The sequence below is a fragment of the Parus major genome, chromosome 3 (assembly GCF_001522545.3).
Source record: "Parus major isolate Abel chromosome 3, Parus_major1.1, whole genome shotgun sequence".
NCBI classification, from domain to species: Eukaryota; Metazoa; Chordata; class Aves; order Passeriformes; family Paridae; genus Parus; species Parus major.
Genome location: NC_031770.1, coordinates 108,331,329 through 108,471,626, shown reverse-complemented (window position 1 = coordinate 108,471,626; position 140,298 = coordinate 108,331,329). Strand labels below are relative to the sequence as shown.

At 41.1% G+C, this 140,298-nt stretch overlaps 8 protein-coding genes across 16 annotated transcripts; 6 read left to right on the top strand and 2 right to left on the bottom strand.

Moving 5' to 3' along the window:
* Positions 1-8,047: 8,047 nt before the first annotated feature.
* On the top strand, positions 8,048-12,293 carry CRISP2 (cysteine rich secretory protein 2). The gene is made up of 6 exons (XM_033513111.1): positions 8,048-8,171; positions 9,376-9,466; positions 9,869-10,014; positions 10,579-10,673; positions 11,468-11,556; positions 11,753-12,293. The coding sequence occupies exons 1-6, from the start codon at positions 8,115-8,117 to the stop codon at positions 11,878-11,880; spliced, it is 606 nt and encodes a 201-aa protein (XP_033369002.1). The 5' UTR covers positions 8,048-8,114; the 3' UTR covers positions 11,881-12,293.
* An 11,518-nt stretch (positions 12,294-23,811) lies between these two features.
* On the top strand, positions 23,812-38,778 carry RHAG (Rh associated glycoprotein). The gene is made up of 10 exons (XM_015621518.2): positions 23,812-24,033; positions 28,507-28,690; positions 30,389-30,539; positions 30,733-30,880; positions 31,617-31,783; positions 32,617-32,754; positions 32,981-33,102; positions 33,798-33,883; positions 34,743-34,816; positions 35,490-38,778. Exons 1-10 carry the CDS (start codon positions 23,901-23,903, stop codon positions 35,565-35,567), a joined length of 1,281 nt encoding a protein of 426 aa, XP_015477004.1. The 5' UTR covers positions 23,812-23,900; the 3' UTR covers positions 35,568-38,778.
* Positions 38,779-40,627: 1,849 nt separating this feature from the next.
* LOC107201756 (cytochrome P450 2K6-like) lies at positions 40,628-49,461 on the top strand. The gene is made up of 9 exons (XM_015621513.3): positions 40,628-41,018; positions 42,605-42,767; positions 43,893-44,042; positions 44,561-44,721; positions 45,382-45,555; positions 46,183-46,324; positions 47,011-47,195; positions 47,280-47,421; positions 48,618-49,461. The coding sequence occupies exons 1-9, from the start codon at positions 40,764-40,766 to the stop codon at positions 48,803-48,805; spliced, it is 1,560 nt and encodes a 519-aa protein (XP_015476999.1). The 5' UTR covers positions 40,628-40,763; the 3' UTR covers positions 48,806-49,461.
* A 1,051-nt stretch (positions 49,462-50,512) lies between these two features.
* CENPQ (centromere protein Q) lies at positions 50,513-55,082 on the bottom strand. 7 transcript variants are annotated; one of them, XR_004496550.1, is made up of 10 exons: positions 54,720-54,813; positions 53,830-53,985; positions 53,468-53,525; positions 53,219-53,333; positions 52,998-53,066; positions 52,346-52,475; positions 52,007-52,126; positions 51,823-51,933; positions 51,676-51,753; positions 51,083-51,097 (listed from the first exon to the last, which is right to left on the bottom strand). XR_004496550.1 is itself a non-coding variant. In XM_015621516.2 (9 exons), exons 2-9 carry the CDS (start codon positions 53,980-53,982, stop codon positions 50,969-50,971), a joined length of 852 nt encoding a protein of 283 aa, XP_015477002.1. In that variant the 5' UTR covers positions 53,983-53,985; positions 54,979-55,082; the 3' UTR covers positions 50,513-50,968. The 7 variants fall into 7 exon arrangements, 6 of the variants coding, with proteins under 6 accessions (XP_015477002.1, XP_015477003.1, XP_033369000.1 ...); XM_015621516.2 differs by lacking the exons at positions 51,823-51,933; positions 54,720-54,813 and adding an exon at positions 54,979-55,082 and having other exon boundaries at positions 50,513-51,097; XM_015621517.2 differs by lacking the exons at positions 51,823-51,933; positions 54,720-54,813 and adding an exon at positions 54,979-55,082 and having other exon boundaries at positions 50,513-51,097; positions 53,468-53,522.
* MMUT (methylmalonyl-CoA mutase) lies at positions 55,065-72,203 on the top strand. 3 transcript variants are annotated; one of them, XM_015621511.2, is made up of 13 exons: positions 55,065-55,141; positions 57,344-57,723; positions 58,635-59,002; positions 59,760-59,917; positions 60,139-60,310; positions 61,691-61,939; positions 62,221-62,332; positions 63,612-63,727; positions 64,252-64,367; positions 68,424-68,555; positions 70,111-70,258; positions 70,363-70,530; positions 71,786-71,914. In XM_015621511.2, the coding sequence occupies exons 2-13, from the start codon at positions 57,369-57,371 to the stop codon at positions 71,912-71,914; spliced, it is 2,223 nt and encodes a 740-aa protein (XP_015476997.1). In that variant the 5' UTR covers positions 55,065-55,141; positions 57,344-57,368. The 3 variants fall into 3 exon arrangements, with proteins under 3 accessions (XP_015476997.1, XP_015476996.1, XP_033368998.1); XM_015621510.1 differs by lacking the exon at positions 55,065-55,141 and adding an exon at positions 55,151-55,381 and having other exon boundaries at positions 71,786-72,203; XM_033513107.1 differs by lacking the exons at positions 55,065-55,141; positions 70,363-70,530; positions 71,786-71,914 and adding an exon at positions 55,151-55,381 and having other exon boundaries at positions 70,092-70,181.
* A 2,286-nt stretch (positions 72,204-74,489) lies between these two features.
* Positions 74,490-80,067, bottom strand: LOC107201757 (opsin-5-like). Its single transcript, XM_015621514.3, has 4 exons — positions 79,928-80,067; positions 76,534-76,827; positions 75,612-75,943; positions 74,490-74,846 (listed from the first exon to the last, which is right to left on the bottom strand). The coding sequence occupies exons 1-4, from the start codon at positions 79,998-80,000 to the stop codon at positions 74,499-74,501; spliced, it is 1,047 nt and encodes a 348-aa protein (XP_015477000.1). The 5' UTR covers positions 80,001-80,067; the 3' UTR covers positions 74,490-74,498.
* A 19,401-nt stretch (positions 80,068-99,468) lies between these two features.
* On the top strand, positions 99,469-105,793 carry LOC107202491 (zinc finger protein 845-like). The gene is made up of 3 exons (XM_033513105.1): positions 99,469-99,592; positions 99,800-100,399; positions 101,036-105,793. The coding sequence occupies exons 1-3, from the start codon at positions 99,526-99,528 to the stop codon at positions 103,681-103,683; spliced, it is 3,315 nt and encodes a 1,104-aa protein (XP_033368996.1). The 5' UTR covers positions 99,469-99,525; the 3' UTR covers positions 103,684-105,793.
* Positions 105,794-107,246: 1,453 nt separating this feature from the next.
* Positions 107,247-138,201, top strand: CDC5L (cell division cycle 5 like). Its single transcript, XM_015622474.2, has 16 exons — positions 107,247-107,536; positions 110,435-110,538; positions 111,363-111,524; positions 112,369-112,496; positions 113,329-113,428; positions 113,512-113,730; positions 114,843-114,987; positions 115,111-115,299; positions 116,657-116,805; positions 118,444-118,606; positions 119,666-119,830; positions 121,403-121,483; positions 121,733-121,978; positions 124,716-124,913; positions 136,431-136,643; positions 137,731-138,201. Exons 1-16 carry the CDS (start codon positions 107,492-107,494, stop codon positions 137,833-137,835), a joined length of 2,412 nt encoding a protein of 803 aa, XP_015477960.1. The 5' UTR covers positions 107,247-107,491; the 3' UTR covers positions 137,836-138,201.
* Positions 138,202-140,298: the final 2,097 nt, after the last annotated feature.

Here is a 140,298-nt window from a genome sequence, read left to right as displayed (position 1 = left end):
TTTTCTGCCAGTCATTACAGAACAGTGTGTTCTAGGTACATCTTTCCGGACTCTGCGTACATTTTCTAGCACATCACATGTCTCTAAAGGGAAAAATACTGCAGGATGCAGAAAACAGGAATCTGTGTCTGCCTTTGCAGCACTTCTTCTCAGGGCCCTTCCCAGCAAATAAATACCCCCTCTTACCTCTGTCCCCTTCCAGCAGCTCTATGGCTCCAGGATGTCAGGCTGTGAAAGGCTCAGCTTCAGTGAGGTGTGTGGAAGGTCCCCTCAGTCAAGATCTGCTTTGAATGGGTATTTTAAATTCCCTCTGGTTATGTAGTGTCTATTCATATTTATCAAGTAATTTCCAGCTTCAGACTGTTGTCAAATCTATGCCACTACAAAAAAAGGTGAGAAGTCGCTCCACAAAGAAGCCTGGCTGTGGCCAAATGCAGTTGGTTCAGGAATTATTATAAATCAAAATGCATTTAATCAGCAATATAATTTCCAAATGACTCTTCAAGCTTCTGTGATTTTCAGTGGAGTTTCTATAAATGCTTCTTTTCACAGCTCCAAATATTTCTCATTTTCTTACTGCACCAGCCCAATAGAATGTTCTATGTGAGACTCACTGACTTGGAAATCAGATTTCCAAATATGTTCCAAAATATGCTTTCTAACATATCATTACTTTTTGTTGCAAGAGGTTCAAGGTGTTTTTTACTAACTGGACACCATTATGAGAAGATCAACCTTCTTGCTGCACCCTCTACAACAACTCTGGTTTATTTTTATGTCAAATACATGAAAAGACTAAAATGATCATATTTAAGGAATATAAGCATTTTAAGGAATTTCACACACACACTTTTTAAAATATTTCACAGTAAAAGGCCCCACATTGTTGCTACTGCTAAATTACAGAAAATCTTTTTCTAGCAAATGCCTGCATCAAAGGGGTGTTCATAAAAAATTTCAATTCATGTAGCATGTATTTCTCAGACAAGTATGTCTGAAGTTATTAACCATGTAAAATTAACATAAAACCTGTTTTATACATGAGTAATAAACAAATGCCTCCAGATGATCTTACATTGAAGATACCTGTGATAGTTTGAGTCTGCATTGCTTTGTGTCTTTCACTATTAGTTAGAGAGAAAGGGGTGTATTCTAACTTCTTTTAAAAAACAATGAAAATTAATAAATCACCTGTATCAAAAGTCAGTTTGAATTCTAAGAAAAGTCATTATGGTTTGTTTGCTCTGTTTCCTGTTGGCCAGATTTAGTTAAATAAGGGATTTGTTCTAGAGGATCAGCTGGGCTTTTGTTTGGTTACACCTGACTCTCACAGAGGAAGATGTATCTGAAAAAAATCGTGTTGTTCTAATGGCTTCCACACAGAATTCATCTCTGTTCACTTTCTGTGTAGCCCTCCACACTGTTGTAATTCACTTAACAACAGGCATTGATTTATTTGGTTTATGGGAGAAATATGATTGAAGGGATGAAGCTCTTCTCTCTCACTGACCTGTGTCTGATATTTTCTCTTATTCTAATCTAACATTTTAAATGTATTAGATATTTTGCTTCCCAAAGATGACTTCAGAGGTGTATTCTATCTATTTGCAAGAAAAAGTCAAGCTGAAATGCAAGTGCTTTCAGTATTGGGTTGTCCCAGGAGATGGAGAGAGTTTTACCCCAGATTTCTTTTCTGGAGTCAGATTCCTGATGTCCCATACCAGAGATTTAGGGAATGTTTCTAATGACTAACTAGACCTAAAGTGAAGCCTAATTAACAGTCCCTATATGCTTAAAAAAGGACAATTATGCATTTTTACAGTGCTCAGGTTTGCCACATTTCAGCAAAGATTGAAAAGACCATGAACACAGGCACATAGTGAACTTTGATATGAGAAGTGTATGATTGTACTGATTGAATCATTTTCTAATCCATTTTGGGCTTCATGAAAATGTGAAAAATTAGAGCTTTCACCACATACACAAAACCCCAAACCCCTCCTGCAATTTTAGAATTTTTATTATGTTAGATTTTAAAAGCTTTCTGGAATAGCAGTACTACAAAAGAATGACATTTATCACCCAAGGAAACCATGAAATCTCCTTGTTGAAAACTTTCCAGAAACATATAGAAAAACATCTCTAAGGAACAGCTTATTTTTTTACAGACCACTTTTAGGAGCACGAGAGAAGGACTAGACCTCTAAAAGTTTCTGGATAACAATTTATTTTTTCATTATTCCATTATACTGTGCTTAGGTACAATAACTCTGAGAACAACTTTTTGATTGATTGACTCTGTTACTTCTCTCAATACTAGCAACAACTACAATAATAATAATAATAATAACAATAATAACAATAATAATCTGGAGTGGAAGGTGACTTGGATTGTGTGGAAGAAATCAATAATGTTTCTTTTTGCCAAACAAAGTTAGGTCTGCAAGGTGTCCTGACAGCCAAGGAAAAGATCTGTGCAATGTTCTGAACCACACAGAACTGCATGGATTTTAATCTAAATTGCTACTTTAACTGTCATTGACTTCAATGGAAATAAAGAATTGAAGAAACTGAATTTTTGTCTTCATTGTTTGAGATAAATCAGATTCCTGCAATTCAGGCTTACACAAGGCCTGGAGGAGAACTTCCACAGTCAAATCACTCAAGCTGATCTTTTTTTAAGAACTTTCCATAGATTTATCTTTTAAAATATACATACATTTGTAGAATGGAATCAATTATTAATTTATTTTTTAATTAAATTACCCCACCCTGTCGGGTAACCCACATGGGGAAGTGGAAATTGCTATGCTAAATTGTTCTTTGTACCATGGTTCCGGATGTCAGTTTTATTAATCTCTTATCTCTCCCTAATTATTTCACCTACAGACCATGAATTGTAGAATATCTGGCAATCATCCTTTAGGGAACAAATGGTTTTCACTATTCAAACAGGTGGGGCAAACTTTAAAGAAATACTTGTAGTAGCATAATTTCATTTTAACAGTACAAATAAAGCTCAAGTGACTGTAGAGAATTAATGAAAAGTGTTGAGAATGGTGGATGGGGTAAAGGAATGGAAGTATCTCCCAGGACATTGGGAATCTGGAGCTGCTGGACTGCCTCCCCTCACAGTCAATAGAAATGCAGGCTCAAGAACTATGGTAGGTGTCTCATGGGGCTTTCTGATGGTGATAACCCTGGTCTCATCAAAATTGTCACAAGCACTTCAGATAAAAAAGTACCTTTTCCCTTATCTCAGAACATGGAAGGATATGGGAAACCTTATCAGAGGCAACTTCCCGTGAGTGCTGCCCGCTATGCAAAGAAAGAACAAAGGCGGCTGTGTTTTCCAGCACAAGGATTATAATGCAATATTAGAATTCTGGCAGCAGCAGAGAGCTGCAGGAATTCTGCAGAACTCTGGAAACAGTGAGGCAATATTGACTTGCAGCAGGGGCAGCAACCTCCACCCAGTGTGGTGAAAAGGGTGCTCAGTGTTAAACACCTCACAGCAAAGGCAAGATGAGGAAGGGAACCAAGAAAGGAATAAGGAGATGTGCAGGTGCTTTACATCTTCTGATAACCAACAGACTGCATGGAAGGAAGCAAGAAAGGCTGTGTTTGAGCAATGAGGACCTTTCAAAGTTGCCTTTGTGATATTTTACCATATAAGAGAGTGGAAACAAAAATATCCTGCAAGAAGGAAGGATGAGCAGTGATGCCAGGTTGGACAGGGCTTGGAGCAACCTGCACTAGTGGAAGGTGTCCCTGCTCATGGCAGGGGGTGGGAACCTGGAGATCTTTAAGGTCTTTTCAACCCCAACCATTTTATGCTGCACTAGAACAGGGCACATGCTACACATCTCTCCAGACTGAAGATGGAAAATGTGAAACATCAGCAGCCATTCTACAATAACTTCATCTTGAGCAACATCTGGGGTGAGTTATGTGTAAATAAACACAGAATCACAGAATCACAGACTTGTAGAATCACAGAATCACAGCATGGTTTGGGTTGAAAGGGATATTACAGGTCATCCTGCTCCACCCCCTGCCATGGGCAGGGACACCTTCCACTAGAGCAAATTACTCAGAGCTCCATCCAACTTTGTCTTGGACATTTCCAGGGATGGGGCAGCCACAGCTTCTCTGGGCAACCTCTTTCTGTGTCTCACCACACTCATAGTCAAGAATTTCTTTCTAATATCTATTCTAAACCCATCTCCTTTCAGTTAAAAGTAATTCCCCTTTGTCCTATCACTACATGTGCTGGTAAAAAGTGATGCTCAGTGCCACAGTCTCAGTGAGCTAATGGAATATAAGTTTTATCCAGCAAATGGAATTTCAGGAACCACTTGGAAGAAAACATTGTTGTGTTGCCCACTGTACAGGTCATTCTTTGTACAGCCAAGAAGTTGCTCACTCATGTCTCTGCCTCAAAATATTTATCCCACTCTTTTTCCAGAAACAGGAAAGAGAACTGTAAAACAACCAGCTTGGAACTCAAGCTTTTATTTTGTGAGCACATTAGCAGGGTAGCTTGCTGATCAGACTAGAAGTTGAAGTTCTGCAAAAGGACAGGTCTTCTGTCTTCTCTTTTTCCTTACCCTGCACACAAGAAAAAAACAAAACACAGAACAATGCAGCTGGATTGGTTCATTTTCAGTCACCTGTTCTGTAAGAAAGGTTCTTGCACAATGGGCAGCCCCAAAGCTGATGTCATTTATCAGCAATAAATATTGACAAGGAAAAAAAAGGGGAAATGTGTATATATATACAACCCTGGGCTGGGGAGAGCCTTTCACTCTCCTGCCACTTCCCCAGGCACAGGAGGATTCTGGTGAACGAAGGTAATGTATACAGAACTGAAATTCAGCCTCAGAGATTTTATCCTTACAGTCTTGTGTTCATTGTACTACAAAGGGTAGTGAATAGCTAAGTTATACCAATAAATGATAATGTGATAATCGAAAGAAAATTTCTGTTTATATCTCAGAGAAAGAGTGTAAAATAAAATGTATCTTCTCTGATATACCTTCCATAAGTAGGAATTAAAAATTGCTTCAGTGGAGTCTACTTCCCATATTTCTTTAGATCAAAATGTAACACTTGGACCTACTTGCTTCTTTCTTCAAGTGTGGACATAAAATAATCAATTTTTCATGGGGTTATCAGTCATGGGAAATGCTTTTCTAATGTCTTTTGAATAGTTTTGGTATTGAATTTATTTCACTTGAGTATTGACATATACCAGTACAGCTGAACTCAGAATTTTGTCATCTCTAAATGTTAACTATCTGTGCAAACTTACATGTATATATGCTGCTGAAATGTCTAATATATATTATAAGTAATGAGCTGATTATCTTTTCTTAATGGAGGGTGAATTTGTTATTTTAATGAAATTTAAAGAGGTAAACTCAGAGAAGGTAGAGGAAAAATATATCAAAATAACTGAAAAGACAAATATTCCCACTTTGTCAAACTTTCAAACCTGCTCTGTTCTGAATGCTGTATCAGATGGCAGGAGAAAGGTTCTGCTGAGGAATGAAACACCAGGATTAAACATGGCAACCATGTTTTTCAAATATAAATTTGTTTACAGCTTTGAAGCTATCAATGTTTATTTTATTGTTTTTTACACTCAATCAAACTTTCATGAAACTTCAGGTTTTCAAGCAGAGCTGCCTAAAAATGCATTGCTGGCATTTGTTTTTCAGAAGCACAGAAGTGATTTAGTGGATTGAGCACTATTGACAGAAAAGGATGATTGTATCTGGGAACCATCATGGTTTGACTTTGAAAGCAAAGCTCAACACATTTAGTCCAAGAGACAGATTTGATGGTAGAATCTGGCAGCTGAAGATGTGCAGTAGTATTTCATCATTTTACTTTACATTTCCTGGTGCAGCACTTAATCTGGAAAGTCCCAAAAAGATTATTTTCTGTGTGTATGGGCAAGACAACTCTTCCATGTCTAAAAATATCCCTGCAGTTTAAGAATTTATTCTTCATTAATATCAGTGAGATCCCTGCCTCTACTTAATGCAAATGATTTCCTTATGAAATCACAGGAAAGCAAGATAAAGAATGAATATTTGAATGACATGACAGGACAAGGGCTAGTGATTCTAAACTAAAGGGGGGACAAACTTTTTGTTTTGTTTTACAATGATAGTTTTCCTGTGAAGCAGAATTTCCTAGATTTCTATTGACCTGTCCAGCTCACACCATGGATTTTTCTCAGAGGCCAGCTCTAACAAATTTTATATTTGTTGGGTTTTGTTATCTCCATTTCCCTCCTGCCTCTCTGGTTTAAGGCAGCCTGCTGAGCTCAAAGCTACTCTTCCTTGGGATTTTGCCACATCTTTTTAACAACCAAAAAAACCTTTCCCCCCATACATCCTAATCCATAAAAAGATATATAACTTCTGCTTCTTTTGATGTGTAGAAAAAGCATCCTGTGCATATGAGTGGGTTTCAGAGTGTCTATGTACATCTGCATGAGGTGCCTCAGGAGTCAGAGTGCAGTGGCCAACATTATTTGTTAATAACATCATATTTGAAGATTTTCTTTATTTCTAGGTGTCAGATGAAACCTGAGGGTGATCACCACCATTTACTTGAGTGATTATGATGCTGATTTAATGAGGAAACAGGGAAGTGCAAAAGAAATGAAGACAACAGCCCATGTGTTTAGTGCTCCACTCCAAAATACCAAATCTCACTATGGATGATGCTTGAGAAGGACTCTGATGTGACAGTACTGAACACATTTATGGGCTTTTTTTATAAACAGGGAGGAAAACATGAAGGAAATGCTACAAATTCAAGATATCTTAAATAAAGAAGTCAAAAGGGGGCTGATTCATCTATTCCAAACATACAATTTTATGCTACTTAGAGTCCCTGCTTCCATGCAAGGTGGGGTCTTCTCTCTGTAGGAGGCAGTGGTGCCTATGCACAGCTTCAGCATATCCATAGTCAGGTTAAACTGAAATAAATTCTTTGTGCAGGCTTTACTTTGCAATAGTTTTGTATCTTGCTCACATTATGCCATAAAACTTATGCAACAGAGACTAATGAATTTGGGGGGGTTTGTTTTGGGTTTTTTTCCTCCTGTAGAAATGGATCCACTAACTACAATTATTTTCCTGGCTGCTTTGCTACACCAATCTGATGGACAGGTAGGAACATTCATCTGTGCAAAACACCCATATCTGACTACTTTGTATTCAGATCTGACCTGATATAGTCTGATCTTGTGATCTCTAGAGATTTAGAATTACGGGGTGCAAGTACTGTTAATATATTAATGTAACACATTGAAGATGAATTCTCATTCTGTAGAGATTTTTTCCTACTATTATTATTATTATTAATAATAATAATAATAATAATAATAATAATAATAATATTAATATTGATATTATTCATGTAGTAGTAGTAGTAGTCATAGTAGTATTTGTGTATTGGCTGAGCAACCTGGTCTAGTGGAAGGTGTCCCTCTATAAGACAGGGGCTTCAGAACTACTGGCTCTTTGATCTTCCAACCCAAATAATTCTGTGATTCTGCCTGCCAAAATATTCTTCCCTTCATGTCCCTTCATGGAACTAATTTTTAAAATACATTTTTCATAAATAAATAATTTAAGTTTCAGAAATATGATTCATAAATTACCTAGAGAGGATTAGATTTGTAAGATATCTGCTATGAACATACTCGCATGAGAGCTATTAATCAAGATCTTATTAATGAGTGAATAGAAACAAGTACTTTAGGAAAGAAAACTATAATTTTCTTCAATAAATCTGAGGGGAACCATGTTGTAAGCTGTTCCTTTACCTGAGTACAGCTGTAGCCTAAAACAACTGGCTGAGATATTATTTCTACCACCACAAATGTCTTAAACAAGATTTATAAGACCAATTATTGGGGTAGGTTCAGTTGACCAAACAAAAGTGACAAGAAGCTCATAATTTATCTTGTTTATCATACTTCTGTTAACTGAGACCTTCACTGTTATTTTTTCCAGGGCTTTTCATATAAAAAAGTGAATGTTTTCTCCTTTCCTCATTCTAAGTCTCAAAATGAAAAACAAATCCTTGAGATGCACAATGAAATACGGAGATCTGTAATTCCCACAGCCAGGAACATGCTGAAGATGGTGAGCTATGATTTACAGCTGGCCTGCTTTTCCCTTAGAGGAAGTGATGGGATAAATCAAGTATCAAAGGAAGCTGTGGGATGAAGGGATTAAGAGCAGCCTGATGAGAAGGACTTGGAGGTATTGGTGGATGAGAAACTCAGCGTAAGCCAGGATGATGTTCCAAGGGCTGGAGCACCTCTGCTCTGGAGCCAGGCTGGGAGAGCTGGGGGTGTTCAGCCTGGAGAAGGATCCAAGAGACCTTAGAGCCTCTTCCAGGGCCTAAAGAGGGTCTATAAGAATGAGTAAAAACACTTTATCAGGGCCTCTTGCATTACCACAAGGGGTAATGGTTTTCAGTAGCCAAGAGATGATTCATTTAGATTAGATATAATAAGAAGATTTTTATGATGAGGGTGGTGAGGCCATGGCAGAGGTTGTCCAGAGAAGCTGTGGCTGCCCAGTCCCTGGATGTGTCAAGGCCAGGTTGAATGGGGCTCTGAGAAACCTGGTCCAGTTAAATATGTCCCTGCTCATTGCACAGGGGTTCACTAAATGACCCTTCAAGGTCCATTCCAATTCTCTGAATCCAAAAAGATAAACAAGCCCTGGATGAAGGGAAGAGCTTGCACAGCAAAGGGGGAGCAGGAGCACAAGCAGCAGCTTCTGAATCTCACACTGTCAGGATGGCAAAAGAGACTCAAATCTGCAAAACTTCTCCCATCCCTTTCCTCCCTGATAGTCCTTGTCATCCCTGTCCCACGAGCAGATTAGCTGGTCAGTGCCTTGCAGTTAAACCTGCACAGAGACTGCAAATATTCCCCAGCTTCAAAGCCCAGCTGATGTTAATCACAAGTCAGCTGCACCTGGGCTGAAAATCAGTTTTATATCATTTAGTCCACTGTGCCCTGCAGTGTTCATTCAGACACAAAGCTGATAGAAAGCAGTAGTATGTTATAAAAACCATTTTAATATCACCATCTGGAGATCAGGACTGTGTGGTAGAATTGTGCAGAATAACCTGCTCTGAAATCTTTAAGGGTTGAAGAAATGTTGTTCCTGTGCCCCAGCAGAGAAATCAGCACAAGTCCTCCTCGTTCTGCTGCAGGCCATGGCAGTATTCAGTGCTCAACAGCCAAGCCATTGCTTTGCTTGTTTTTTATTCTTCTCATGGGCTGCACTAACCTGTCTGTGACCTGGATACTTCTTCCTTTGTGTCTTTCAGGTGTGGAGTGATAAAGCTGCCAAAAATGCTCAGAAATGGGCAAGTCAGTGTGGCATGAAAATCAGTCCAAGAGACAAGAGAGTTATTAATGGTACTGGCAAGGATGGAGCCTGAGCTGATGGGTTAATGACAGTTTGCAGATGACCCCTGTGAATGTGAAAGAGAAATAAGCATGAATTTTAATCTGTTGCAGAATAGCTTTTTAGGATTATTAGATGGAAGGTGGCCCTGTACATGGCAGGGAGGTTGGAACAAGATGATCTTTAGCTCCCTTCCAACCCAAACCATTCTGTGGTTCTGTGATTATTAAATACAAAGCCATCATTTTTGTCAGATGAACACTCTGAAAGACAACTTTTTGGAAGTCCTTAAAATCACAGGGCAAAGTAGCATCATAGGCATCTGTTTTAGAATATAGGTACAGCCCCTCTGTCCCACCTCCCACCCTATATTTGGCTTCTCTCCTCATAAAATAGATTTACTTCTACTCCAGGTGTCACCTGTGGTGAGAATGTGTTGCTGTCATCCTACCCAAGAACATGGGCTGATGCAATTCAAGTGTGGTACAGTCAGTCCTCCAATTTCAAGTATGGATATGGAGCAAGCTCGAAAAATGTCAATGTTGAGAGCTACACTCAGGTATGGAGACTTGAAACAAACTGCAGGGATACACCAGAATCACAGGAATACACTTAAGCCAGCTGGGAGTTATTTATAATCAGGAAAAAATTATCAGTGTCATCAAACTATTGTCTGTAATTATACTCTGATCCAAAGATGAATGATAAGCTAAAATTCTTTTCCATCTGATTAGGAGGCAATGGAATCAGTATTTTGGAAGAGCTGTCCAGAAAGGAAATATTAGTCTGTAGAAAAACTTTTAACTTAGAAATAAATATTTTCTATACAGGGATTGAAATAGTGATTAATAATGCTTAAGAAGTATCAAAGCAAAATACCTATGATGAAAATATTTGAATTTCAACTTTAGTGTCCTGCCAGAAATTATGTTCAAAAACATTTGGAAACTGGAGGAAACTCATTTTTCTATGTATTCTCTATGACAACTAAACCTTAAGTGTAAAAGCTGACTAGAAAAAAAATGAAAGGAAAAAAAATTATTTTCTGGTTGTATTATTTTGTGAGGGTTTTTTTTTCACAAGAATTCACTCTGAAATAATGCACTTGTTTTTTAATCTACAGCTAATCTGGTACAACAGTTACAAGGTGGGATGTGGAGTTTCCTACTGTCCCACAGGCTTGTACAAGTACTTTTATGTTTGCCAGTACTGCCCTGCGTACGTATTGCCTTCTTACTCAGTCGTGATGATTATGGATATGTTTCCAAAACATCTTTGGCTATAGGATAAAATAATTGCAATCTACTTTAACCATTTATACTTTTGAAAATACCAGTGTAAATTGTGGGTTTAACAGCATCCTGAATATCAATTATTTGTTTTATTTCGCATTGAAGGAGGTATTAGGGAAATTTTAGCAGATGGACAAGGGTTTATCTCTGTCAGAATCAGGCATCAGGCATAAATCATGAAGTAATTTTGACCACAAAGGAGAAAATCAGATGTAAAGTGGAAGCTGACCACAAATGAATATTCACAGAGGTAAAGAACTGCATTTCAGATGGGTTTTGCTGAGGTTTGGAGCAACCTGGTCTAGTGGGAGGTGCCCCTGCCCATGGCAGAGTGTTGGAACTAAGTGATTTCTACAGTCCCTTCCAACCCAAACCAGCCTGTGATTCTGTCATTGTATGATTACCTCAATCATTAATTAGAAATCTATTAGAGAAGCAGAGCTAGGAAGCACATACATTTTTTCACCAGATAATGCTATACATATACAATCAATCAATTAATTTTGTTTCTCTAAACTCTACTGAACCTCTTATTTAATTTTTTTCTTTATTTTTTTTTTGTATTCTATAAATATCTGAAACTATAACATGACTGCCTATGAAAATACTTTTATCCAAGAACTTCTGGATGTTTTTCACTGCAATAAATAATAAACCCCTGTTAATGGTTCAGAGCTTCATGTTGATCTTGTTTTGTCTCATAATTCCTCCAAATTTCAGAGGAAATAACCCGATGCAAATAGCTATGCCATACAGAAGTGGACCAAAATGTGCTGACTGTCCTGGCCACTGTGACAGAGGACTTTGCAGTAAGTCATCCCATCCTCCTTAAAAAAAAAAAAACATTCTATAATATTCAAGCCATTTTAATAGCAGAGCAAATGTACAAAGTTTATGTAGACATGAACAACTGGAATTTCTGTAAAATGCAGAAGCATCAAACCAGACCTCAGTTTCCAAATAATATTTCATGTGTTTGCCTCTTTTTTTTTTTTTTTTTTATAGCCAACCCTTGCAAGTATCAAGATCTACTTGGAAACTGCAAAAATCTGAAAATGTTGTTTGGCTGTAGTCACTCCCTGGTGAAGAAGAAGTGTCCTGCAAGCTGCAAATGCACCACTCAAATCATCTAAATTCCTGCTGGGTGTGATTACAGCTGTTGTGAGACCATCAGGAAGGAGCAGAACCCACTGGAAAGTGTATTCACTCTCAATGCACCTGCCCACTTTGACCTATAGGTAACAATTTTATATGAAACCTGACCATTACTTCAGACTTAAATTAGACTAGTAGCTCAAAATAACCTCTGATGTTATTTTAGGTTTTGTAGAAATCATGGTTAAGCTACTAATGTGTTACTTTGTGTCTTTCCTTGCAGTGGATTTGCCACTGATTTGTTTCTTTTTAATTGGAAACCCACTTTTAAAACACTTTAGGGTTTTCTGCTTAATTTGTTGAGTGACACTTTATTTTCTCCTGTTAACTTTTTGTTGATTGTCAATGGAATGCCTTCCTGCTAAATAAATGATTTACCACCAGTTCACAAACAGAGCTTTTAATTAAAGTTTTTTATAAATATTAAGTTATTTATAAAGTGTGTTTTTTTAATTTGGAGAACTCCTTATGGATATATTGAAGCTCTTCTATGCTTCATGTGAGTGTGGATGAGAAAGGAAAAGAGATACAAAGCAAAAAAGTAGAAAATTTTTGTACAGGCAAAATAAGAGTCACATGTTGTATCTGTGACTTTTCCTCTGACCTATTCACAAAAATTCCTCTACATCTGCCTGCAGGCAAGAAATGATAACTTTGTTCTTGTGGCTCTTTCCCATTAACTTTGCACCACACAAGTGTCCCAACAGACCTCCAGCTGCTCCTGGAAGGGTCCTGGTTTTCCATAGCTCTGGAATGACATAAACCAGCCTTGAGCAGGGCAGAACTCACCACCTTCACTTCTTTTTTCAGGCCAGTAAAAATAATTTTTTCCACAGGACTGCAATTCTAGATAGAGACACAAGAGGGTGAGCCATACCCAGACATGAACCTGCATTGCTTTTTCATTTTTCTACCTGTATAAAGGATATCTCTTTTTATTAAAGTCCTGAGTCTAGTCTGACCTGATTTTAACACTTGCTTCCACAAAGTGTTTTAGCTAATATTGGCTCAAAAAATAATTAAAATATATAGAAACTGTTTGGCAGTGCTTTCCTCCCCTCTACTGTTTCATCCTGTTTCTGCTGGTCAAATTATCATCATATTAAAACAATTGACAGTGTTGAATTAGAGAAATGTGTGGTTTCCAGGACGCAAATTACTAATTCTGGTAACCTTGATTTTTCATCTTCATGGCCACTGCCACTGTGCAAGGCTCTAAAGAAGCTGGAGAGAGACTTTTTACAATGGCATGGAGCAATAGGACAAGGGCAAATGGCTTCAAACAGAGAGAGGGCAGGGTTAGATTGGGTATCAGGAAGAAATTATTTGCTTTGAAGGTGATGAGGCCCTGGCACAGGTTTCCCAGAGGTTGCTGCCTCATCCCTGGAAGTGTTCCAGGCCAGGTTGGATGGGGCTTGGAGCAGCCTGGGATAGTGGAAGGTGTCCCTGCCCATGGCACGGGGTGGAACAAGATGATCTTTTAGATCCCTTCCAGCCCAAACTTTGATTCTATGATTTGCAGAGTGTAATTCAAACCAAAGCTGGTGAAAATTTCCAAAACGAACCTGTGTTTTCCTCAGAAAAACACTAACCTGTAAAACCCCAAGTCTCTCATGGGAGGATACATAATTTCGGCAAAACTCTCATGTGCTTTCTGGGTTATTTCCCAAGTTCTTCCTCTTTTCACCCCCTTTATCTGGGCCAATGAATATTTAACAAGGAATTAGTTTATTATTATAGATTTCTGATAAATCTCCCTCCCCAGAGAGCCAAGTTTCATGCTCTGGATATCCAGCTATGATGTTTGAGCACAGCAGCAGCAGGAGCTGGAAGTGATCTCCTACAACTTGAGGGGCCACCCAGGAGCACCAGGCACCTGCTGGGTGACTGCAGGGTATCCAGGCACAACCTCTGTGATTTTGGTGGAGATTTCAAAAGATTCTGCTTCTCTACTGATGTGGGGTAGAACAAATAGGAGGTGATATGAAATGCTGCCCAGGTGTTCCTGTTTCTCAGGGCTGACATCAAGGAGTGTTTGGGATGCTCCACTTTGTTGTTCATGTCCCAGTGAAAGCTGAAATGCTGCTGAGTATGGATTTATCACATACAGATGGGGTAAAAGCAATATGACATTTGCTGAGATCCAGCATGTCAAATGACATTTCTTTCCTTTACTTGCCTGTATTTTCACAAAGTTATTTTTCATCCTGATGTCTTGACAGTGGTTTCATTTTTGATACTAGGATGTGCTTTTTGGTTTGTGCTGAACTGTGTTACCTTTTAGGTGTTAGTCCAGACAAGATGCAAATAACACCAGGAATTTCTTACAATTTTTATTCTGGTTCAAAAGAAGCACATATGTTGAGAGATGATAAGAGCAACTACTACAGAACAAGCCTAAGCCTTATCTGTGGAGAGGGGTGTAAGAGCTGTTAGCTCACATGACAAGGGCCTAAAACACAGTTTTGAACAAAGGTTATGAATTAACAGTCTGACAGTTTCTGAAGAAAGAATATTTTTGATAATTAAAATGCACCAACTGCAGCAGTTTCATTAGCAAATTGGGCTAAACCTAAGGGAAGGTCATCACTTTCAGTATCCCAGTGTCTTGCTGAGTGCCATGGGCCTGAATCTCCTGTTTTTCTCCATCTGTTGCTATGATAGAACAAATCTTCCACAAAACTTGCCTCACTCTTGTTCTTGACAAATCGCACCAACGGGTTAACATGAAATTACAGAATCATTAAGGTGAGAAAAGACCTTCACCATTAAACCATGACCTCAAGTGCCAGTTCCACATGCCTTTTAAACACCTTCTGAGCTTGTGATTTCACCACTTCCCAGGGCAGCCCATTCCAAAGTTTAACAGCCGCTTCCATGAAGAAATCTTCCCTAATATCCAACCTAAATCTTCCCTGGAACAACTTGAAGCTATTCCCTCAAGACCTCATACTAAATATAAAGCAAGTGTTGGAAACTTTCACATGACATTAGAAAATTTGTATTGTCAGAATATCCAATTTATCCCATAAAATAAAATCCTGGCAAGATGTTTGAGCAAGCCCAAGCAGAAAAGGTCCATCAGAGCAGGGACAGGAGAGGATGTTCCCCACCCCTGGGCTGCTCCCACCTCTCTAGGCCAAGCTGCCAAAAATGGGATTCCTCCAAATGTAAAGGCCATGGTCAAACTGTGAAAAACAGGAGATGGACTCTCTGATTAAGAACTTTCTTGACAGCTCCTGTCTCCACTCTAGGCTGTGAGCAAGACTTTTAACCCCAGAGCAAGACATTTGACCGGTGAGCTTCAGCCTCACCGACTGCAAGGCAGAGATAAACCCACACAGTCAGGGCAAGGAAGATTAATTAGTGAACATTGAGAAAGAGCCCATAAGAGTCCTGTAAATTATAATATCACATTTGATAGCCACACCTCCAGCATAATTATATCTCAGTTTAACCACAAGTCAGAGGGGACAGGGGGCACTGGGAGATAGAAGCCAGGACGTGACACTCCCTCCCGGCCCACCGGTGACGTCTGAGGTTCGTGGGCTGGACACTGGGCTCTGGGGTCTGTGAGAGCCCAGCTCAGGCTGCTCCCCACGACTAACAGATACTGACACCAGCATCAATGACAATCCTGGAAGAAAGGCAAATTTTAGGAGAAGTTGAGGTAGCAAACTGGCATGGAAAAGGGCCATGTTAAATATTCATATGGGCACTGATGAAGAGCCCAAGCTCAACACATGTAACTGGAAATTACTCTTTAAAATAATTATCATATGATTCCTAGTTTTTTTTCCCCACAGAAATGACCATTTGAAATCAAATTATATTTCTCACTTGGTGTTTTTCATCATTAACACTCCTCTGCTTTCTTTTCTCCCATTGCCCCATCAAGTGCTGAACGTAAAAGAGGAAAAGATTTTCCTGGATGTCACACTAAAATCATATTATGTTTTTTTTATTTATTTTGTTGAATGAACCACAAGATTTTTTGTTTCACTCACTGATTTTAATCCACCAGGGTTTTTAGGGCATTCAAAACCATTCATCTATCTTCTTTAAAAAGTCTTTTCCCAATGTAAACAAATTGCAGAAAACTACATCAAAGATAACAAAGGAAGTGTTATCTTATATTAAACATGTTATTTTTATTTAGCAATAGACAGCATTGTTTTTTAATTATCTTCTGATATACAACAGGCATATATGATAAGTTTCCCACAAAGTGATTGCTGAAGGGTCAAAAGAGGCTTATTTTGGCAAAAATGAAACTTGTAGCCCTTGTGATTTTTGCACAGGACTGGCACACTGAGGATTCAGGGACAGTTTCTGAGCACTACTGCTTCTGAAGCACAGAAATAACAGAATTTCAGTAAATTCAAAGCAAGAATAGATTCACCTCTTATGTAAATGTGGCTGTGCAACTCTAGTCAGATGATGGGGGTGATTTCCCACGTTCACCCAACAATGTACCAGAAAATTTCTCATAAAAGAGACTTTTAAATTGATTTTTTTTTCTAGGAGTGGCTCCTGTGCAGGTGCCACTATTTCTTATGGCAGGAGATATTTCTCAACATCTTGCATTTCATGCTTTATTTTCAGCACAAAACCAAGATAGATAGATAGATAGATAGACAGACAAATAGATAGATAGACTTCATTAATAAATTAACTGAAAAAAGTCCATTTCTAAACATCACTGGAAAGGTCAGCAGCACCTTTCCAACTGAATGAAGACATAAAAGCTTTACAAACAGAATGCAAAATATTTATTGAAGGTATTATGTGGTAACCTACTTACAATAGCAGGAAAAGTCCTCAATGACCTAAAAATTCCATGCTTCTGAAGAGACAAATGCTGGGTGATTGCACAGGGAATAAATGTCAGTCACAATAAATTAAATGCTGGAAGCAGTGATCATGCTTCTTCCACAGATAGCAGTGGCTCAGTGTGCATGAGGAAATCAGTTTATAAATGGAAAAGGAGAAAAATGGCAATGGAAAAGAAATGTGTAAAGAACCTGGAGGGGAAAGGTGAAACAAAAACAAGTTGTAGAGTGTGAAGGCAGGAAGATAAACCTTGTGATAAGGGAGAAGCCACCCAAAGATGTGGAAATTTGCTGGGCAGGTAAAACAGCCAGAAATATCAACAATCATCAGAGCCTAGTATTTAATAATGAGCATTGTGGAGGATTTAGCCTCCTTGAAGCCTCTCCCACCACCTGCACATGGCCCAGGAGCACCATTTTGGCCCAGTTTCTCTCTGGTCTTGGTTTTTGTCCTGGATGAGCCTGGATGAGCCCTGGACCATCCTTTCTGTAATCAATAAGCATAACGATGGGTGCACTGGAAACAGAAAACCAATCCAGACCATTTTGACATAACATTAACCATAGCATGTCATAAACCAAGCTTAAACCTTTGAATCTTAGCTTATTCCAGTGGCCTTGCACTAAGAGTCACTGCAGATCTAGACAGACCAGCTGAACAAACCAGTATAAAGATTTTTATCCACATTTATGTGAGTCACTTAACACTCTACACATGTTTTAGAGGTAAATGAGAGGTATCTAAGGAGAATGTGGCATCTAATGAGCTATAGAACAAAAACTTGTACTTTCACAGCCTAGTAAGAGCATTTCAGAGATTGGATTTTTCCACTGAGGTAATTTTTCCTTCCATACTCATTTTTATTTGCTCCCAGTTCATTGTAGTACCTCCTGCGCTGGCTTGTCCCGGAAGGGGTGTTGTATTTCAGATAGTAAGTTGAGTTGTAGTTGTTCATTGAATTTGTCCTTGGCCCATTGTGAGGAAATAATAAATTCATCTTGTCAGTTCAATAGCAAAGGACTACTTGGGGATATTCAGTGATTAAGAACCTACTTCCTGACAATTAAAAAATAGGCATGTAAATTAATTATGAAGGTCACAAATCATGTTGTCCACCAGGTCAGCTTTCAAGCTGCCAACAAAGAAGTCCCTACTTGCCTAACATTCAGCCAGTTGTACACAGGAAAAACAAACAATATGGGAGTTTCTTATAGGAATTTGTTATGTGCTAATTGTTCTGCCCACATTTGCAACTTCTGCCAAGGTCAGAAGGATTAGAGCTTGTGGGTCAGTGTGGACACTCGGACGAAGCACACACAGTTTGTGTTGGGGTTTAACTTGTGGTGTGGCTCAGAGTTTACAAGCACCCACTGACTCACAGAAATGTTATAGTTACTGTCTCTCTTTGGCTTGACAAATCCTTATGTGGATCAGACCAACTATTTCATGCTACCACTAAACCACATCCTGATGCTGCTGTACCACTGAGAACATCACAGTTCAGCCTTCAGAGGCTGGTGGTTGTATAAATGATGGAAGGGTCACACTTAGCAGGAGGTTTTCTGGGATTGCTCAGATTGACCTATGCTTGTGTCTGCTGATTTAAGAAAGGAATGCATCATGAAAAGTCAGTGAAGAACAAGAGACTTTTGGAATCATGGAATCACAGAATGGTGTGGACTGTGAGGGACCAAAAATAACATCCATTTCCAGCCTCTCTGCCATGGGCAGGGAAACCTTCCACTATCCCAGGTCTTGCTCCAAGCCCTGTCCAACCTGGCCTTGGACACTCCCAGGGATGGGGCAGCCACAGCTTCTCTGGGTAATCTGTGCCAGGGCCTCCCCACCCTCACAGGGAGGAATTTATTCCTAATATCCGAGACTCAATGCAATTCTCTTCAACTTCCTTTACAAGTGTCTTTTCCTAGTGCTCTTCTGGCATGACACATAGAGTGAACACAAATCCAGGTGTACTCACAGCTGCAGAGTGGATTTTGAAACCTAGAAGCAGCCAGTCCTCTGTAAGGAAAGACAACTGAGATGATTCATTGCCGTGTCTGAAGTCATCTCCTTGTGCTTTTTCAGAAACTTAGGGCCTGCTTGCCTTTTGAAACAGACTCTGAAGGGGATTTCACACAGGCAGGAACAGCCACACCAAGTGCCCTGTTACAAGCACAGGGGACTGATGGGGAGCAAGAGAAACACTTTAACATAAGAAAAGTCAATAACAATATATGATTCATCACTCTTACCATCTGAGACTAAAACACAGACATCTAATTGCTAGTATTTCTTATTGCTTTCTCAAAATAATAGGTAGAGCTTCTAGATGTTATGGCAAAGCACCCATCTTAGCTGAGGTTCCTTTTTATCACAGGAGAAGTTCAGACAGGCCCACTGGCCCTTGTAGAAGGGAGCAGAACCCTGTTATCTCTAGAAAACAGCTTTCCTGCACCTCTGGGATACACCTCCACCAAAAGTTTCTGTTTCAGCATTTAAGCCCCGCTTTTGTAACACTCATGCAATAAAAGCAGACATGAAAGAGGGAAGGTTTTAAGTGAAACATGCTCCTCTTCAACAAGTCATGCTTTAGCTGAACACAGCCTAAATGGATGTAATTATTTAGCCTATTCTATTCAGAGGAAAGAAAAAGGCTAATTCCTTCTTGTGTTACCTTTTATTGATGTTCTTTGTGTACTGGAAAAATTAAAAATACTGTCTAGTAATCACGCAAGGTCTTAGAGAACAAAGTCTGCAAGATTTCAAATGAAAAAATAAAACATATTTATTTTAGAAAGAAACACTGCATTATCAACCCACATGCACAAGAAATCAGCTAAGAGGCTGGTGGGGGTGATTGGGATCCCATCAAGACAAAAAAGGAATGGGCAGAAACCGATGCACAGGAAGCTCCACCTGAACAGGAGGCAGAACTTCTTCCCAGTGCAGTGACCAAGCACTGAACAGAGAGCAGAGAGGGTGTGGAGTCTCCTCACTGGAGATATTCCAGATATTGTGTCCTGTGCTCTGGGATGACCCTGCTGGAGCAGGGAGGAGGGACCAGATGAGCCATTGTGTCTCCCTCCAGCCTGACCTGTGCTGTGATCTTATTGCTGCTCTCTAAAGTCAGAAAATCCACAGAATGTTGCTTCCCTCTTTAAGGTGAAGGAGGCTATTTTAGGACTGCATCAAAAAACTGCATTTTCTTGGTTGAGCTTTCAACTTGAGGAGAGATAGGGTCTGCTGACTTGAAGAATTGTAGTTAATGTTTAATGAAAAAAATATTTCTAATGCAACACCGCAGAAATGGGATAAATGTCAATGTTCTCAAAAAAACTTAGCTCCAAGTTCAGGAGGTCAAAGAAATATTTCTGTCTCAGTGTGGAGGCAAGATGCACCTTATTCCACCTCCCTGCTCTCCATAGCTGTGTCTTCAAGACACACACCAAGAAGAAAACTGAAGATTAGTGTGCATCCAAGACATGCTCTGTAAATCCACATTGACTGAGGAGTCCTTGTAGCCCAGGCTTCAGTGAGCTGAGCTCAGAGTCTTAAATAACATCAGCCTCTTCTAGGAGACATCCTGAACCTGATTTGAACTTGTGTCAGCCAACAAACATGACCAAAAAGGGCACTTCCATTCACCTGGCCTATTTAGCCAGGTATTTAGGTAACTTCCTTTAACATGAAAACAATTGCTCTTGGAAGTTTCTATTTCTTCTAGAAAATAAATAGAAAAAGCATGTAGATACGGTACTGAGGGAGTGTAGCTGGTGGTGCTGGTCTAGTGGTAAACCTGGCAGTGCTGGGTTAAGGCTGGGCTTCATGGTCTTAGAGGTCTTTTCCAACCGTAATGATTCCATGAGTCTGTGATTTAAAAGGAAAACATTGTAGGTTATATCAGGTACAGAAATGCAGACTGACCAGAGAGTGTCTGGTCAGTTGAATGCCACTCCTAATGATGCTTGAGGGAATTCTGTAAGAAGATCATTAAATTCAATTTCTTTCTTACTCTTTAGGTAAGATACTGCCCAAACAAACCCTTTATTTCTTATTTTTATCCTTCCAGAAGCTTGAAACTCTACCATAGCTGTTCACATTTATTTACATCAATTTTGTGATTTGTCCACCAACTGGACATTTCCATATTTAGATGGAAATCTGGAAAAAAAAATCCAACAGCTATTTAAATGACAAGTATGTAAAGTTACTTAGTAGATCCAGGTGTGCAACAATATTTGTGAAAGAACACCCTCACTCCTTCCTTTGCTTTAATAGCCACCAGGATTAAGATAAAGCAAATAAGGAGACACAAACATTTCCTAAAGAGGAACAGTTCAGGATGTGTTCATTTTGACTGCCCTGTGCAGCAGCTGGATGGACACATAAAGGCATTTGAAAGGAGATGTTGGAGGTGGCTGTTCCCCATCACCTGGAAAGCTTGTGTCAGAAACAAAGCAATCAGGAAAAAAATGGGAATGACAGACAGCCATTGACATGGAAGTTGCTTCTGCTGGGAAATACATCAGACCCAAATGTAGGACCTCCTATGTTCAAAGTTTCCACTGTGATGTAGGGCTGAAATCGCGTTTTCATGATTTAACAGGACAGACGTCCCTTACTCTCCACAGATGTTGTGACAGGGTATTTATGTACCCAGGGTATGGCTCAATATTATCAATTCTTCCCTTGGAGAGGATTGAGAATTTCCAAAGCACCTGTCATTTCCTGAAGCAATGCCCGTTCCCACATATGACACACACCAAAGCCCATCTCAAGGGGTAGCAAAAACCGAGGCAGTAAGTCAGGGCAAACTGGGTTTTACCAAAAGGTCCAGAGAGCAAAATAGTCCAGCTCCACCCCTTGGGTAAAGCACCTTCCTCCTGGCAGTTTTTGTTGTTAGTCCTTTTAGCTTAAACATGGCAATATCTGGAGATAATTTGTGACAGATTCAACCTTGTTAGTGATGAGAGAGAAATGTTCCATTTATTTAGAAGAACAAATATTAGAGTGCAAAAATATAGGAAAATAATTTCTTCAGTATCCCTATTTGTGTGTAAATAACCCGTACATGTCTAGGAGCCTTTCTCTGGCTGCTGGGCACTAGTTCACCTCATTGGAAAAGAGCTAAGTTATTCTTCTTGGCCAAGGGAAAAGGAAAAAGACATGGATGAATACTCTTCCAATACAGATTGTGTGTCTCTATGTGTGCATGTACCTGTATGAGATTTAAGACATAAAACAATAACCTCAGAAAAAGTCCTGATTGAATGGACTTGACCCATTTTAAATTCTAAACACTATTAAAAGGCTTTTTTTCCTGGTAAGATTTCAGCAAGGAAACTTTTCTGCACCCCTGAAAGATGGTAACATAAGGATTGCACACATGTCATGTGAGACCTTCACTAGGAAAAACTTTATACAATGAATACACAAGACATTCATGGCTGAGCTACAAGTAAAAAAAAACAACAATGAACTTTGTTCATGAGTTTGTCCTTTTTTAATCACTTCCTGAGCAAATGTAGGAGCTCACAGGTCCTCACAATCAAACCTGGCTGAGTGTCCTATCCTGTGGTGCAGTAAGGATGAGTGATAGCTTTTTATCAAAGCTGTTTCCTCTCTTTAAGATGCTCAAATTAAATACAGATGCTATGAAGGAAAAAAAAAACACATATATGCTTATTTTAGCCTTGCCATTTGCAGGCTTGATTATGTGAGAGACAAGCATTTTCTTGCTAAATACTCTGGTTTCCCTTCCAAGTACACAGACTCATTTTTAGGGAGAAAAAACAGTGATAATTTTAAACTTAGTTTGAATAATGGTCTAACTCTACCTTTATATTAAAGAATTGGTAACTGGACTTAGGAACAGAGAAAAAGTCATGGCACTGCCCTGTACACCAGAATGAAAAATGAGTTTTTTAAATGTCACAGCATGTGAGCAGTTTTCCAGCAGTATCTCACCAGCACAGCAGCCCAATTTAGCATCATCTCCCAGCATCTCTGTATTTAGCTGGTTTTTGTACCCAAGGACTGACACAACATTTTATTGCCATACCCTGGCACTACTTCTTCATGACCAATTAGTCAACTACTACAATATCATCCTTCTTTTCAATAGATACAATTTTTCATTAAATAAATGCTCCTGATGTACAATTTTGCTCTGTTTTCTGACTACTGGATTAACAAAGATGAATTTATTCACATTGATGCAATACTTTATCAACAAAACTTTGAGGACTCAAGACAAATTTTGACAAGCTATGTGACTTTCAAGAGCAAGAGATCATTGAACGGTTAACTAAGTGAAATTTAAGTTACTCCTCCATTTGTGAGAAGATTTGCAAACTAAGCTTTTTAAAACATTTAACAGATTTTGTCACTGACCTATTTCCATTGTCTGAGCTAAGAGGAATATTAAAAAAAACAACAATCATTCAAAATTAAAAATGGAGATATTCTCTTCAAATTCCTCTTTTTAGTAATTACAGCTTTCCTTTTTAACAACTATGAATATCATTTTTACATATAAAGAACTACAATAATTTCCTTTTTAAATAAAAGTTTACAATGAGAATTTGTGCTCTGAGAAAGAGTACTTCACTGTGAAATTAAAAAAAGAAATAAAAACTTCAAGTTGTTGAAAGAGATTCTCTTTGCTTATCACAGCCTATAGGAAGAGAGGCGATTTTCCATGTTTTATTTGCAATGCAAAATTATTTAAATTTTGGAAGAAGAGCAACAACTTGTAAATATTATTGACTACAAGAAACACAATTGAGAGTCACTGTTCCTTCCTTCATGCAGTAAGCCAAGCTCTGTGAGATTTTCTTGAAGACTATTTCCTTTTTAAAATACATATAGTCAGTGAGAAGTACAACTGTGGCTGCACGAGCTGGTTTGTATCACAAACTAGAAGAAAAAAAGAAACCCAAACCCACATGCAAGCCAGCATTTCACACACAGAAGTACCCTGGGAAATGGAAATCACTATATTGACCTGTACTTTTTCCCTCCCATAGTGGGTGTGACGGTGTGTTCACGTCTCTGTTTCTTTTTTTTTTTTTTTGTGCTATATCACCCAGATCCACAGAATTAGTCGGCTCCTGTGAAGGCAAACACCCATTATCAAGCTCTCACAGCCAGCTGCTCTCCAGCAATGCCTCCAGACTTTGACACCAACATGAAGTTCAAGTTCTCCATCCTGGCGCTTCTTCTGGAAGTGATTGTCATTGTTTTGTATGGGATATTTGTGGAATATGACAAAAGACCTGCTATGGAGTTATACCCACGTAAGTATTTCTGCCTAAGATTTATACAAGCTGAAATTTCTTTAAATTGATCATAAGCAAGATTTCTGAATAACTTACGAGACCTACTGATTAAGCTGGAAAAGAAAGTTGTGTTTTGGGGCAAACACATTTTTCTGAGGTGTGAAAGCAGCAGGCTTCAAAGACAAATCCAAATTGAGCACATATAAAATTCTGCAAGTACCTCACTACAAAGAAGTTTACTGTTCTGGGAGAGAAGAGCCTGGGAAATAGTTCCAGGGTTTGCACATTGGGTTAAGAATTGGAGAACTGTGTATTACTTTGAAAGATTCCAGCATTTTCCAGAGAGAGATGGGGGAGTTTCTTGACAGACCTTCTATCCTGATTACTGTATTAAATAATTTAAATGAATAGAACATTTCATTACTACCATCCAGGTTTGGAAAAAGTGTCTTATGAGAATATGGAAATTGTAGCTGCATATACATCATTGTTATAAAATACTCCATCAGGCAGCAATGGTTTAGCCTGAAAATGTTTTTATTGATTTGTTTCTCTGCAAATACTTGGTGAAGACCAGAAAAAGCTCTTGGCCTCAGAAGTAGTTACTTCTCTCACCCCCTCCTTATCTTGTGCAAAGATAAGACTATTGTGAATAAATAGAAAACAAAGTTTGCAGAGCTACCAACTGTGTTTTCCTGGCAGAATTGAAGGTTTGTTGTTCTGTTTTCTGGCTCTGAGGCCTCAATGAACCCCTGATTGCAATGTGCTTGATAAGGATCACAGAGTACAGAATTCCCTGCCTGCAGGTAGCACCTGTGTCATTTTGAATGCATCCCACTTTTCTCTCATTCTGTCCTGTCAGTGGATGTTACAGGGGCATGTGATCTCAGGCTGGAGCAGCCTTGTGTTGTGTATTCTCACAGAGAGCTTTGTCTGGGTCAGAGAACAGCGAGTGAGGGCGTTATTCAGCTTCAGATGAAAGTCGGCTGATGGACATCAGGGGCTAATTACTCCCATTTAGGTTAGCTCCCCTGAGATGTGGCAGAATCCCTGAGATATGGTAACCTGGGCTGTGCCAGAGCTCACTCTCTGTGACACAGTTTGGCCATGTCAATGATGTTCATAGAGCCAAAGGAAAGTTTGGGTTGGAAGGGACCTTAATGATCATCTCACCCCAACCCCCTGCCATGGACAGGGACACCTTCCACTATCCCAGGTTGCTCCAAGCCCTGTCCAGCCTGACCTTGGACACTTCCAGGGATGGGGCAACCACAGCTTCTCTGGGCACCCTGTGCCAGGGCCTCCCCACCCTCACAGGGAAGAACTTCTTCATAATACCCAATATAAATCTCTCCTCTTTTAATTTAAACTGATGCTTTTTGTTCTGTCACTATCTTCCAACTTAAGAAGTCACTCTCCCACTTTTTAATAAGCCCCTTTAAGTACTAGAAGGTGCTTTAAGGTTTCCCTAGAGCCTTCTCTTCTCCAAGCTGAACAAATGCAGCTCTCTTAGCTGGTGTCATATTAAACTATTCCAAATGCATTGAACCATCCAAGTTCCTAAATTAGGTAGCCTTATCTAGACAGTGTATTGGGAATTACTCTTGATCCACTGCCACCCAGGAGGTGATTGTTGGCCTAAGCAAAAGTTATGCCAAAACTCACATGAATAATTTGACAGCACAGGTAATTGTACTAACACTACAATATAGGTCTTTAAATGTAACCTACCCAGTCAGAGATCACCTATGCTTATTTCTTCATTAATATCAGTGTCTAAAAAGTGTGGGAGGAATTTTCTGCAGTCTCCCATGCCTCCCTGCACAGGCAGTGTATGACTGCGTTATTCCTGCACACTTGTCCCTCGGCTGTCCTCACTATTGACCTGTGAGCAGCCCTCTGAAATGGCTTGAGCTCATGCAAACTGGGCCCTTGACCTCCTGCCAGGCATGGCTTTAGGCATAGCTTGGATAAAGGATTATTTTTAAGGTGGTAGCAGTGTTTCAGGAGAGAAGAACATGTATTTCTTTTGGCCAGGCTGTTCAGATTACCAGTCGAAACATAAACCAAGCAAACACCACCAATGTCATGTTCAATTTTCAGATGCTGACCTCGCAGAGGTCATTCCCAATAAAGAATGGGAATAAAAGTAGATTTTTGCAATACCTATATTTTCACTTTTAGGACCCCTTACTCTCAAATTTATACCAGTACAAAGTGCAAACAAAAGTGCACTTTGCCTGCAGACTTGGCAGAAATTTAATGCTATGGTTGTATAGGTGTATTAGGAAAAATCTTGAGCCAGGACTTCCCTTGAGTCCCCAAAATGATGGCCTCAAACTGCTTCCCATGCTATGCCTCAGGATGTTAACCCATCTGTAGCTGAGATTTAGTTCTTTCATCCAGGAGGTAATTTATACTCTCAGGACCGCAGTGCAAGGCCTGATTTTGAATACCTTAGATACCTAAGCACCATGAATGAAAGCTGTTTCAGTGGTTTTGGACAGAAGAAAAATGAAAATAATAGTGGAGGTTCAGCATAGCTTTGCACTCAGGTAAGGAGGGCTCAGCTGAGATCATTCCCAAAGCGTAGCTTTTCATTATATCTGTTTCTGGTGGATACAAGTACAGGCATGGCAAATTGGATGGACAACTTAGGTGTGTTGTGCCACTGGAATGGGAGAACAAGGGGGTGTGATGGCTCTTAGAGCACTACAAGAGGATTTCTTTCGTAATCCTGTATTTTCTGGCATCCTTCATTGTCCTGTGAGTATCCATGACTCATGGCCTAGGGAAACTTATGCATCCCTCTTGTTCAGGGTTCTATGGTTTACAACTTTAGGCTGAGCAAGATCAGCTTTACAGTATTCACAAACATCTTTGTGTTGAGACTGACCACCTTGCAGTGGAGTTAATATGCTGGTCTTGGCCAGCCTTGCAGAAATCTGTGTAGTGGCTTTGTTCAGGATCTGCTGGAGTGTTTGTCCCAATCTTTATTTTCCTCTCTGACAGAAGTGCTACACTTTATCAAACACAACTAGTTACTAAAACAGTGCCGTTCAAACCATGCTGTTTTCTTCATCATTAATCACTCCAGACCTACTCTTCTTCAAAATCATGCAAAAGAGATAGTTAAAGTTCAAGGTACATGCTAAACTAGAAGGAATTTGTCCTCAACACCCATGAATTAACCTAATTTAAACTAGGACTTTAAACCATTTGTGTGAATAAGACCAGACAGCTTTAAAATGTCCAGCCTGAGAAGCAAGAAACAGGGCTGGAGATGTTTGTGGATCACCTGCATTTCTATAGAATCACAGAATAGTCAGGGTTGGAAGGAACATTAAAGTTTATCATCTAATCCCAAGCCTGCCAACGATGCTGTTTCTCAAATGCAAAGTCAAGACTCTTGCTGCATATTTCTGCATTACTGTATTACTGTGTGCTAGGGCAGGGCTGGAATATGACACTGCAAATATGAGGTTTTTAGGAATCCCCAGTAACTTCTTATACTTCTGGGCCCTCTTTTGGCTAAGCCTGGTAATGCAAAACTGAGGAATGCTTCAGGTAATGGGAATTGAAACTTCAAGCCAAAAACAAGCTCAAGTTTTTCACTCTTAACATGCAAGAGCAAAGAAATTAAGTTTTAAAAACGATATCTCTGTACTGGAGGTTCTTATTAACAGTAAAATCAGACAAAAAGTTGTAATTACAGGACTCAAACCTGTCTGGTTTAGAGTTAATTAAATCACATAAAGCTTAAAAGTAAAAAAAAAAAAAAAAAATTTTAAAATAAAAAGTATCCCTGTTGTGGTGATGACTGTATCAAAAGCACAAAAAAAGAAAATTAAAGTAATAACTTTAAAAAGTAGAAAAATAACTAACCATACATATTTTAAGAAAATTCATATTTCAAAACCAACCAAATATTTGAATGAAGACTAATAGTATTGTAGATTAACTATATCAATTGTTAAATTTAAACTTTGCCTTAAAATGAATTTTTCTTTTATCCATGCAAAAAGATCAATGTCTTGGACAGTAATTTTTAGGGATCCCAAGCATTCCTTTGCACTTGGGACACCTCGCACTCACCCAAACAAATCCCATATACAATTTTGGAGTTAGTCAGAACACACTGGCTCTGACCACCTTTATTGTAAGGGGAACATAAATGTTCTGTAAGGACATGAAGCTGTGATGATGTTCCAGGTAGCTGCACAAAGAGAGGGCAGTGCCAGACACAAGTAAATTCGCAAGTATAGAGATCCAGTGGCTTTCCATAATGATATAGGCATCAATATAATCAATTATCAGGTGTGGCATTTTCCAGACATTCAGTTTTCGGCAAGCAGTCTGGTCATGAAGTGGGAAGAATGGATCACATGCATGACTGGAGTTTGGAACTCTACTCAAGCTGCCTTTGTCCCTGGCTTGTCACCCTTCACAGTCACTCTTCACAGTCTTTACACAGACATGTTTCCCTTTCAGACTTTCAAGATGTCCATGTGATGATATTTGTTGGATTTGGTTTCCTGATGACCTTTCTGAAGAAATATGGATTCAGCAGTGTTGGTTTCAACATGCTCATTGCTGCCTTCGGTCTCCAGTGGGGAATTCTTATGCAAGGATTTTGGCACATGAAAGAAGGGAAAATTCCTATTAATATCAAAAGGTATATGTGAATTTACAAAAATTGGTATTTCTATCCCTAAAGATGTCAGGATAAGCCATAAACCATATCTAAGGGGTCCTAAATTTATTAAGCTTTACTGTCCACCTCTCTACATCCTTCTTCCCTTCACTTCTGAGGGGGCCACTCCTGGTACACTGGGCCAAGGTAACCAAAGATTGTGAAGAAATCTGAGGTGGTACATTATGTGTGGGAGGTGTGGGTCCTGTTGAGAGGTTGCTCTGAATCTCTGAAGCTGTAGAAGCTGGAAGATTTCCAGCAGTAGCACAGCACACATCCTGCATCCAGCAGGCATGGAAGGATCTGTCTTTCCATGACACAAGGGGTGACAGAAGAAAGGCTGGAGCAGCATGTCTATGCACATGAGGTTTTCTCTTACTACTCAAGGAATGATTTTCATGAGCATTGTACTCCAGCAGGGTCTGAACACCAATCACAGAATAGGAGACCTCATGGGCAACATCTCAAAGCACATTTAATGCCCTTCCTATTCACCTGCCCTGCAGTTCCAAGGTCTCAGAGTGATTTCCACATCTGCAGTTCTGTTTTCTGAGACAACTTGTAAACAATTTTGAAATGAGCAGCATCCAAACATTACTGAGGGGAAAGCAGGAATGATGCAAGTAGCTCCTTAATGCTTAGAGGCAGGTATTTTTAGAGGGGCCCACAGGTTAGTGCCTCTCTACTCTAAGTTTTTGATCAATTTCTGGTTTTATTTACCTTTTCCAATCCCCAAAACCTATTAACACTGGTCCTGCCTGACAGTTCATGCAAATATGATGCACAGAGACAGACAGGTGTGGAAGGCTCCCAGGGTTATATAAACCACCTGACCAAAGACCTCACTGTCATCTTTGAAACCTAGCTGGTAGTTGGGACTGGAAATTGAGGGGCTGGAGCACAACCAGAGAAGGGGATGGAGCTGGGGAAGGGTCTGGAGCACAGCTCTGATGAGGAGCAGCTGAGGGAGGAGCTGGAGAAGCTCAGCCTGGAGAAAAGGAGGCTCAAGAGGGACCTTCTGGCTCTGCACAGCTCCTGACAGGAGGGGATGGCTGGGAAGAGTTGGGTTCTGCTCCCAAGGAACAGGGACAGGACAAGAAGAAATGGCTTGAAGAGACAAGAGGCAATCACACCAAATGAGATTTAGTTGGATATCAGGAAAAAATCTCTCAACAGAAAGGGTGTTCAGGCATTGGAACAGTCTGCCCAGGGAAGCTGTAGAGTCACCATCCCTGGAAGTGTTCCAAAATACCTGCAGATGTGGTACTGAGGGACATGGTTTAGTGGTGGACTTGGCAGTGCTGGGTGAAAGGTTGGACTCAATGGTCTAAGAACCTTTCCCAATCTAAATTATTCTGTGATTCCATGACATCCCAGCATATCCCAATACACTTCTCATCTACCTTTTCATCATAATTTCAACCAGCTAAGGACATGTATGGTATAAGCAGGAGGAATCCTTCTTCACTAGCTGGTAAGATCCTTACAAGACCCATCTGGAAAGGTTTGATTTAATTTTTATCCATGAAGATGAGCTTGATAATTTTGTATCTGAAGACTTAAAGCTCTATAATTTTAATGATATCATTTTTATGGCATGTTTGATATTAGAGCTTTTAAACTAATTTTTTTATGTGTTTTGGGTTTTTTTGTTTGTTTTTTTTTTTTTTTTTTCTTCAGCATGATAAATGCAGACTTCAGTACAGCAACTGCTTTGATTTCATTTGGAGCACTCCTGGGGAAAACAAGTCCCATCCAGATGCTGATCCTGACTCTTCTGGAGATCACCATCTTTGCATGCAATGAACACCTAGTTACTGAAGTATTCAAGGTACAACTATTTAGCTGTCATTGTTTTCTCTTTATAACAAGTGCTTTCACTTGGTGATACTTCCAGTTTGCTTATGCTAGGCTCTGGTTCTACCACAGAATTAAACCATTCAGTCCTCCAGACTTCTTGTTCATCAGACCTTTGTCTTTATGCTGGATAAAATCTGTGGCATTATTTTGTGTCCCTATTACAGGCCACAGATGTTGGAGCTTCGATGACTATCCATGCTTTTGGAGCTTATTTTGGTTTGGCTGCAGCTTTCGTCTTGTACCGTCCTGGTCTGACAAACAAACATGAAAATGATGAATCCACCTATCACTCAGACCTGTTTGCCATGATTGGTAAGTGAAGTAATATCGAGAGCTGACCAGCTGTTCATCCCTCTTCCATCTCTATTTTTTTCCTGATTACCTATTATTATACTACATTCATTTTCCTAAGTACACTTCTGGAGACAAATTCCTTTTAGTCTCATCCATGCACCATATTTTCAGTGGCACACATACTTTTAGAGTTTTTCCTTTCTTCCAAGGATGGAAAGATGAAATTATATATGTGTTTTCACAGTACATTAATGGTGACCTCCTTTCTGTTAAGTCTTATGCTTATCAGCAGTATTTCCAAAACTAATGTCCATAATTAAAAGGATTGAGTTGTGCCTGTCATATGCTATTGAATGTCAGAAACCATATATCTGTCTGTCCATGAGAACTGTTCATAGACCAATTCACCAGCTAAAACTTTCAGTTGTATTGATAGATGATAAAGGATTTGCATGTGAATTGTGTTGCCTATGCCTCTTGTTCTGGCTGGGGTTTCACAATGGTGGTGAGCTCTGACAGTGAGTGGGGCAGGGCAAGGGGCCATTAAAGCCTTCCAGTAAGATCTGACAAGAGACCATGTGTCAAAATCCCAGCTGCCAGTGTAAAAAATTTCTGCATATTCTATTGTTTCTTCCAGAATTTTGACTATTCCATGCTTCTCATTAATCATTGCCCTCATTTCTTATAGCTCACTCTGTTGTATTGGCCCTCGTGACTAAATAGCTTTTCTTTGTTTTGACTTCTATTCATCCAGGTACCCTGTTCCTTTGGCTTTTTTGGCCCAGTTTTAACTCTGCCATTGCAGAGGGCCCAGGAGCTCAGGCAACAGCCATTATAAACACTTACTATTCCCTGGCTGCCTGCACCATCGTGACATTCGCCCTCTCCAGCTTGGTGGATAAAAGAGGCAAATTCAGTATGGTAAGAATCACATCATAATCCTTCTTAAATCGAGTCAACCCTCTCTGATAAGGATGAGTAGGGAGATTCCCAGTGTCTATCTATCTGTCCAGGCAATCTGGAGCCTTTCCCCATGCTGCAGCCAGAATTAGAGCTATTGTACTTGTAAAACCTATGAAGTCTGATGAGAAGCAGCTGAGGGAGATGAGGGAGACTCAGTCTGGAGAAAATGAGGCTCACTCATTTTCTCACTTTCTCCAACTCCCTGAAAAAGAAAGATGAAACCAGGTGGGGCTTAGTCTCTTCTTCAAATACCAAGTGACAGGATGAGAGAAAACAGCCTCATGTTGGATCAGGGCAGATTTGGATATTAGGAGAAATTTCTTCACAGAAAGGGTTGGAAAGCAGTGTAGTAGACTGGGGACATGGTGGTTTTACTGTTTTGATGGCTGGATTTATTAATCTTCCAGCCTTAATGATTCTGTGATGATTCTCTCTTGTCCACAGAACCTGCTGGACCTTAGAGACATTAGTCCAGTGTTCAGGTGGACTTTTGAATCTTATTCCAAAGATGTTCCTACTTGAGTTACCTTATTACAACAGCCAAAATAGGTCTATCAAGGAAATGACCCATTCCCTGGAAATCTCAATGCAACTGCACAACAGACAAAACCAAACCAGCTTCTCTCCCCTTGCCCTAAAATCCAGCTCTGTTTTCACCCACTCCTTTCCAGCAGCTGCAGTTATTTGTCTGAGCCCAGCATGTGCAAGAGAGCCTTCAGAGACACTCATCCCTAAAACAACCCTCTGCTCCTCATGTGTCACCCCTGCCTCGCTCTGTGTCCCCTCTGCAGGTTCTCATTCAAAATGCCACCCTGGCAGGAGGGGTAGCAGTGGGTACCTGTGCTGACCTGGAAATCCACCCTTTTTCTGCCATGTTCATCGGGGTCATTGCTGGAATTGTCTCTGTCCTTGGATTCCAGTTCCTGACTGTAAGTACTGGGGACCCAGCTCTGCTCCCATTTTTTATTTCTCTTTGGCTTTCCTGGAGCTCTCTTGGTTTGCTACAAAGGGAGGATAGATACAGTAAATTCCAGGTAACGGTGACTTTTAATAATTATTTGATTCTTGTACTTCGGCTTTTTCTTTTGCATATCCATCTAGAGATCATGGAAAGCTATAAACTCACTATAAACTTCCTATTTCCACTCATTTCAGCCTGTGATGGCATCCAAGCTGAAAATTCAAGACACTTGTGGAGTTCATAACTTACATGGTTTACCTGGAATTCTGGGGGGTGTTGCTGGCATCATCGTAACAGCAATAAAAAAGGAAATGAGGTGAGTTAAAGGGAGAAGAGAGAAAGAAGATTTTTGATTTTTGGAGGTCTATTCTAATTTGCTACCTTTTTTGGATCTAATTATGAATTTTTTTCAGAAATGCATCATTGATGTCAGGCATTGTAATTCTCATTTAATTTGGGTCTTCTTGATCTCCTGCCTTTAACAAACTGTTAAAATGCCAAGCTTGCTACAGGTTAAAAGCTCAAATAAAAAGAAATTAATTAAAACATCATAAATAAACATCACCCTGAACCATTCAAACAGAACAAATTTTATTATGACTCTACAGTTACACTGCTGGTATTTGTAAGATTTAAAAACAAAAAAGGGCAAAATTGTTTTTTTTTCACTATCTCATAAGACTCCAAAAAGATGAAATTCTGGTCTTTTTGATAAAAGAGAGTATTCTCTAATGGCTTACAGGACATTAGTAGCCTCTCAAAGAGCATGTTTTCATCTGTAGCCTAAAACAAAGCTAAATTAAGGTCATGAGCTTCTTCTTGCCCATCGATGGCAGGATTTGTTGGACTCAATGCTCTTTAAGATCTTTTCCAACCATAAAGATCCTAGGACATATTCCTATGAGTCACCTTGTCCAGCATGCAGCAAGCACAATGTTGCAAGACTGATCATCAGTCTCAAAGTGTAACTATTTTTTGATAGGCAATGGTTTGGTTTTCTATCTTTTTCAGGGAGGGTCACCTGCTTACTCCTTCCATCCAGACTGCTGCCCTGGGAAGTACACTTGCAATTGCAATGGTGGGAGGAGCACTCACAGGTCAGTGTGATGCTTGTAGTGACTAACAACGCATGGGAATTTAGAGATTCCTCCATGGAGAACTTAAATGTATCAACAGATTTGCATAAATAATACAAAATTGAAATAACGGGTCCTGATGCCAGAAACTCAAATATGGAAAAGCAGTTTTCCATTGGTTTTGTCTTCAAATGAAGTTCAGGCTTCTCAGGAAGAATTTTTTCACTGAAAGGGTGGTCAGGCATTGGAAGGAGCTTCCCTGGGAGATGGTGGAGTCCCCGTTGCTGGAGGTGTCCAAGGAGAGACTGGATGTGGTACTCGGGGATCTGGTCTGATTGACAAGATGGTGTTTAGTCTAGGATTGGAAATGATGATGTTGGAGGTCTTTTCCCAACCTAAACATTGCTATGATTCTGTAATTCTATGTATCTTACTGATTAAGTGCTCCAAAGATACTGAGTTTTATTTCTACAGGAATAATAAGGTGTTGTTCTGGAAGGAATTCTTCTCTACATTCCGACACTTCAAATTCTGAACAGAAACTAGTTTGAGATCAAGACATACTCAATGAGGTGTCACACATTGCCATGTGTTTGTGAATACTTCTAAACAAAAAAAAAAAAAAACAAAAAAATCAGGCTGAAATAGAAAACTTTGGTCTGAAATCTGGTCAATTAAAAAAAAGCTCTTATTTATGTTTGCATGAAGACATCTACATCACATCTCAGAATCATTAACCTGATGTCCCAGGATGGTTGGCCATTTCTATAGATGAGGAAATCAGTCAGAAAACTTAGCTGGCTGCCTAGGGCACATCTGAGGAACATTTATTTGGTCATTTTCTTCATTTTTTAAACCTTTAGTGCTGGTTTTTCTGCAGGTGCTATTCTAAAGCTGCCCTTCCTGGGACAAGTATCTGACCAGAACTGCTTTGATGACTCTGCTTATTGGGAGGTAAGACACAACCTGCTACAATTGTCATTATGTTGGAGGATGCACAGACACCACAGCCCTGCTCTCCTGGGCTTTGTGGTTTGCACACGTGAGTCAAAAATGCTGCCTCTTCAAAATTAAAAAATGCTGCTCTGCTTCAGTCTGTGAATTTATCAAGGGCACCTTCACAATCATTTTTGGACTTCTTAGGTAATAATGCCTTTTTCATTGGACAAACTTTGAACAAAAAGCAGAAATAGAGACAAATTGATATCACAGTGGAGGCCTTTATCTCTCTCTTACATGCTCACTGTGTTAGGTACCCTCTTCCTTATCAGAGACTGATGACGTATTCTTAATTTAAGCAATCTGAACTTTATCCTTTATGCCAGGACAAACCCAAAAAGCAAGGCAAGAAGTAATATGCAATATACATTCCTTGCAAATAAAATGTGAAGTTAAAGATAATTTTAATAGTTTGTTGTTTTGGTTTTTTTTTATGAATTAAACTTCTTCTATGAAGAAAACCCTGAGTTCGTCCCTCAGTACCCAGAACTGTTGGTTCATGTCCGGCTATGTCAATGTTAATAAACAGACATATAATAAATACATTCTCTGTACATTTTAGTCTTCTTTTATGGCAAAATCAAATCTATATATCCTTAAATGAGCTCTTCTTTGTTCTTCATGGCAGGTTCCAGAGGAGGAGACTGTTCCCGAAATTCACTCCAGCCACCGTGATGAGCACAGCAGATTTGAAGCTGCCATGTAGAAAAATAATTAATCTGCAATGTTTGTCCTAATGATGCTCTTTTTTGTTTCTAATGCTAAGAAACAATGAAACAACATCCAAGGATTGTCCCAAGCACACCAGGTTTTAAAGAAAAGGCTGAAGATAGCTATATTTTTTTAAAAGAAAGCAAGCTTGATTTTAGATTACTTAGTCATTATGCCAAGCTCAGGTGAATAAATTAGATCCTTCTAATATAGCTGTTCATCAGAAAAAGCCACCACAAACTGCTCTTTAAAATTATCTATATTTTATCTTTTTTTTTTTGTCACTGACAGCAATATAGCTGTTGTAATAAACTTTGGGTTTCAAGATTATTACAGGATATATTTAATTGTGAGATTTCTGAGTTACACACTTCAACTGCATAGGGGTAATCAAGAAGAAATTAATTGATATTTTTTTTTATATGGATTCGAACAAACTTTTCACCAGAGTATCCTAGCTTAACTTTTTAAGGAAGTGTGTTGTCCTCTTTTCTGATGGAGGAGAAAATGTGCTGTATTTTGAAGTTTGATTATGACAGTAAGCAAAATGTTGAAATAATTCTTATGACAAAGCACAAAATACCGTGATTGATAAGGCAATATGAATATCAAGAGTCATTGTTAATATGTTTATTGTAAGGGAAAAGAAAGTGAAATTGTAAAAAAATTCATTATTGTCATAGATTTATTTATTTTACTTAGATTTAGTTAGTTTTAAGGACATAATAAAGGAGCTCAGTAGGATCTATGAAAACCAAGTGATTGCATAATAGGTCTTACACTATTTATTCAACAGTAATAAGTGGTTTGTAGCAGTGTTAATGTCAAGAAATATAACCTGAACTTATGCCAGCTCCAGAAAAATATGAATTCTTTGGAACTGATTGGAAAGAAACTGCGCTCAGCTTACAGAAGACTTGGCAGAGAACTTCCATGGAGGGAGTCACTGACTCTGACGTCACTTTTTCTCCTGAAAGTGTAAGCAAAAAGAAGAAAACTGAAGCTAAATTAAGAAAAATTAACTTAATTGGAGAAGTGATGACAGTGGCTGCTCAGTTCAGAGACAAAATATTGAGGTAGCTGGAGGAACTCCATGAGGTGTCTTCATGCATGGGATTATCCATTGAGAGACAGTGGATGGGAAGTGGAAATAAAACAGAAGGAACACAGTGCCTCAATCCATCATTCACAGAAAGACACTGCTGATGTCTCTGAATAAAAGGCCAAAGTGGGTGAACTTTCAATCTTTCTTTTTTTTTTTATATTAGGATCTTATCTCAAGTCTTACTTATCAGACTTAAGGGGAAAACTCCTATCATATAAAAGAGCACATATATTTTTATTTCTGCTGATGTATTTTTCCTTGAAATCTTTAGGCAGGGCTGTCCCATATGTTATACCTGCTGTATACTGCTACATATGTCAGATTTCTATCCATGAATAAAAATACATTTGTTGTATCTCACTTTAGTCCAGATAAGCTCTTTTTCAGATGTGCAATGACTGATTCTCTTCTACCTTGTTGGCTGTAAGATGTCCTTTATCCTCCCTAAGCTGTCACACATTCATTTTTGTAAAAACTGGGGAACTATTTAACGATGTAAATATAGCATTTGTAAAGATTTTTAAAGTATTTTGTGCATAATTTATGAAGTGTTGAAGTACTTGAAAAAGATTACATCTGTGGACCACCTGTAAAAATCTTTCCTTCAGTACATGAATTTCACCCCTCAAATTCGTGCTTGTGAGTTCAGAAGTTCTTACATTCACCTTAAAGGGGGTGAGGTAATTTCACTAGTTTTGAGTGCTGACCACACAGGAGTACCTGAGTGAGGAAGCACCACCCACTGGCAGTAAATCTTTGAATTATAGAATCCTTAAGGTTGGAAAATACTTCCAAGATCAACAAGTCCAGCCTTGGATGGATTTTCATACTGGCCAGTAAACCACATTGACAATGCCATGTCTACTCACTTCTTGAACACTTCCAGGGATGGTGAATCCCCTGCTTCCCTGGGCAGCCTGTTCCAATGTTCAACCACTCTTCCACTGAAGAATTTTTCCCTAATATCTAACCTAAACTTTCCCTAGTGAATGATGCCCTCAATAATAACATTTAGGTTGTTTTTTTGGTTTTTTTTAAATCCAAAAAGGAAAAAATGAACTATACTGTTTTGTTCTCTAGTTCTCCTTATAATCTTTCCATGGTAATCCATTCCTTCATCCTCTAAGTACTCGTTATTGTCCCTGAAATACTTTTTCAGAGTATTCCTCCCTCAGAGAAATCAGTCCCTTAGGTTCTCTCAAAAAACTGAGTAGGAAGATGAATCCCTTCATCTAATCAGAGCTTTAAATGTTTTGGGTTTTTTTTTTTATGTGACTGTGCCCTTGAAGTATACAGTTTGTTTCTCCAAAGTACCCTAATTGCTCATCTCCATATTGCAGATGCCAGTGGCATTTGATTCTCTGGCTTAGGGTATTTTCTTTGGTTGGTTATTTCCCAATTAATCAAAGCTTTGAATCAGCAGAGCTTCATTAATAATTAGTTCCAACTTCTATGTAATATGTGACTGGACACTTAAAAGACAGAAGCTTAAAATATTTTGCTAAGAACCCTTTGAGGAAACCTTACAATGGCAGAAAAGGAAAGTAAGGAGTTAAACAAGGCACAGAGTGGAGGATGAGCTTAAAGGATGGGACTGAAAAGTAAACAGAAGTTAAAGTACAACTATTTTAAATTTGGGGCTCACAATCATCAACATTTCTTTTCTTTCTCATGAAAGACTGGCAATGTTTTATCCCTTCCAACAACTGCTCAACACTTTCTGTCTTACCTTTGTTCTCACTTTAACTTGTTTTTAAATTAAAAGAGCTTAAATAAGAGGGTGTGGGGTTTTTGGTTTTATGTTTGGTCTTTTTATTTGTTATTTCTTTTTTTTTTTTTAATGAATAAAAACGTTCATGATATCTTCTTTAAACTAACTAAAGGTCAAGTTTACTGTCACCCCTTTTCAGAATACCAGTGGGTGACCATAGTTTTGAAGGCTGTCTTACAGTTCTCTATTCCTATCTCTGTCAGAGCAGTATCTTTGTATTTCATTACTGAAAGGAAAATTTATTTGAAAGCCAATGGCTGAATATTTGCTTACAAAATTTCTTTTAATATTTGTGCTCAAATCTGTTGCTGAATAAACGCATTAACTGAATGATCAGATGACCAACTGTACTTGTTTGATATTTCTTGGCAATATCTTCTTTCTCTCTTACTGGGATCAACCTTTTCTCAAAATATATTAACAAAATATATCTCTTCTTGCCAAAGGAGAGCTCTTTCTGTTCTTTTCAAACCTCCAGCAAAATGTTCACCTTTCAACTTCCTCTCAGTTCTTTGTTACTTAGTTAAATTCCCGATATATGTGGAAAACTTGACATTTTCAGTGCCTTTTTACCCACTTGGGAAAGGTGAAGTAGAAGGAGCACAGCTGGACACTGGCCCTGGACCTTTCCCAGGACACCTTCCAGGCAGGTGAAACGTCCTGGTGTCTCCTTCAGAGCCCCTGGGGACAGCAGCAGGCTCAGGGTGAGCCAGACTTGCTCAAGACTCTCTCCCAATCTCCCAGCCATGTGCCAGGGCTCTTCTCCTCTAGGTCACTGCAGCCACATTCCCTGGGGAATTCCTCCATTCCCTCCTCTGCCTCTGGTCATGTCTCTGCAGGGACAGTGACACTTTTGGGAGAGAAGGACAAGGGCCTCAACCTTGAGGCACTTCACCTCACACAACCTTCAGTTTTGGCCACATGCAATTTAGTGTTCTAGATTTCTTCTAGAAAACTCTTCCAAACACTGTTCTGTGGGCTGTGACTCAACTTTTCTGTCCAGTCTTCCCCTTGGCTTCACTCTCTTGGACTCTGAGACCCCTGAGTCAGGCTGTACATCAGCCTCCTTAACCAAAAAAAGGACATCTTTCCCCAGTGCTGTGTCCAGTTCTGGGATCCCCTGTACCAAAGAGAAATGGACAGACTGGAGAGAGTCCAGCAAAGGGCCACAAAGATGCCAGAGTGATTGGATCATCTCTTATATGAGGAATCACAGAGAGGTGGGAGTTTAGCCTAGAGAAGAGAAGGCTCAGGGGGATCTTATAATTAAAAACACCTGGGGGAAGGATCAAATAAGTCAGAGCCAAACTCTTCTCACTGTGTGCCCAGTGCCAGGACCAAGGTCCCTGGGCACACACTGAAGCACAAGAGGTTCTTTCTGAACATCAGGAAACACTATTATATTGTGAAAGTGACTAAGCACTGGCACAGGTTGATGTGGAATCTCCCTACTTAGGAGCACATAAGTTTGTAAGTCCTTGGAGATATTCAAAACCTGTCTGGACAAATGGCTCTTGGTTGCCCAGCTTGAAAGGGGGTTTGGACCAGACAAATTCCAGCATTCCCTCCAACTTCAATAATTCTGTGATTCTGGGCTTTAAATTTCCCAATGAATTCAATGGAATCAAAGTTATGCCACCCATAAACAGTTTTGTGAGGAAACAGCAGGCCTGAAAAGCCCTGGGAAGCATGGGAGAAAGCAGATAAAACACAGTCTGAAAATAGGAAAGGCATCCTGTTTCCTTGAAGCCTGCAAACATTGAGAAAAATAAGAGTGCCAGGCTGATGGATTTATTAGAGACCTGCAACTGGGTTGTATGTGAAGAACTGAACATTATGACACTAAGTGTGTAAGTACTGTCTTAACTTTGCAGCAAACAGATTCATTTGCTCTCATCTTGTGAGTCTCACATTCGTACATCACACTTTTAAAAAAAAAAATCTCTGTGCACTATACCCTGGGCAGTGGAATTTTGATTTCTCAAGGGTATCAAGGATATCTGTGCTAAAGGCAAAAGCATGATTAATCAGTAACCTGGACAGCATGCAGAATTTATGGCTGTTATAGCAAATGTCAGGTTGATGACCTGCAGTTATCCATGTTCTTGGACTTTCACACTTGCCCAGTGACCCATACTCTCACCCAGTCACACTGCTCAGCAAACATTTATCTGCCCCTGTACCCCTCTGAGGATTCATTAGGAAATACATGGGAAGAGAAGAAGACACCAACTGCAATTAAAACATACCCTTTACTGGGAAAGAGGTGTATGGACTAACACAAGAGCCTCTCAAGCAAAGTTGGCTGAATAGAGATGGGCTGGAACAGCAGTACTTCCATTGGTTTTGTGTTCATCCTGGCTTTTCTATCCATTTTGAAAGCAGGAGGTTTCTGGAACAGCAGCACTTCCATTGTTTTAGTGTTGATCCTGGCTTTTCTCTCCATTTTGAAAACAGCAGGTTTCTGGAACAACCAAAGACAGAATTTTCCTCCAGGTCCAAGACCATTACCTGTAATTGGAAACCTTCTTTTGTTTGACTTGAAGAGACCCTACAGGACATATCAACAGGTACTCATTTTCTTTTCTATTGGTCCTACCAACCAAGCCCCATAGTCCAAGATGTCAGAGAGTTTCTCCTATGGCACCCAGTGTATTGCATCCATGCATGAGCCTTTAGCAAGGGATCTGGAGATGGTTATTTGAGCAGAAAATGTTGAATGCAGCATGTCTTTTTTACTGTAATATTTTCTCCATGCCTCCACGTTTCAGCCTTCAATAATTTTCAAATTAATAGCAAGTGCCCATCTTATTTTTGTGGTAATTTTGAGAAAAAGGCAACTGAATAAGCAATGATTTTGATATGTGGTGTAAGGTACACACAGGTAACCCTGTACCTGAAGCTGTGACTACAGCATCTTGCCTCCAGTGATTTATCAACATTCTCATCTCCCTTTCTTCTCTTCTTCCCCAAAAGCTGAAGATATAACTATATACTCTTAATATTCAGGGCCAGCCTTTGCCAAAATAATAAATCTTTCCATTTTCTTCTAGTGCATTCTTTACCTAGTCTATTGCAGGTCTTTGCTGACTTTGAGTCAGAAGAATTCTATGAACTTGTTCCTTTCCTAGAGGATTTTCTGCTTAGACATTAAAATTACACAGATTCCCGGCTGATGATTTTTCTTTGGTCCAACATATACATATTTGCACCAAGAAACCTGGAGGGATGTTGTACCCTCAAATCAAAAGACTGCTTAGATGCAATATCTCAAATGTCACTGTAGCTCTCTGACACAGCCCAATCGTGTTGACAAAAGCAAGTTCCATCTGTTTTCAGGCCAACAGAACCAACGTGTCTGCTGGAATTGAGTGATTCCTTGCTGATGCTGGATATTGGTTCTCTGACTAGAGTATAGCTCAGATATGGGGCACTGCTCATATTACTTCAGCTGAATGCACTTGCTTTCCACTTGCTGAACATTTTGCATCTTGATGATAAATAGATGTCTTCTGTTTGTCTCTGCAAACCCACTAGAAAATGAGTGCAGTCATAAAACCCCCCTCCAGATTCAGAAGAATCAGGAACACCAAGTTACATAAAAATAAATCTACCTGTACCAGCTAAAAAGGTACCACATTGTCTCTGAGACAGATTCATGGTGCATGCAATCGTGTGTAAAAACTTTGAATGTATCTAATGCTAAATTCTGTCCCAGAAACAAACTGATTTATTTTTTATAAAATAATGGCACCAAACATTTAAGCAGGTTGGTTTGGTGTAGCCTGTACACAAAAAGAAACAAAATAGCATACAGATAAGTGTGAAAATATGAGTCAAAAATTGAATTTACAAGGGTTTCTGAGGGAAGACAGAACTCTCAGTGCAATCCTTTGCTCACTTGGGGTTTCAGTTGACACTTTTGCTGTGTTTAACACAACAGAACTCTTCTCACAGCTGTGCCATTTAGTCATCATCCACCACGATGTCTGGCACTTTCCCATCATTCAAATCAATGTCTTTCCCTGTAGTCAGGGAAGTATCTGTCATGTTAGTAACCCAGAGGCAGGACTGGAAAATAAGCAGCACTGGAAAGGGTGATGAATTTCTTTGTAGGTTGCAAAAGTTTGAAATCACTGTTCTCTTCTCTTGAAAGCTGTCCAAAAAATATGGTCCAGTCTTCAGTGTTCAGATGGGGCACAGGAAAGTTGTAGTGATTTCTGGCTATGAGACAGTGAAGGAAGCTCTTGTAAACCAGGCAGATGCATTTGCAGAGAGACCCAAAATCCCAGTCTTTGAAGATTTGACCAAAGGAAATGGTAAGTTGGTCTTATTCTTCTTTATCAGCTTGACCTACTCATTTTTTATTTTTTTTTCTCTATAGACAAAGCAGGAGCTGGGACAACACTTTGGATCAGAGATCAAAAAAGGAATTGGAAGTAGGGAGGAATTTCATTGACTTCAACACACTTATTCAACTTTGAAACTCCTGACTGTGGCAACAAACAACCACAACTCTTAAAATAGCCACAGCAACAGATAATAGATTCTGATACAATTTCAGGATTTAGAATAGAGCATCCTTGCCAGAGAAGCATTTCTAGCTCGCATGATATGGCTCTGGACTTGTGGGGTTTTGGGATAATCATAGAAACACCTTTTCTGAAATTAGTATTCTACTGTTGTTCGTCATTTCAGTGGTAAATAGTGTTTTTAAATTCAGAATATGACAATACATGGCATGTAGCATATAGAGAACAGTGAATTTATTTTAAAAGGGTAATACTGTCTACTGAGCTGGGTTTCAAAATAAGAATTTCACACCCAAACATCATTCTAATTTAGCATAAGAATATTTCATATTTTTATCTCCAAAGATCCTTGGACAAATTTAGAAATAATTCTGTGAACATTTTAACAGCTGCATCTTTTGATGATATTATTGCATAGAAGCTTACTTTTCACTTTATTTATTTGGATATAAAAAAAATGTTGAGGTTATCAGTTAAATGATGTAACAATTTCAGTGAGAAAAAAAAAAAATATGGTGGAGGTTTTAAGACATTACCTAATTTTTTAAGACATTTTTTCCTGCTTATTTTTTCCTGCAGTCATCAGAGATCTCAGTTCAATTCCACTTCCAAACTATGATGACCAGCAGTTTAAATTTGAATTTCCAATGTCTACTTTCTTTCAGTGACAAGTGTCTTTGAGGATATGTATACTTCTTAAGATTTAATTAAATTTACCTTAAATATTTATCCTTTTTCTTCTGCAATAAACCTATTGCTGAGGATTGAAAATACTTAAGGCACGGTTGCATTTTTCCTCATCTGGATGCAATTTGACTTGTTTTAAAAGTGACTGCTACTAAACTGCTCCATTCTATGCCTACAAAATGATTTAAAACCTTCTGCCACCTTGAAATGTTCTCTTGGTCCCAGGGGTTGTTTTTGCTCATGGTGAAAACTGGAAGGTGATGAGAAGATTTACCCTGACAGCCTTACGAGACTTTGGGATGGGCAAAAAGGCCATCGAGGATCGAATTGTGGAGGAGTACGGGCACCTGGCCGACACCCTCGCCTCACAGGAAGGTGGGTGGATGGTTCATTCTTTGAACCCATAGTATCACAGAATCACAGAAGGGTTTGGGTTCAAAGGGATCTTAAAGCTCATCCAGTTCCACCTCCTGCCAGGGGACACTTTCCACAATCCCAGGTTGCTCCAAGCCCTGTCCAACCTGCCCTGGAACACTTTCAGGGATGGGGCAGCCACAGCTTTCTATGGGCAGCCTGTGTCAGGGCCTCAGCACCTCTAAGGTTTTGTCCAAGCATGCAAAAGCTTTTTGAGCTTTCTCAAGTTCAGACCTTTTTATGAAATGTATGTCAGTTTGATGAATTCGACTCCTCTGGCATTTTTGTGTCTTGGTATGGAATTCTGATAATAATCAATGGATACTGGATAATAATCAATGGATTATTGGATAATAAACAATGATTGCAATCACTCATAATAAATAAATAGCAATATTTAATAATAAATATATATATATATATATTACAAATTACATCTCTTTATTACAGTGTAATCAATCCTCTTGTTCCTTGTCTAGGAAATCCCATCGATGCCAGCAAAATAATTAATGCAGCAGTTGCTAATATAATTGTGTCAATATTGCTTGGAAAACGATTTGACTACAAAGACTCCAGATTTGTGAGACTTCAAAATCTGACCAATGAAAGCATGAGACTTGCTGGGAAACCTTTGGTTACGGTAATGATTCACGTTTATGTTGCTGTTCCACTGGATGCCATGGGAAAATAGCAATACTGGTGATCAGTTTCTTCTTTTAAAGAGGAAAATTAGAGACTTGGAGAGATAATAGGTTTATGAAGCACTTTCTCAGACAAAAAAACCTTGAGAGACAGAGGGAATCATGAAGTCAACAATCAAGCCCCCCAGTCTCTCAAAAACATATTTAAGATACAGTTTGAAGAGTGCTAGTGAGTGAAAAATACCTTTGGATATTTGCATGCAATGCTGCCACACCCTGGATTGATTTATGTTTATCTAGGTTTTGCAAAAGAAAAAAAAAAATGTTAGTGGGAGAACTGGCTAAAGCAATAAAAAAAGTTGCTGGCCAACATTCCATGTGCCTGGTGGCAGCCTGAAGCTGTTTGAGCCTGAAATCTACACTACTCCTGAAAAATAGTAATTTGGGGCAAAATGTTTACATCTATTCAGTGGTCCTTGATGAATTTTCTACCACAAACACATCCAGTCATTTCTCATGTTCTAAAAAGGAAAATATTAATCTTAAGTTTTTTACTTTGTATCTGCAAAGAAGGCCAAATGTTGCTAATTTTTTTTTTTTCTGTAGTGTTTTCAAAGCTCTGGCTGATAAACTCTCTCAAACATCTTCCACTCTTGTAGATATACAATATCTTCCCGTACCTTGGATTCCTCCTAAGGGCTAACAAGCCTCTCCTTCGAAACAGAGATGAATTCCATGCTTTTGTACGAGTTACTTTTGTAGAGCACCTCAAAAACCTGGACAAAAATGACCAAAGAAGTTTTATTGATGCTTTCCTGGTTAAACAGCAGGAGGTAACTGAGCATTTTCTTGCTGATTCCATCTTTTATGGTTCTATGAAGACATTTGCAATTTTCTTTCAGTCCTTACAATTACAGCTGAATTTCTTTAGGGAAGAGGTCTTTGAGAAAATACATATGACAAAGTGGTAGACAAAGTATTAGAGTTGAACAGATACTTCATGCTGTTGAAGTTACAACCACCTTTAGTTAGTGAACATTTATCCTTATTTATTTTGTTCAGACTGTAAAAATATATTCACCAAGGTTAAGTCTTTTTACCTGCTTTATCTTTTTATCTCTGTTGTCCCATCTCCTCTGGCTCTTTTGAAAGCATAATGCACTACAGAATGGAATCACTACCTTTAGGCAGCTTTAGGGCTTTACTGGGACTTATTTGGGGTCTCTGATATGTCTGGATTTCCTTTCCCATGGGGAAGGCAGCTCCCTTTGCAGATGGTCCCAGGAAATACAAAGATATGTCAGCACTCTCCTCCAGGCACAAGCCCAAAGCTCTTCCTTGTCTTTCACACTTTTTCAAAGTGTAGGATTTATCTCTTAGCAAATGTTTATCTACATAGATTTCATTTTCACATGGAAAGCTTTGAGTTTTCATCCTTTTATCTCAACCACTTTTTTCAGGAGAAATCCACTACCAATGGGTATTTCCATAATGGCAACTTGCTAAGCTTGGTCAGCAACTTGTTTACTGCTGGTGTTGAGACAATTTCCACCACACTAAACTGGGGCTTTCTGCTGATGCTAAAGTACCCTGAAATCCAGAGTAAGTGGTTTAATGGTAGATACTGTTGAACTCAGGGCATTAGGGACCAAACAGGGATCTGGAGGATCAACCGATCTGTTAATAGGCCAAGTTACAAAAAGCTGAAGTTTCCAGCCAATTATTGTCTCTGTGCCCTGTGGTTCAGTCCCAGTGAGGGTCACACTGGCCAGCAGCTGAGCACAGAGTTCATACAGGCCAGGCCCTTTGCTTAGGGAAATCTCATTAATTAACAAGAACTGTCCTGTGTTGGTCAATGGTTTTGTTCCAGGTTTCCCTCAGAAAGTGTCAATAAACCAGATGCCTGTGCAGATGTTAAATGAACTGTACTGAGGCTTTAGATACCTGAGAAGATTCATGGAATTGCCCTTTGTCTGACATCTCCATTCCAGCTGATGGTACAGGGTTGTTCAGAGACAAGTGGGGGTTTTGAGACAACCCTTGGGCAGAACATGGATCTTTAAACAGAAGAGATGGCAGAAAAAAAGTCTTTAGGTTTCTTGTTGGTAAAGAATCAATCAAACACTGTAGTCCCATTCACCTCCCATTATTTCTGAAAGGAAAAATAGATTTTTTTGTTTGAGAATTTATGGTTTTTACTCCTGATGTATTATACTTTATATTAGTATAGCACAATGTTTCTCAGGGGTGAATGAGTCCTTGTATCTAAGAGCTGATTCTTTCTTCAGAAAAGGTCCAAGAAGAGATAGAGCAAGTGATAGGGTCCAACCCCCCACGGATCGAGCACCGAGCTCAGATGCCATACACAGATGCTGTCATCCATGAAATTCAGAGGTTTGCCAATATCCTGCCACTGGATTTGCCCCATGAGACTGCAGCAGATGTCACCCTCAAAGGCTATTTCATTCCCAAGGTGAGATGCCTACAGGATTGCCTCTTTTGGCATTTCTTCTTTCTGAATTGGTTCAGGAATTCATTCCTCTGTCCTATTTTGCAGGGAACCTACATCATCCCTTTACTGACCTCAGTCCTGAAGGACCAGTCGCAGTGGGAGAAACCAGACATGTTCTACCCTGAGCACTTCCTTGACGCCAATGGGAAATTTGTGAAGAAAGACGCTTTCATGCCTTTTTCAGCAGGTGCTTTCTCTTTCATTTACACAGAACACACAGCAAAGATGTTTCTGTGCATTTCCTGCTTCATTTTTCCACGTCCCTTTTAAAAAGTCACAAAAAATGTCGCCTGGGTCAAGATTTCATCTAGCATGACAACAAGAAGGAGTTGCCATAGAAAGCCCCAAATTCCATGTAAAAGCAAAGAACAGAAGAGGCTTGCCTTTTGAGGCTTCCCCAGAGTGTGATATTCACCTGAATTTACACATCTGCACCATTTGCCAAATTCGTGGGAGATTCCAACTCTGCTCCTTCTCTGGCATTTCTCCTGCTTTGCAGGCTCTGTAATTGCCCTTTATGTTTTCATACACCAGTCTCTAATTTATCTATCATAACCACAACACTCTCCAGTTTTTAATCAACTCTATTTGTATATTTTCAACTCTGTATGATATTTGAATAAGATTTTTTTCTTGTCATACTCACCAGCACATACATACTCATATGTACATACATACATACATAATCACATGCAGTACATAATTTTGTTTTTTGGGGTTTTTTTTGAGGACTAATGGTACTTCTATAGTCGAGGTTTTTATTATTTCTGGCCTTAAATCATCATACTATGAAGAAAACAGTTTACTAGGTACTGGATTTGATAGAACTTATATTTACAGCACTTTTGAATATCCATAGAATATCTCCTCCACCTTGCTTCTCAGTCCCACTCTGGCCAGCATCTTCAAGGAATTTGCTGACAAATATTAGTATAAAAAATTGCCTATGAGTTAACAAATAGACCTAAAGTGTAGACTAAACCAGTTGGTTTGGTAGCAAAACATTGAGCCAAGTAGAGGAAAAATGTGAAAATGAAGTAAAAATTCAGATTTTATTGAAAACTGGAGTTAAGGAATTCAGACTACATTTCCATACATTTCTCTCCAAATGTGAGCATTTAGGCAAAGGAAAATAAAAACCATCACCAGCTGGCTTTAGAATGATACCTCTTAAGATCAAAATTCCTCTCTCTCTGACAACTTGTACCCAACAGCCTTAAAATCTACTGTCTTCTTTATTCATACCTAGGATATAACATTCAAAGGTTCTGGATTCCCACTGAACTTTTTCACAGCAAGAGCTGATAAAAGGGGCTTTTTTTTCTTCCAATACTGAAGCAGCCCTCACTGATTTTCTTGTGGTCCTTTTCCATTTTGTTCCAGGGCGGAGGATCTGTGCTGGGGAGACTCTTGCCAAAATGGAGCTCTTCCTCTTCTTCACCAGTCTCCTGCAGAGGTTCAACTTCCACCCTCCACCTGGAGTTTCCAGCTCAGACCTGGACCTCAGCCCTGCCATTTCATTTAATGTCATCCCCAAACCCTACAAAATGTGTGCTGTAGCACGTTCCTAGAGCTCTAAAGCCATTCTGTTTCTAAAATGTTTAAATCATTTTTCCATGACATCTGTCTTAATTCTTTGACCAAAACAATCCATATTTCAATTAAGGTTTCTAGTACTTCTAAACCAAAGTGGTGTTCTTTTATTTTTCAGTTATTGAGAGAGGGCAGAAATGGACCAGAAGTGTGAAGTAATTGATAGCTCATGGATTAATCTCTTAGATCATCTAATCTTGGCTAAATCATACAGACTTTCAGCTTTTTTATTCTTGCCGCCATTTTCATGGAGTGTTTGTTGAAAACATATCCCAAAAAATGCTACCAAGTCCAGTTTTTTCCCAAAAGACACAAGGACCACGAAGCTGTGTTTAGGGTGTACACAGAGATAAATGTGGGATGTTCAGAGTTTCAGGCTGTCAGAACAGAAGGGCTGTTTGACCTTGGCAGTCTGCTGGCCTGGATACTCTGATGGTCCCAGTGCCTCAGTGCAGCTTCTTCCCTTGGCTCTTCTCCCTACTCCTTTCATTTCCATATGCAAAGAAATCACAGTTTGTACTTAGTGGAAAAACCTTAAGCCAAGTTGACCTAAACCCAGAGTTCATTATGATTTTCCCCAAGTATTCATTAAATGGATAACCTCAGTAAATAAAAGCATACACACACGGGAAAATGTCTTACCTACTTAAAGCCAAAGTTTGTGATATTGAAGTTTCAGGTGTTCCCAGGTCAAATCACACAGCTTGGTCACAGTTCCACACACACAGATCAAGAGTGAACCTTCTGGAAGAGGCCTCAAGTCTTATCAAAACCAACAATCTGATCATTCTGCAAATTTGACCAAGAGTATCCACCATCAAGTCGAGCTAAGACAACCTCCTAAATGTCAGGATTTATGTTCCCTGGTTCGCATTGCCCTGTTTATATGTGCAGGAAAACCCCAAAGTAACAACATCCACAGCCAGCCTATTATAAATCACCCAGTGGTCAGGGGAAAAAATATTAAAGCAATTATGGCTTGCCTCTGAAACTATGCAGAGCTGTAATGCAGAAGCTCATTCAGTTACTATTTCAACTTCCTTGTGTGGAAGCTGAATCTGACTCCTACTCATTGCCTTTCTCCACACTTTCTTTCCATAATAAAAAAAAAATTAAAAAGGAAAAGGTATCTATATGGTTCAGAAAGTTCAAAACCCACACAGTAAATCACCCTTAATGAAAGCAAAGGAGTGTACCTTTACTTAACCTTTTCCTGGCATGTAGGAAAACCTGTAACCCATACTCTGGATTAAATGATTTGGGGGAAATGGTTACATCAGTAAATGCTCCCCTTGCCAAGTAATCATAAATATGAGAAGTATTTCTAAATAACTATATTCCTTTTCCTGTGTTTCAGTATATAACAAATACTTAGTCTGGTTTTCCTGATCCTACATGGTTTAGGTAATCCTGTGAGGAGTAGAGAGCTGGACACTGAGATCCTTATAGGTTTGTTCCAACTCGAGATATTCCATGATTCTAACTCCAGAGAAGCTTTCAAGCCCTCACAGAAGAAAGATAATTAGCTTTTGTCTCATAAAGAATAGCAGCAGCTTGTAAACAAGAAGAACAAGAGTTTATGAAGCAAGTCAGTGTAAAGAGCACTGCTATCTTCCAGCAGGTAATTTAACCTGAGAAAGTACTTTATGTTGTTTGATGTTGGTTTTTGTATCAAGTAATGAAAATTACTTCTTCAACTGAGAGTTTATTTAAAAAATAGTAAGAAAGTTTAACAGGGGGTTTACAACTGAGTATTAAACAAGCTTATTTTTACTACCTGTTTTGGGTTTAAACCCCCAGATAAAAACTACTTTGGTTAAAAACAATGCCTTAAGTGATTTACACATATAGAAGTGCAAATACAATGGAATAGCTCCCTTATTCTGTAAAAACACCCAAATAACCCAGGATCCATTTGTTTCCCCTGTCCTAAGACAGGATAGACATGTCACCATTAGAAGTCAGCACAGGTCAAAAAAAAACCCAATAAAACCTTGACAGATGACTGAAATCACACAGATTTATATACCAATGTTAACAGAAAATGTTTTAACAGAAATTCAGCAGTCACAACAGGAAGGCCATTAGGAAGAAAGCAGATTCTCAGAAACTCAGCATGGAGACTCCACACATTTGGCTTCTCAAAGCAAATCCACCTTCTCATAGGTCTTCTCAATGAGGGTTAACAAGTTCTTCAAGTCAGCTGACTGCTGAATAGCATTCATATCATTTAAAAGGCCCTTCTGATTCTTTACCTTCAAAATTTCCTCCTAAAGAAGGAAAAAATGATAGACAACAAATAAAAACCAGCTTTTCTTGACTGCAACAGGAATTTCACTTTCATGCAGCCCAGCTACAGCTAAAACAAAAGATTCAGCGTCACAGATTGAGTCCCTCCTCCAGCAATTACAGATATATTTCAGAAATTACAAGTTCCCTAGGGCCATAGGACTTCTAGGAAAAGACATGTGATGTTTTAAATAAGATCACAGAATGGTTTGGGCTGGAAGAGACTTTAAAGACCAGCTTGTTACAACTCTCTATGGGCAGTGACACCTCCCACAAGGTTACACTATCCCAGGTTGCTCAGAGCCCCATCCAACCTGGCCTTGAACACTTCCAGGGATGAGGAGTTTTTTAGGATTTAGTCCTGGTTTTAAAACATAAGTATGTAGTTCTCAATGAAAAGAAAAAAACATTAAAAAAGGAAAATGAAAACCTATTCAAATGTTCTGAATTTTCAGAATTGCTCCCTCTGGCAGAGTTTAAGGGATAAAAGCAGTATCTTCTGCCTTCCTCCTCATAACCAAAATGTCTCTGAAAAGACAAATATATATTCCACATTCACCTGCAAAATGGGTGCCTGCAAACTGTGCTTGGGGAGTTCTGGGAGGTGGAGTGCTCCACTGTCATTTTCCTGGAATATCTAGAAAAAGAAGAGAATGAAAAAACAATCCAAACCCCCAAATATCAGGCACACAAGTAGGAAAATAACCTGTCATTATCCAGCTTCTGAAACCAAACTTCTTAATTCTGCAGCTGAAGATGGAAAGATTAAGAAGATCCATTTCCAAAGGCAAATGAGGCCTCCCTTAAGCAACACTGCCTGAGAAACAGTTTGTTTGAGAAAGCTCTGGAAGTCTAGGTTACAGGAGTACACAAGTATTTATGAGAAATACCTTCCTGGCATCTTTTTCATCTTCCTCCAGCTGGTTCTTGAGCACCTGGATTTTGTACTTCAGCTGCTGCATATTTTCCTCAGTGCGCTCTGCTGATTGTTCTGCTTCAGTTATTTCTTCCTAAAACAAAACAGACACAAAACCAGAAGAAAATTTACTTTAGAGATGGTGGGTCTTTCCCACAGACCACACTGAATCACTGAAAAAACATCCAAGAAGAGACAGAGCTTTGTAGCCAAGGTGGGTGACAATAATGAACACAGGACACTCCTCCATAACAGCACAGGCATGGCCAGCAGTGTGGTAAATGTAATTTCCACCCTTCCCTGCTTTTCATACCTGCAGTTGTACCAGAGACTCCTCATTTGTCTCAAGCATTTGCTTCTCTGCCATTTGAAGGCTCAGGATACTCTTCAGGTTGCCCAGCTTCCCTGGAGGCACCTTTAAAGACTTGAAACTTCTCAGTATCCTTTAATTACAGAAAATGGAAAGCATGGTTTGTTTGGAGTTCTTTACAAAGCAAAAAGAAAATTCTGGGGAAAACCTAACCTCACTTTAGTTTTAAATTTAATTGCTGCCAGTGAAGTAAAAGGTTGCAGACAGAAAGAAAAACTGCCCTAAATTGTTTTCCAAAATCATGTGGAGTAGGAAGGAACCAGGAACAAGAAATCACAATAGTCTCATGTTTTCTATTGCACTGACCTCCTGTGGTTTATATTCCATTGGCTTCTACATTGCCTGACTCTAAACTGACATTAATTAATATTTTCCCAGTTCTGACCCTTCTGCTTTTCAAATTAAGTTCCAAGAGAATTTTTAACTGCTTCCAAATGATGATCATTTTAGTAAAACCTGCCTTTATGAAACACAATACATAGCTTTAAGTCAGAAAGAGAAAGTTTTAGCTCACCCTCAAAGTATGGTACAAAACAACTGGGTAGAAGAATTCTCTTCTCTCCCTCTTTTTTTTTTTAAATTTATAATTTCATACCTTTTTTTCAGTACATTGAGGTGCTTCTGAACATCATCTTTTTTCTTCCTCTGCTGGGACAAAACAGATCTGGAAAGAAAATAAAGGCAGAATTTCCATCACAAAGCCTGCAAGCACAGAGAACACATCAAGAACCACACTGACTTGCAGTTCAAGTAATACAATTTTTACTTTATTCCTTGTGAAAACAAAGCAGAACCACTAGAATATTTGGCACTTACAGTACTACTGAATCCACTATATTTTCCAGGAACAGCCTACTGTTCTCTGAGAGAGGCTGCCAAGATTCTATTGTAGCACTGGACAGCTTCACCTTTTTTGAAGAACCATTTTCTCCTGTTATCACAGAGGAAAAATGGGAAATGTATGACTTGTCAAATCCAGACAAACAGCTTTGTGACTCAATTCAGTCAGACTGGAGTCAAAGGTGTAAAACAGTTCAGATTTAACAGCAAAGAATAGGACCCTACCTGCAGGGGAATAGTCCTTAAATTCCTTAACTTCCCTTTTGACTTTCTGAGGGACCTGCTGAAGGGAAAAATTTACAGCATATGTGGCAATTTTGAGACAACCTCTGCACTGCAATCTGCTCCCATGAACTCACTATGCCAATGTCTGACAAAAGTCTTTGACATGATCACAAAAAAAAGCAGCTTTATTGAAGACTTCTCAAAAGAGCTCTTCACACTGGGCATTTCCTCAATAGGATTGTTCTTAATTAATGAATTATTCTCTATAAACTGCAATTTAAAAAAATGGGAAAAAATACCTCTTTCCCCTCCGCCCTCACCCAGTTACTTCTCTACTTTGTTTGATCCAAAAAAACGAATACCTGTCTTTTTTGACCTTGTTTTCTTCCTTCTTCATCTGCTCCCTTTTTTTTGCTGGAAGGCCCTTGTTGATTTTGCGATTTAAAAGGATTTTTTGCTGATCTCCCACTAGTTGGTTTCCCCATTTTATTGGAAGATGTGTGGTGGGGTTTCATTATCTGTAAGCCAATGAAAAAAGGAGCAAACAGAGACAAAATTAAAATCCAGAAATTATAACCCATACAGTGCAAACCATACTTTAAAAAACAAAATTATAGAAATTGGGCTCAACCCAATAAGCCCCAAATGAGGCTAAAGGAGATGAAATGTCTGAATATTTGTTAACCTAGAACCCAAAGCCTGTAAATTTACCTAAATTTAGGACCACTAAAAAAGCATCACCACTTGGAAGATGCCTCTGCCCATGGCAGGGGGCTTGAAGTAGATGATCCTTAAAGCCTCTTCCAACCCAAACCATTCTGTGATTCTATGATTTATCTTTTTAATTTTCAGTGCAATCATCCAATTACCAGAACATTTTACCTTAGCATCTAAGCACGGTAGTCCCTGATGCAGTTTAAACTTACAGTTTCTTTCCTAAATTACTACAGAGACAGAGGGAAAAGCGGTCACACAGAAGGAAGTAACCACAAACCCCATCACCCTTCTCAAAAGCACCACGACCAGGATTTATTCAGCTTTTCCCTCACTCCCTCAGGCCACATTTTGCCTCACCCAGGTCCTGTCACTGTTCACCAGGCAACAGTCGAAATTGACACCAAATAAACCCTGGCCGGGTTAGTGAGGCCTAAAACAGGTAAATAAACCATATGCCAGGAAAATAAGCTCCACACCAGCTAAATAAGCCCTAAACCAAGTAAATAAACCCTGCCAATCCCGTGCCCATAACTACCAATGTTGTGGGACAGCTTTCACAGCGAACCGCAAAAACGGCATGGACTACAACACTACAACTCCCGGCATGCATCGCTCCTCTCGCCGCCTAGGTACTTAACCCAATCGCAGCGCATGCTGGGAGTTGTAGTCCTTCCCACCCAGACTCCTTCACATCCTCAAATGCCCACTCCCCCAGTGCTGCCGGATAGCATCGCGGATAACATCTCCACAAACCCCTTACCCCTCCTCCCGGTTCATCTAGCCTCAAACCTCACCTTCCCGGCGCTGCCTCCGCCTCCTCAGCGCTGCCGCCGGTCCCGCCTCAGCCCACCGGGACGTTACTAAATAAACCCGCGCTCCCCGCAGCGCACGCGCAGCGCCTCTCCAGCCCACCGCGCGTGCGCAGAGGCCGTGCGCTGACGGAGGGGCCGGTGGCAGGTAATGGGGGGTGATCCCATCCCTGTCCTGACCCCGATCCCTTTCCATGTCCCTGTCCATGTTCGGAGCCCCGAGCCCTGCCGCTCTCCTTGTCCTTATCCCCTATTCCAGCCCCTGGCCCGGGCCCTCGTCCCCATTGGCCGCCCGAGGGGCGTGTTGGGGGCGGGCTGTGGCGGCGGGCGCTGTCCCGGGCCGGAGAGCGGAGCGTTCCTGTCAGCTGTGGGTGCTGAGGAGGGAGAGGTGCGGAGAGGGGCTGGCAGGGCGGCTCTGGGGTTCCCTCGGGGTGTGCTGGGAGATGGGCAGAGAAGAATTGTCTGAAACTGAACAAGGGTAAATGCAGTATTCAGCACCGAGGCAGGAATAATCCTGGTGAGCGTTAGGAAGAGCAGTGCCAGCAGGAAGGTGATCCTGCCCCTCTGTTCAGCCCTGTGAGGCACATCTGGAGTGCTGGGTCCAGTTCTGGGCTCCTCAGGACCAGAGAGACCTGGAGCTCCTGGAATGGGTGCAGTGCCCAGTGACAAAGATGATGGAGGGACTGGAGCATCTCCCTGCCCAGGAAAGGCTGAGGGGGCTGGGGCTGTTCAGCCTCGAGGGGAGCCCCAGCTGAGAGGGGCCCTCATCCCTGGGTGTCCCTGTGAGCAGGGAGGGCTCAGAGCAGGGCCCAGGCTCTGCTCCATGGGGATCCAGCAATGGCACCAGAGGAATGGGCAGGGATTGATCCCAGCAAGTTCCACCTGAACAGGAGGCAGAACTTCTTCCCTGTGCAGTGACCAAGCACTGAACAGATTGTCCAGAGAGGGTGTGGAGTCTCCTCACTGGAGATATTCCAGAACTGTCTGGACACTTGTCCATGCCCTGTGCTCTGCTTGAGCAGGGAGGTTGCATCACATGAGCCACTGTGGTCCCTTCCAGCCTGACCCATCCTGTGACCCATACAGGGGTATGGGCACAGGTTGCCTTCAATCCTGGCTGCAGCATCAATCCCCACAGGGCATGAGTTCTCCTCAGGAGCTCCTCTGTGCTCCTCAGGTTATAGGCATACCACACTTACCATATATAGTATTAAAGCACATGTTTGGAGGTGTTGCTGCAGTGATACAGGTGCTTTTCAGTTTTATGCAGAATTTCTTATAAAGGTGTCAGGAAAGTGTGTATTTCTTGGGAGTTGTAAAAGAGATGAGGCAGTGAGGAGGTGACTGACCCTTGGAGCCAAGCTGTAAAGGTTTTGTTTTTGTAAAGTGCAAGGATAGGGTATGGAGAGCAGAAGCAAAGGAGCTTACAGCTTTTAGGAGTTACTGAACTCACAGACTGGTTTGTGTTGGAAAGGACCTGAAAGATCATCTCATTCCAACCCCTGCCATGGACAGGGACATTTTCCACTATCCCAGGTTGCTCCAAGCTTCATCCAACCTGGCCTTGGCCTTCCAGGGATTTGGCAGCCACAGCTTCTCTGGGCAACCTGTGCCAGGGCCTCACCACCCTCATAGGGAATTATTCACATTCTTGCCCCTAGCAGTCTCATGCATGGTGAGACAAGTTTGTATTGCAGCTTTGTATTGTCCCTGTGTTTTCACATACCATATTTTTTCTTCTCCTTTCTTTTTCAGCCTATCTCTAGTTTCCATCCAGCCCAAGCCATCTTTTCCAAAGTGTATGATTATATCAGCAATTTTCTGACAGCTCACTTCCTGCAGAGCACCTCCTTGATGTTGGATATTGGGAAGAAATTCTTCCCTGTGAGGGTGATGAGGCCCTGGTACAGGTTGCCCATAGAAGCTGTAGCTGCCCCATCCCTGGAAAAGCATCGCTGTTTGACATTAAGGAATTCCTAGATGAAAGAGATGTGAAGGTGAGAGGGTAGCTGGCCATGCCATCTTCATGCCTCACACTGGCTTTTCAGTCACTGATTAATGACTGTGATGCTGAGGGACTGAAATAATTTACACATCTCAGATGTGGATGTAGATAAGTTGAGGGAACTTTTTCTTTGGTTAGAGGAAAATGTAGGATTTTTCCTGAACTCTGTTCCCGGTTGAAAGGCAAGAGGAAGGGCTGTCTGTCAAATCAGTGTGTGATTAAGATGTTTCATTTTTCTTCTGAGGGATTGTTTTGGCTTTAGCAAACTGCTTGACCTCTACATCCTCACATCTCCTATGTTAGGTGCATATGATAATGCAAAATACGTGTTTTTATTTTGTCCAGCTTCCCCCCCACTGCGAGGAGAGCCATGCTGAGGGCCGGGGATGCCGTCCTGCGGCTGCAGCCACGCCGCTGCGCACTCCTGGCCTGGCGCTCCCTGCACAGGCAGCCGCTGCACCCCGAGTGGGCTGCCCTGGCTCAGAAGCAGCTGAAAGGCAAGAACCCAAAGGATTTAATCTGGCACACCCCAGAGGGGATTGACATCAAGCCTTTATACTCCAAAAGGGACACGGAGGACTTCCCTGAGGAGCTGCCAGGGGTGAAGCCTTTCACTCGAGGGCCTTACCCCACCATGTACACGTACAGGCCGTGGACCATCCGCCAGTATGCTGGCTTCAGTACAGTGGAGGAGAGCAACAAGTTCTACAAAGACAACATCAAAGGTGGGGCAGCTGGTCTGGGAAACCACACTGCCTTGTGAAGCAAAGGGGGACACAAATTCAGTTAGTTACATGGCAAATGGGATTATTCTATGCTGTGAGTTTGGATTTCTGATAAGGCCTTCCCAGTGGCACAGTCTTTATTACTGGGAAATTGGAAGTTAATTTCTGGAAGTGCCTTTGTTTCATTTTGCTGTGAAGAATGAATGTGTTAAATACTGGTTTTAGTTGTTGTACCTTAACACATAGACATAATTTGGATCCATCCCAGGATTCAAGCAGCTGAGGTCATGGAGCTGAAGCAGAAGTGGTAACCTGGGTTAGCTGGTAGCACAGCCCAGTCACTGGTCAGAGGAGGGAATGCCTGGGCACAGCAGAGTTTTGAGTTCTTCTTTCAGGTTGCAGCAACAAGAACTCTGGCCATCCTGTTCCCTGCTTCATATGAACAATTTTCTCTCCCTGCAGATTTACAAGTAACAACGTGTGTCAGCAGAGCCAGGGAACAGTGTGTGTTTAGTTTGTGATAAAGAGAAGGTAACATGACAGAGTTTATGACACTTCTGTTCCCAGCTAAGCCAAGCTGAGTTATGTGTATAAGCTCTTACACTGCCTTTCTAGGCATATTTATAATTTGTGGGTGAGCTGTTATTCAGTAATTTTTAAAGTAAGGACTACCTTTTTGGCTTTTTTTTTTCCCAATTAAAAACTTTTTCATTTAAAGATTAAGACTACTAGACCTTGGACAGGTTTGGGGAGGGAACAGTGTTTAAATCAAAATTTAGTTTGCCATCCAAACCTGAATCACATAAAATAAAGTTAATAAATTTAGATCCCATCCTAATGCAATCTATTCAACACTTCTAACTATCTTTTTTTGGTTTTTTTTGGGGTTTTTTTTCCTTTTTCTCATGTAGCTGGCCAACAGGGATTATCAGTTGCTTTTGATTTAGCCACTCACCGCGGTTATGATTCAGACAATCCACGAGTTCGAGGAGATGTTGGAATGGCTGGAGTTGCCATCGACACAGTGGAAGACACCAAAATCCTTTTTGATGGAATTCCTTTGGAGAAAATGTCAGTTTCCATGACAATGAACGGGGCAGTCATTCCTGTGCTGGCTACATTCATTGTGACTGGGGAAGAGCAGGGAGTGCCTCAGGCCAAGCTGACAGGGACAATCCAAAATGACATCCTGAAGGAGTTCATGGTCAGAAATACCTACATTTTCCCCCCAGAACCATCCATGCGGATCATTGCTGACATCTTCCAGTACACCTCAAAGGTATTCATTGTTTATAACTTTTATTATTAGGTTAACTGTTTATGAGGCACTTTGGAGAACAAAGAAGAGATGGGAAGGCATCATAGAGAAGAGTATTGTGGTTGTGGAAAGGGCCAGTAGGAGAAGTTAAGATCCCATATCACTTATAATATAAATTTGAAGTTTGAGTCAGACCAGATCTGCAAACACATCTTTGTAGAGATGGGTTGTGTTTGCAGTCAACAAGGAATTCAGAGAATGGGCTGGAGCACCTCTGCCCTGGAGACAGGCTGAGAGAGGCTGTGGGTATTCAGCCTGGAGAAGGCTCCAGGGGAACCTCACTGCAGCCTTTCATTTCCTAAGAGGGGTTTATAAAATAGATTAAGAGCAGCCTTTTACACCAATAGTGACAACTTTTTACACAGATAGTGACAGGACAAGGAGGAACATTTTTAAACTAAAAGCATTTAGATTGGATATTAGAAGAAATTCTTCCCTGTGCAGGTGTTGAGGCCCTGGCAGAGGTTCCCAGAGAAGCTGTGGTTGCCCCTGGATCCCTGGAAGTGTCCAAGGCCAGGTTGGACAGGGCTTGGAGCAATCTGGGATAGTGGAAGGTGTCCCTGCCCATGGCAGGGGTTGTTGAAACTAGATAACCTTTAACTCCCTTTCAACTCAAACCATTCTGTTATTCTGTGTGAATGTTGATAGAACAAATATTTGATGCTTCCCTCTGCTGTTATATCCTTTTGTATCTTGTTGTTTTTGGCCTTTTTTTCAGCATATGCCAAAATTTAATTCCATTTCCATCAGTGGGTACCACATGCAAGAGGCAGGAGCTGACACCATCCTGGAATTAGCTTATACCATAGCAGATGGCTTGGAGTACTGCAGAACTGGGCTTAAAGCTGGCCTCACTATTGATGAATTTGCACCTAGGTGAGCTCAAGAAATTTGCAAATATAAAACTAACTTTTGGTAAAACTTCTATAGAGTTTAATACCAAATTCAATATTTTTACACATACAAGCAAATAGGAACATCCCCATCAACTGTGAAAATATATTAATCAGAGACATTGCTGTAGGGTCTCTCCATTACTGATCCAGAGTTATTAGAACAATTCAATGTTATGTTCTGTTCATGTTCTCCTATTACAGGCTCTCTTTCTTCTGGGGAATTGGCATGAACTTCTACATGGAAATAGCAAAGCTGAGAGCGGGGAGGAGGCTGTGGGCTCACTTGATTGAGAAAATGTTTAAGCCCAAGGATTCCAAATCTCTTCTGCTGAGAGCTCACTGTCAGACTTCGGGCTGGTCACTCACTGAGCAGGTTAGAAATTGGACTCTTATCAACCTCCTTACTTAAAGTTGTTCTCATGGTACGTGTCTTAAAGGGGGCTGCTGGTGTTACTCACAAAGGTGCAGCAGCTGTGCTCTCAGTTTGACAAATGTGCACTCTGGCATTGGATACACCTTTATGTCTGTTCAGGACTCAGAGGATGAAGCTCTCTCCTGGATTTTTCCTGTGAGTTATCCTTCCAAAATGCAGTGCAGTCAGCAAGTAGTAGAGGCACTGTTTTCTCAGGATCACTGTCTTGAGAATTCATTTGAGCAATCAAGGGAGTCACTGATGCTCATTGCTGAAGAGAGAAGTAATGGTTACAGCTCATCTGCTCCTTTGAAACTGGGTGCACTCTGCTCTTTCTGCTGATTTACATTACAGCAAGGAGATAAATCATTGGAGTGTGTACAGTTTTCCTGAGTGAGGTCAGAGCTGGGTTCCAACTCTGATCCCGAGGCCTGTTGCTCAAAGTCATGCAATGAGAGTTATTTTTAGGTTGTGATTGTAAGCATTGTTGACTTCTCTGCCTTGTTGGTTTTTTTTGTTTGTTTGTTTTTTAATAAATGTAATGTTTACTTACATGACAACAACACAGTCAAACTAAAACAGTGGAATTTTCTGAACAGTGGCCTCTGTGGGTCCTCCAATTAAAAGTATTGTGGGAGTGAAAAAATGTTATTATTACCAAAACTATATTCAATTGTCTTCCAGTGTGCAGTGTAACTGTATTTCTTTCTAGATCAAACTCTTTATTTTTTTCTAAACATTGTGGTTTATCTTAATATAGCTTCTCAGTGTGAAATATTTTCTTCTTTTAAGTTTCAGAGAGCAAACATACTTAAGATGCCTTTAGATAGGTAGCTACTCATAAATTACGTTTTACATTCTTACTTACCCAAATCACAGTTTTCGATAATTACCTTATGTGATGCTGTCATTAATGAAAATATTTAAGCACATTTAGTTCCAAAACACATCTTGACTAGTAATTTGTCTGCCACATGTACTGTTCACTGCCCCAAGAATTCTGGATTTGGAGGATGGAAGACATCAGGTCTACTGTTCCATCCTCTATGATTTGGATTCACTAAGTTCTTTGAAACACCACCAAATATAAATTAGGCTTTGATTTGTTACTGTGAGCAGTTTACTCGCACAGTGATCATTTTGGCTTTCTTTATGGATTAATCTCTTTTCTTAAGATATTGACAAGTGATAAATCCATTTGATTTAGGTTTCTTTCAGCTTTTTGTTCTGATTACAGTCTTCCAGTGGGGAATTTTGCACGTGTTTCTTTGCAGTAATGACTAACCTGCCTCAGCCCCGTGGCAGAACCACTGAGCTTCAGAGCTCCCCTTTTCCTTCCAGGATCCCTTCAACAACGTCATCCGCACCACCATCGAAGCCATGGCCGCGGTGTTTGGAGGGACACAGTCTTTGCACACCAATTCCTTTGATGAAGCCTTGGGGCTGCCCACAGTGAAGAGTGCTCGCATTGCCCGGAACACACAGATCATAATCCAGGAGGAATCGGGGATTCCCAAAGTGGCAGATCCCTGGGGAGGATCTTACCTCATGGAGTGCCTCACCAACGATGTCTATGAGGCTGCTTTGAAGGTCAGTTTGCAAAACCTTCTCTGGGAAACTTTTAGGGGTAAGAGTTTTGAAAAATGTCTTCTATGGAGCTGTTTGATAAATTGGTAACTTTTAATCTAGGAATTAGTTTACACTTCTGCTTCAGTGATGCCTTTGTAAATAAACTTTACAAAATAGTTTAGAGCGCAGAACCGTATAAAAAAGGTTTAATGAAAATTTGAAATGTGGGTGATAGCACAGGTACAAAGCTCAATTTTTAAACCTTGCTACTACTCATTGTCTCAATCCTTTTCATTTCTCAGCTTATTGAGGAAATAGAAGAAATGGGTGGAATGGCCAAAGCTGTTGCTGAGGGGATCCCCAAACTTCGTATTGAAGAGTGTGCAGCCCGGAGACAAGCCAGGATTGACTCCGGTAGGAGCAGGGGGATGAAAGAGGAAAAAATTTCCGATAGAATACTTCGGTAGAAAGGTTTTTTACACACATGTTCATTGTGGTTTTTTATTTCTCAGTTTGGGGGTAGCAGATTGTGAGTGATAGAAAAAATGGTGATGGTTTTATATTAGTGAAAGCTCTGGAAAGAGACAGTACATACAAAATACAGCACCAGTGTGAAAATTCTTGCTTGATATGTTCAAGATTAGATTAGACAAAGCAGTAGAAACACCATTTTAAAGGAGTGTTTGGAGCCTTCAGTAGTGAATCGCTTGATTTCTGGTAAGAGCTTTAAGCTGTGATTGCTGAGTTTAAAAGCAGAAATGCCACCAGATGGCGATACTCACCGTGGCTGGCCAAATTCCTGGGTTTTCTGGAGAACTGCCCTTTTCCCCTGAATGGTCAGATCACAGCAGAGGATGATACAGCTCCTTGTTTGCTATACATATGTATATGTACTCACAGAGTAAGTATTTGTGGAGATATTTATACATGAGTGCTTAAAACTCTATTTCACTTTTTGTAATCTGCATTCCAGTAGTAATCTAGGAACAGAAACTTGGGATAACTCAAACATGAAAGAAGTTATAAGGACTTCTTTGTATGGAGGATAAATTTGAAGCAGATTTTAATTAAGACCAATAAAAAATAATCAGTAAAGTTCTGTGTTTTCTCTTGTAAGGTAAATTACTTCATGTTGCTTCAAGGAGCATATTAATGTTATCAGGAACTGCAAATAAAAATAGCTGATAAGTCCATACTGATTGAAACCTAAAATACAATTTTACAGCATGAAAAATTAATTTTAATGCACATAGAGTAGTTTTAGGTAGGAACTTCACTTTCTTATTTATCTGTTAAATCAGAAAAGTAAGTGCAGAGCAGGAGACCAGCACTTCTGCTTAGTTCTGTCAGATACACTTATGTAAGCTTAAAAGGAGAAAAATAGCCAATGTATTTTAGAGACTCATTACTAAATCAGTTTGCAAGATAAATATTGTTCTATTTCTTGTCTTTTTTCTGCTGCTGTAGTCACTGACTTGAATGTTCATGCATTTAATCTCTCATCATAAAATCTGGAAAATACTAACTTGAATCTGTTCTATAAGAGCAGATTTTACATATTTTAAATGTGTATGGTTATATGAGTAAAGAAATGCATAATAATGCTCAAAATCTTCTAATCCTGTTAACATTGTGTCTTTTCAGAGTAGTTTGCAAATGTGTTCTGAGTTTCTGGTATTTCCTCTAAAAATAGGGTCTGAAGTAATTGTTGGAGTGAACAAGCACCAGCTAGAGAAAGAGGAGACCGTGGAAGTTCTGGCCATTGATAACTCTGTAGTCCGTGCCAAGCAGATTGAGAAAATCAACAAGGTGGGAACAACTTTCTTAAATATCTTACTGTAATTGCAGACACAGATTGAGTAAAGGCAGCTTGCCAGAAGTTTGACTTTCCCATTTGTGAGAGTCCACTCTGGTCATTAGTGGATAAGCAGGAATATAAAAACTTTAAAAACTGAGAGCTTTACATGTTCTGAAACTAAGATAGAAACCATCTATGCAATGTTTTGCTCTAAAAGCCTGTAATATTGCTTAATCACTCACTGCTGAGTGCTTTTTGTCAAGTGCTTGCTACTGAGGGTTACAGAACCAGAAGTCAACTTCCACTTTCATAATCAATGAAAATGTAGATAAAATTGTTTTAGGGTTTTATTATGCACTTGTACACATTTTAAGGCCTGAGATGCCTTTTGACTTCCAATCTCATTGAAATAGGAAGAGGATATTGACAGTTCCATATCCAGAATTAATATTTGAAATTAGACAGTCTTCCACACTCGACTTCGCGTTTCACTTTGTGGTTTCTTTGAACTCAATGTGTCTCTCCTGCACTTTAGGTGAAGGCCAGCAGAGACCAAGCAGCAGCCCAGCAGTCCCTGGCTGCTCTCACACAATGTGCTGCCACTGGGGAAGGCAACTTACTTGCTCTGGCAGTGGAAGCAGCACGTGCCAGGTACCAGGGGTTGAGCTGAACAGCCAATTCTTGTTTAAAAATTGATGGTTCATTTTCAGCCTTTAACTTTTCTTGGGTGTGATGTCAGCAAGATTGGAGTTTTGGGGCTTTTCTTTAGAGGTGGGAATAAATAATGGCTGCAATTTCACATTGTAGGATACACTCATTACATTTTACAGCTTCTTAAGGCAATGCTTTGATTTCTCACATAGAACACTACAGATATAAAGAGTCTGATATGATATGAGGCTGCTCATACACATTCTGCTGTTTACAACTCATATTCTTACCAGTTCCAGGACATAACTGGGTTTCTTTGTCACTCAGTTGTTTCATGGGTGAAGGAGTTTAAGAAGTGTCTGAGATGTGAAAATGGATATTCACAGTTTCATCATGCTCTGTTGCTTCATCTTTCTTTGCACCACAAATTGGTGTGAAAACATTTTTTGGCTGAAGGAGAAATCTTTTTGCTTAGTCAGGCAAAGTTGTAAGAAATGTTACTGAGCAGTGTGAGGAATCCTTAGAGTCCAGTGGAACAGCTCCTTGTTTCACCCAAGGTGCTTTTGAGGCTGTTTTCTTTCCTGTTTCAAGGTCAGCATCAGTCTCTAGGATAGATCCTGTCTGTCGGTTTCTTAATTTACTAAATGGCCCAAATATGAGCAAATTCATTCCTTATTGGGGTGCTGCCCTCTTTTAACTGTCATGCCTCAAATTCCTTCATTCTCACTCCTAGAATACTTAATAACTGTATTTTAAATACATTGAACCACAGCCTGTCAGGAATCTCCAGTAGTATGTCTACATTTGTATTTGAACTGGGAAGGTCACAGGAGGGCAGTGTTGGATTTACAAGGGATTCTTATCTTCTGTACCAAAATTGACCAGTTAAGTCCTAGTTTCTCTCCTTGGTGACCTCGTTTTTGTTAACTGTAAAAGCATTAATAAATAGACTAAAGATTCATTTTTGTAAGTTCCAAACACAAGACTTAATTCTGCCCCAAAACTGTATATGGGATGTGAGCACAGAAAGAAGCTGTCATGACATCTGGTACGGAGTGTTTGAAGGAGGACTGTGAGCTCTGGGAGCACATACAGAGAGCCTTCCTTTTGGGGGTAACATGGGAAAAGGTTTCAAAATTAGCACATTCACCCTTCACAGGCAGTAAACAAGTGGGCCAGTTTCACCAGCATGAGTGGGACAGATGCCTCTTTCCTGCTAAATGGAAAATGATGGATTTTGAGCATGATGTAATTTAAGTCACTTGGACTAAAATGAATAGTGCAGAATTGTCAGTGCTGAACTGTGGAAGAGATTCTGTACAGAGTACAGACTAGTACAGAGATTTCAGTGCTGACAAACACAAGTAGAAAGGTAAATGTTGTTATTCTAGCCCAAGAAATAAGGCAGATGTAAAGTTACCGGGAATGAGAGTGATACCTCCCTTCTGTGCCTTGTGTCTCCTGAGAAACCCCCTTACAGGAAAGTGGGATGGGTTATGCCAAATTCTTTCTCTCTTCCCTCACCTGCTGTGCTCTTTTTGTGTCCCTCTCTAGACTTGCAGTTCAGTGGTGGAAAGGGAAGGCAGAAATGCAGTGCAGCTGCCTGTGCTGCTTCTTTTTCTGCCCAGTCTGTGTCCTTGTGGTACTTCCTCTGATGATTTTACACTGCTGCCTCTGCTTACTGGGAAAACGCAGAGAGGAGCAGCAGCAGCTCAGGCTCAGCAGACACGGGGTCCCAGCTCTAACAGGCACATTATGGTCATTGACTTTCTCCAAATTGGTATTTAGGTTCTGTGGCTGGCTGTGAGCCACTGGGAGAGAGTCACACACAAATACAGACTGATAAAAAATGACTCTGTAAAGAAAAGAGGCTGTATTCTTGGCTCCAGATACAGCTATTCCATTGTGGATGTATATGTGGCAGAGATTAAAAAAAAAATAAAAATTCTTGGTAAACAGCAAGAAAGTATTTATGAGTAGTTTAAAAGCAAAACTCTTGTTTTTACTTAAATTTAGATTTAAAGGGTTGCAGAGATTTAGGATACAATTTTCAAAACACAAGGATTTCAGAAGCAGTGTCTTAGAGAAGAATGAAGTGTGTTTCATTTTTGTACAGTACGCAAAAACAACTTTATCCCACCCACCGGCTTATACCTCATTTATTTTTCATTTGTAACATGAAAATTTCGTTCACACTTCTATACAATAAGAACCACATTCATGCAGCCTGTTCACCTGTTTTATTGAAGAAAATTTTCCAAATATCCAACCTAAACCTCCCCTGGTGCAACCTAAGGCCATTTCCTTTTGTCCTGTCCTTGTTACCTGAGGGAAGAGACTGACCCCTATCTGGCTCCACCCTCCTTTCAGGGAGTTCTAGAGAATAAATGGCACGTGAAAATATGAATCCCAGAGGTTTGAAATGTGCTAGCTTAATTAGTTATATACTTAATACTACTTTGGTGTCTGTATTTGTAAGCACACTTTTAAAGTGGTTTAGAAGAGTAGTATTTTTTTTTCATTCCTAATGTTGGAGTCCGGGATACAGAGTGTGTGCCCTTGTTTCTGATACTTAGTTCTAAGATCCAGAAAAACACTGAATTTCATATAGTATGAAATTCATGAGCATGTTTTCATGGTGATACATGAAAACAACTGTTAAAGTTAGATAAAAAAGCTAAAAGTATGTGTAGATTAGAAAGTTTTCTTAAGTCACTGGGTGAAAAGGTAGTTTAGAGAACAGGAGACAAGATGGAGGATTTAGGGTGTTGTCTCTTGTCCTTCTTTCTTCTTCATGTTCTTCTTCTAGAGGTTTTTAGGTAATAGTAGGTGATTGGTTAGAAAATTCTGCAGTGTGGCACACAGGTGAAGGGTCATTGGGTCATTAAGAAAAATAATATACGTGTCTATTGTTAATTGGGTAAAAATAAGTATAAAGATAAAAGCACTGCATAATTCGGGGCCATTTTGTACATCAGACACAAAGTGAGCCACAAGGCCTTGTTGTACCATCAGAAGAAAGAAATGTACCAGATTGCAAAGATTTAAGTTTGTGCAGTTAGTCTGGAGAGACCTGCCAAGTTTTGTGATGACCTTTTAATAAACATGAGAAACAAGATTCTAACGAGCTCAGAGTTTTCTTCAAACCTAAAGAACTGATATAAGCAGGGCTTCCCACGAGGGAGGATCCCAAAAGAATTCAGTCCAAAGGAGGCTGAGAAAGCCAGGAAGAGAAAGAAAAATATAGAAGAAATGCAGCAGAATCAGAGAAAGAAAAAAATGATCGTTTAGAGAAAAATTACACCTTTGACAAAGTTTGCAGCAAGCTGTATTCAGCACAAATTTTTTTATTGCTTTGGAATAGAGATGTTTGTACAGGATGACAGCACAGCCTAGTTTGCTTCTCTCTCTAGTAATACAACAGAAATATTTTTTCAAACATGTACAGTGTGTCCATTAGCAAACAAAACTTGTAACTTGCATGTAAATAAATTTCCCAGATCCTTCTGCAACTTAGTGGGTAAAGGAGCTGTGTCAGGAGTAGAGGAGAAGAATAAACACTAAAATAAAAATAAAAACACTAAAATAAATAAACACTAAAATAAAGGGAAAGGCAAATAAATTCCTGTTAAAATGTTAGGTTTCAGTCTCTTCTGTGTGTTCTTCCTTTTTTTGTCCCCTCTTGATTTATATTTTGTATTTTAGCATGAATCCAAATGCAGGATCTTTCAGTCTGAGCCCCCTCCAAAGAAAATCTCCATTGAGAAAATCAGATTTAATTTCCTGAAGCATTTTGCCATTCCCCATTGCCTTGCCAGTTGTAAATCAATTCTCAAATGAGCAATAAAGTATTTTCTTAAAAATGCCTTTACATGTTCCATCTGTGGGTGGCAGTGGGGTGAGTCAGATGTTCAGAGTTGCAGCACTGAAAGGGAAATCAGTGTAAGTAAATTTGTTCAGCAGCAAGGCAAATGGTTGGGCCAGTGCCAGTTATTCTGTGTTCTGTTTTCATTTCAGCCTGCTGATAAATATAAATGTTTTCTGTCTGTGCCTCAGGTGCACCGTGGGGGAGATAACAGATGCCATGAAGAAGGTGTTTGGGGAGCACAAAGCCAGCGACCGCATGGTGAGCGGGGCCTATCGCCAGGAGTTTGGGGAGAGTGATGAAATCCTTCATGCCATCAAGAGGTGAGAACTCTTTCCAGGTAGCCAAATGTGTAATAGCCTCAGATTTAATCCAGGATGTACATGTGCCCTAAAAAACCATTTCCCAAGCCTGAGTGACATCCCTGGGGAAAACAATGACCTGCAAAAGCACTCTCGTAAGCAGGGGAGTAGAATGATAAGCATTAAGTACAACAAGACAAAGTCAAAACTTAATTGAAGTTGTATTTGCTTGCAAACAAAACTATGTTGAAGTTATGATTTGAAGGTTTTGTTCAAATAGCCTATGCAGCCACAAGATTAAGAAGCTGAGAAACATTGTCTGAAATCCTTGTACATTGGGTTGTTTTTTTTAAAGGCTGTGTAATAGTCATCTCTAAAACATTTCCAGCCTTCATGCTACAAAACCTCATCTTGATCTGCCCATAAATTGTTCCTGCAATCTCACTCTTACTGTTCCTTAAGCTGTTGCTAATATCTGTCTGGATATCCACATACAACCTCCAGTCTTTGGGTGTTACTCATACCCCGATGGAGAAGGCATCTGGAAATGTTGTTATGTGTGAAAACAGTTGCCTCTTTGGGCCTTTTCTCAGCTTCTGCCTTTACTGCTGCCCTCAAGGGTACAGAGCCTGAATTGCTGCTGTGGGAGATGCAGCACAAATCGATGCTCATCAGTCCCTGCTGTGCTGGGGTTTACCCGTTAAAGAGATCAGGCTCTCCTGAAAGGGAATTACTGATGGCTCTGCAGTGGTGATGATTAGATTGACTTGAAAGTAGTTGTGCTAGGAAATGTCACCATTGTTATTTTATTCTAGCTATTTAAATTTAACTATTTTAAATTAGGCTTTTATGTGAAAGAGAACTGAACTAACCACTTGAAAATCAAAATGTAGTTCCCTTTCTTACCTAGAACCACAGAATCATTTAGGTTGGAAAGGACTTACAAGATCAGCGAGTCCAGCCTGTAACCACAGACAGATCCTGGTGGTACTTGAATCATGAGCAGCAAAATGACAGGTTAATATCTGAGGCTGTGATTACACAGTAGCATCAATACAACAGAAATATGAACTTCCACTATCCAAAATTAGAGGGGCAATGGAATGACTGCACAGAATAGGAAATAAAATAATCCTTCCATGGACAGATTTTTTCATTCAGTGAATGATAATGCACAATGTGATGTCCAGGACCCATCTGTGTGGAGTACTTTTGAAATAATGGGTTATAATTATTCTTGAAAACTAAAAAAATGTGTTTTATTGAGTTGTAATTCAGCTCATTAAACCCTCAGAGAATTCAGTACTTTACCTGTTAGAAAGCGAAAGAGTAGTGGAAGATTTTTTAAAATAAAGAATATTTTATTTTTAAGGCTGGTAAATACAAGAAGTGAGCTAGTGATAGCATAACATGAATATTAACATAGAGAGCAGACTGCACAGCCAAACCATGACTTGGAAGATGTTTTTATTTGATGCAATTACGCTACACTTGAAGCAAGTGCTTTTTTCATGTGTGGAAATACTTCCAACGATTCTCAGTGACTTACTCTGACAGAATGTGTGTTTTCAACAAGAGTTAACAAGTTCATGGACCGTGAGGGCCGCAGGCCTCGTATCCTCGTTGCCAAGATGGGTCAGGATGGCCACGACAGAGGAGCCAAAGTCATCGCAACCGGATTCGCAGACATCGGCTTTGACGTGGACATAGGTCCCCTCTTCCAGGTAGGACTGAGCAGCACCCAGAGCATTCCCAATGCATCCCTTCTCCCTGGAATGCGTGCTCAGCCCCTGGGCTGTGCCCTGTCCCACACCCTGTTTGCACACAGACCCCGCGGGAGGTGGCGCAGCAGGCGGTGGATGCAGACGTGCACTGTGTCGGGGTGAGCACGCTCGCTGCCGGGCACAAAACCCTGGTGCCTGAACTCATCAAGGAGCTCAATGCCCTGGACAGGCCTGACATCCTGGTCATGTGTGGAGGAGTCATCCCCCCTCAGGTACAGGCAGCATCATTTCCATCGAGCTAAGAGACTGATTTATCTCTGTTTGGCTGTTTCCTCTGTTCTGTAGCGTCGGAGCACTGAAGGCTCCTCTGTACAGTCACCAGGGCCAGCACAGATCTGCAAGGTGGGGCCCCCCAGTCTGATTTTCTGTACACCATGCCATGGTTTAACTTAGTGTGTGTGGGATGGAAGATACAGCTGTGTTGTGAAAAGATGAGCTCCAGCAAGGTGTTCTTTATGCTCTGTTGTTTCACATCACCAGTCCTTGCATATCATTGGTACAGGCTGGCTTCTGTCTTAAGAGACTTTTTGACTTCAGCAGTGGTTGGGAAGAGCCACAGCCAGTGACTAAGGCCCCTGGCAGGTCCCATCACCCATAGACTGCACATCTCACTCACTTTTCAGCCTCTCCTTACCTTCCCCATCATCAGGCATGTGTTGCCTCTCATTCCCTCTGCTTTCTCCTAAACTGTTAAGCAGTTCGTTGAATTCCCTTGCAATCAGATCTGTGTTTCATCTTTTAATTTTCCTTAGCTCAGGCACAATCTGCCCATCTCCATCACCTTACAACCATCCTCTGTCTATAGTGATCCAAACAGATTTTGCACATAAATTCCCTGTTATTCCCTTTTCCCACACCTCTCCCTTTTCTAGGCAGTTAAGTAGTTATTTGGGAAGGGCAGAATTCTAAACTGAACAAACAAAACTCATAGTATTTTTCTAGGAAATAATTTGTGTTCTGTCCAGTATCTCTCAATGGGATGTTACTACCCTATGGTTGGTAAAGGTGTAATATATCCTATACAGAAGAAAGAATACAGAACTGCTTCCCATGTCTTCTTGAAATTTCAGGACATTCATAAAATTAGATTAACTCTAGATTGCAAGAGACCACTGGCAGTCATCTGCTCCAAGCCCTTGTTTAAAGTAGTATTTTCAAAATAAGAAGTCAGATCAAATTTAGGTTAGGTTATTGAGACTCATATAAAGTTGACTTTTGAATACTTTCCAAGGATTGCCATTAGTCTGATTCTAAAGAAATAAACTATTTCCTATGGATACCTTTTAGTATTTTTTATTGCCTTGTAACTTCCACCCTTTTCCCATTTCCTGGAAGCTGTGCTGCCACTCTGGGACTTAACTGTTTTCTCAGGCCCAGCATAGAGGACAGAGCATGTACCAGTTATAAATCAATTATCAATTTTCTTTTTCACTATTAACTGTAGATCTTAAATCTCTTTTCCAACAGGATTATGATTTCCTGTATGAAGCTGGCGTTGCCAATGTGTTTGGTCCAGGCACTCGTATTCCAAAAGCAGCTGTGCAAGTATTGGATGATATTGAGAAGTGCCTGGAGAAGAGACAGCAATCCATGTAACTCTGAAATGTCACAATCAGCCTTACACTGACCACTTGATTGTCAGCAAGGGATGGCCAGCCACAAACCTCTGCTCCCACTGCCCCCTGGCCTCGTGTTTTGTGCTTTCTAAGAAAGTTCTAAACTCTCTGCTTGTTCTATTTGAAGATTATTCATATAGATACCCACAAGATAATTTTATCTCTAGAGCTATGACTTCAGGAAGTGAAGAGAATTCAAATAAGTGTGTTTGGGTTTTTTTTCCAGATATACTGATAAATAAAATAGCTGCTGCAGCTCTTTGGTTGGTCTTTTTTGCCTCATCTCTTTTGCATGCAGAGAACTTGTTTTGAACTTTTTTGGCAGTTATAGTAGACCTAGAAGTCTTCATGCAGGATCACTCATTCAGCAGAGATGGGATTGAATCCAACAGCACTTTGATTTGAGCAATGGTGGCTTCCCAGGGTAGGGCAGTGATGGGGACAGAGCACAGTGCACAGCTGCTCCTATACAGGCTACTGCCATGTACAGCATTTGTATCTTATTAAGCCATGAAATTCAAAACTTACGGTTTATCTATCTATAGATTTTATAAAGAGTTACATTGTGGCTGCCCCATCCCTGAAAGTGTTCAAGGCCAGGTTAGATGGTGCTTGGAGCAGCCTGGGATAGTGGACAGGGGTTGGAACAAGATGATCTTTCAGGTCCCTTCCAACCCAAACCACTCTATGATTCGTCAAACAACTTGTGTTTTACATTCATGAGCAGCAAAACTGTCTCAGCTATGTGGATGAGAGAAGAACCCAAGACAAAGTTTAAGTTGCACAGTATTGCTGGCAAAGTAATGGGGTGGAATCCACGTCTTTGCAGTGTTATCCTCATGCTATAACTTCTGGATAATGACCTCTCTCAAATAATTGATCTTTGTTCTGAAGTGAATCACAATTTATTTTATAGATGGAAAATTGAACATTAACAGAAATTTTCTATAGAAGTTCTGTAAGTTATTCCTGTGCCTCAATAGCCAGAGACTGCCTAGAAGATTTTTCAAAGCAAGGCATTGAATTCTAACTTATTTTAATACAAATCAGAATTTTTGTTGTATTATCTAACTTTATATGTCATCGTCTGGATAGGGAGCTCCATTTATCTTCAGTGGAAAGAAAGAAGCCAAAGGTGGCTGGCTGAGGTTGAGTGTTGCATTGTAAACCTCAGAGTGGTGAGAAAACTCCTAATATGTGAGAGGTCAGATCAGTTGGAATTTTTAATTAATTTTTTTTTTTTTTTTAATTGAGGTGGTTGCACTGGTGATTGCAAACATGAGGTGCCCAGACTCACTCCTGAACTCAGTGCTTGCATCCTGCTTCCATCTCTGAAAAGACAGCACAGTCCAGGGCTGGGTAGGAAATAGCTATGGAATTATAATTTGACCATAAATTACCTTCTCAAAACTTAAGAAAACAACCAAACAAACGTGGTGTTACGGTTGTACTGAATCAGCAAGCTGTTCTCAGTTGCAGTCGTGTCTGTGCCCTAGCCAGGGGGGAATTTGGGATCTCAGGAGCTCCCATGGAAGCCGTTAGAGCCAGGACTGCATCTGCAGGGTGACACTGCTAGGAAGGTTACCTGGGAATGCCTTTGTCATCCTGTGCAGAGAACAGCTGCAGAGAAAGGGTAAAGCACTGCAGCAGGCTGCCCAGGGAAGTGATGGAGTCACCAGCCCTCAAACTGTTCCGAAAATACGTGGATGTGGCATTTGGCACGGTTCAGTGGTGAGCGTGGCGATGGGTTGATGGCTGGACACGACTTTAAAGGTCTTTTCCAACTTCAGCAATTCTGATCCTAAAGTGCTCCAACAGCTTCTGTGGCAGAAGAGCTGTTGTACCTCAGCCAGCAACAGCTGAAGGACACAGTTCCTCCTGCTGGGAGCTTCCTTCCCTTCCCACTGTGCCATTTGGGATACACAGAAGGCATCCTTCACTGACTGCCACATTCCTGCCAAACCTCATCCGACCAAGGCTGCTCACCTCTTTGGACTTGTGCTTGGAGGAGCTGGAGCTGCACCTCCGAAAGAGCAAGGATCCAGAGATGTCCATATCATTTTGGGAGCAGCCACATTTTCACCTTTTCCTGGCATTTTCACTATTTCCTGGAATTTCTTGCTCCTCATATGGTTTTCAGTCTGTATTGCTGGAAAACTACAGGCTCAGCTGTGTTTATTTGGTAACTGTGTGCAACCATTTCTCTGATGGCTGTTTTACTGGTAGAGCCAAAAGCTGGCAGATAGATGGCATTAAAAAATCAAAATTATAGGAAAAAAATCAACAAAAATAATAAATCTCTGTTTACCTGAAAATAAGTTTAATTTACATGATTCTATGTTTCATACATAAATCTATTTCCCCTAAACTGGAATTCCTTGGGAAAAAAAATAGTTGTTTTTTTATTATTCCTGTGAGGCTTAAAGACAATATTTGAGAGTTGCTTAAAAATATATACTTAAACCTCTGTATTGACATAGGATAGGCAGTGACAGCCTCACTTGCTGCATCCCCGCTCCTTTGGAGCTGGCAGTGAGGCCGGGTTTGAGCTCCATGGCTGCATTTCAGGGAGCTGAAGCTCCCGGGTTCTCCACCTTGGCCGCCGCAGACAGATGGACGTTGTCCCTCCCGCTCCACACGGTGGACACGGGGTTCTCCGCGGAGTTGTCGGAGCTGAAGTAGTGAACCCTCCAGCCACAGCAGCACTGCAGCTTCTTAACCTCGCAGCGGAAAGTCTTGCTGAAGACGTAGTAAATGAAAGGGTTGTAGGCCGTGGAGGACTTGGCAAACAGGCAGGGCAGCAGCGTCACCACGGGCTGCAGGGAGTCGCTGGAGTTGAAGATGGACCAGAAGCTGGCGGCTGCATAGGGAGTCCAGGAGCTCAGGAACGCCACTGAGATGAGCACGGCCATCTGCAAGGGAACAGAGCTGCCTGCAGCGGCACAGACACGGCTGGACAGCCTGGCACATGAGGGGTGTGTGGGGGACCACACCTGAACCCAAAGCTGTGCTTGCTGGGCCCTCATGACAAGAGAGACACTGAGGGGCTGGAGCCTGTCCAGAGAAGGGAACTGAGCTGGGAAAGGGTCTGGAGCACAGCTCTGATGAGGAGCAGCTGAGGGAGCTGGGGGTCTCAGCCTGGAGAAAAGGAGGACCTTATCATTCTCTACAACTCCCTGGAGGGTAGAGGGAGCTCTGCTCTCAGGTAAAAAATTAAAGGACAAGAGGAAATGCCCTCAGGGGGATTTAGATTGGATATTACCCCTCCTTCACAGGTGGGGCTGTCAGTCATTGGGACAGACTGCCCAGGGCAGTGATGGAGTCACTGTGTTGTTGTGCTGCTTAGGGGCATGGTTAAGTGGTGGACTGGTCAGTGCTGAATTAATGATTGGACCTGATGATCTTGGAGACCTTTTCCAACCTTAATGATTCAGTGATTCTATGATTTGCCTCTAGAAAGCTTGGATCAATTCTGCTTTTCCACAAGAAATGCACAACTAAAGTGCAAATTTGGGAAAAAAATATATTAATACTTAAAATATTAAAATCCTGTTTCCATACAGAATTTCTGTGTAGGTTTCTGTAATTCCATGATTCTGTGAGCTGTGCATGAGCAGAGCCAGCTTTCTGCCAGCTCCTGATTACTGCACACTCTTCCCATCACAGGGATAACTCACCAGGGTCAGCTTCTTCTCCAGTTTGGCTGCATTAGGGATCCTGTCAATATTCTGGATCTCTTGGTATGCTTTATGAACCTTCCAGGCAATCCCCAAGTAACAAGCCACAATGGTCAGCGCAGGCAGGACGGTGCACAGGAGGAACATGCTCAGGATGAAGGAGAAACCATTGGAGGAGTTGTGGAACTTGCTCCAGGCTATTGTACAAGAGATGCCAAAGGGCTCAGGGCCGTAGTAGCCCCAGCCCACCAAGGGCAGGATGGCCCAGAGCAAGGAGTAGAGCCAGATAAAAGCAATCAGGATGCAGACAGTGTTCCTGGTGATTTTGTTACCTGCAAGAAAGAGGAAGAGTGTATGGATCCCATCCCAGCCACATGGGGTTTGCCATAACTTCTCCTTAGACAGAAGGATGGTGGCTACAGATTCACCTGGGCTGCTGCTGCAGGTCCCTAACCTTTGGGCTTCTAGAGAAACAGAGTGTCAGAGGACTGGATGAGACCTGAACACAACCCCCAGTGCTCATCTAGAGCTTAGTTAAGCAGGGAGGATTGCAAGATCAATTTCACCTTGAATGTGCTGTGGTCCCAGCCCAGGAATGCCAGAATATTCCTTTCTTTTAAATTCCAGTGTTATCAGCCTGGATACAAATAGGAAAGGAAGACAGTCTGGTCTGGGAAAACATTTGTGCTCTCCATTCTCAGGTAGTTTGACTTGGTAAAACTGAGAAGTGAAAACCCCACTGTTTCATACAGAAATTAATCAGATCCTTCTGGGAACACCATGATTTGATATTGCACTAAAAGTTGAGGCTTATTCTACTGTTACTGACCTGATATTCCACTCCACATTCCACAAAGCACCTCCCAGAGCAGCCCAGCCCAAACACAGCACCACCAGGTGACCAGACAGGCCATTTACTCACTGTTGGATTTGGATGAGTTGGTGACGAGGAATCGAATCACGGCCATGGCACACAGGGTCATCATGCTGCAGACCCCAAACAGGAAACCCATCAGGGCATAGTAAACACAGGAGGCATCTCCCCCCAGCCAGGCGTGGTTCCAGGCAGATGCAATGGCCAGTGGGTACATGCTGAGGGCCATCCCAATGTCTGCCACTGCCAGGTTCACTGTCAGCAGCTCTGGAGACTTCAGCAGGGAGAAGCGTTTCACAGCCGTGGCAAGGACGGCTGAATTCCCAAGGATTGTCAGGATGGCTGAAGGGGAAGGATCAGCACAGACAAGAATATCACACAGTTAACACAGCTGTGAAATCCACTGGGAGTGTGTGAAGTGCCTGAGAGGGGCTACAATAGAGCTGAGGAGGGACTTCTTACAAGATTATGTAGTGATAAAGGGGAATGGCTTTAAACTGAAAGAGAGAATTAGATTTGATATTAGGTGTTCTTCCCTGTGAGGGTGGTGGGGCCCTGGCACAGGTTGCCCAGAGAAGCTGTGGCTGTCCCATCCCTGGAAGTGTCCAAGGCCAGGTTGGATGGGGCTTGGAGCAACCTGGGAGAATGGAAGATGTCCCTGCCCATGGCAGGGTTTGGAATATACTGTCACTGTCTGCCAGTGTGAAAAGTCACTTTCTGTCTTTTTTATAAGGCCTCTTTAAGTGCTGTAAGGCCACAATGAGGTGTCCCTGTAGCTTTTTCAGAGAGAACCCCCCAGCTCTCCCAGCCTGTCTCCAGAGTGAAGACACTCCAGCCCTCAGAGCATCTTTGTGGCCTCCTCTGAACCCACTCTAGCAGGTCCACGTATTTCTTGCACTGAGAAAGAATATCCTAATTTCTCCTTCCTGCTGAAGTACTCCAGCCATTCTGCCCACCTGTCCCCAGCACTGCCCAAAGCCTTCCCCCTGACTTCCCTTATCATCAGCTGGAGCCCCAGCACTGGGCTGTGAGCTGCCTGGGTGGTGGGCATGTGCTGGCTGGGCAGCTCAGAGTCCTTGCTGATCCCTGAGAATTACCATGACTGTTCTGGTGGTCTCTGAGAGGAGTGGAGTTGTTTAGCCAGGGGTATGCAACACACCCAGAGCTTGCTTTGCAAAAGGAGCTGTCAGACATACATTATTCAGGTGTGCCACAGGCTTCAAAGCACTGGTGACAGCAGTGTCAGAACTACATGCACCAAACAACTCATTTTCTCTCTTCTTTCAAGTGAACATGGTGCTGTAGCAACATCTTGATGAAAGGTTTTCCTGAAAAGGTGTCCTCTAAAGTCAGATGTGAAAGAGGTAGACAGAAAAAGATTCTGTCATGTTCCCTTGTGGCTGTGAATGCAGGAAAGGCTGTGTTTGCTCACAGGTGCCACTTAAAGTGCCCACACAGGACTTAATAGAGGCACATGCAATAAAATGGAATAAATGTATTGGTGTTGGTACAAAAAACCTCAGAGGTGTCAAGAGGAAGGCTTAACTGGAATGGGGACACAAATCTGGGACCCCATGTCCCCTCTTCATTCACTTCCTGACCACAGATGTTCACCTCTGGCTGCCCTTGAAGGGTTCCCTGGGCTCTCAGGATCTCTGTGGCTGCACACACGGGATGATGCCCACGGGGGCTTGGCCACTTGCTGACAGAGCAAGCTGCAGCTCAGTGGGCAGAGCACTCTCCACAGGGACACAGAATCCTGCAGATTCACAATTCCTGAGAATGGTGCAACTTGAGGCCATTTCTTCTAATCCTATTATTTGTTATCTGGGAGCAGAGCCTGAACCCCCTGGCTGTCCCCTCCTGTCAGGGAGTTGTGCAGAGCCAGAAGGTCCCCCCTGAGCCTCCTTTTCTCCAGGCTGAGCTTTCCCAGCTCCCTCAGCTGTTCCTGGTGCTCCAGCCCCTTCCCCAGCTCCATTCCCCTCTCTGGAGTCACTCCAGCCCCTCATTCTGTTTCTCGCAGTGACAGTCCCAAAATGGAACATCCTCAGGCTTCAGGAGGGAAAATGAGCCCAATTCACTTTCTTCTGTAAAAGCCCAACCCTTACACAAGATGCAGGAAGCAGCTCAGACCTCATCAGAGGCGAGATCCGGACCCAGCCTCTCTTTTACCTTGGCAGAAGCTCTTCCCCTCCATCCCACAGCCTGTGGGCTGCTGGCTGGCACAGGACAGAACTGCAACTGTGGGATTGTAACAAACAGCTGGTGGTGACTGCTGCTGCCCATGCCCTGGCCTTGTTCCTAAATAAAAACATCATTTCAGGGCACAAACGTGCAGCCCCAGTGAGGTGGCAAAGCTATGGATAAATACACCACCTGTTTCCAGTTCAGCTCACTGCTTTATCTCTGAGTCCCCACAGGATGCAGTGAACCTGGCTGCCACACAGGGCTCTGGATCCGGTGCTGGAAGTTTTGAGTGCCTCAAAGTCCTTTAGGAGAGATGTGAGACTGCAGCATGGTGGAACAAACACAGGAGGAGCTCCAGCTTCCAGACCTTTTTTGCTGTCCCTTCCCATTGCTTTAACTGCATCTATGTATTTACATTTCTGAGAGAAGGGAACCAGCATCCTGACTGGAAAAAGCCCTTCATTGTTTTCTAAATGGGGATTTTCTCACCCTGAGTTGTGCTCTGCTGTGCAGAACAAGAGGAAATAAGAAGTTCTAAAGTCCAGCACTTCTACCCAGAGCCTCAGTATTAAAGCACAGGAAAATATAGGCTTGACTTTCTTATGTAAACCAGAATTTTCAAGGGAGCTGAAGGAAGGAATCTTAGGAAAAAATCAGGTGGAAAGCATGCCTAAACAAGTTACACTCCTCTCCAAATCCACAAAAACAAATCCAAGAAGCAGACAAGAAATAAAACACCTAACTGAAGCCATGGGCTGGTAGCCATCCCCACTTGTATTCAATTTTCAATCTGCCTGCAGCAGGGCAAACAGGCTGCTGCAAAACCCAGAACTGCTATTTGGAAACACTCTGATGTTCTGTAGCAGTTCATCCTACCAAAACACAGCAGAGTGACACTTCTCCCACCAAGGGTCAGCCCACAGCTGCTTTTCCTGACCAATCCCATGGATTGAGCTGCCCTGGTTCAGTTCTCAGGGCTGAGATGCCATGGAAAGTGACAGACAATTTATTTTGAATACTTGTGATGCCACAGAGGTAATTTTGTGCTGGCCATTCATCAGCATCAAAACAAGATTTCAAATCCAAGCACGGAGATTAATCCTGGCTGCCAACTCCAAGGCACCAAGCAGAGGAACCTGTGGGGAAACACTTGCTGACATTTCCCTCCAGGTTCTTCTGCCTGACCACAGCACAAACAGGGAATCCCTGTACCCTGTTCCCTGGCTCCAAGCAAACAAGCAAGCTGTGAACTCACCTATGATTAGAAGAAAGACCCCAGCTCCATAATCCACTACTGGGTGGAGTTTGGAAATGTACTGCTCCTCCATGGTGCCTTGTGGAGGTGGGTGAAGGTTTCCAATCAAAGGTGAAGATGCTGCAGGAGCAAGGAGCTCGTCCTCATGGTTTGCCTGCTGCAGGTGAGAGCTGGTGTTGGGTGCTGGCAGTGCAGGGACACTTCTGCTGCCTCCTTGTCCTGCCTCTGGTGTGGCAGGGGAGAAGCCTGGAGTGAGAGGAAGGCTTTCCCCCTGGGAGGCAGAGTGAAAGCCAGGCAGAGCTGCTGCCAGAGCGATCCCGCCTGCCTGGCTGGCAGAGCATCTCTCCTCCCACCCCTCCTCTCCCACCCTTCTGCTCCTTGGCTTGTCAGGAAGATTCACAACACAAATCCCCTCAGATGAGCAAAAACAATTGTTCTTCAAACATCAGCAGCCCTGGGAAATAAAGCCAGGCTGAGGGGGCAGGCAAGGGAAGGAAGTTTGGGAGCTCTGTTTTCCAGCTTTGGAGCCATGAGGTTGGGGCAGGGCTCTCTGAGTTGAAGTGTTAGAGGAAAGGTGTCTGCTGCAGGGGCTCAGCAGGGTCAAAGTCACACCACTGAAGACAGGACAGTCTGAGCTGCTCCAGTGCAGAGCTAGAGGATGCTCCAGTCCAGTGTAGTGAGAGAATCAACCCCCGAGGTGACTCTGTGACTCTCCAGGGTTCTGACGTGGCAAGCAGCCACAGGAGCACCTTGCCTCTGTGTTTTCCTTCTCCTTAAAATATATGAGACTAAAATCACCATAATGAGCAACCTAGTTTAGTGGGTGGCAACACTGCCCATGGCAGGGGGCTGGAACTAGATGGTCTTTAAGGTCCCTTCCAGCCCAAACTGTTCTGTGATTCTGTGATAAGGAATTCTAAAATTCACAAGAGCATGGAGGCATCTCAGGTGTGATTTAGGTGGAATTTAAGTGCTCAAGCATAGCAGTAACAGCCTAAATTTAGAATTCTGGGAGACTTTAAAAGCCTTTAGTTTCAGGAGGGTTTTGTATATCTCCAAGCATGGAGATTCCATAATAGTTGTTCCTTTTTGTTCAAAGTCTCACACAGTTCTGAAATAAAGACACCACCCAACTCCTGACATTCAGCAGCTGCTCATGAGCTGCTCAGTGCAGGTGTCCTTCACTGAACCTTCCTCAGCAGAGGAGATTCAGCTGAATGAATGTGGGTGCTTGTTGAGATGCTCTCCAGCCAGGGGTGCATAGGCAAGACTCAGCATAGGAAGGTAGTATATATATAGTGTTAGGAAGTTCTTTTACCAGGATGGAATAAAACAGGGAAGAGGTGACGTCTCAAAAACATGCCCACTGCTGAGTTTCAAACAGCTTGGTCAGTTCAGTGTAGCCTGTGTGGGAAAGAGAGGTTACTGTTTGATAGCATTTTGGGGGAGTGTCCTGGTCCTGGCCAGGACAGGGTTAATTTTTCAGTATCCAGGAGGGGCATGGCCAGGACCTGGAGGGGATTCTATGGCACCTGGGCAGAACAAGGACAGGGAGAAATGTCTTCTAGAGTAGCCACCGACACAAATCCTGTGGCAGAAAGTAGAAAATGGCCACATTCTGACAGTATGACAATCTGTAAAACTGACAATATGACAATCCCGTACACAAACCCATTGTATTGGTTTACAATCAAACAGTGCCAGATCACCACAAAGAAACTGGAATCTGACTGCTCACCTTGCTAAATTCACAGAACAGCTCCTGGCACTGGCTTGGGCTGGGCCAGCTGGCACTGTCCAGGCACAGGTTGGCTAAAACGAGCCCAGGACTGTTCCCAGCAAGAAGTAACATCATCAGCTTTGAAAACAAAGTGTTTTGTTCCCTGGTACAGATGTTGCCCAAAGCTTTTGCTCTTATCCTGAGTGCAAACATTTAGATCCTCAAGGTGCAGCCACTGGATGAGGATTGACTGCTTTAAAGTTCTCAAATAGAGTTTTTAATTCTGACAAAACCCTTCCTTGATCAAATTCCTGGCCTGTGCTCTGCAGTCATCTCACCTAATGTTTCTTTTTGGCCTTTCCTGGTCAAACCACGGCAGAGGGCTCAGTTCAAGGAGCCTGATGTCACCCAGTCCCAGCTTTCCCAGATCCCACCCAGATCTCCTGCTTTCCCACTTGTTTCATGGTCCATCCCCTCTCTACTGAAATAAAACACTGCCTTTCTTCAGGCAAGCAAGGAGACCGAGGACAAGATTAAAACATTTTGCTGAGAATTTAATTGGTAATTATTATTTAATTACTGGAGACTCCACTGGCTACATCAGGAGCCCGGTCCTTTGCCAGCTCTTTTGGGTACCTTAGATTACACTGTGTGGCTCTTTCATGCTGGTTTAGATGGCATCTCATTTATTGTGAAACCCTCAACTTAGCATTCACATGGGGTAGGATTACATCAACAGTCCAGTTACGAAATGGAAGAAAAGAAAATGAATGATTAAAAGCAGAAGAGCTGACGGATCCCAAACCCAGTGCATTATTCATGTGTTGTTTAACAATAGCAAGTTGTGCTCATCACCGTCTTCCTGCACATCAGATCAAGCCGTATGATCTGTTCACAACAGCCCAAGTTTATACATCTTGACAGACCCAGATTTGGGGGAATCATATTTTAGAATTGCTTTGTGAAACTTACTTTCAATTTAATAAAGTAGTCATGAAGTGAGGCAGACGGAAGGATGAAGTTGATACCTACTCATTTCTGAAAGGTTATACAAAACTTCAAGCAAAAAAATGAACTCACCATGAAACTATTATATGTATTTGATGTAAATATGGGCATATCTAGAAAACAAGTTCCCACTGTTGGCATAAAACAGGGTATGAGTTTTGATGTACCCAGTGAGAATGTCCTACAACTTCATTTTTACTTTCCACAGGGAGAAAAAATAAAGAACATTCTGAATCTGTAGGAACAAGGGAATTTCTCTGAATTACCAGTTTGCCACTATGTAGTGGTTTATTTTGAGAGATAAAATGTCTCAATGTTTGGAGCTGTGTGGACATGAATACTGGGTTGTGTTTGGTACCATATATCAAAATCACTGATATTTCCTGATATGTGGGGAGGGCTGTGAATCAGGGTCCTTATCAGAAATGTCTACCAAAAACAATCATGCATAATTTAGAAAAGGACATGACTTTGTTATTCCTGTTTCTGTCTGGCTGCTGTGTCCAGATCTTCTCTTTGCAAAGACTCTGAGATCTCAAGTGAGTCGAGTGTGTGCAGAGAGTCTGTGGGGACAGTCCCTTTTCAGTGCCCTCTCCTTGCTGCAAAACACATCTGTCATGATGCACACCTCAGCCTTTTTGATTAAGAAATAACACCTTTTCCACACTCCTTGGAGGAGACAACTTCATCACATTCTCCAGGAATTACTACAACTTCCATCCTTTTAAATATTTGTTTATTTCTGCAGTTTTACTTTTGGAAGTTCATCTTTGAGCTGAGACCTCTAGCTGAGCTTCTCTAGCTTTCACCTCTATTTATGAAAACCAGAGCCAGCATTTAAGTGGAATTCTCAGAGTCTCTTCATGGAGTTGTATGTTTTCAACAACTAAGTCTTGTTTAAGCTGGTATTTGCAACCTCAAGCATAGTCATTTTTAAATTGTTTTCTTCTGGCTTCCTGCACTGACTTGCATGTTATTGCCTGAGGGGTTATTTACAAAGTTTTAATTCAGTCTGGAGACACTAAACTCCCTAACTTCCCTTGTCAGGAACTGAAGCATCCAGCTGGATCAATACATTTTGCTCTTTCACTACAACCAGTTTAATCTACAATACTTGTGTGTGAGTTAACCCAGCCCAAGAGTAACTTGGGTCACAACAACCCCTGCAGTGCTGCAGACTGGGGGAAGAGTGGCTGGAAAACTGGAAAAGGACCTGGGGATGCTGGTGACAGCAGCTGAACATGAGCCAGCTGTGCCCAGCTGTGCCCAGGTGGCCAAGGTGACCAGTGGCACCTGGGCTGTACCAGCCACTGCAGGGCCAGGGCAGTGACCATCCCCTGTGCTGGGCATGGCTGAGGCCACACCTCAAATTCTGGGTGAAGTTCTGAGCCCCTCAGGACAAAAAAAGACATTGAGAGTCTGGAGTGTGTCCAGGGAAGAGCAACTGAGCTGGGGAAAGGTTGTGGAACTGAAGCCAGAAGCTCACATTTATTAAACAAAGTCATTATTTGTTGTTACCATGATATTCATGCTGCACTGGTGAAAAAAATACCAGGCTCACAGTGAGGAAAGTCACACATGGAGTAAAGATGTCTCTGACATGACAAACCAGCTCTTCTCAACTGGGCAATAGGCTGCCCTCTCAGGGACATGTTTTTTCTTTCCCCAATGAAAGGTAATATGCAATGAAAGACTCTAATTTGATAAAACAAGATGAAGGAGGAACACAGCAGAAGGTGGAAAGGAGAGAGTGGAATGAGATATGAAAAGGTTAATTCAACATTCAAGTATGAAACATGCTACAGCTGTTTCAGGGGTGTGAGGAGACAGTTTAATACACTAAAAGTGGAAAGAAAATTGCAGCATAGGTGCTAAAGTAAAATGAAAGCTACTATTGTGTCAAGAAAAGAGAAGAATAAAATGTATTGCCCATGCAGTGGAATTTGACATTGCAAACCTGCTCAGATTTAACATGGTGACCATGTTCCCAGATCTCAGTTTAACAGTGGTATGAACAGCAATAACTCTCATTTTCAAGGGCTCAAAGACAAACCCATGCTCTGTTATGCTGGATATTGCACAAATGAACACAGGAACACTTTCTTACAGGTTTTTTTTTTCAACCACTTATTGGCATGTTGCTTTTGGTAGCAAGCTCCACTGACTTTTCCTTTGCATTTTGGTCCTGCACACCATTTATTCACAATTCCTTTGTGTCATTCAGACAATGGGAAAAAAGCCCACGATTTGTAGAATGGAGCACCTGGGACTCAGGCACCACAGAAATATTGCTGTGCAGCAACTCTGTCTCATCATCCTCTGCACAGCTCTAGAGCACATCTCTGGGCAAGCATGAGTGTGGCTACAGAGAGGTGACCTGGGAAGCAACACATTCCAGCCACTCTACCCTCTAAAAAGCCAGGTTTGACAGATTAAACCATTTAAGACTCTCCAGTTTTGTGTTACTGTAGCATGATGGCAACAAGGACTTGATTGTCTGTGATCCTAAAATCAGAAGTGCTCTGGAAGCAGCAAAACAGCAAATAGGACTGGGAGACAAGGGATGACAGTGTGTAGGGTTGGGACCAAACCTGCCCAGATCCTTCCATCAGCACTGGGAGCAGGAAGGCCAGCTCTGCAGGAGTCTGCCCAGCTTCAGGACTAGTTCCAGGTTTGCTCCTTTGTCTTTTCATTTGACCTTGTGTCGATTTGGACTCACCCTTTCCGCTTTCAAATGACAAAATTCAATCCTCTCCTTTTTGCATGCTGAGAGGGAGCATCCCTCCAGCAGCACAGGTGAAACTGGTCCTTGTCTTTGTTCCTTAACTTTAATAGCAGGACTAGGATGTGCAGACCTGTGACAGGACTGAACAGGCTGTGGTGGCATATTTGGGATGCAGGGTCATATGGGATGGCAAACACCGCAGGGCCCTCCCGGACACTGGCATGAGGACAGTGAAATCCTCCCAAAGAGGGCCTCCAAAAGAGTTCACTGCTTGCAGCTGGTGTTGCTGTTCCTTGCTTCACTGAAGAGGGGAAGGGGATTTGTTTTGAGGGAACGTTTTCACATTTATTTAAAGGTAGCGAGAGAAAAGGTTACCAGAGTGGAAAACAAGAGGTCAGAGTATTTATACAACCTTTGGGAACAGAGCTCATTACATACTGATAATCTTTATCCAAATGGTGTAACCCAGTTGTGTTGACACCATGGGCTCTCTGAACACTTTTGTGTGCAGTTTGGGTGCACTCACCCCTGTTCCAGTTTCTCAGCCCAGGCAGGAACAGAGCAGCCCAGGGATGTGATCCCAGAGCAGGCATGGCTGTATATCCCACACGGACAGCGGGGCAGGGTCCAAGGGTGCAGTCCTATGGCACTACAGATGAACTCGATGGCACTGCCCTGTCTCTGCTGCTGTCTACTGTGAGACACTCCTCAAGTCACTTCCTTCCTCCTGCTGCCTCTGATTGACAGCTGAAATTGTGCATTTTCCAAGGTCTGACTGATCTCCAGCTACTTCTGCCCAGTGCCTGGTAACAATGCAGTGCTGTTGTTGGCTTGTGCCTCTCAGCACCATTGTGACACAACAATAGCTTAAAAAGGCCAATTTTCTTTCATATTAGAATTACTCTTACTAATTTCTAAATAGACCCATGCTGGGAATTCAAAAATGCCAGGATTATTATTTAGAGAAAAGAAAAATAGCTGAGACTGAATCCTGTAAAAATATAGAGAGTAAATTCATGGAGACACTTCTCTTGGATGGAAAAGACCAGGTTTCCTTGTTCAATCTGGAACACAAAGTTTAATGGAGAAAGAAAAAAGATTGGGAAACAAGGGCACAACAGAGGCTTGATGGTAACAAATCTCTTATTAGGTAGAATGGGGAAGACAAAGCTTCTGCTCTGCAATAAACCGTGGTGGCATCACCAGCTCTTTGACAATGACCCTGCTAAGGACAGCATTGAGCAGATCTGCCTGACTGACAGCTACCACAGCAACCCACTGCTAAGGCAGCTTCCCTGGATTTTAACTTCCAGTGAAAGACATTGCTTGGAGTTTAAGGGTTCCCAGCAGCAAGGAGAGCATCAAAAGCCTCATGTCAAGACCCTCTGTCATTTTCTTCATCAAGTCATGCTCAGGTCTCTTTTCCAGCCTTCAGGTTATAATCATATGAGTGAGAGAATGAACACAGCTATTCTGTCCTTCTGAGCATTTTTCTGAGGTCTTTCGACCCTTTAAGCCAAGTAGTGCTTAATTCCCCCTCTACAAAACTGCCAGCTCAAGATGGCTGTAAATACGGCACAGAGTAGGACTGTCAGGGAAAGAAGAAAAATTACTTTCTCAAAATTATTATTTCTTAGTCACTAGCATTTTAATTGCTTGAGTTTTCAAGGTTAACTGAGCTGCAGCAACATGTTGCTTTCAGAGAGCATTTTCCACACCTTGGAAAGTGCTTTAGGTTTTACATCTTTGCACTTCACTCCTTTGCAGTGGTGTGAAATGCCCTTTGCAAGGATATAAGAGATCATTAAACTTGCAAAAAATTAATCCCACAAGTTTCATTGACTTGAAGCCAGGTCCTCTGCACATTGCTCTTGATACTTGACAGGAAACAAAAGTGGGAGTAAGTTAAATATTTGGTGGATATTCCCTGCATTCACACAGAGAAATTTCCAGCTCTTTCCCCCATATTTACACAGGACTTGGTTTATTTTGCTAATATTGAGTTGTCCCTCCGCTTGCCTTCCCAGGGCCACTCTACAGTGAAAAAGACAAGGAAGGGACTCAGAAATGCGTCACTGCAGCCTTCTTCATCTCAGGTAGGGATGACATCAATTCCTCTGATGCTCATGTCATCTGCTGCACATCAGAAAAGTATTGTCTTGCTTCTAAGAGGCTGGTTCAGATTATTCTCTTATAGACCATGCTCAAAAACAGCAACAGCAACTGTGAATACTTCCTGCACTCAATTACACTGAAAAAACAAGATGAACCTACTCTCAGAAAAAAAAGTCTTGCGGTGAGGGCCCTGGGGCATTCTGGGTCCAGATCTTTGCCTTGCCACAGTCTTCCTGTCACTGCTTTTTGGCCAGGGATTAAATCTTTCTGTGTTTTAATGCTTCAGAAATGAACCATGGATGCAAATAAAAGCTTTCTTATTTATAACCTCTAAATCACTGTCACACATTCATGGGAACAGAATGGTTTGGGTTGGATGCGACCTTGAAGCTCATCTCGTTCCACCCCCTGCCATGGACAGGGAAACCTTCCACTATCCCAGGCTGCTCCAAGTCCTGTCCAGCCTGGCCTTGGGCACTTCCAGGGATGGGGCAGCCACAGATTCGCTGGGCAACCTGTGCCAGGGCCTCACCACCCTCACAGGGAAGAATTTCTTCCTCATATTTAACCCAAATATAAACATTGTCAGCTTGAAGCCATTGTCCCCCGTCCTGTCATTACATACCTTTGTTAAAAAAAATCCCTTTTGGCTTTCTTGGAAGCCCCCTTTAGGTCCTGGAAGGGTCTCTAAGGTCTTCCAGAGCCTTCTCTTCTCCAGGTTAACATCCCCAGCCTGGCTCCAGAGTAGAGGGGTCCTCGGAGCATCTTTGTGCCCTCCTATGGACCTGCTCCAACATGTCCCTGTCTTTGTTGTGTTGGTGCTCCCAGAGCTGGATGCAGCATTCCAGGTGAGATAACACAAAAGCAAAGCAGAGAGAGAATCACCTCCCTTGATACATTTCCCAGGCTGGTTTTGATGCAGCCCAGGACACAATTGGCTTTTTGGGCTGCAAGTGAAAGAAATGACCACCCATTGCCGAGTCATGCCCAGCTTTTCATTGACCAGCACCCCCAAGTCCTCCTCAGCTTCTCTCAATCTATTCTCTGGGTTGATACCAGGGATTTTCCTGACCCAGGTGCAGCATCTTGCACTTGGCCTCATTAAATTTCATGAGGGTTGGTGCTGGGGGCTTGTTGAACCCAGATCGGGACATGGGGAAAAAAGTCCCCACAGCTCACTTGGGTTTATCTGGAAGTGGAGCTGCATTTTCTATTCAGTCTGAATTGCAAACATTGTTTATTTGGTTGTTTGTTTGTAGACTCCATATTCTCATCAGGAGAGAATCTCTGTATTCATTCAGAAGGGGAAAATCTAGGCCATCTCTATCCATTATGGTTATTTAGAAAAACTCTGACAGCATAAATACAACAGGTACAAAAACCATGAGGTAAATAAGGAACCATAATTATGATCCTTTTTTCACTCATCATTGTTGTCATACTAACTTCTGACCATTTTAATGTGTAGAGTTGACATGGTAATACAAATTTATTTTTCCCTGTAACTGAATATATTAAAATATTTTTCCTGTCACACATGTTGAAATGGTTTTTATAACCCAAACATTTGAAGCAAACATTTATTGGCTCATAACTGAATATATTAAAATCTTTCACATGCACTTAAATAGATTTATAGCCCCAACTTTACCAAAGAATGTATTTCAGCTAAATAAAACCATTTAGAAGTTTCAGATCTGGTTGAAACTGGTCATCCAGACTTCCCCTGGAGTCAATAGAAAAAGATCATTGAAGTGAAAGACACTCTTGGTGGAGAAATATGCACCTTCTCTGGATGAGTTATTTGGAACTGCCTATTGACATTAAATTTAATAATAGCAATAATAGCGATAATAGCAATAATAGTGATAATAGCGATAATAGCAATAATAGTAATAACAATAACAATAATAATAATAATAATAATAATAATAATAATAATAATAATAATGATGATGATGATGATGATGATGTTGTCATCGTCATTATTGACTGTAAGAGTGGTAAGGCCCTGGAGCAGTTTCCCAGTAAAGCTGTGGCTGCCCCTGGATCCCTGGAAGTGTCCAAGGCCAGGTTGGACAGGGCTTGGAGCACCCTGGGACAGTGGAAGGTGTCCCTGTCCATGGTAGGGGGTGACACAAGATGATCTTTATGGTCTCATCCAACCCAAACCATTCTGGGATTACAGAGAGCCCAGAGGGGCATCTTAAATAAGCCACCCCATTTGAGGTGGCTAAATTTGGTTGAGTTGAATCCTGTCCTGACAGACATTCTAAGAAACACAAGAAACCTGTAATAAAGGATGAAATTGAACATATGGTTTCAAATTTTGAGTTAAGGCTTTCAACTGTGTTATATTCCCCTTGTTTCCATTGCTGCCAAAAATGAAATTCCTCAGAGCATGCAGTGGTCACAAAGCCTGCTTGCGATTTAAAACAAAACAAAGTATTTTAGCTGTCCAACTTTAATATTATTTTCCCAAAGGTTTTTAATTACCAGTTCCTTCCTGTAGAAACATGACCAGGACAATGATGTTATTACTATTTGAATGACCCGGGTTTGACTGTGAAAATCACATTACACTGACCTGAAAAACACACTGAACTTGAGTTTGCCCTTCTTTTGATGCAGAAAGTTGTCGGTACCTGTAAAGATTTCCTGGTAAGGCAGTGGCGTGTTCTCTGAAGCACTCTGTGAGCTCTAAAAGAATCATTTTTCCCAGATACTGAAAATGATGTTTGGGGCAGTGGAGTGAGTAAAAGTATAAGTACTGAAAAAGCATCCACAATGCCACAAAAATAAAACAAAAACTTTTCTGGTTTTTCTCCGAAGAAGAGAAAACTTGCCCCCAAAGCTATAATATTTTTTCAAGTCATTTAATTGTTAATTAATGATGTTTCAAGCTTCAGTTATACAATTCAATACTGAATTTTATCTTCATATTTTTCCTTCAAATAAGCAACATCTCTTCCTGTCTGGCAGAAAGGAAGAACATCCAGTTTTTACACCAAATTTTTTTTGTCTATCTTGAGTTCTTATCAAAGGTACTTTCAGCCCCCTCTTTATCAGAGGTGATTTGTTTAATCCACCAGACTTGCTACTGAGATGCAACTTCAAGGTGGTCAAAGGCTGAAAGGACAGAGATCACATGTCAGGGAGTGGGGATTGGATGGAGAGGCTGTTCCTTGTAAACCACAGACCACTGGCAGCCTTGGAGGAGATGGACAAAGGGATTAAGTATGGATTTCTATGATGATGAAGACTATGGACTAGATAAACCAAAGCAGAGGAGACTCAGGTACCAAGGGAAGGAATATTCTGTTAGGAGTAGCACGTGCACAGCCTTTATGACCAAGTGAACCTCTGTATTAGTCTATGGCTAACTTTGGTCTGCTAGTGCTCCTGTAAGAGTGCTGACCTTTGGCAAAACATTGATAATAAAACCCAGGAGAGTGATGTTATCCAAAATTGTGGCACCCAGCTGCTAAATTAATGTAGGCTGAAACCCTGGGGTTTGCAAAGCCCATTGAAGCCAGTGGAAAGATTCCTGTTGACCTCAGTGGGCTGTGAATCATTCGAAAATGGAAATGGAGCTCCAGTTCCAATGGCTGGTCTCATCTCCATGAAGACTTTTCCTGGGAGAGATCCCATATCAGCCATGGCATATGCTGGGTGATAAAGCTATTGCTGATAAGGCCAAATGTTGTACCCTGAAGTGAAGATGGGATGAGTTCCTCCAATCCCATCAATCACCTGCATCTAAACTAATCCCCCTCTGGCCCTCTAGTACTCAAGGAGGAGAAATCAGCATTTCATCTGCAACTCATCACTCCAAAATGGACATCTAAAATAGGTCAGATGACTCACTCTAAATTCCTGCTTTTTCCCATCAACAATAAAGGGAATAAAGCCTGAAGTAATTTTCTCAGATTCAAGCATGTGGTTGGAAGAATATCACTCTAAGTATCTTCATTAGACTGGCTTCCAAAACGTTGTCTTTTACAGCTGATTGCTAAATCAACCAGCAAAGTCAACACAAGATCCTAATGGAGACAGGTTCAGATAAACCCGGTTCGTTTTGCGTTGTCTTGCATGAACTACAGAGCTTTTCCTCAACAGGATTTTATGTTAACAACTTCAAAATATTCCAGTGACAAGACAAGGTAGTGATTTACCCTGCTCTGGTTACATGTTCTGGATCACAGGCCCAAAATAGTCTCATGCATATTATAAAGATAACAACAATAAATGGACAAGAGACTTCAAGTTATTGCTACTAATTAGTTCTCAGAAAGCTCTCATGGCACTGGTGAACAGAATAGGGGGAAATTCAGCACCAAATTCAAACCTAAATGGACATGGCTACAACAGTCCAGACTCCCATTATGCTTAGTGGAAAATGACCCAATACAAGCAATAGAAATAAGAAATCACTTGTCTAAGTAGAGGTATCTAATTTAAGACTGACTTGGACTATACAATTTTGGCTGTAGAAAATCCCTCACCTAATCAGGAATTTGGCCACTAAGCTCCAATGTAGTCATGACACAAAAAAAAGCCACCTAAAATTAGGTAATCGCTGATGAACCTCACCCACTATAAAATACCCATGTGGTTGTCCATAGCATCCTTACCTGGTTCTTATCCTGACAGGATACAATGTGATGAGCTGAGCCATGTCCTGAGCCATTAGAAATGTACTGTCAGGAGAGAATCATTGAACCACAGATTTGTTTAAGGTAGAAAAAACGTCTAAGATCATTGAAAGCAATCATTAACCCAGCTCTCCCAAGCCCATCATTAAACCATGTCCCCATATGCCACATCTACGTGATTTTTAAATTCCTCCAGGGATGGTGACTCTACCACTGCCCTGGACAGCCTGATCCAACAATTGATAACCCATTTAATAAAGAATTTTTTCCTAATAGCCACTGCAAGCCTCCCCTAGTGCAATTTGAGGCTATTTCCCCTTGTCCTATCACTAGTTCCTTGGGAGCAGAGCTGAACTCCCACCTGGCTGTCCCCTCCTGTCAGGGAGTTGTAGAGAGCCAGAAGGTCCCCCCTCTTCTCCAGCCAGAAGCTGTCAGGGAGTTGTAGAGAGCCAGGTTGAGCCCCCCCAGCTCCCTCCTCATCAGACCTGTGCTCCAGAGCCTTCCCTAGGTCTGCTGTCTTCTTTGGACACGCATCAACACCTCATACTCAGATTAGAAACCAAACAAAATAAGCTTTGAACTAGTAATTTAAGTTTGAAGTTTCTCTATATATATTTATTCTTTGTTTAAAACATCACTTTTCTAAATGGGCAGAAAAGGTTTTATACTTGTGGGTATGTTCACACTGAGAATAAAAACATACTGTGAAACTTCAACGTTTGCCATGAAATGGAAATGATGAGTTTCAGACAACATAAGAAAATTCAGTAATGCCCTGCAAAGTGTTCAGTATCTTCAGCACAACCAAACCCATGAAGTGGCTCCACAAGGGGACATGTGAGTACCACTGCCAGTCTTTGTTGTGCCAGTCTGATCCTCTTCCACCAGATGTTTCTGGGATGACAGTCCAGACAAATTATCTCAAACATAATAGACCCCTTGAGTATTTGAAAAAATCCATTCAGAATCACAGCTTCCAACTTGGCACTTACCTTAAAATATTCCTGACTGTCAGCAGCTATTAAAAACAAGAACAACAATGGCTATTTCCATAATAGCTGTATTTTGAAATCTCAGAGCACTTTGAAAACTTAACAGATGTATCTGTATATCAGATATATCTGAGATGTGTGAACTCATACCATCACCAGGTAATGCAGACCTGCTTGGGCAAGATCTGGATTTCTGGTTTTAAATATTCCATAAAGAAATAGAGATAAGGAATAAATACAGATAAATAATGAGATTCCTGAAGGCAGGAACACCTTCCACTTCCAACTTCTTATATGTTTTCAGCTCTCGGTATTGGAAGCAGAGTTTGATTTATTGCCATATGCAGCATTTCCCTAAATCTGGTGACAAATATACTTAAGGTAGAACTGGGGAAAACCTGGAAATACAGAGCCTTTTCTCTGGCAAATTGAGCTTGGTCCATTCTACTGACTTTGCTCTTTTTCTCTTCATAGAATCATGGAATAGTTTAAGATGGAAGGACCTTTTAAAGGTCATTGTATCCAACCCCACTGCCATGGCCAGAGACACTTTCCACTAGACCAGGTTGCTGCAAGTCCCTTCCAACCTGGCCTTGGACACTTCCAGGGATGGGGCAGTCAGAGCTTCTCTGGGAAAACTGTGCCAGGGCTTTACCACCCTCACTGGGAAAAATATAAATATAATGTCTTTAGGCTGCTCAATCACAATTAATAATGATCCTACTTTAATGAGAAATCCATACCATTTTGTGAAAGTCTCAATTGCTTTCAACATGCTGTGTAACTGCCACTTATGCAAGGCAAAATTACAGAAAAAAAACCCCAATGTTCTGCACTTGCTAAAAGTGCAAAAAAGTACCTAAAATGTTTTAAGATGGAATAATCTAAGGTGGAAAGAAAATACAAAAATAATCTAGGATATGTTTTGCTGAGGAAAAATTTGCAAACACAAAAAGCTTTGGCTTCTCCTTTTCCATAACTTTTTTGTCATTTTCAATCTTGTCAGTGTGAATAATATTGTTGACTTTTGCTGTGATTTAGAAGCAGCTGCAGAATACAAAACAAAGTTGAAAATCAGTTGAAAGATCATTCATTTATTTTGCTTTCAGCTGAAACACTCCTCCAGCTGCAAACAAGTATCTAGACTGACTATAATTCCATAAACTACATCTGATCAACATAGAGTTCAGGTTTGGGGAGACTTTTCAAGAAATCTTTTGAAACACACAAACAAAAAGTTACTTGAATGTTATAGCAAACATCTTTCTATATGGCATCATGCATTCCAGAGGTTCTCATCTGATTTTGTACAGGCATTAATCCTCTCTGCTCATTCCTTCTGTTTATTTCTGTTCTGGGAAATTAGCCCTGGCCCATGCTAGTAACTCCTAAACTGTACCTGGAAACTGTGTAGGAGAACTTTTGTTTTCCTGGATCCAAGTCAGAGTCACCTGGCTAGTGGAATGTGTCCCTAATCACCCAGCTTGGGAGAGTAACAGGAATTCACAATAGGGCATTACCAGATCACACCAAAAGGACTCCAACCTGCAGAAAAGCCCTGCCACACAAAGTCATAGAGTCATAAATGGTTTGGGTTGAAGATACTTGAAGTTCATCTCATTCCACCTCCTGCCATGGGCAGGGACACCTTCCACTATCCCAGGTTGCTCCAGGCCCATCCAACCTGGCCTTGGACACTTCCAGGGATCCAGGGGCAGCCACAGCTTCTCTGGGCACCCTGTGCCAGGGCCTCAGCACCCTCACAGGGAAGAATTTAACACAAATAACATGTGAGAAATCAGCTAAACAATCAATTAACATGTGTTTGAAAGCAAATACAATGTTCTCTGTTTTGAGTGAGGCACCTTTGCTTTGCTCTATTAAAAAAAAAAAAAGAAAGTTTATCACTTTTTCAGGTTGGTCTCCAAACCCTGTGCTGAGGAAGCACCATTTCCACAAACTAATTATCCTGTTTTGTCTTATCTGGTGTGGATGAGTTATCTGAAGTTAATTTAAGTAAATCTAATAAGGAAACTTTTATTGTTATTCGTATTCAGACAACTGAATTAAGCTTGCAGCCAATATTATCAATGGAGTCTAGAGACAGATTAGCTGGTCAAATGGAACAGGTAGACTGCATTCTCTAAATAAAAATCTTACATGCTCCACTGAAGAAAACTTCACCCAGATGGTGAATCATTAAATCCCTGCCACTAAGCAAATGCACTTCCTTTCACCTGTGGGTTACCCAGCAACAGGAAATTGGCAGCAATCCACTTATTTTATAACCTCGTCAATCCACAGGCACTTGCTTCCCCAAAGAGCTGACCTTTCCCTACATATTATTTTTTATAAGCAATGGCTCATTATCTTCTGGTACTGTCAGTATTTTAATCTTCAGTTTTCAAATTATTATAAAAGGCAGAGGCACCAAGACCCTCTATTAAGATTTCCTCACACTTTCCACAATGAAGTCTTGCTGTGCTGGAACTTTCAAGCTGAAATTTCCCTTGCCACGTTTTTAAACTGCAATTAACTCCACAATCCAGTTTTGGGCTAACTGTGTTCAGATCAGTGTGGCCTCATAAAAAGCAATCATTTTTTATTCAGAAGTTCTCCGTCTTTCACATCAGAAAGGCACAAGAGAACTCCCTCATCCCTGGAAGTGTCCAAGGCCAGGTTGGAAGGGACTTGCAGCAACCTGGTCTAGTGGAAAGTGTCTCTGGCCATGGCAGTGGGGTTGGATACAATAACCTTTAAAAGATCCTTCCATCTTAAACTATTCCATGATTCTATGAAGAGAAAAAGAGCAAAATCAGTAGAATGGACCAAGCTCAATTTGCCAGAGAAAAGGCTCTATATTTCCAGGTTTTCCCCAGTTCTACCTTAAGTATATTTAGGGAAATGCTGCATATGGCAATAAATCAAACTCTGCTTCCAATACTGAGAGCTGAAAACATCTAACAGCACTGCTCTGTTCTCTTAAAACAATGTGAAGAGCTTGAAACATTCTTCAAACAATAGGGATTTTCACAAACCTGCAGAAAAAAAACAGGAATGGAAATCAAGCTTCCTGGCTCCTATACCCTAACCATAAGGCTGACTTTTTTTCCTAGCCCTGCAGTTTCCACAAGTTCAAGGTGAACTTAGTGATAAGAAGATCTGCTTGGGGGAGAAGATATAGGAAAGCAGAGTGTGCTAGGATTTTGTGTGACTCTCAATCCTCAGCTGCATCTCTCTGTGGGCATTTGGTGTGAGAAGGCTTTGTGCCTAAGTGCTGCTCAGCTCTTTGTCCTCATTGATGTGTTTTCTTCTCTTCCCTCTGGAAGAGACTTCGGGGGACCTGTTTTCAAAAAAGGACAAAAAAAAAACCAACAAAAAAAGTCAGTGGCAGTGTGAGAAAGAGAAAAACAAATCAGCAAGTTTTACAGGAAAAGAATCCATCTAGTTACTAAGATTTCGTTTGCTACTGCAACATCTGGGCTGTTAAAAAGCTCCCAGCCCCTATAGTTCACAGTGCTAATACAGCTGAAACTGGGCTGAGCAATCCTTCTGGAGATATTTCCCTCTTTATATCAGCTGACATTGATCAATAACTTCATTAACAACTTATCCAGCCTCTTTTCTATGCTTTTTTTCAGCTGTATTTGTATTCAGCTACCACTCCTGCTCTTATTGCAGACCATATGCATTTATATTATGCACCTATATAATGTAAGTTTCCCAGGAACAATTACCTGACATCTTTTATCCCTCAACTTTCAGGCTTTTTGTTCAATATTTCCAGCTTGATTTTTTGTTATGTGCCCTGGCTGGTAAAATGAAGGATACTGATGTAAGACTTCACAAAATGAGTGGCACAGGCCCTTCCAACCTACAGGATTAAATGCAAGAGGATAAAACCCACTTGCAGTCTAAGATGACTACACTCTCAAGATACACCTTTTAGGTCAGTATCATATCTTAGTTGAAGTAAGTCTGTGCCACTATTCTGGCCACAGAGATGTCAAAAAACCACAATTCAAATAATCACAATTTATTTGGGTTGTGTCAATTTCTCATAGTATCTAATATTTCACATAATCACAAAATGATTTGGGTTGGAAGAAACCTTAAGGATCATCTCATTCCAAGCCCCTGCCATAGGCAGGGACACCTTCCACTATCCCAGGTTGCTCCAAGCCCCATCCAACCTGGCCTTGGACACTTCCAGTGGAACTTCTCCAGTTGCTTCTCTGGGCAAACTGTGCCAGAGCCTCACTACCACCAGAGGGAACGATTTTTTCCTAACACCCATTCCAAATCCACCCTCTCTCTGTCTGAAGCCATTTCCCCCTGTCCTATTCCTTACAAGATACTTTCCAAAACTTTTTCATGCTGGAGTGTGGGCATGAGCACAGTTGCAAGCAGGTTCAGACCACTCCATTGCAAGTTGAATTTGCAAAACAGTTTTGTGAAAAGGGCTTGTAAAGACAAACCAGATTAATTCCTCAGCCATTTAATGATCGCTTTGTTCATTGGATGATGGCATTATCAAGTATTTGTCTTAAAGTAATAATCTGTTCCTTTAAGAAAAAAAGTGGAAAGAGCCACTTTTGAGGAAAAAGGCTTTTGGATTAACATCTTTGTAAAGTTTTCACAAAACTTTGAAGGTTTTCTAGTGAGGGAGATATCTTTCGAAGGAGTTTATTTTAAAGTTAATGTTTTGAAAAAAGAGAAATAACCGGTATTTCCAGGTTCTTCCCTTTCAGAGCCTGTGGCTGCAGAGCCATCTTGTGGGGGAATTCTGCCAGGAGGAGACTTCTTTTACTTTTGTTTTTTCACATGTGGCTTGCTCAGGCAGCAAAAAGTCTGTGCAAGACATGCTGCTCACCCCAGCATGTTTCATTCACCTTGGAGTATCAACAAGTATCACTCTATAGAGATTCCCAAATTCCCACGAGAGCTGAAACACACAAGCCAATACTTTTCTCATCTTTTCCTAATTTAATGCTCCCAGTTAGGAAGATTTTAGAAATTCCCCTCCCTCAAGGTTTTCTCAGTTCTACTTGAAAATAGAAAGGAGCCACCTAAATTTCACAAACTGAACAAATGTTCCCAAAAATGGGTGCAGCTAAGTGTACAAGAAGTGCAGTGCTCTGAAATTAAGGCAGATAATTGGTTCCATGATTTTTACTGGGGGATGAAGACAGGGAATAGGGAAAATTCCTCTCATTGGAGTGGCTAAACATTCCACCCTCTTCTGGAGACACTACTACAGAGTGCTGAGGCTGGAAAATGAGGACCGGGAATCCTCTAGCAGTGCAGAATGTGGGCTCACAGCTCGGGATGGGGATAAAATAATGTCAGGAACAGGGTGCTGGGAGCTGGGGCAATCCCTGGGATGGCAGGACAAGGAGCTACTGGAGAGGCTTCAAAGATGATGAGGCCTCTGGAGCATCTCTCTTATGAGGAGAGACTGCAGGAACTGGGCCTGGTTAGTCTGGAGAAGAGAAGACTGAGAGGGGATCTCAACGTTCTATGTAAGTATCTCCAAAACAGGTGCCAGAAGGATGGTGCCAGGCTCTTTACAGTGGTGCCCAGGAACAAGACAAAGAATAATGGCCACAAAATGAAACACAAAAATTTCCACATCAACACGAGGAAGAGCTTCTTCATGCTGAGGGTGGCAGAGCCCAGAGTTTTTTTAGACTGTCCTTCTCTGGAGCCATTCCAAACCCACCTGGACACATTCCTGTGTCAGCTGCTGCAGGTGACCCTGCCTTACCAGACGGGTTGGACTGGATCATCTCCAGAGATCCCTTCCAGCCCCAGCTCACAGAATTACATCATGTTTTTTGTTGGAAAGGACCTTACAGACCATCTCATTCCAACCACCCTGTCATGTGGGGACACCCTACATGTATAGAAATTTATTTATGAATATAAAGGCCTACATCTCTACACATGTAAATATGTCTGCACACAGGTTCCTGTATTTTCCATTTTCAGCCTGGACAGCCAAGGAGGAGAACAGGATGAAACCAAAGGTGTTGTTCTGTGTTTCCATGAATTTTGTGACTCCAGCCTGCGATTATTTTGTGATGCAGCAAACAAATTGCTTAAACCGGGAATAGGTTTCACAGAGCATTCAAATAATTCCGCCCAAGGCTGGGGGCTCCCTGGCCCAGGCGGGTGATTAAACGGACTTTTAAAACCACCTAAGAGCACGTTTAAAACTGACTTTTAAGGCGTATTTGAAAGGCTCGGGTCCCGCCCCACACATTCCTCCCGCCGCGCCTCCGCCTCTCCCACAAATCAGGCGGCGCCAGCGGCGCTTCCCCCGCCCCTCTGCGCAGGCGGGCAGGGCCCGGGTTCGTGTCCCGTGGCGGCGCGGCCCGGAGATGAGGATGGAGGCGGGGGAGCTGCAGGAGGCCGCGGAGGGAATGGCGCAGCCGGCCGCAGACAGCGGTAAGTGCCGGCCGGCCGGCCGGGACAGGGACCCAGCGCGGCTCCTGTGGCACCGCGGAAAGTGGGGATGGCGGGGAGGGCCGAGTCGGCGGGGCCCGCCGGGACGGGCGCACTGGGCATGCGCACGGATTATGGTGGACGCGGTGTCGTCGGGGTGTTTTTGGGGGGTGGGGAAATTGCCATAATTGTGTTTGTTTGTCCTCGCAGAGCCCGAAGTGTTTGAGGCAGTGCTGCCAATCACCGTTCTTGTGCTGAGCGATGAGGATTTTCTCCAGGATGATAAGGACCAGGAAGTGCCCATCCCCGAGGTGGAGCAGGAGTTTAAATTAAACAACAGCCTTTGCATAAAAAATGAAGCGGAGCCTTCAAACGACAGTAGCAGTGTAGGCAATTGGGACGCGAACAAGATTGTCTCAAATGAAGATAATTGTATTACGTACTCTGAGAATAAATGGTTAGCTGAGAGTGTGTGTAACACATCAAAACTATCTTTAAGTGATGGATGTGGTGCAGACATGGATAAATACGGTCAAAATTGCATGTTACCTACATTGTCTTGCAAAACAGAGCTTCCAGAGATAGTAAAATACAGTGGTGGAGAAGATTGTGGTGATAATGATGGCTTTCAGAAGATTCCTCCTCTCCTCTCCTCTGCTGACGGTGACAGAGCTGACACTTTTGAGACATTGGTGGTGGTACCCAAACATGAAGAAGAACCTGTCAGTATTGCAGGGGTTCTTTTTGATGGCAGTCCAGAGAACCAACCAGAAATCTACAAGGAACTGGAGATAATTGTTAAAATGGAAGGTAATACATTAATAAGATTATTGCAAAAGCTTAAAAAATACAGCAAACCTCAAGTTTTTTGAAATTAAAAAAAAATCTATAGAAACATTATGAAGCCAATTCCTTTTAGAGTAAGCATTTCAAATTAGATTCTTAAATGCAGTAGAAAGAAAATACTGCCTGGAGTATTTTCATTTCTTTCTCAGACTCCTGCAAAAGGCTGTGAAACAACAAAAATTGGTACTTGGTCATTCTCCAATGATAAAAAGGGTGGCCTTTCATCAGGAAAATGTTCTCAAAATAAAAATGCAGAAAAAGCGTGATATTTGTGAGAACGGAACATTAGAAAAGTTTTGTGTCAGTAGTTTGATAGAAATTCTGGCATAAAGGTGTTGTGTTAAAAACTGGATGTGGTGTTCCTGTGAAATTCAGAGTCTAGAGTGAAAACAGAACAGAAGGTGGCTTTTAACTAGGAGCAATATTTAAATAGTGGGGTCTGAGAGGAGCATGAAGAGAGGCATTAAGGGAAAAAAATTGAAAGAGGGAAATAATATGGATACAGAAGTAATGAAGAGCAAAGCAAGTTGTTAGGCAATTTTGGATTATTACTATGAGTCTTTGTGATTGGATGAAATGTGACTTTATATTTCCATGTAGATCCTGATTCCTCAAAGAATGGAGATAATGAAATTGATTACATGAAAATAAGCAAATTTGAAGATGAAACTCTGAATTCTCTTTTGGAACATGGCTTGAAAGAAGAAGAGAAATTTACCTATAATTGTTCTGATCCATTTCTTAATGGATGTTCTCCTACTTTTGAGGAACATCTAGAGGATGTAGGGAAACCTGACATGAATGCTTCCACTTCTGCTGAATCAAATACCACCGGAGAGAATATTTACAAGACGTTACCACCATTCCCTGAGAGAAAATACCAACAACAAAAAGTTGTTTCTTCTCATGCAAGCCCAGAAGAGTTCCAGAGCAAGCAAGAAGGTTTAAAGTGGCTGAATGATAGTGTGACCATCACACCTCTTCCTAAAACATCTTGTTTTACAAAGGAGAATGAAAGATCAAGTTTCAAGTGCAGGTTTTGTAGTTCTGTGTATAAGTGCAGTGCACATCTGAAAAAACATATTTATTCAGCTCATAAAGATAAGAAAATACATAAATGCTGCTTTTGTAAAAAAACTTTTTTCTTTTCTTTCAATCTCAAGAATCACATTAAATTTCATAAGAAGATTGCTAGGTTGCAAAAGGCAAGAAAAAATAGAATTAGTGCTAGAAAAGGGAGGCAAAAAGGATCTGAAGATGGAGAATCTGAGACTAAGAAAAAAGAAAGTAAATACCATAAATTTTTCATTAAAATTGACAGGGACTTTACATCTCTGGATGTGCCAGTTAGATTTTCCTGCAGAATTTGCTTCTTTGCTTCATCAAATCCTAGGAGTTTTATTCATCACATGAAGGGACACAAGGAAAGACCACCTTACCAGTGCCCTCAGTGTGATTACTCCTGCAGCAGCTTGTCCTACCTGTTAAATCACATGTACTGGCATGCTGGCTATAAGCTCTACCAGTGCAGGTTCTGCACCTTTTTTTCACTGTATTTTGCAAGTATGGTGAGGCATAGCCATGTCCATACACGGGATAAACCATATTCCTGTGAGCTGTGCCAGGCAGCATTCACCAGCACCTCAGGGTTGGAGAGACACAGGAGGATACACACAGGGACAGAAACGTGCCAAGGACAGCAACCCGACTGCCTGAGTGGGAGAAAGAGAACTGAAAAACCTCCAAAGAATTACACATGTGAAGAATGTAACCTGGTGTTCTACACTAAAGGACATCTCAGCTTTCACAAGAGATTTCATGAACAATTAAAGGCTAATGGTCCTATGAGTCAGAGCAATAAGTACTGTAAAAGCAAAATACACAAAACTGATGGTGATTCTCAGGGCCACGTTTCTCACTCTCTTTTTGGTAGAGAAAATGATTGTCTGGGTAAGGGAATCATGGCTTCAGAAGTAGAGTTTGAGCAAGCAGATGGTGTGTGGGACAATGAAAAAATACGCCCTGGAAAGAAATTTGAAAACAGCCAAGGAAGCAACAGCCTGGGTGTTACTGGAAATAGGTCAGAAGTTCCTCAGACCTCTTACCAAATGGACACTGTCACTTACAAAGAGGAGCCTTTCTTCAAATCAGGGGCCTCTCTTTCACGAGTGCAAGAAGATGCTTCATTTCATAACTTTGTGGAAAACTTGGAGGATACATGTGCTTCCAGTTTAAATACATTCCAAACATATAGATGCCAGCACTGCAGTTATGTTACTGATGTTCCTAACAACTTCAGGCTGCACCTAAAGATACATACGGATGAAAGACCATTCGTGTGTAAAGAGTGCAATGAGGCATTTAAAACATCAAACCATTTGCAAAAACACAGCCTTCTTCATGTGAAAAATGGACAGGAGTTTGGAAGTTTCCACTTTGTAGAGAGGTGTTTGGAGAATCTTGAATTGCATCGTGAAATCAATGGAGGCACATACCCAGAAAGGGATGGTTTGGGTTTCTGCAGAGGCATAGACAGCTCCTTGCTTGGTTCAGAAGTCTGTGGAGTTCAGCAAGGTGTTCAGAGGGGCCCAGTAAATGATGTGCGAACACAAAGTCAACCACTGTTATATCAGTGTACAGAATGCAGCTACGCTACTGGCTTTTTGAACAACCTGGAACTCCACATCAGAACTCACACAGGTGAGAAGCCCTACAGCTGCAGCGTTTGTCAGAAGAAGTTCCGTACTTCCAGTCACCTGAAAAGGCACAGTCTCACCCATTTGACCATGGGCCATTTCAAGTGCATGGGCTGTGACTACTCAACCAGCAAATGGCTGTCCTTGAAGCAGCATCTGGCCTCACACACCGGGGAGGGCACTTCCTCTCCTGGCTGTCTCTACGAGCACAAGGAGCTGCCTGTCAAGACGTACAGGTGTGAAGAGTGTGGCTATTGCACAGCCCACAAAGGGAACCTGAAGCTCCACATGAGGATCCACACGGGGGAGAAGCCGTTCCAGTGCGGGCAGTGCTCCCTGGCTTTCCGCACCTCCAGCCACCTCAAACGCCACTTGCTGACTCACCTCAAGTTGCACTGCAGGAGGTGCAAGTATTCCACAACAGATAAACATGCTTTCCAAAAGCATATAAAAATGCACAAAAAGAAGTACAAGTGTGCAAAGTGTAATGTGGTCCTGCCCACCAGAAAAATTCTGGAGAAGCATAAGCAGCAGCACAATCCTGGAGTGTGAGGTTGAGAATTGGAAGTTGGCAATTGGTTTTAGACAGGTTTGAATGTCTTAAATTTCTTCATGGCTTTATGTTCCTTTTTTGTGTGCAGAGCAATGCCTGGTAGTGGATGCATCCAGCATTTTGTTTGATAGAGTGAAACTTGGGGTACTGATCTGCTGCAGGTGTTTCTGAGAACATCAGTCCTAGCACAGGCTGTGCTGAACATCTTGGAGACACTTTTTCATCCCTGAGTAACTGCTTCAGTAGAGGTCAGTTATTTTGGCCAGTGTTCATCTGTGTTTAAACAGCTATTCTGCACCACCTATTTTCTTGTAAACAATAGCAAGAAAAAAAAAATCTCTTTTGTAACTGAAAGAATGTCTAAAAGGAGGGAAGGAAGGGCATGTTATATTTTATAGTAATAACTTTTAATATAAAAATTACCAGTGTATTTGGAGGCTTAATGCTACCTCCCATCTGCTGAAAGTTGCCTCCTTTACTCCCAGGTGCTTTTGCAATACTTGTAAGAGGGGGGGAAAAAATAGTACCTCGCCACATTAGAGAAACAAAACATGTATGTCATCACTGGGTAACTGTGACATGAAAATGTTTTCCATGTGTCTGTATGTGTAAGATGTTTATTAAGCTGTTACCTTGTCTGCAGTTTTGGTAATTTTTTGAGTAGTCTGACAGAAATGCTAATGTCCAGAAACACATATTTCATGATACTGGGAATCTTTAATCTTCAGTTTTATGTGAATGTTCAGTGTTAATCTAGTATGAAATGCCTTACTTTTTCTCAGGTTGGTAGTTACTGTGTTGTTTATTTACTTCTGTTAATTTGAAAAGTTGCTGATAATTGTGAATGCTGTTTAGTTAAAATGAAAACCCTAGCAGTATCTGAACCTGTTAAATTTATTTTAAGAACTTTACTCTTAGTCTAAAATACTCCATGGTGTGTAAGAACCATTGTACTATGCAGCAGTTGGTGCAGGGCATGGTGAACCCAGATGATGCTGCTTCCAATTTATATTCAAATCTAGACAAATCTTTGGAGTTGTGCAGTGCCAGCAACTGTTGAGTGTGGTAAGTGGTTTTAGGATAACAGTGTGTTATCCTCTTACGTGAGGAAAGACAACAGCAAAGGACTAGTGCAAACTGTCCCAATGCTCAGTCCATGGAGCAGCAGAACAAACCTGTGGTTTAATTTAGAGAATGTAAATGTGGAACTCTGCTTTTTTTTTTTTTCTGCTCCTGGATGTGTGCCTTTCTGTGGAAATAGAGATAATAATGTCTTGTAGGCTTTCTGGTGACGTAGGAGACAGGCTGAGAAGGGCTGCCCAGAGAGGTAGTGGAGGTCCCCTCCTTCTTTCAGGTATTTAAAAGTCATCTGGATGTAATCCTGGACAGCTGGCTCTGGGTGGCCCTGCCTGAGCAGGGCCTTGTCTTCAAGAACTCTTGCAGCCATTCTGCGATTTGGAAGACAATTTTCCAATAATGGACTGAAACTCATGGACAGATGCACATTTTAAGGCCAGATCAGCAAAGATATTCAAGTGATCCAGTTCTTTGCAGCTTCAATAACATCAGACAAGTATCTGTGCCTGAACTGTGGTGGTTACAGATGAGTGATTTAGACCTTGGAACCACCTAATCCAGTTGTGAGAAAGAAGAATGTTATCCTGTATGAAGAAAGAAAAGAACTTCTTTCTTTTATATAAATATTTTAGAAAATATTTCTTAATATTCCTTGGAAATATTAATGGTTACTCAAGCTTGGATGAATTTTTACCTGCATTACATAACAATTCTGATAATTTATTTGAAAAGAACAGGTACAAAGAGAAAACCAAAATACTGATGGAATTGTAACCTTTATATCAGATGAGGCTAGGAAGGCTAAATCTGATAGAGCACAGTTGTTTAAAAGTATGCTTTACAACAATAATGAAGAGAGCCTGGTTTAGGGGGGTAAATTAACTGCAGTAAAGTTTTAAAGAGTTTGTAAATATAAGTTTCTTCAAGTTGTGAGAACAAGAAGGTATTTTCTGTTGGAGATTGATGATTTTCTAAAAATAATTAGTCCTAGTCTCTGCTTCTAACAAAAATAAATAGTTCAAGAATTCCTGACGTTGCTTTCTGTTCCTTATGCACTGCACTGGATTTTTGGGATTTCAGAGGTATTCTCAGTCTGCTAAGTCAGTGAAATTTAAAGGTTGAGGCATATTCAGTTTCAAATAAGACATGAACTGTTGTTGGGTTTTGGTTTTTTTTTGGTAGGTAGAAGTGTAATATTTTTTATTCCTGTAGTTTAAACAAAAATCAAATCTATAAAGTTTCCTATTTGAACCAAAATAGCTTAATTTTCTCCATGAAAATACCCTGAATTTGGACAAAACAGAAATGTAACAAGACAAACTGAGCAAAAGGCCTTTTTTACCTGCTGTACATCTGCTAATTAAATGAATATAAGTTAAACTGGAGGTGATGTAAATGAACAATAGTGAGTCAGACCTGGATGGTGTGGTGGTGCATCCTTCTGTTTGGGCCACATTGTGGTCTCAAAAGTGCTCCTTAGGGCTTGGTCTTGGCGAGCTGGGCCAAGCTCCTCTTGAGCTTATTCAAAACTCTGTCTGCTCCCAGGAACTTATGCTGGCTAAGGAACCCCCTGGGTTTTAACAGCCTTTGAGAACTTATTTTTCTTACCCAGCTGGAACAACATTTTTGGTTTTGAACTTTCAAAGAAAGTTACCAACCTGAATTGCAGCCAGTTATGAGCAAAGCCAAGTCTGTTCTGATTCTCTAAGCAGTGGTATTTGAGACCCTCTGAGCTCTCTGAACTGCAGTGGGCTGAGACCAGCACCTCCCTCTGAGTGGGGCCTCTCTGAGCCACACAGCTCCCAGGCTGGAGATACCTGGGGGGCCACAGCTGAGTGACAGTGACAGATCCTGAGCTGAGATCCCCAATCCTTGAGATTGAAGATCCTTGAGGTTCAACCCCCTTCACCTGTTGAGAGTGACATGAGTGCTTTCCTATGAAAATTTCCCAAGTTCGGGTATGTACCTTGTACACACTCCTTCAGTGTGTGTGTGAGTGTGAATATGCAAATGCACTGTCAATGTTGCTCTCTTGTAGAAACTTAGAATAGTTTTCCATTGGCACTTTAAAGATTATCTCATTCCACCCCCTGCCATGGGCAGGGACACTTTCCACGATCCTAGGCTGCTCCAAGCCCTGTCCAAAGTGGCCTCGGACACTTCCAGGGATGAGGCAGCCACAGCTACTCTGGGCAACCTGTGCCAGGGCCTCAGCACCCTCACAGGGAAGAGTTTATTCCACACATAAATGCACGGGGCTTTTTCCTGAAATTACCAAAACACCCTCTAAACGGAACACCGCGGAGATGTGATTATTCCTCTGTCCCTTTCCTACTTCATTTGCGTCCCTTGGGGAAATTTGAAGGGTTTAATCAATTCCCAGCTCCTTTCGGCGCCGGCCGGGCCCCTCCGCCGTGCGCTCCTCCGGCCGGCCGGTGGCGCTAGCGCAGAGCGCCGCGTCAGGACACGCGGGGCGGCTGCGCAGGCGCGGAGCGGCCGGACCCGCTTCCCTGGTGGAGCAGCGGCCTCACTTCCCTTGCAAAAACCACCGGCCCCGCTTCCCCCTTTTCTGGCAGAGCAGCCGGCCCCGCTTCCCTTCCCCTCGGCACCCTCCGCCGCTGAAGGCGACCGTGCGCGGTCTCGGCCGGCGCCGCTGACGCTAGCGGCGCTCCCGTCCTCTCTCCATTCTCTCGCTCCAGGGGTTCGTCCCCGCCTCTCTTTGCCGCCAAGATGCCGCGGATCATGATTAAAGGCGGCGTGTGGCGGAACACCGAGGTAAGACTCGGCGGGGTTTGAGCCCTCATCCCCCTCAAGGCCGGGGAGGTGGGGGGGAAAAGGGGCTCACTGGTGCGCAGGCGCGGTAGGGGTGGAGGTGGGTGTCGCGGTGCGCCTGCGCGGGGGGTTCAGTTTTTTGGGGGTATCCCGGGGCAGGTTCGGGTCTGCTGGAATCCTGTGCCGGGACATCAGAGGGTTTGGGCTCTGCAGGAGTGCAGGGAAGGGCAACGCAGCTGGGGAACAGTCTGGAGCACAGCTCTGATGAGGAGCGGCAGAAGGAGCTGGGGGGGGGTCTCAGCCTGGAGAAAAGGAGGCTCAGGGGGGGCCCTTCTGGCTCTGCACAACTCCCTGACAGGAGGGTGGAACCACGTGGGGGCCGGGCTCTGCTCCCAGGCAACAAGCGACAGGACAAGAGGACATGGCCTCAGACTGCAGCAGGAGAGGTTTAGATTGGACATTAGAAAGAATTTTTTCACAGCAAAGGACGATTAAGTAAAGTGGTGGAGTCGCTGTCCCTGTAGGTGTTTAAGGAAAGACTGGATGTGGCACTGATTGCCATGGTCTCATTGACATAGTGGTGATCAGACGTAGATTAAACTCAGTTAGTTTAAAGACCACTGAGAGGCCTTTTCCAACCTAACTGATTCTGTGATTCCTTGGCTCACTGTTGGGCTGCATTCCCCAGCAACCTGTGCCTGTGCCATCTTCTGCTGCCTCATTGGGCAAAGGTCACACTGGTGTTGTTTTTCCCTCAGGCTGCAGGTTGGGAAGCTCAGCCACATGTGTGTGTGTCCTGCCCCAGAGGAACTGTTCCCACTGCTGCTGGAGTGGAAGCATGTGCTGTGCTTGGAGATGTCCCTCTCACAGGCTAGAGTGTGACTTGTACTTCATAGGCAGCTCTCTTATGCTCTAGGGGAATGAGGCAGCAGGAACCTCTTGCCCTTGAAGATATTTCCAAATGTGGAAATGGAAAAGGCAGAGGCATAGAATTTTTAGGCTTGGAAAAACCTAGTCCAGACATCAGTCCAGCATCACCACCATAGTCACCATTTAACCTGTCCATTAGTGTCACCTCTACATGGTTTTTTTATCACTTCCAGGAATGGTGACTTCACTACCACCCTGGGCAGCTGTTCCAATGCTTTACAACCCTTTCCATGGAAAAAAAATCCAAATAATGTAAACCTCTGGTGTAACTTCAGTCTGTTTCTTGTTTATGTGTGTGGGCTCTTCATCTGCAGCCCAAGAATTCTGTATACAGAAATTATTGTTCCAAAAAAGGACGATCTCCTCCAGTTTTGCCATCACAAGCTTTCAGAACCGCAAGTGATCATGAAAAAGAAATTAATAACATGAGAAATGAAGGATGTCAGTTTTATTAGATGCATATTTGAAGCAAAAGGATGTACCTGGCACTGTAAAATACTGAATGCTGTCACTGCATACTGTGAACACCAGGCATGCATGTTGTTCCAGGAAAGAGTGAGGAAAAAGTAAGAGAAGATAAAATGTGCTGTGTGTGCTTTTAAGCACTTATGATATGTCAGTGATGTGCCAGGAAGCAGCTAAATTTGGGGTCACCAGAAGACAGGAAAACTCAGGTTATGTTCATCCCATTCTTGGAGTCTTCCGTACTTGATGAATTTTGGTGACTGTTGAAGAGAAAGAGCAGTGCATTAAATAAAATCGCAGAATATCCTGGGTGGAAAGGGACCCACAAGGACCATCGAGTCCAACTCCTGCACAGAACACCCCCAAGAATCCCACCCTGTACCTGAGAGCATTGTCCAAATGCTGCTTGAACTCTGGCAGGCCCTTGGGAGCCTGTTCCAATGGCCAAATACATCCCTAATTCACCAGGCTTTGTGTACCAGAGATAAAATAGGTGTTGAGTTTCTTTTATTAACATTTTGATTACACATACAACATTAAAAACAGAGAAGGTGGAATCAGGTGATACCAGGTCATGCATGAAATGACTAATTGCTTGCAAAAAAAAAACAACAGGTTGTTAATGTCACGAATACAGCTCCTGTGTGCTGCAGAGCAGCAAGTAAGTTAAAAAAAAACAAACAAAAGAGGATTTATTATTTATTTCGGAACACTAATTAAAGGAATTGTTGCCTGTAGCAGCTCAAACCAGATCAAGAGTTGGTCATAACCTCAAAGTTAAAGTTGTTCTCTGGGAGGTGTCAGTGGAGACAGTGTCAGAACACTCACTGGGTACGGGAGAGGGACATCTGTTTGACAGGGCTGCAGGAATAGCTTTAATATATTTAAAATACCACTTTCTCTGAATAAAGCAGAACTAATGAACCCATCTACTGAGGAAGGGAGAGAGGGATTGATGGATGGGATAGATTGACAGACAATTGATAATGCTTCTGGCTTTTGATCAAATGCAATGCACACTTCGTTGTACCTGGCTCCCAAGCTGAATATTACATTTTTTATTCCAATTGTATTAAAATGTGAAGAATAGAGAATTTCATGGTGTTATTTAAAATAAGGGAGTTAGAGATATCTGCCAATTCTACTTTTTTTTCCAATTGTGATGTAATTACCAGACAAACCCCTGCTGCTGTCCTTCAGGGAAGACATACAGAGCCTTTAAATACTAGTGCATGAGAGAGCATTGAAAATTTTCAGTTGGGAAGTTCTGTTGGATATATGAAGTTTGGAACAATAATCATGTGTCTTTTTCATTTAATCTTTATGGATTCCATTGGTCTTTGAAAGACAAATCCTCATTTTTCTTGAGAATAAAATAGAACAGAAGTAGCAGTGTTATGCTGTATCCTCTGGGCCAGCCTATGAAATTTACCATGTTCTCCTTTCTTTGAGCTCAGACTTTCTGTTTTGCAGTCCATAAGGATATTTATTTATGTTTTTTTAAAGGATGAAATTCTGAAAGCAGCTGTTATGAAATATGGCAAAAACCAGTGGTCTCGAATTGCCTCGTTATTGCACAGGAAATCAGCAAAGCAGTGCAAAGCCAGATGGTAAGTGAGAGGTGCTGTGCCTGGGAATATGACCTTCATAATTAGTGGAAATTTAGGAAAAAATCTTACCACAGATTAATTTATGTCCACAGAGCAACAACAGTTTTAACACTGTTTGATTTGATCATGGAAATTTCAAATTCTTACTGCTGGAAATAGTTGAACAAAAGTAGCCAGATGTTCTGTTTGCCAGTGACTGCAGTGTTAGCAAATGCAGGATCACTTTAAATTATAAACATTAGTTTTTCCCTTTATTTAAACATGTTTTAATTGGTGGATATTGCCAAAGAAGTAAAATTGTAAGATACTAATCTCTCTTACATATGATTTTCTAATTTCATGTAATGGGAGTTTGGCTTGAGAGTAAAAGTTTAGAAATTGCACTGTGAAATTTAATATTTTATAAAAGATAGGAGCTTTAAACTTATGCAAATACTGATGCAGTATGAATGTATTTGAGAATCAGACTTAGTTTCTCAAGTACTGAACTGCACATATTTAATAGAATACTTTTTGTGGATATAACAGTACTGGCACAGTTAGGGATTAGTAAGATGATTGTTGAAGTCTCCAGAGCAAATAATTCTACCATTTCTCTATCTTTGATAGTTTCAATTTTTACTTTCCTTTTTTAGGATTAATTCTGTCACTATTTACCTTGCCAGAATAGAGATTGGAAAAGGAAAAAGAAGCAGTATCTGTGTGAAAAGTGCTGGATAAATAATGCATTTTAAAGCTCAAATGCATATGTCATGAAAACACTCTTGAAGACAAATCAGTGGATAACTCGGATCTGTCATCCTTAATTTTTTCCCTTACTACAGGTACGAATGGCTGGACCCGAGCATCAAAAAGACAGAGTGGTCTCGGGAGGAGGAGGAGAAACTGTTGCACCTGGCCAAGCTGATGCCAACCCAGTGGAGAACCATTGCCCCCATCATTGGGAGAACTGCTGCACAGTGCTTGGAACACTATGAATTTCTGCTGTGAGTTTCTGCTTGCCTAGAGGAAAATCTAACCAGGAATACTCAAAAAATCTGTGGAGTTGTAGCAATGTGTCATTCCCTTCTCCCCTGGTGGTAAATTAGAGTGGTTTCAAGTTGACTGAGTCCTTCTGTAAGCTAATCTTTAAAAACTGTTTTCAGTCACTTGTGTCTAGCTTGAAATGAGCTCCTGGAACCTGGAGAGCAGCTTGAATAGAGACAGATGTATCTCTTCTTGCTCCTGGTCATTCTGGCTAAGGGACTGTCAAGATTTATGCTTTTATTAGGCTGTTTGGGCATTTTTTGAGTGGCTGATCAGCAGGAGTGGGTATGTGAGAAAGAAAAGAGACAAAACACGTGATGAAATGGCTGAATGTGTAGATACCATCTCTCTGCTACAAAGAGTTTCTTTAGGCCAGGAGAGGAGAAAGAATGTGCTGTTTTCCCTTGTGAGCTTTCTTAATTCTGTTGCTATTGGTTGAGTAGAAAAAACATAATAGAAAACCTGATTTTGTAATTTTGTCACACTGTTTGAATTCTTGTTTGTATTGTTAAAGATTACCTGAGGAGATTTTTTTACTACTAGCTGTATCAGTATTGTATTTTATGTAATATTTTATTGTTGTAATGTAATACTGCGTTGGTTTCTTTCTCTTATCTTGTTTAAGATTATGGAACTGTACCACACTTTTGAATTGTATAACAGATTTAATGTATTGTACATTACATTACAGTAGAGTACAAGGTTACTGCTTTATGATCAGTCTTTGGAGACATTTAAGAGATGGTTATTATGAGTCTGGGGGAAAACAAAAAGCTGGTGGTGACATCTGTAATATGTTTTTAGGGACAAAGCTGCTCAGAGAGACAATGAGGAGGAAACTGCTGATGATCCTCGGAAACTGAAACCTGGAGAAATAGATCCAAATCCAGAAACAAAACCTGCCAGGCCAGATCCCATTGATATGGATGAAGGTGAGTTAGGAATATGTTTACCATTTTTGACAGAAATATGATCTGCTAATTTTTCCATTTCCACAGATAGTGTACCTTGGTTTTCTTCTTTTCTTCCACCACCACCTAGTCTTTAACTTACTTACTAATTTTGTCTTATTTCTGTGTCTGGCCAGTCAGTTACACTTTTCCAGTTTTCCTTTTCTCGGTGTGTTTTTTGTCTCCTTATTTATCACCTTCATCTGTTACCATGACTGGCAGTTCTTTGCTTTGGCAACTTCTCTGCTTGTTTGCATTCTGTATCTTCATCATTTTCCATCAGCTTACACCTCTCAAATGAATCCATGCTGAAGCACAGAAGGACTGCCTGATTTTTTATTTTTTTTTTCCCTTTCACAAAGCAGTATTGTGGACTGAAAAATGAACATTTTAAAATTCCATTAATGTGGAACCGTTGGTGTTTTCAAACAGTCACAGGTTCACAAAAACAGTGCTCTCAGCTCTGGAAGTAAATGCAATTAAAAAGTTCTCAATATAATACTCTCAGATAAAGATGTAAATGAAGTTTACTTCCATTAATGTGGTCAGTTTACGTCTTTATGTAAATATTTTGATTTGGTGGTAATACTTATTGATACTGTTTTCACCATTAGGCTTTTTTTCTAAAACCCTTCATTTCACCTGGCCAGTGATTCAGTAAATACATTGGGACAACCTGGCGATTAGGGGTGGCACAGAATGCCTGTGATTGATTCAGCTTTTAAAGATGGTTTTCTGATCTTAAAGTCATGTTTTTCCTGACTCTCATCTTTCAAGTGCAGATTCACTGCTGTATTTATCTGTACTGTTGTAGATGAGCTTGAAATGCTGTCTGAGGCTCGAGCGCGTCTGGCGAATACACAGGGAAAGAAGGCCAAGAGGAAAGCCAGGGAGAAGCAGCTGGAAGAAGCTCGGTAAACTTGCATATGGCTTCATATCCTGAGACTGCTTTTCTGTACTCTACACTTTAAATCATGTGGTGTTACTCTTTCTTTAGACGTCTTGCTGCTCTCCAGAAACGACGAGAACTTCGGGCTGCTGGAATTGAGATCCAGAAGAAAAGAAAAAAGAAGAGAGGTGTGGATTACAATGCAGAAATTCCATTTGAAAAGAAGCCTGCTCCTGGTTTTTATGATACATCAGAAGAAAATTATCAGTCCCTGGATGCAGATTTCAGGAGACTGCGTCAGCAAGACCTGGATGGAGAGTTAAGATCGTAAGTGTGTGCTGTAATAAGGAGGGAACAGCGTATTTGAAAAAAAAGCAACCCATATATATCTGTGTTAAGTCTTGAAAACATAGTGGGGAATATATTTCCATGGAACAGATACAAGTGTAAGTGGCCTCTGCCTTTTCAGTGGTTTTGTCTTTCCAAAAGGTATGGTTTACTTACTGTCTATGATCACTTTTATTCTTTCCTCTAGTTCACCTTTTATCTATCAGAATAAAGTTTCTCACACATGTTCTTGCTCTTTAAATCAAAATGTTAATTTTTTAAGGTTGGTTTTCTTAGCAGTTCATTTGCTTGTGTATTTAGTGTCCTTTAAGTAGTGATCTTATTAAGATTGGCTATAGGAGTAGATTTGGAGTATTACTCTTGATGGAGTTGTTCTTAAGTAGATGTCCTTAAATGCTTGATTTCTCCCTATCCCCCATAAAAATCCACAAAAGTGTAGTTGAGAAGTTAAATGCCACTCTTTGCACATATTTAATTGTACAGTTGCATTTCACACTACTTCTGCCAAAACTGCTTTTTACTGAGAGGGTCCAGTGCCATGTACAGTTTGGTTTATTAACTCCTGTGGTGTTACTAAATCATTTTTCTGCATAGCACTCCATTCAAAGGGTCAGGCAGGAGCTTCAGACTGAAGCTTATGATTTTACTGACTGCCTCCATTGCTGTTTGAAAGAAATGCCATTTTTATTAAGAACTGAAGAGAAATTGGTTCCCACTTTCCATAAAAGAAAATGTTCATCTTCCCTTAGCAGCTGCTGGAGAAAAAGGGACTCTTCACATTCCCATATTTTTACTATCTAAATTCTTGGCCTGACATTTTTTTATTGATCCAGTGACCATGTTGATTATAGTTATTCAGCCTAAAACTAAATCTGTTGGCTAATTGCATAATTTAAAAGCATTACACTGCCCTATGGTAGGTTCTGCTGCAAGATCTGCAGATCACATCTAATCACCCACTCTTCCTGCAGTGTTTTATTTCAGCATATCCAGTATTTGATAAGGGTATGGCCTTTTTGCTCTTGGCTTGTTTGCTTTGCTTTGTAGCTGCTCTTTGTGTTCTGAAATGATTCTGTTTTCCATAATAACAGTGAGAGGGAAGGAAGAGAGCGCAAAAAGGACAAGCAGCACATGAAACGGAAAAAAGAGTCAGACTTGCCCTCAGCTATTCTGCAGACCAGTGGAGTGTCAGAATTTACCAAGAAAAGGAGTAAACTGGTGCTTCCAGCTCCTCAGGTGAGGTGTTTCCTGATAACAAATGACTTGCAAGGCAAATACCAAACAGTGTTTTCTGTTTTATTGAGTGGATCTCATAGTTATATTGTATCTTAATGTGCCTTGGGATTTTCTCTTTCAAAGATATCTGATACAGAACTTGAAGAAGTTGTAAAAGTTGGACAGGCAAGTGAGATTGCACGGCAGACTGCTGAGGAATCTGGAATCACAAACTCAGCTTCCAGCACTCTTCTCTCTGAATACAATGTAACCAACAACAGCATTGCTCTAAGGACTCCCAAAACTCCAGCAGCCCAGGACAGGATCCTGCAGGTAGAGTATAAATGTGCAGGATGGGTTTTAAGTTTTGGAGCAGGAGTCAGCTGAGTAGAAGGTGGAAGTACCAAAGAAACACTCCAGAGATTATGTGCAGTATTGGGATTTGAAACAATCCCAGTCTTCAGGGGACACACTGAAGGGCATAGAAGCAGATCTGCTTCTATTTGATCAATTGTCACTATGTTTCAAAACATTCTGATTCTTTTTCTTTTAGTCATGTATTGTGTGAGGCTTTTAACCCTTCTCCTGGTATCTTGCATAATTTTCACTTTCCTTGTGTTGAAGATGTATGAGTTCATCTTCTTAAAAAAGTATATTTTATGCATGTTGCCCAACTTTTATTTCAATTAACAAGTAGTGATTAACTGCAACAATTCAAGAATATTTTCATAGCACTTTATTGGCTTAAAACATAGGTTAGCCAAAACCTTCCTTTGCAACCTCTGATTGTCTGGATTTTTCAAATACTGGTAATGTTAAGTAACATTTTCTTGATTATGTGGAAATGGATAAATTAAGTCAGTGCAACTAGTGGGTAGGACAAAACAAGACCCCAAAAATGCCCCTCCAAAACAAAAACCCCTCTGAGCTGACAATGAGCTGTATTTCAGCAGTTCTATGATAGCAGAAAAGAGAAAGTTCCTGGCTCTGCAGGTCATGACCTAAATCTGTGCAATGTTTGCATCAACAGTCAGGCTCACCTTCAAATGGAGTACTCTGACATTATAAATGTCACAGTGTTATGCATATCCAGAGTTCTCTCAGTGGATTAGTGGATTAGGTATATTCTGGGAATGCATTTGCTATTTGCAGTAGTATAATTAGCTCATTTTCAGAGAGACTTAATTCTTCGCTGTAATAAGGAAAAATGAAATAAAAAAGGGAGTTATTCATAAAAGCCCAAATTGAGTCATGGACCAGAAATCTGAATAGTGACCATCTCTTTTGGAACATTCTCTTTGAAGTGCAGTTTGGATTAAGTTGATTGAATTCAGATTTCAGAGTTCAAGTGTGCTCTTCCCTCTTAAAATCAGGATTCTTAGGATTACTTGAATGTTCAGTAACAAATCTTGGAGTCTGGCAAACTGAAGGAAGCTGAAACAGTAAGTAACCCCCTCATTCTGCAACTCCAGTTTATAACATATTTTACTGGAAATGAAGTTCAAATGCCTCTCAGTGGAACAGTAGGGTTTATAAATACCAGTGTACAAGTGTTAAAGCTAAGAAATTGTAAACGTTTTCCACAAACTGATACTCAAATAACTCTTCAGCTGTTCTTGCTGCTGCTGAATCTGCTAAACGTGACTGTGAATGTCTTGGTGAAGAATTGTTTGTGTTGTCTGTTACACAGGAGGCCCAGAATCTGATGGCTCTCACAAATGTGGATACTCCTCTGAAAGGAGGTCTTAATACTCCCTTGCATGAAAGTGACTTTTCAGGGGTAACACCACAGAAACAGGTTGTTCAGACTCCAAATACTGTGCTTTCCACACCTTTCAGGTAAACAGACTCCTTTTGTGATGGGTGCCTGGGTGGGCATGTCTGTTTGGAGGTGGGTGGACAGAGCAGATTTTAATGTGTAAAGTACTACCATGATTAGAGCTTCAAAAGAAATTTTAACTGCATTTTATTTCAAGCCCTTGTACAAATTTCTCCTTCTTTGTGTTTTTAGAAAGCTCAGCCATGTCCTCTTCATCTATGTGCATACACTGTATGGCTCACTGGAATTTTGATCCAAATTGTGGCCTTCTGTGGTGTGGATCAGTATAAATTATTCTGGAGTAATGCAGGAGTATAAATAGTAAGCTGGAGTGTCATTCTGTATGTGAATTCTGGCCTTTCCAAAGTATTACCTTGGAGTCAAAGATGTGGGAGGTCCCTTAGCCAAACCCACACTGAATTTTTGAAAAGCTGGAGTAAATATTTTATAAGCCATATATATCCAAAATAAAATATTTCTTATATTGCCAATCTAAATAGTACGGAATTGCTGGTTTAACTCTTACAGTGTACAAATAAATACCTCACAAATGCCAAATACCATACAGCTAAAACATGTTATAATTGGTACATTTTGTGTGTCAGGTTTTTCCACTTAGGTTCTAATTTTACTTGCATCGTGTTAGTAGGAAAAGTGGAGAATAAAATAAAAAGGACCTTTATGGCAGCATTTCCAAAGCAGCTTTATTTTGTTTAGAAGCTGTGTTTAAAAGCCCTGATCTTTTTAATTATAAGAGCAGCTCCAGCAATGAGTGCTTTTTTTGAATATCTATTGGTGTCAGTGTGGTGCAGAATGAATGTAGAATTTGACCTGGACTGATCTGGGTGTCATTTGGGTTATTTTATATTTTAAAAGCAGAGATACTCTTAATTTTCTTTGAGATTTTTTTTGTGGTGTTTTTTTATTTTTAGCTTCTGAAGTTCAGATTTGTACATGTAAATATAGTCCCTGTGGGTCAACTTGGCTTGCTTGCGGAAGTCCACTGTCAGTGGGAAAATGCAAGACCCTGAGCAGAGGGGAAAAATAAGAAATCCGTGAAGTAGCCCCTCATTCATGGGGTCATTGGGATAGTGAACAATATTCCTTCCCAATCTAGAGGAGAAGCAATTGGGGGCAACAAAATCTAAGACTTAATCTATGTTACCTAACCATAGATGATTAGAAGTAATTATTATAATGTAATTATTCCTTCAATAGTCAGTGAAAGCAAAGAGACATTGTCAGGATGATCCATTCAACTGCAGTGTGGGACAGCTGTTGGGCCAGATGATTTTGGAGTGAATGCCTTGCCCAGGTGGTGGGGAAATCAGAGCTTATGAATCAGTCCTGATTACTGTATCCCAGAATAATGCCTGGTGACTTGATAAGCTCTTCTCTCAAAAGCAGCAGTGGGAGTTTGTGTTCATGGAGTTCCTGAAGTTTCTCTTGTCAGCTTGACAGGACCTTGGTTACATCTTGACAGGCTTAAACGATTTGTTCTTAGTATTCTTCTAATTGCACTTTACAGTTTCACTGCCTTCCAAAAAACAACTCTAGATTGAATGTATAGACTGTGTTTATGTAACTTTTCCCAACATTCAGACTTCTGTAAGTAGAACTCTTCAGTAAAAATCTAATGACTAACTACACTTCACTAGAACACCCTCTCAGGGGTCAGAGAGTTTAACTCCTCGAGGAGGACTGACTCCCAAACCTGCACTTGGCACAACTCCTGGGAGAACTCCCCTGCGGGATAAACTGAACATCAACCCAGAAGAGGGAATGGCAGATTACAGTGACCCATCCTATGCAAAACAAATGGTAAGTAGTACTTGAGAAGTGGAAATCAGTGCTCTATTAATTTTCAGGTTTTTAGCTCTCATCTGTTGAAAATAATTTTATTTTATAATAAATGTTATTTCTTCCACCTGTCTATAGGTCTGTCCTCATCACATAATAAAATACAGTCTTTATTTAAAAGAGCAGAAATCTTGCTGTTTAGAATGGCTTTCAGTGTGCTCAGTAAACACACTCTAAAACTGTTTGTTGGAGAAGACATAGTTAAGTTTCCATCCTATTTCTGTCTTTGAAACTGAGCGGGAAATGCATCTTGAGCAAAGACTCATTTTTCTTGCAATCCTACACAATCCTCAAATTCCTCGTCATCTTGGCTTCCTGATTTACCTACAGGACCTTTTCATCAGTATGTCTTGTTGACAACACTGAGCTAAAGGAGTTTAATTCTTGCCATTAGGAGCGCTGAGGTTTGAGATGTTCAGAAATCTGAGTCCCATCCAGACTCTTTCATCACCTTTGGCAACAGATGTTTCCATTCTTGGAGATTCAGCCAGATGGACCCTGCCAATTAGACATGGTGTAAAAGGGCATACATCTAATAGGTAGCACCTTGGGAACTCCTTTTATGTGGCTGATTCTGCAGCCTCTACTGTGGCTTTGGATATCTCACACCTGAGCTATTGACAGTTTTCTTTTTGGCCTGGCTAAGATATCCAATCCCAAGTGTTTGGCATGTTCTCACAAAAATAACTCTTCAAGTTCAAAATTCAAGCTCCTCTTAGCTTGAAGGAGAAGGCTTATTTGATGTACTTATGCTTTGGTTCTGTCTTAGCCTTATTATAGTAAAAATACTTTTTACTGCTAGAAGGGAAACTGAGGTTTCCAAACTCCTGGTGGACTCTGCTGGTTTCCAGATATGGTGCTTTCTGGCTCTGCAGCAGACTGAGGTGTCCAGGGAATAATTAATGTGTTGTTCTGTCTGTTAATGCAGATGAATGGAGTCTGATTGTGTTGCACTCAGGGTATTACACTGCATTCAGGGTATGAATCCAGAAGCATCACATCTCACTGCTCTTCCCACAGGAGAGGGAGTCTCGGGAGCACCTGCGCCTGGGGCTCATGGCCCTCCCTGCTCCAAAGAACGACTTTGAGATTGTTCTACCTGAAAATGCAGAAAAGGAGCTTGAAGAACATGAAGTAGATGAAACCTTTGTAGAAGATGCTGCTGACATAGAAGCCCGCAAGCAGGTCAGTGTGTGAGATGTGAATGGTGCCTTTTGTATAAAATAAAATGTGTTCTTTGTGTGGTTCCCACAATTTCACACCTGTTCAATGGAAGAGGTTCTTCTACAGGATAGCAAAGTAAAATGTAGCTGTTTTATTTGCTGCTGTCAGAACATACACACACAAATCAGTTTTCTCTCTAAATAATTTTCTAAATTTCTTAATGTTACATATCACATCATTTTCTGTCATGAAGTCCCTAAGAGTACCTGTGTCCTACCTCCTGCATTTGTCCCTCAGAAGATAAAAATTTATTTAAAGCTTTTTTCTACACTGGCACATGCTTGATTTTAAGCACATAAGAACTGTGCACTTTTTTCAGTTGCAGGTTATTCTCTTGAAGGTAAAAGCTGTTGTTTTTGAATGGTTAGACAGGTACATACAAACTCAGGCAGGCTGGTAGCACACAGATAAAAATCTACTATGCAGGGAATTGGTACCCTTGGCTGGTACCAGAGGATTACCCAGACAGCCAAGTTGTGGTCCCTGTTGTTTTTTGGTTTAGAATCAAGGAAGGCTGGATAAAGTACAAGCTGAAATTCTGCCAGTTAAATGGCTGTACTGGTCAGTAACCAGAGAAACTTTACATCTTTATAAAAACAGTCCCTTTTCTATTCATTGCTTAGCCTAAATTTTGTGTTCAAATCTCTTTCTGTTATATACCTTATATAAATATAAATGTTTTTTATAAAAATAAATTTGATTTTTGAGTTTAGAGAAGTTTCTGACAATGGCTATGCTTTGACAAGTGAACCAAATATTTTAAAATTTGGTATCTATAAATGGGGTAAGCATTTCCCAGAATTTGATTCCTAATGTGTCCTATTTGGGGACAAACATGTTTTATACATGTATATGTATGTCTTGTGCATACATACCCTAAAAAAAAGTCTGAATAAGTACAAGTAATGTATGTAGAATAGAAGAAAGAATCTGAGTTCTGCCATCATACAAGAGAGGAGCATCCTGCCTTCAAGTGGAGATGCTGGGATTAGAACATGGAAGATGTTGGACATTGTTCCTGAAGTTCCTGACAACACTGGCTTTTCATGTTACTTGTTGCTTGAAAGTGTATTGTAAAGAGAACTCTCATGTTTTTCCACTTTCACAAGTATTGTTTTAGTGAAATACCTACTTTAAGTCATTGAGGACAACAGAGTCGTGGCTGCTAATTTAAGAGTCTTTATTTCCTGGTGGATTTAATGTCTGGAGAATTAGAGCAGTTGTCACACATGGAGAATTGTGTAAAGAACGAAATCTTGCTGGAGTTGAGATTGGAGGAGAATTTGATGCCTGGAAATGACTTTTGAAGGTTTCTTTTTTCTTGGAGTTAGTCTGCTGTGCTCTTCCTATTCACTTTAGAGGTAGTAAATTATGTTGTCATCACATTATTTAGCTCTGGCTTAGTAACATGAAGTCTATATACTGGAAGCAATCTTTACTGCAATAATCAATTAGTTTTTATATCACATACATTCCTAGGCAGCATCTGATTGTCTTACAGTGGCTGGAGTAACACTTGGCTTGTTTGTTTAGGCTCTCCGAGAAGCGGAGCGTGCCAAGGAACTGAAGAGAATGCACAAAGCTGTGCAGAAGAACCTACCACGGCCCTCAGAAGTAAGTGGAAACAAAATTCACTGTTAAAGAACAAAAATTAAAAGGAAACTTCCCCAGCAGAGTTGTCATGATGTATTTCATCTGCACAGATGTTGAGATTGCTGCATATGTCCCACCACAAGGGATTTTGGCACCTGTTCTGTGGGATTTAGCTGATACATTAAATTCACACTTGAGTGGAGATAGATGAATTTAACATTATATTTGGTGTATATGATATTTACAAACTTTTTTTTCATTCCTGGGCAGGTTAATGAAACAATACTGAGACCCTTAAACGTGGAACCACCTCTAACAGACTTGCAGAAAAGTGAAGAACTCATAAAGAAAGAGATGATTACCATGCTTCATTTTGATCTTTTACACCATCCCTTTGGAGAACAGTTTACTGGTAAGAAAGGGAAAGGCCCAGGATTTGGAAGCAACAATGCAGAGCACATGGCTTACTTGGAGCAAAATCCTTACGAGAAGTTCTCCAAAGAGGATCTCAAGAAGGTGAGAATTGTGTGGCCCAAGGAGACTTAAAGTCTCCTTAGGATGTAGTTCTGTAATATTGGGGAAAAAAGCCTGCACAGAATCCAGCTGGGAGGTCTCCAGAGGGTTGTATGAAGAGCTGTAATCATAGAGTTGTTGAGGTTGGAAAAGACCTCTAAGATAATCAGGTTTAATTGTTAAACCAGCACTGCCAAGCTAAGTAAGGGTCAGTTAATAAGTAAGGATGATTTAAGTTCACATTCTCCTTTCTGAGAGCTGATGTTTATCTGGGCTTTTTCAGCAGAGTGATAAGAATGCTGTATTTGCCCATAGTCATTGTCACTGAGATAGAATTTCGAATGTGTTGTGGTTGCTTATCATTTTAAGTAAGGGTAAGAGCAATAATACCCCAACATTTACCAAATTCTACTTTGCTGTTTCTGTAAATTGCTGTTAAATCATTGAGGCATTAACCAGATGAGTTATCCACCTTCTGATGCCTCTGAATTTCACTCGTCCAGAATTACAAAGTATTTTCTTCAGAGCACTGCAGACCAAATAGGACAATGGTAGTCAGTTTGTACCTTGGAGCAGCAAATCAAGTTGTTTAATTATGCTTGTCAAGCTTGATCCAAGCAAGCTGTGCCAGTGCAGAGCCTGCTGGGCTGTGGCAGCTGATCTTACAGCCATACCTGGTCCAGAAGTGCTGAACAAGCACATTGGGCCATGGCTGGCTGCAGTGAGTGGGCGGCCTGGGCACTGTGTCCTGTTTTGCATTGTAATCCCAAGTTAAACAGCAGATCTGGAACAGGGTTCCAGTTCAGGGTGTTCATTTATTTAAGCAGCTACAGATGTTGCCTTTTGCTGCCAAGTGACAGATAGGCAGTTCTGTGGTTTAGCTCTTTCTAAGAGCTTCACCTGTGAAGCTGTGCCAGTAATCTTTGACCAAATGCCTACAGGAATAAAAATGAGTGAAAAGACCAAAATCACGTGCCACCAAATTGTCTGTCTCTCTAGACTTGTCTTCTGACAATACCTGTTGTATCTCTGTACCTAAATCCCCTGTACCTTTAAGGTGACTCTGAAGGTACACAAGCAGATTTTAAATCTATGTCCTTGACCATATCTGACCAATAAATTTAGAGCCTAAGAAGAGAAACACTGAACAGCATGTACTTCCAATTTGCTGTTAAATGAAAAATTATACTTCATGATCTCTTACCAGGAGACATTAAAGATGGAAAATATAGTTAGGTCGTGAATTTCATTGCCCTGACAGTGTCAGATTGTTCCCTTAGGATTGTTCTCTAAGTGCTTTCTCTGGTTGTTTTGAAGTGCAGCAAGAATCAGGTTTGCTATCACTTCCCTTAGAGACTATTACATGGTCCAGTAGTTTTTGTCTGGAAACTTTTCTTCGAAGTCCCTGGAAGTTTTGTCTCCTAACTGATGGGCAGAAGGTTTTTTTCATCCCTGCTCCTGCTTGCTCTCTTACATTCAGCACAGTATTCCCTCTTTGTCTAAAATCTAGCTCAAGACAGAAAATTTTCCTATCTCTGTTATCTCATCTGGGGGTTATTTATTTTGCTTTACTTCATTTGTTTTAGCATCTTTGTGCTAAAACATTTTAATGAAATACTCCTTTCTTTTCCTGATGCGCAGTTCTCTTTTGGGAAGGATTAGTGGTGCTGGGCACAGTGTGCTGAGCTCCTGAAGCTGGGAAACACTTCTGGTGCCACAAATAAATACCCTCGTGCAGTTCCTCACAGTGTGCTCATCTTGGCTAATTGAAATTTGTAACATTTAGCTTTGTCATGTGTGTTGTGTTACTCCTGTTTTATCTGTCTTGACCATCAAGAACAAGTAATTAATTTTCCTTTCTCTAGCATCTGTGGGATCATCTAATCTGGTGATACCTGAATTTCTCTCTGGTCAGTGTGCAGTTACAAAACATAACATCTGCCTGCAGTAAGATACCTACTGCTGATAGGGAAATCTGTTCTGCACCTCTAAATGCTGTTGAAAGAGAGGACATGGACATGCTCTTATAGCCAATGAAGTCTAGATTGGAAAAGATATTTTAGTTTTTTAGTTATTAATAAAATCAGAAGAACCTGGGTGCCAGTTTTGGCAGGCTCTTTGTCAGAAATATTAAGAGTTGTGAGACCAACAAGAATCTTTTTAGTTCATTTTAAACTTCATAAACTGAACTGGAAGCAGCAGAGCGTTCATGTCTCACCAGTTCTTCAGCCACAGAACGTGTTAGTTACAATCAGAGTTGTATTTCCTGCAACGGCGCTTACGCAGCTCACCCAGGAATGTTTAGACTCAACTTTCCAGGTTGTGTGGAGAAGGGCAAGCAAAAGGAAATGAAAAGTGATTTTTGTTTCACAGGACAGCTGCTTCTGTCTGTACAGTTCTCCCTCCCCTCAAGGTCCCTGCTTTTATCTCTGTTCTTGTGCAGCAAGATGAAGTATCTCACTGTGCCACAGCTTTCATTAGCCATGCCAGAGTGATGTCAGGTTTGGCCAAATTATATAAAATGGGGGATAGTTGTGCTGTGAGGAGCCTTCTAGCCTGGGTTTCATTTGTAATCCACAGCATCTGTGTTCGATTTCATAGTTAGCTTAACCTGATGGTGAGCTTTGAGTATGAAAAGAAAAGCTGCCCCCATGAATTGCACACTGAAGGTTTGAAAAGAAGAGGAATTTGCTTGTATCCTGTGTATTGTAACTGCAGTTTTTCTCATTCTTTTCAACAGGCACAGGATCTACTGGCACAAGAGATGGAGGTGGTAAAGCAAGGAATGGGGCACGGGGAGCTGTCAAGTGAAGCTTATAACCAAGTGTGGGAAGAATGTTACAGCCAAGTGTTGTACCTGCCTGGACAGAGCCGCTACACAAGGGCTAACTTGGCCAGCAAAAAAGACAGGATAGAGTCACTTGAAAAGAGGCTCGAGGTCAGTGTCACTTTTTTCTGCCTTTTGCACATACTTTTTTTTTTGAGCTTCCTAGGGTTTTGTCATGTTGGTTTTTTTTTTTTTTTTCTCTGTAGGAATTCAGTCAGGTCTTTTGAAAGGATTAATTTGAAAAGGTTGGTTGTTGAGAAATTTTCCTAGGGAGTTCATAGATGTTCTTGAAGTGTTTAAATCATCTTCCATCATCTTCCTCCTTAAAATATCCCCACACAGAGTATTCCCACACAGAGTTTCTCTGCACTATTAGTTGTAACACAGCTCATCCACTCCATTCTCTACTGGAAAGAAGGTCAAGTTCTGCTGTCTCTTAATTACATGTGGAATTTTTGAGTTTTCTTAATCTCTGTTGTGAATGGGTCAGATCTTTCTTAGTTTGCACTTGATTGTGGCCAGTATGAGGAGAAACCTCAGAGAAACATGCTTAAAAAAAAGCCATTTCTGTCCTGAAGTACCTCTCAAGTCTTCTTTTCAGTTTAACATTTGGTTTCTGACTATTACATACGTGAAGGTTAGATAGTCCTGAATTCTTGCCAGGCTGGCATCTTTTTCCAGTTTCAGAGATTCCCTCCAAAAAAGAGAACAATGGATGTTTGCTATCCCATTTCACTTTATTTATCAGACCCTTTGACACTGATTTCCCTTGCCCAGTCCTTTCTCTAGATTTTCACCCAAACACTCCATACAAAAAACCAAAACCAGACAACGTTCATGATAACAAGTAAGCTGGTCTGAAGCGGTTTCTTCCCACAGAGCATGTTTGTTCTGACTTGCAGTAAGTCATTAAATGTTTTCTAAAATAGCGTTTTAGCCTAAAAGTCTCTCTAAATTATGCAGGTATCAGGTTATTTTTTTTTCCCATGGTAAAAGGAAACTTTGCAAAAAAAGTTTCTCTGCATTTAACATGAACATAGCTACTGTTGCTGGAAGTAAACCTCCGCAAAAAAAAAGCCGCTTGAAATAAGGAGAGAGGCCAAAAAGGCAGAATTTTCACTTGATTCATGCACATGAAATACAAAGTGAGTGTGTGTTTTGTAAAGCCTGTCAGTCAGGAGCGCTGTCCAGGTACAGACCCCGCAGTTGTTAGCCCAGTTTCGGGGCAGGAGCAGCTCACCTGCAGGTATCCTGGGGGTTCGGTGTGAGCTGCAGAGCCCCTGTCGTGCTGCTGCTCACCCAGCAGAGAGCACCATTGCCCTGCCCAGCGCTGTGCCTGGCAGGCTCTCCGTGCTCTGCTCTCCCAAACCCGTGTGGGAGCTCTGCAGCAGCCCGGCTGTGCATGGCAGCGGGGCCAGGCGGGCACAACGCCAGCAGTCAGAGGGCTGCACCTAATTTGTGTACAAATGCTTTTGAAATTTAAATATCTTAGGTCCAAAACGACATTAGAAGGGCATTATTAAAGTTGCAAAGTCAAACAGTCCAAGTTAGGGAATGCACGAACAGCCTTAATTTGCCTATGCATATGCTTTTTGAGACAGTCTTTAATTTCATGATTGCAGCCTAGTTTTTCCACAGACTCATTTACTGCACAGGGTGGATGGTACTTGCTTAATGAGTAGCTCTTGAATATTTTGTTTTCTCTTAATTGTTTGGTGTGTGGCCCTGTGCCTTTTTCCTGCGCACAGTTTCTGCAGTCTAAATTGGTTACTTCTGTGTGGGCTTTCTTGAGTTGATTTCTGTCCTTCTCTTCCCAGTATTTGAATGAGTAGTTGGTGGTGGAATGCTTATTAAGGATACTGAAGCAAAGTAAGGTCAAGTTTTTAATTTATCAAACTCGTGTGTGTGTGTGTGTGTGTGTTCTAAATGGTCTTTGCTTTGCAGTCACAAGACAGTCACCCAGGAAGTAAAATACAAATCAGAGGTCTTGACAAGAAAAAGAAATTATTTGCTGCCAACATTGCATGGGACTCTGTGAAAGACACTTAAAAAATCATGTTAAATCCTGTTAGCTGTGTCCCATTAGGCTGAAGAAGGGGATCCTGCCCCTCTGCTCAGCCCTGGAGGCACATCTGGAGTGCTGTGTCCAGTTCTGGGCTCCTCAGGACCAGAGAGACCTGGAGCTCCTGGAATGGGTGCAGTGCCCAGTGACAAAGATGATGGAGGGACTGGAGCATCTCCCTGCCCAGGAAAGGCTGAGGGGGCTGGGGCTGTTCAGCCTTGAGAGGAGCCCCAGCTGAGAGGGGCCCTCATCCCTGGGTGTCCCTGTGAGCAGGGAGGGCTCAGAGCAGGGCCCAGGCTCTGCTCCATGGGGATCCAGCAATGGCACCAGAGGAACGGGCAGGGACTGATCCCAGCAAGTTCCACCTGAACAGGAGGCAGAACTTCTTCCCTGTGCAGTGACCAAGCACTGAACAGATTGTCCAGAGAGGGTGTGGAGTCTCTCTCACTGGAGATATTCCAGAGCTGCCTGGACACAGCCTTGTGCCCTGTGCTCTGGGATGACCCTGCTTGAGCAGGGAGGAGGGACCAGACTGTCCCTTCCAGCCTGACCCATCCTGTGTCTGTTATCACTCACTGCAGTGATGAGACTAGCTAATGTAGCTACATCCCCTTGGAGCTCAGAGTGCTGGTGGATGAGACTGACAGCTTGGTAATATTCCACACACAATCCTGTTCTCCCATTTTCCTGTGTTTCAAAATACCACCCCCCAGTCCAGGCAGGCACTGGGGCTGGCAGAGCCCTGTGCCTGCAGGTGCAGTGAGCACTGTTCTGCTTCTCACAGCTCACTGTTGTTGACTGCAGGTGGACTCTGTGCAAAGTTAGATTTGACCTGAGAATCTCTCCCAAGTGTGTGCAAAATGCAGTTTAGTGCAGCTCTGTGGCCTGACCCTAAAAGGCCCTTCCTAAAAGGAAGATATACAGTTTTCTTAAGCATAGGTCACCTGCTGAATTGTTTTTTAAACAATAAATAAAAAGCATAGCAGTTTAATGAACAAATAAATATGCAATAAAAAAGCACAGTTTTTTTTTTCCTACACCATTCTTAGCAATAACAAAGCCCACCTTCATTTTAATGTTTTTCCAAGGAAAATTTTCTGAAAGCAATATCAGTTGAAATAGATATTTTAATGGGAAGTATCAGACAAGCTTAATGAAAAGCAGGGATATTAGCTCAGCTTTCAGTACTCCAAGACACTTACTTGTACTCTTAGCTTTCTTTGGGAGAAGAGTAGAAACTGTAAAACAGTTTGCCAGCAACAGCAACTGATGTTGGTCAGTTTTGGGGGCTGCTTCTTCCTCTTTATAGTGCACTAAGATTGTTAGGGAAAAGAGCCATGAGAATGTAGTGATATTTGGCACAGCTGCACATGGGGAAGTCACTGTGTACTACTTCCATATGGGACTGCTGACACCCTGCAGATTCTCTGCAAAAAACCCAAGCTATTTCTGGGTCTGTCTTTGTTGCTCAGAGATTCCTGGCTGGATTGATGGTGTGGACACACACTCATCTTCCTCTAATTGTCCTGTTCTCACTGCCTGAGTGGTTTATGTTGACATGACATTTATCTTTCTCAAATGGATGCTGATATCACAAACAGATTTGTGCTGTTATTGATGAACTTGTGGAGGCAAAATGGAGCTGTTGTGGAGAGCTTCTGTTTGGCATGGTATCCTGTCCAGGCATCATCAGTAATGCACAGCTCATCAGTAGTTCTGATGTTGAAGTGTACTGCTGTGTATTAGTGATACTTTTCATTGCTTTGTTTTGAGGGTTTTGGATTCCTTGAGTGTGTTACTTATTGTGGGTTAGAGGATTAGTATGTGAACTTTCTTGCATTACAGATGGGGAGTTTCCAGTCTATGCAAGTGAATCCCTGTGACCTCAGTATATGTCTCTGGTACACCTTAGATTTTTCGAATTTTCTTATCTTTCCAGTAGCTTCTAGAAATCCAGAATATTCTTCCAAGGCTAGGCTACACTGCAGAGCAAGTGATTTCAGAAATCAAAGTTTTCTGATGCTTGCAGTAGTGTTGAGTAACTGCTTCAGTTCTCTGCAGTACCTTTTGCTCCCTTCTCTTCCAAACAATACATTTATAAAGAAAGGCATTCCTACTAACATATGTTAAATTTGGAATGTTAGAAGATAAAATGAGATAGTAAAGGCATCTATTTAACAGTTGCTTCCCTTTGTAGTTCGCAACATAGAAACTTCCTGCCATCTTTACTTTTCCTTTGAAGACAGTTAATAAAGTTGGCTTTCAGAATACAAATACTTTTATTAAAATTGTGGTAGTTAACATTATCATTTCAGTTGATTACTAAATTATAAATGCTATTGGAAGCCTACAGGGGAAAAGTTCAAGGTACACTGTATATGCAAAATACAGTAAATTGTCTATTTGCAGTATCCAAGATACATCAAGGTGAGATTTACCAAAGTGTTGATGTTTGCTTTTAATTGCAGCCCAAGTCCTCTGAATTAATTCAGATTAAAAACAACTTGCTTAGCTGGCATTTTATAGGTTACATGGTACACTCTGCTGCAGGGTACATCACTTAGTTTATTGGAGATTCTTTTAATTTCTCTCTAGTTTATGGGCTAAGGTTTGCAGTTTCTTTTGCATTTTCAGGTGTGCTGGTACTCAGAAAGCACCTGGAGAAAATAAGAGATTTTATGGGACTAGGAATAGAAAAGTTACTCACAGAACTAAAATATGGTGAAAATCCTGAGTATCATTGCTTTTATGGCCGCATGTTTGATTTTGTGCTAATGTCTTGCATTTGTGGAATACACTTCTTTTAATAAGGTCTGTTGGGAATGTAGTTGGCACCAGAGGATCACATCAGTAAGGTATCAAGGGTCTTCACTGTCAGATTGTTCAGAATCTGCTAACTTAGCATGCTTAGAAAAAAAGTTCAGGATTGACAAAACTTCCATTGCAAAGGCCTTTGCACACCCTCACTGTTCAGAGCTGACTGCTTTGGGATCACCATGGGGCTTCTGCTGTATTGAGAGGGAGCCAGGCTCTTTGCCAGCTCCTTTATTGCCTGAGCTTTCACAACCTTGTCAGCCTCTGGAAGAGGCCAGTGCCGGCACTCTGGGTGTGCAGGGGTAGTGTTTGAAGGTAATTACACTGTGCTGGCTGCCCTGTGACCTCATCAGAGCCAGCAGTAACCCGGGTTTGCTTGTGGTTAATCAAAACTCCTGGCCTCTGCTGGGTGCTGCTGTCTGTGATCTTAATGCAAGGTTTTTCTTTTCCAATGAGTAGTAGAGAGTTTCCAAAAAAGTTTAGTAAAAACAAATTGTTCGGTTTTCATCATAAACTACTCTATTCTAGTTTCTGTTACATGTTTCTGCTGTGATTGAGATAGGATCCTTGAATCATTAAATTTGGAAAACACCTCTAAGATCACCAAGTCCAGCCATCAACCTTATTACCCCACCATCTTGCTCACCTCTAAACCATGTCCTCAAGTGCCATGTCCACACATTTTTTGAACAGTTACAGGGATGGTGACTTCACCACTCCACTGTGCACTCTGTTCCAATGCTTGGCAATCCTTTCCATAACATTTTTTTTTCCTAATGTCCAGTGTAACCACCCTGCAATTTGAAGCCATTTCCCCTCATCCTGTCATTTGTTACCTGGGAGAAGAGACTGACACTGCCCAGTCTAGCATCCTTTATTTGTAGGGAGCATATATGGGTATCACTCATAAAACTGCTAGTCTTAGAAACCGTTCCCAAATAAAAATCTTCAAAGTGGACTTCAGTGTCATGGCTGTAGATCAGCAATGACTGCTTTACTTACACAGTAACTTTCCTACATTATTCTAGTTCTAAGTAGTTGGATGCTGTGAAGCCCTGTAGGAACACTTGCTTTTCATATACCCTATATTGTCTTTACTCAACAGTCACATCGACTCATGGTCATTGTCATTGAAGAAAAGTCATAATTTCTGGAACATTCTTCAGGGGGACCATGCTCTTGGGTCATTAATTTGGCTGTAAGTAGAGAGAATATTGTTCTGCAGATTTCAGTAAATCATAGTGGTACAGGATCTATGTGACAAAGTACAGTATAGGAGTTTATCTGGGGCTCCCCTATTAAACTGGGAAAAGGCAGTGTTATATTTCTATGCAAGCTCTGAACATCTGGTCTAATTTCAGTTGGGAAGTTGTAGTTGCTTATCATCAATGCATTAAATTAAGGATTTTTTAAAGTGAATCTTTCCATAAAAATCTTCATGTGATCCTAGTCAACTAGAATTAATTTCTGCTTTTTCATGTCTTAACAGCTACAAGCTCAGTCCCTCTTTGACTGCTCTGATCCTGATCAGCACCTTTACTTCATGATCCTCATTCTCTCTCATACATTAAGTAAAGCACCTTACTGGAGGTGAGATGTTCATGGCCAGGTTGGGCTTGGACTTGGGCTTGGAGCAGCCTGATCTAGTGGAAGGGGTTCTTGCCCATGGCTGGAGGGTTGAAATGTTTAGATCTTTCAGGTCCCTTCCAACCCAACCAGTTCTCTGATTCTGTGATCTTTAGTGTCACAGCAGAAATGTGAAATTGTGTCAAGCCCTTGGAGTAGTTTTGGTCAATGAGCTGAGCTAATATTGTTTAATAGATTGAGGCCACATTGTTCTACAGTGGACATGCAATTTTGGTTTGATACTAACTCCAAGTCTCAGTTTCCAGCAGAGTTGACTTGTACTAACTTAGGGGTAACTCAGGCTCTATGGAGAGTTTTGCATGGTCAAACTCTAGACAGATATAACAATATTTCAAACCAAAAATGGAGAATTCTGTTCAAGAGCTTGGAACTGAAAAAACATTTTTAAGTAGAGAAGTTAATGATTTTTATTTTTTTTTTAAACATGTTGTTGTTGAGTGCACCATAAGCTTGTAAAGGCAGATGACCCCAGCATGGCCAGAGGATTGTTTAGTGTGGGGGTCCTTGTTGTCCCTGGAGTGGTTGGACATGCCTGGCCTGGAGCACAAGCTGCTGTTGAGCTGAGCGCCCAGACACTGCAGCTGAGCCAGCACAAGCCAAGCTCACAAGCCTGCCATTCCAATTAAGTTAATCCATCTCCTGCCAGCAGAACTGAATTTGGGAGGGCCATGTGTGGGTCTGAGGTGAGGAAGGAAGTTACAGTAATGTTTAGAGTAGTCCTATGTATGTTCCAAGAGTACCCTGCTCAGCCGGCGTAGCTGAAGCTGGCAGAGGATTTCTCTGTGATGTTGTGATGATGTTGATTCTCCAAGGTCACAGAACAGGTTGGTTTACTTTGACTGTAGCTCTGCTCCAAACATGCAGCAGTTTTTCTTCCCTGTTTGTTTAATCCATCCAGCATGATTAGGAAGATCAATTAAAAAGACAAGAGAGATTAATGCTGTTCAGGGATTACCAGAAGCTCCACATTAAAGGAAAGGAAAACAAACCAGTCAGTACGGCAAAAAAGCCCTTGGAACTCAGGAGGGGTGTCCTCAGTAGACCTGGTGAGATGAGAAGTCTGAAAATGCAGTTTTTAAGGCACTTGAGCTCTTCCTTCCTCAGGGTCAGTTTTTCTTAAATCTTTCCCAGTGGATATTTGTTCTCATAAGGAGCCCTTCGTTGTCCTTAGTTAAACCGTACAGCTAACCTCCTGTGGTAGTTTGACATTAATTGACATCTAGGGAAGGAAGTAAGAACTATCTAAAATTTCCTTCCCAAATTTAAGTCCCTCTTCCTTTCTCAGTAGCTGTAAGAACAGATGAATTTTTCACAATGAACTTCGTTATATTTAAAGCAGGGTGTTATGTCTTCTTTTTCTTTTTTTTGTGTTAGGCAGAGGGAAAACAAACCAAACAAACCCTGGTAAATCCAGTCAGTCTCCCTATTCTAGATCATGTTTTCGAAACCTCTGGTTATGTCTGTTGCTTTTTTGGCTCTTTTGTCTGCTGCTTGTTTTGGTTTCTCTTCCTTGGTTCTCTAGTGCAGTACTGAAAACTGAACACCACTTTACAAGTCATGAAGGAAGGCTTTTACATCAGAGATTTGTGATGGGATGAGGCTCTCACACTTGCCTTAACATCATATATCATCTTACCCTGTGTCTGTACAAGCTGTTCTCATTTTGCTGTAACTGGTATAAAAGTCAGCAGAACCAAAGCTGGCCAAGGAACAGTACAAAATAAATAAGTGGAGAAATCTTTCAAATGTCTTTACTCTTTCTGTTAGGTTCAGGGGGAAATGGTAGTCAGATTTTACTCAAATCTATTTCTTTGCTTTAAGCAAATAATGTAGACTACTGTTTAAACACACCTCTTTATAACTGCTTGGAATTTTTAGCTTGGTATCTGAGCCTTAAAATTTTATGAAGCTTGAACTGAAATTATATGCAGTTGTTGGCACTAATGCAGCAGTCAGCAATTTTTAATAAATAGTATTTGTTACAAAAGCTGAGACCTCCTTTTGACCTTTTCGTAGTAGGTCCTAAAATTTTGTAGTTGAGAGGGAGGGGAAAAGGTGGTGAGTGTTCACATTTCTCCATAAGCAGAGAAGGAAGAAAGGGCTGTTATTTCTGCGTTTAGATACTTGGGAGGTTTTTTCCTTTTCTTTTTGTTTTTTTTTTTTTTTTCTTTTCACAGCAGTAAGGCCTATGATAATCCAAGATGGACAAGAAACTGAGTAGAAAAGCAATATAGCAGCATATAACCTTAGGAGCTCTAGTAGTTAAGGGTCCAGTATCCAGACCAACTCAGAAATATTAAGTCCAGTTCTCATTGTCTGAAAATTTCAAGTGTTCAAATAATCAGGGTCTGAACTGTAATAAGTATTAGACTTGAATTGCCATTGTTAAAAGTTTTACATTTAAAAATGCTCTATTATATCAAACACCTTAAGACAGTAAACATTTAGGGTGGGATTGATCTACCTGGTCTTGGATAACAGTGTCTGAACAGTTTGTGCTCCCATCACCATCAGTGAAGGTGTTTAACCTTTTCCCAAGGCCCTGGATAAGATGAGCCGTGCCCTGGCAGTGCCAGTTTCTCCCCTGATGACAGAAAGACCTTCTGTGACAAGCTCAGATGTTGGTGTCTAAAGCCAAACAAAGTGAATCCCAACTGAAGAGTATAAAAGTGGAAAACCAAGCCAGTACTGCCCCTGCTGCTGGTGATAGTTGGAACATGGGGATAATTCAGGGCTTGTGACCACAGTGCCCTGATCCAGTCCCTTTTCTGTATGGTGGGGATAGTGCTGATAACTGTATTTATATCCTCAGGTACTCAGTGTTTAAAATTGTATTAGAAAATTAGGTTGTTGAGAGATCATAGAATCACAGAAAGGTTTGGCTTGAAGGGATGCTCAAGCTCAGTTTGTTCCAACTCTCTGCCATGGGCAGGAACACCTTCCACCAGACCAGGTTACCCAAAGCTCCATCCAGCCTGGCCTTGGACACTTCCAGGGATGGGGCAGCCACATCTCTGGGCAACCTGTGCCAGTGCCTCACCACCCTCTCAGTAAAGCATAAGCTCTTCACTCAGATTGACAGAACAGTGGAACTTCTCTAAATGGTTTTATTTTTTAGCCTGCTCTGAAGAGCGACATTGTGATGGGGGTTTCATTTCACACCAGCCATACTCTATGTTGTCTGTAATACTAGGAGCAGCATGGACAATTGATCTTTGTTACACTAGGCCTCTGTTGCAAACAACATTCTCTTGGCCTGTGCATCCATCTAGTCCACGATCTCTAAATGTCAGTGGTGCTCAGCACACATTTTTCATGCAAGAAACAGTAATTGGAAAATAGTTCATTGACCGCACAGCTGTATTTGTTGTTGCAGTAATAGCATATTATTTACCAATGAAGACATTTAAAGCTTTCATACTTTTCCATCAGAGAGTATCCTCACAAATCCCTAATCTATTTATTTAATTTTCTCTAGATTTATATAAATATTGAAAAAGAGGCGCCTTTCTGTATGCTTAAAGCACCTTGGGCATAGCTTAAGTCTACATTGCAAACAGAGTTTGAAAAGCGTAGCAGTCTGCATCGCTCTCCCCAGGAGCAAACTAGACAGCTCAGAAAGTCAAATTCCTCTTTCACTCACCCATTAACAGTTTGCTCCCTTGACCATTCACTTTGTTTATCTCTGCACCACCAAGTAAAACTGTTCTAAATGAGTGAATAAATTGTTAAGGAGTAGGAGGGCACTCTACAGAAACCTGCAGCTGTGTAACAGAGGGTACTTCAGTACGGTTGGAGGGCTGATGAAATGCACTTTGCAGTGGCTTGGTGTGTAAGACTGTGATGGCTGGCTGTAGCTGTCACTGTAAAAGACAGATCCCTCTTCAGTAGTTCCTTCCCAAAAGAGTTCCATTTCTTTAGTAATAAATGATATATTGGGTAACTGTAGCAATGAAAAGGTGCTGCATTTTGGTTGGTTATTGGTAATTTCTTTGTATATGAGAAAGTTCACCAGCAAAGCTTTGATTTTTAAAGAAACAAGGTAAGGATTGGTGACTCAGACATTGTGGTTCTGAATTATTTTTTAATACTTGAGAAACTTTCATGTTATATATCATGTCCTGCACTAATATATCGTTAAGTGTGGCAAAAATCAAAATCTTAGAAGTTTGATTCCATTTTTCTTGAGCTTGGCATTCTTCATACAGTCCTTTCTCAAAAAAAGGATTTTATTTTGTTGTTCTGTTTTTTTTTTTAAGGAAGTAGCATTAAAAAAGCCTCAACAAGGAACCTTATGTCCCTGCTCAGAGGTGTGAGTTGTTGCACCTCACTTCAGCTGTGCTTAGTGGTGGAGGTCTGTGTTCTTTTGTGGTTTCACAGGATCATAGAATGGCCTGGGCTGGAAGGGACTGTAGAGGTCATCTCATTCTACCCCCTGCCATGGGCAGGGACACCTTCCACTGTCCCAGGTTGCTCCAAGCCCTGTCCAACCTAAACTTGGACACTTCCAGGGATGGGGCAGCCCCAGCTTCTCTGGGCACCCTGTGCCAGGGCCTCACCACCCGCACAGGGAGCAATGTCTTCCAAATATTTAATGTTATCCAGTCTCCCATCTTTAGACCATTTGTGATTGGGATTCAGTGCTACAGATTTCTTTGATGCCTTCTTCCAGGTTTTAAATATTCTGATGGCCATTTCATTATTTTAGGGCTCATTTAATTTTACCCCAGGTGGAAAAGTACACAAAGACTTCTGTTACCTTTGCTATTTGTAAATGATTTATACAACTTTTATAACATGTTAACACAAATATGTTCAATTATTGATGTTTTGTCCCAGTTGACAGAATTTTGTCATTTGTGTCACTTGTCTGTTTATAGATTTTGTCTGGAGTACAATTTTAGAGATGCACTATGTCTATTATAAAGATTTTAATACAAAAGTCTAGGTTGTTGTAAAATGTGCAATATGATTATTTTAACAGAAATCAAAGAACTTGATCAACTCAACACAATTCCACAGATACATTTTTACTTTTTTTATTTTTTCCCTCTTGAATTTTGAGTTCTGGGTAACCAAAACAACTCTTGGGTTCCTTCTGGCAGATCAACAGAGGCCACATGACCACTGAAGCCAAGAGGGCTGCCAAGATGGAGAAGAAGCTGAAGATCCTTCTTGGTGGTTACCAGTCTCGGGCAATGGGGCTCATCAAGCAGCTGAATGATCTGTGGGACCAGATCGAGCAGGCCCACCTGGAGCTGCGGACCTTCGAGGAGCTGAAGAAACATGAGGATGCTGCCATCCCTCGGAGACTGGAGGTGAGATTCCAAAATCCAGGAGCTGAGGTCAGACACAGGCACCTCATGGAAAAGATGTTTTTCCAGTGCATGAGCTCTGAGCCTCACAGTCTGAGCTGGTATCAAGTTTTTAATGTTCCCTTAAAATCTTGCTTTTGGCTGTTACCAGATTCATCTGCCTTTTACTTCAGTATCAAAGATTCTGTGATACACATATTAGAGGCTGGGACTAATCTGTCAGTGTGTTCTTTAACTTTGGGGGTTTTTTATTTCCTTGTGTGGTTTATTTTATAAGCCTTCTGCAATGCATACAGCACAAGTTCCATCTCTCTCTCAATTTGGTTTTTCAGTTTTAATTACTATTAGAATTTCAAGTAAATCTGAAACTTGTCGAAAATCTCCTTCTTCCTTAAAAGTCAGTCTACTAAATGTATACCTAAAATCACTGCCTTGGAGCCATTTTTCTTGGTTTAAGGATCTCCAGGATACTCTCCTTTCATTCAGCTAATGAGACAACCCTTAATCAAGACTCAGTCCTAAGTTTGAGCCAGTGCCAGCCTTTCTTTCCAAGGAATAAGTGTTCACCTGAGCACAATTTTTATTGTAATGTGGTTTTCCTCCAGAACAGAGGCTTCCATTGAGGCTTAGATATTCTCAACCACTTACTATAAAAAAGATAAAATGCATCAGTGCTTAAAACTGATTTTGTGAAGATGATGTAGAAATACTTATAGATGTGTCTACAAACTCAGAAGTGATTATTTAATTTAGTGAAAGACAACAGTTAAAACATATTAAATCACTTGATAGCTGCTAATAGCACCTATTTTTAGTAAATGGCAAGGTTCCAATTTGAAATCTCTCTTTTTGAAGCATTTGATCTTAGCTTCTGTCAAAAACATGGTGACAATTGAAGATAACTGTGATTATTGATACTTTACGTCCACTGCTCTGTTTTACATTTATATTTAATGTAAGTAATTTTAGCAATGTCCTGTCTCAATTCTGAGCTTTTCTTCTGAAGGAACTAAAATACAACCTTTGGTAATGATCTCCATGGGTGAGACTGGTGGAAAACTGACCGGTTGTTTAATGATGTTTTCCTTAGTGTCTGAAGGAAGATGTGCAGCGACAGCAGGAGAGAGAAAAGGAACTCCAGCAGAGATTTGCTGACTTCATGTTGGATAAAGAGACTTTTCAAGCAAAGTATTAAAGCACAAAATTCCATCTGTCACTGATGTAACATTTCTAAAGTGTGCAGATACTTCTCCAGCAGCTTTTGCCAGCAGTTGCAGAAATCCAAGTGTAGTCTGCTGTTTCCATCTTGTCAAGTTTTGTTCCTTCAGTGGACTGTTCCAAATGCTCTAGGTATGAATAGCTCTGGCCAGTGTTAAAAGTGGGATTGAAATGTCCAAAATTTTATTGAAGGAAAAGAAAAATCACTCTGGTATGATTTTAGCCATTTCTTCATTTGCTAGGGTTATCACGTTATTCCTAGTGTTTTACCAGTCTTAAGACCTGTAAGATACATGCAGAATAATGTCTTTTGAATAAACCTGGAATGTTAAAAAACAGTGAAGTAATGATGTCTGTATTTTAACTAAAATTGAATCTTCACATATCCCAGCCCTCCTTTGTGTTTCTGGTCTTCCCTCTGCTGCTGCCTTTATTTTCCATGACTAATTTGTAATAGGAATTACCTGTGCAGGATAGCTGTTGGCCAGGTAATAAATACCATGTTCCCAACTCTTCTCTGTGCTTGTGAATATACACTCCCAGCTTTATCAGGTGCTCCAGTGGTCACACTGGAATAATCTCCCCATCCTAGAACCATGGTAAGGATAAGTGTTATAGAGACATCCAAATAGAGCCATAGATCTCAGCAGAAAATACGCTGTTAAATTTTCTGAGTTAATTTTTATAAATCATCTGCTTTGTTACCCATGGTGTGGGATGGGAAAGAAGTTCTGTGTTTGCTCCTCTTCTCCTTTCACCCTATCTCAACAGGATTGTATTGCTTTGTCCTGAAGGGAAAGGATGGAATTAGGGAAAGGCAGGAATGTGTATACACTTTGGGTCTTTTGAGCTGTGGCTTATGGAAAGGCACAGGGAAGAATGCAAAACTGTTATTAGCAGCACAAAATTCAGCAATTAAATACATCCAGTAACATACATCGTGCAATTTTGCTTGGATATATTTGAAATTTAAATGGGGATTTTGCTGCCTGGAATTTTTTGATTGCAGTGTCACTTTGCTTGGGCCTTGGAAATGTTACTGCAGAGCCCTGGGGTCAGGGTTGTACCTGTGTAGCTCTGTCAATGCCATCCATGGAGATCAATCATTATCAGATTTTTCTGATAATTATTTTAATTAAAAATTCACATTTTTTTAGATGTAGCCTGGGTGAGTCCTGCTGATCACTGACAGTAGGGTCAGTGAAGCAGGGACTCCTACACTGGAGTAGAGACACAGCCAACCTTGGAATATCTTTCCCTTTACTCACCAGGACATCATTCTTCTGAAGTATTAATGCAATTATAGACTACATTCTTCTAGAAATGTGTTAAATATTTAACTAAGCCAGAACACATCTGGAATGAAGTATTAAGCATCAATCTTGTAGCATATGGGGTATTTTAGCCTGGATGGTTATACCCAAAAGGAAAAATCATGGCATATCATGTCAGTTCTTGTGGTTGTGTGGTAGCTGGAGATATTAACAGAGAAACCCTTGTAGGTTTACCAATACCACAACTACAATTGTTTCCTTTCTTTTTAGGGCTGCAGCAGAGCCTCTTTGATGTGCCTTGTATTTTTGACAGCTTTGGAGCTAGACAGGTACTCAAACACTGCCTTAAATTGTTTAAAAGACAAATTCAGAAGGACTGATCAGTCACAAAAGTCTTTTCTTTCTTGAAATGCATGCAATTAACCACTTATTAATTGCAGCAAGCACAAGGTGGTTCTATTTGAGAAGTACCTGCAGGAGGTTTGCTCAATGTTTTTGCAGTAGTTTGTTCACACAACACTTAAGCAAATCCACATTTTTCCCTGTCTTTAGTCAGGGTTTTTGTCCTGAAGTTTCTATCTCATTAATGAAAGAAAACTAGGAAAGAGACTTTATTTACTTAGAGCTTGGCTGTGCCCTGCTTTAGTTTTTTACGTGCCCTCAGCTGCCTGCTGTATGGCAGCCATGTATAGATCTGCTGAAATTAACCCACAAACTTCACACAGGGTGTTCTACATGTTTGCTGGTTCCAGGATGGTGTGAATGGAGCAGCAGAGCCTGGCTAAAACATCCTGAGATAATTCAGGTGTGGGATCTTAAACTGGAGTGCTTAGGAAATCTGTCCAAACAAATTTGGATGCTGGTAGATGTCACTGCTGCAGGTGATGATGGAGCTTGGGCTTGTCAGATCTATTTCTTGGGCTTAGGCCCAGTTTAAGTCCTGGACAGCACTCCCTGAATCTTTCTAAATGTCTTTGTAGCTAAATGCAGATGTTTGGTGGACATAAGAGTGACCAGCACACCTTGACAGCAAATTTTTATTTTAAAATTCTGAAGCCGACTAATTTGATCTGTCTTTCCAAGAACAATAATAACCATAAACAATGCAAACCCATGAACACTTCACTACAGTGGGGAAACTCTAATCTCACTGGCAGAGGTGGGGT

What these genes read in the sequence shown, in the direction of transcription:
- CRISP2 (XM_033513111.1), top strand. Translation starts at nt 8,115, where the DNA reads ATGCACAATGAAATACGGAGATCTGTAATTCCCACAGCCAGGAACATG. An exon ending in CCAGGAACATGCTGAAGATG is followed by an intron (nt 8,172 to 9,375) that starts GTGAGCTATGAT and finishes TGTGTCTTTCAG; the next exon opens with GTGTGGAGTGATAAAGCTGC. An exon ending in AGACAAGAGAGTTATTAATG is followed by an intron (nt 9,467 to 9,868) that starts GTACTGGCAAGG and finishes CTTCTACTCCAG; the next exon opens with GTGTCACCTGTGGTGAGAAT.
- RHAG (XM_015621518.2), top strand. Translation starts at nt 23,901, where the DNA reads ATGCCTCCAGACTTTGACACCAACATGAAGTTCAAGTTCTCCATCCTG. An exon ending in ATTCCTATTAATATCAAAAG is followed by an intron (nt 28,691 to 30,388) that starts GTATATGTGAAT and finishes TTTTTTCTTCAG; the next exon opens with CATGATAAATGCAGACTTCA. An exon ending in TAGTTACTGAAGTATTCAAG is followed by an intron (nt 30,540 to 30,732) that starts GTACAACTATTT and finishes TCCCTATTACAG; the next exon opens with GCCACAGATGTTGGAGCTTC.
- LOC107201756 (XM_015621513.3), top strand. Translation starts at nt 40,764, where the DNA reads ATGGGCTGGAACAGCAGTACTTCCATTGGTTTTGTGTTCATCCTGGCT. An exon ending in TCCTGGTTAAACAGCAGGAG is followed by an intron (nt 45,556 to 46,182) that starts GTAACTGAGCAT and finishes CACTTTTTTCAG; the next exon opens with GAGAAATCCACTACCAATGG. An exon ending in TTTCATGCCTTTTTCAGCAG is followed by an intron (nt 47,422 to 48,617) that starts GTGCTTTCTCTT and finishes ATTTTGTTCCAG; the next exon opens with GGCGGAGGATCTGTGCTGGG.
- CENPQ (XM_015621515.2), bottom strand. Translation starts at nt 54,794, where the DNA reads ATGCATGCCGGGAGTTGTAGTGTTGTAGTCCATGCCGTTTTTGCGGTT. An exon ending in CTCAATGTACTGAAAAAAAG is followed by an intron (nt 52,476 to 52,997) that starts GTATGAAATTAT and finishes CTGTAATTAAAG; the next exon opens with GATACTGAGAAGTTTCAAGT. An exon ending in ATGAAAAAGATGCCAGGAAG is followed by an intron (nt 51,754 to 52,006) that starts GTATTTCTCATA and finishes TTCTTTTTCTAG; the next exon opens with ATATTCCAGGAAAATGACAG.
- MMUT (XM_015621510.1), top strand. Translation starts at nt 55,188, where the DNA reads ATGTCCCTGTCCATGTTCGGAGCCCCGAGCCCTGCCGCTCTCCTTGTC. An exon ending in GTGGAAGCAGCACGTGCCAG is followed by an intron (nt 64,368 to 68,423) that starts GTACCAGGGGTT and finishes TCTGTGCCTCAG; the next exon opens with GTGCACCGTGGGGGAGATAA. An exon ending in ACATAGGTCCCCTCTTCCAG is followed by an intron (nt 70,259 to 70,362) that starts GTAGGACTGAGC and finishes GTTTGCACACAG; the next exon opens with ACCCCGCGGGAGGTGGCGCA.
- LOC107201757 (XM_015621514.3), bottom strand. Translation starts at nt 80,000, where the DNA reads ATGGAGGAGCAGTACATTTCCAAACTCCACCCAGTAGTGGATTATGGA. An exon ending in GGTCTTTCTTCTAATCATAG is followed by an intron (nt 76,828 to 79,927) that starts GTGAGTTCACAG and finishes CTTCCCCTTCAG; the next exon opens with CCATCCTGACAATCCTTGGG. An exon ending in TGGAGAAGAAGCTGACCCTG is followed by an intron (nt 74,847 to 75,611) that starts GTGAGTTATCCC and finishes GTTCCCTTGCAG; the next exon opens with ATGGCCGTGCTCATCTCAGT.
- LOC107202491 (XM_033513105.1), top strand. Translation starts at nt 99,526, where the DNA reads ATGAGGATGGAGGCGGGGGAGCTGCAGGAGGCCGCGGAGGGAATGGCG. An exon ending in GCAGCCGGCCGCAGACAGCG is followed by an intron (nt 99,593 to 99,799) that starts GTAAGTGCCGGC and finishes TTGTCCTCGCAG; the next exon opens with AGCCCGAAGTGTTTGAGGCA. An exon ending in GATAATTGTTAAAATGGAAG is followed by an intron (nt 100,400 to 101,035) that starts GTAATACATTAA and finishes ATTTCCATGTAG; the next exon opens with ATCCTGATTCCTCAAAGAAT.
- CDC5L (XM_015622474.2), top strand. Translation starts at nt 107,492, where the DNA reads ATGCCGCGGATCATGATTAAAGGCGGCGTGTGGCGGAACACCGAG. An exon ending in TCCCATTGATATGGATGAAG is followed by an intron (nt 112,497 to 113,328) that starts GTGAGTTAGGAA and finishes GTACTGTTGTAG; the next exon opens with ATGAGCTTGAAATGCTGTCT. An exon ending in ACCTACCACGGCCCTCAGAA is followed by an intron (nt 121,484 to 121,732) that starts GTAAGTGGAAAC and finishes ATTCCTGGGCAG; the next exon opens with GTTAATGAAACAATACTGAG.